A 144,179-nucleotide genomic window follows, 5' to 3' on the forward strand; every position below is an offset into this window, starting at 1 on the left:
ATGATTTTCATCTGCAGGGACAGGAAAGCTGGTCAGGACTGAAGGAAAGATGGATGGCACTAAATACAGGGCAATTCTGGAGGAAAACATGTTGAGTTGGCCAGAAGTTTCAGACTGGGAAGAAGGTTCACGTTCCAGGAGGACAATGACCCTAAACATACTGCTCAAGCTACACTGGAGTGGTTTAAAGGGATGCATTTAAATGTCTTGGGATGGCCTAATCAAAGCCCAGACCTCTGTACACCAATGCAATCCATCTAACTTGAAGGACTTGGAGCAGTTTTGCCTTGAGGAATGGGCAAAAATCCCAGTGGCTAGATGTGCTAAGCCAATAGAGACAATACCCCAAGAGACTTGCAGCTGTAATTGCAGCAAAAGGTGGCTCGACAAAGTATTGACTTTGGGGTGTGAATACCTATGCACACTCCAGATTTATATTTTTTCATCTTAATTATTGTTTGTGTCACAATGAAGAAACAATTTGCACCTTTTGAAATGGTAGGCATGTTGTTTAAATCAAATAGTGCTAACCCCCCCCCCCCCCCCAAAAAAAAAAAATCCATTTTAATTCCAGCTTGTAATGTGACAAAACAGGACAAACACAAAGGGGGATGATCCTTTTGCAAGACACTGTACACCCTGGATCTACTGCAACCTTTACCAGGATAAAGTGGTTAATGCAGATGAATGAATGCATAAAATAAACAACACAACATCTTTGTATGGGCATCAAGGTGGGTCAGTGGGTAGCAATGCCACTTCCAGAGTCCAGGGTTCTATCCTGAGCTCAGGTGTCTGTCTGTGCAGAGTGTAATATTCTCCTCATGTCCATGCATGTTCACGTTGAGTACTCAGGTTTCATCCCAATGCCGAAATATTCCCATTTGGCTAAAACAGAAAGGTGTCAGCATTAACTTTTTCAGCAGTTTGTGCTACAGTAGCTGGTCTGTCAGAATGGACCACATGGGCTAGCCTTCGTGCACCATGTGAATCAGCGAGCCTTCAACACCCATGACCCTGTCGCCGGTTCACCAATTGTCCTTCCTTGGACCACTTTTGGTAGGTAGTAACCACTGCATACTGGGAACACCCCACAGGATGTGCCATTTTGGAGATGCTCAGACCCAGCCATCTAGCCATCACAATTTAGCCCTTGTCAAAGTCACTCAGATCCTTATGCTTGCCCATTTTTCCTGCTTACAATGCATCAAGTTCAAGAACTGACTGTTCTCTTGCTGCCTAATATATCCTACCCCTTAACAGGTGCCACTGTAATGAGATAATGTTATTCACTTCACCTGTCAGTCGTGTTAATTTTATGGCTGATTGGTGTATATCACATTTTCTTCATAAAGCTAAAAAATGGTTATTAGGCCATTTTTTTCTAATATTATTACAATACAATCTTTATAAGCCTGAAAGGCAAATTACATAAGTACACAGTAAATAAATATCAACACCCCCCACCCACACACACATACATACACACAGACACAGATCAATCATCTCTCCCAGTGGCCCACTGCACTGACCTATGCTACAGAATTAGCATTTTCTTGCACTTCTTCTCATTGCTACAGCATGATTGCTAATACTTCTCAAGCCTGAAAATAATTGCTAAAGTGATGATACCAATCAGCTCCTCAAATTAGCAAGCTCATTTGCATCACGTAAATAGTTCAGATGTTAATTGCTCTCCGTTTGCATAAGAGGAATGGTGTTAGTGAAAAGAGTTCGTTGTTTACTCAGCGATAGCAGATGCATTATGAATATTTCATGTAGGATACATTAATATCCTCTTTTTCTCCAAAAACAATTGTCTGTTGTCAGTGACTGATGTAAAATAGGCATGGGCTGAATTGTGATGAGCAGAATTGGGTTGTGTTCCAATACTGTTTTTCATTTGCTCTTCCAGACTTTGTCCTTGATGCTCTCCCTTTGGAGGATATTTGTCACAATTTTACAGCCTCCGCTAATACTTTATCAGCTCAAGCTGATCATCAGTGATGGTTTGCAATGTTAGCCTCAGAAAACAGAGGGATTATGTTAATATGAGTGTAAACGTTTGCTTTTTTTTAAACAAACCACATTGTCAGTTCATGAATCAGACTAGAGAGAGTAAATAAAATGAAGAACTCTATGACGTCTGTGAGAACTCTCCTCTTTTTGAGCTAATGTCTCTAGCCTTGTAGCTAGTCTTTGGTCTGATGAGTTGCCTTCAGCTAAATAATTTACAGAAATGCATGTAATTGGATAAACCACAACAGAGGATCTGCTACAGTCGCCGAAGTGGTTCATGTTTAGAAAGCTCGAGTTGCTGAAGTACAGATTTTTTTTTTAAAAATACACTTTTCTGTATTTTTTCAAGATCTTGGTTCAGTCTACTGAAACACTTCTGCATCCTGACTTTGAACCTCCAGTTGATAACCCCTGCATGAGAGGTTTCTTTTAGTTCCTGGTGGCTTTTTAATACTTGAAATAGTTATGATATTTTGTGTCAACTATCCTATAGATCTACCATGAGCTGGCCTAGTGGTTAGTGTGTCCACCTCTCAACCAGGAGAATGTGAGTTCTACTTGCGGTCAGGTCATACCAAAGACCATCATAAAAATGGTACCTACTGTTGTCTGGCAAGGCATGCTGCAATACAGATGCGAGTGGGGAGGTCAAACTCTCATGGTTACCAGAGGACTAGCCCCCCACTGTAACCCTAGCTGTATAGTCAAGAGGCTGAGGGCTATAGAAGCAGAGATCGGTGCTGCCCAATGCTTCTAAGGGCCTGGTTAATACCGGGATGGGAGACTGCCTGGGAAGACCAGGTCCTGGCACGGGAAGGACTTTGACTTTGACCCTATGGATCTAGGATTGGAGCAAAGTCATTTGATCCAATCTTCAAATGTCCTGTTTGGGTGAACCTATGTATACTGTAGCCTCAGATTCCTCTTCTTGGTGAACAGGAGTGGAACTTGATGTTACTGTCTACTGTTGTTGCTCCTCAGCCTTTGATATGTTTGATTCAATATGCTGTGCATTCTGAGTTGCTTTTCTGCTCAACACAGCTGTAAAGAGTTGTTATTTAAGTTACCATAATCTTCCTGTGAGTTAAAAAAGGTTTCTGCTTGTGGAACTGCCACCTGAGTTGTTCTTTGCAATTCTGTGTAAACTCTAGACACTGCTGTTTGTGAAAATCCCAGGAATTTCTGAAATACTCAAACCAGCCCATTTGACAGCAACAACCCCATTCTGACATTTGATCTAAACAATGACTGACTCGCTTAACCTGTATCTGAATCATGTGCTATTGAAATATGATTTTTCTATGGCCCATTTCTTCTTCGATATTTTGCCAGTATTCCTCAGTTCCTCTTTCCAAGTATGCATTTTTTTCCTCTGTCATCTTTCAGCATTTATCTAATCCTTGCACGTGAATGCGTGTTTAGAAACCTTAGCTTGAGGACAAGAGCCTCAGACATCAATACTGTACATCTTGGCTCTTTGTATGCATACACAATACAGATCAAATTTGTGTCAACTGCATGCCAGCATCTTCTGCCTCTTCCATACTCCCAAGAATCAGCATCTGCACTGAAGAAATAATTTACAAGAATGACCTTGGGGTAACATTCTACGGTTTAATAATGATGTGGCTTCTGTGATCTTTGGGTTGAATGCAAGGCCACAAGAAATCGCCTGACATTCATACATTATATTGTTTGTGGTATCTAGATAGAATTTATATCAAGACGTTAAGATGCTTCTTCCCTCATAACAACAGAAACACCACCATGAATCACATTAAATATGTTGATATTGAAGTATTTGAGATGGGTTTAGTGATTCTGCTGTATTTCTATTTTCCCTGTGAGATATTCAACATCATAGAGCAGAGACAGCAAACATTGGACTCTAAGTTCTAGAAGGCAATGCAGCTATATGATGAATTTGCACTGAGTTACAGTAAAGACTTAGTTTGGCTAGTTCATGATCTTTGAGATGACAAGCATGCTGCATTGATGGAGAATGAAAGTTCAAGCTTTTCAGAGACCGATCTATTGACTGTCTTGCAAAAGTATTCATCCCCTTGGTGTTTGTCCTGTTTTGTCGCATTACAAGCTGGAATTAAAATGGATTTTTGGAGGGTTAGCACCATTTGATTTACACAGCATGCCTACTACTTTAAAGGTGCATATTGTTGTTTTATTGTGACAATTAATAATTAAACTGAAAAAACAGAAATCTGGAGTGCGCATAGGTATTCACCCCCTTTCGTATGAAACCCCTAAATAAGAGCTGGTCCAACCAATTCACTTCATAAGTCACATAATTATTTGATTAAGATCCACCTGTGTGCAATAAAAGTGTCACATGATCTATCACATGATGTCTGTATAAATCAACTTGTTCTGGAAGGACCCTGACTCTGCAACACTACTAAGCAAGCAACATGAAAACCAAGGAGCCTCCAAACAGGTCAGAGACAAAGTTGTGGAGAAGTATAGATCAGGGTTGGGGGGCTGTTTTTTCATCTTAATTATTGTTTGTTTCACAATAAAAAAGTGCACCTTTAAAGTGGTAGGCATGTTCAAATGGTGTTAACCATCCAAAATCAAATGGTGTTAACCATCCAAAAATCCATTTTAATTCCCTCTTGTAATGTGACAAAACAGGACAAACACCAAGGGGGATGAATACTTTTGCAAGGCATGGTAATTAGAGTGTACAGATGATAAGGTTAGAACTGGAGAGACTAAAATACTAAAGCACCACTGCATCACTCTCTTTAGCTAGAGATGGTGTTGTAGTCAAGACCACCTGAACCAAGACCAAGTCCTGACCAAGACCAAAGTGTATTGAGACCAAGAAAAGACCAAGTCTTTTGAGGGGTTGAGATCAAGTCAAGACCAAAACCAGGGCAGGGCGAGACCGAGTCTAGAGCAGGACCAGACCAGTGTGTATGGAGGGGTGAAAGCAATTAAGAGGAAGAAAAAATTCAAACTAACAATGAATCATGTTATTGGTTGCATTTGAAGCAGGAAATTTTACATTCAATCACAGTAAAGATGTGAACAAATAAATCAGACAATGCACAGGCAATTTAGTGAAATCCCCACAGTTGTGGTCTTGACCCATCTTGAAATCTCATCTCATCTCATCTCATCTCATCTCATTATCTCTAGCCGCTTTATCCTTCTACAGGGTCGCAGGCAAGCTGGAGCCTATCCCAGCTGATAGGCTCCAGCTTGCCTGCGACCCTGTAGAAGGATAAAGCGGCTAGAGATAATGAGATGAGATGAGATGAGATGAGATTTCAAGATGGGTCAAGACCACAACTGTGGGGATTTCACTAAATTGCCTGTGCAAGACCGAGTAAAAATGTGAGGTGTAACCTCATTCATTCATCTCATTATCTCTAGCTGCTTTATCCTGTTCGACAGGGTCGCAGGCAAGCTGGAGCCATCTTGAAATAAAATCCCAAATCCTCTATGTCTGAGACCGAGACAAGACCGAGTAAAAATGTGAGGTGTAACCTCATTCATTCATCGCATTATCTCTAGCCGCTTTATCCTGTTCGACAGGGTCGCAGGCAAGCTGGAGCCTATCCCAGCTGACTACAGGTGAAAGGCGGGGTACACCCTGGACAAGTCGCCAGGTCATCACAGGGCTGACACATAGACACAGACAACCATTCACACTCACATTCACACCTACGGTCAATTTAGAGTCACCAGTTAACCTAACCTGCATGTCTTTGGACTGCGGGGGAAACTGGAGCACCCGGAGGAAACCCACGTGGACACGGGGAGAACATGCAAACTCCGCACAGAAAGGCCCTCTCCGGCCATGGGGCTCGAACCCGGACCTTCTTGCTGTGAGGCGACAGTGCTAACCACTACACCACCGTCCCACCCCGAGGTGTAACCAAGATCTTCAAAAATGGTCTTGAGACCAAGACCAGTCTCAAGTATGTCAGCATGAGCTAGAGAAAAATCAAGGTCTCAATTCTGCTGTTGGGTGGCATGAAGGTGTAGTGGTTAGCACTATTGCCTCACATCAAGAAGGTTCTGGGTTCGAGCCCAGTGGCTGATGGGGTCCTTTCTGTGTGGAGTTTGCCTGTTCTCTCTGTGTCTGCATGGGTTTCCTCCAGGTGCTCTGGTTTCCCCCACAGTCCAAAGACATGCAGGTTAGGCTAATTGGTGGCTCTAAATTGACTGTAGGTGTGAATGCAAGTGTGAATGGTTGTTTGTCTCTATGTATCAGCCCTATGATGACCTGGCGGCTTGTCCAGGGTGTACCCCGCCTCTCGCCTATAGTCAGCTGGGATAGGTTCCAGCTTGCCCGTGACCCTGCACAGGATAAGAGGTTATGGATAATGGATGGATGGATTCTGCTGTTGCCACTATGAGTAGGTAGCTGAACATCACTCTGTGTAATGTAGGAAATGTTAATCAAAGTAAAAAAGAGGCTGACTTGTGGATGGTTCAACGAAATGGTGACCTTTCCCTTTATCAGAAGTTAAAGAATCAAATTGGTAAGAGTTCAATTTTTTTTGTATCCTCTCAGTTGTAATATTTACCCCACTCTTCCTTGCATATCTTTCTGTAATAACTGTGGAAACTGAGAGCAATATATACATGTCCACTGGGGGGGGCAATGAGTAGAAGAGTTACCTGTTGGGAATGTGACTCAAGAAGAGGAGAAAAAACAAGCGCTGGGCACTATTAGAGATGATGTGATAGAGATTGCACTGTGTTCGTCAGTAACAAAATATACTTCCCCCTTGTTCAGCAAAAAAGTCTCCTGTGATTTACCACATAAATGGCGACGAGGATAAAGTTACGGTGGATGCCTCGTGTGAATGCAGACGAATGAGTAAGACTCTCTGCTAAGTTGCTAAGTTAGCAAAACAAACCGGACTTTGTAATAAATAAATAAATAAATAAATAAAGAGCATGGCGGCGGCTATGGTGGGAAGTACTGCTCCTTTTGATAGCCAAACCCAGACGTGGGAGGAATATTGTGAAGTGCTCCACCATTTTTTTGAAGCTAACGAGATTGACGATGCAGGTCGACAGAAAGCTATTTTGCTCAGTTCAGTGGGCAGTCAGACTTATAGCCTCATAAGGAACTTAGTCAGTCCCGCCAAGCCAGGAGACAAGATGTTTAATGAACTTGTCAAGTTATTAAAGGACCATTTCAACCCCAAACCCAGCGAGATTGTGCAGCGTTTCAAGTTTAATTCCAGAAACAGAAAGCATGGAGAAACAGTTATGGAATATGTTGCTGTTCTGAAGAAATTAGCACAAGACTGCAACTATGGAGACAAGTTATCAGAAATGATACGTGACAGACTGGTTTGTGGCATCGGAGATTACCGCATACAGCGCCGACTGTTGTCAGAGCCGGATTTGAGCTTCGACAAGGCACTGAAGCTGGCCCAGGCCATTGAGACAGCCAGCAAAGATGTAAAAGACTTACAATCTTTGGAGTTTGCGCCATCACCCATGAGGACACCTCAGGCAGTGCACAAAATGTCAACAAAACAGACCCCTAGTTGGCAGCAGCATCAACATAAGGCTTGCTACAGGTGTGGAGGTGAGCGGCACAGGGCTGGGGACTGTAGGTTTATTAAAGAAACCTGTCACAAATGTGGTAAAGTTGGCCACATTCAGAAAGTGTGTAGGTCCAAAGGCCCAGCTAGTAATGCAAAGACTAGAGGGGGTGGTGTACAGACGGGAAAGCAGGGGAGAACTCAGGGAGCAAATTATGTCAGGGGGAGGATGACAAAGATGGCATTGATACAGAGGAAGTCATGTTCACACTGTACAAAATTGATGAACTTGATGTACCAGCAGAAGAGCCATTCATAGAGACACTGACAGTTAATGAGACAGACACTCGGTTTGAGATGGACTCAGGTTGTGGGGTAACAGTAATGAACCACTCGGTGTTCAAAACTTTAAGGGGAAAAGAGGCACAAAAGCTACGCCCATGTTGGGTGAGACTCAGAACATATACAGGGCATAGAGTAAAAGTCTTGGGAGCAGCTGTGGTTAAGGTGCAGCACAAAGGGCAAGTGCAAGACTTGCCTGTGGTAGTTGTAGCAGGTTCAGGCCCCAGTCTGGTAGATAGGTACTGGATTAGGAGGTTAGGTTTACAGTGGAGATCAGCACCCCAGGTCCATCACATCCAGGAAGAAACCTTAGAAGAGGTACAGGGGAGACCAGAAACTCAAATCCATCATGTAAAAAAAGAGACCTTGGAGGAGGCACTGGGGGAGTATGGGGAGGTTTTCAATGATGAACTCGGGAGATTTAAAGGCCCCCCAGCGAAAATATATGTGGACAAGGAAGCAGCCCCCAGGTTTTTTAAAGCCAGGCCCGTCCCATATGCCATGAGAGGAAGAGTTGAGGCTGAACTCAACCGTCTCCTTTCCCAGGAGATTATTGAACCAGTAAAAAATGCTGAGTGGGCCGCGCCTGTGGTCCCTGTGTTAAAACCTGATGACACAGTAAGACTGTGAGGAGATTACAAACTGACTGTAAATTAGATCTCCAAACTGGAACAGTACCCAATTCCCAGAATTGAGGACTTGCTTGCTACGCTGTCAGGTGGACAGAAGTTCACAAAGTTAGATCTGAGTCATGCCTATCACCAGATTCCCCTGGATGAGGAAGCAAAATTTATGTGACCATAAATACTCATAAAGGATTGTTCACATACAGAGTGCTACCTTTTGGCGTTTCATCAAGCCCAGCGATATTCCAACGGACCATGGAGGGACTGCTGCAGGGCATCCCTCGTGTCACCATCTTCCTCGATGACATTCTCCTCACAGGGAAAGATGGCCAAGAGCACCTGCAGACTCTGGCCATGGTGCTGAAATGGCTACAGGAAGCTGGTCTCCGACTTAAAAGAGCCAAATGCTTATTCATGAATGAGGAAGTGATGTTTCTGGGTCATAAGGTGGATGCAACAGGACTGCACCCAGTCCATGAGAAGGTGCAAGCAATCCAAGAGGCACCCACACCTTCAAATGTGACAGAGTTGAAGGCATACCTTGGACTGTTAAACTATTACAACAAGTTCCTGCCCAATCTGTCAACTGTTCTCGCTCCAGTGCACAGACTACTACAAAAAGACACAAGGTGGCAGTGGGGAGAGGCACAGCAAGTTGCTTTTGAAAAATCAAAAGAAATGATGCAGTCTGCTGAAGTGCTTGTGCATTACAACCCAGAGAAGGACATTGTGTTTTCATGTGATGCATCACCGTATGGAGTAGGTGCCGTGCTGTCACATCGGATGCCAGATGGAGCAGAGAGGCCCATTGGATTCACCTCACGAACATTAAATGCAGCTGAGAAGAACTATTCACAACTGGATAAGGAAGGACTAGCAGTGATGTTTCCACAAGTACGTTTCCACAAGTATATTTATGGATGAAAATTCACTATAGTGACAGACCACAAGCCCTTGTTGTCACTTTTCAGTGAGATGCGAGCCGTACCACAGATGGCCTCACCCAGAATCCAAAGGTGGGCAGTAACCTTGAGAGCCTACGAATACACGATAGTGTATAAGGAAGGGAAGTATCACTGCAATGCGGATGCCCTGAGCCGCCTTCCTTTACCAGAAAAAGTGGAAGGGGAGAGACGGGAAGAGAGAGTTCTCATGCTGGAGAGTTCTGACATCATGCTGGTGACAGCTGATCAAGTGAAATCATGGACAGACAAAGATCCAATACTCTCAAGGGTGTGGGAGATGGTACGAAATGGCTGGTCATCAAAACTGAAAGGGGAGGAGTTTGCCCCCTACTGTATGAGGTGAGGAAACATGAACTCAGTATCCAGAATGGGTGTGTGTTATGGGGCTTGAGAGTGATTGTGCCAAATCCAGGTCAAGACAATGTTATGAGGCAGCTTCATCAGTGCCACCCTGGAGTGTCCAGAATGAAGGCACTGGCTAGGAGTTATGTATGGTGGCCAAAGTTGGACAAAGAGGTGGAGGATACTGTAAGGGGCTGTACAACATGTCAAGAGCATCGCAACATTCCTGCACCAGCTCCATTACACCCCTGGGATTGGCCTGACAAACCGTGGAGCCGTATCCATGTGGATTATGCTGGACCATTTATGGAAAAAATGTTTTTTGTGCTCATTGATGCACATTCAAAGTGGATGGACGTGTATCCAGTGAACTCTGCCACTTCAGCCACCACAATCGAGTGCCTGCGTACAAGTTTCAGTAACCATGGACTGCCTGAGTTGTTGGTGTCTGATAATGGCACTTGTTTCACCAGCACCGAGTTCAAAGACTTCTTGAACAAAAATGGTATCCGTCATGTGACCTCTGCACCCTACCATGCTGCCAGTAATGGGTTAGCAGAGAGAGGGGTACAACCATTCAAGAGAATGATGAAAAAATGTCCAGAAGGCACACTGACAGCTAAGGTAGCCAGAGTGTTATTTAGCTACAGAGTGACTCCTCACACTACAACAGGTCTATCCCCAGCAGAGCTGCTTCTCGGGAGGAAGCTACGTTGCACCCTGGATTCAATCCGCCCAGATCTAGGTAGGAGAGTGAAGGGAAACCAAGAAAGACAGATAAAAGATCACAACAAGAAGGCAAAAGGATGCTGGTTCAACACAGGAGACTCAGTGCTGACCCAGAACTTCAGTCTAGGACCTAAGTGGATCCCGGGAATTATTGAGTCGGTGACTGGACCAGTGTCATACAAAGTGATGCTGGGTGATGGGAGAGTAGTGAGGAGACATGTGGACCAGATTCACACTCACCACCAGAGACCAGGAAATCGCAACAGCAACCAACCAGCTGGCTCTATTCAGTCAAGTCAGGTCGACGAAAAAAATGACGCATGGCTGGAAGCTGAGGAAGTGCTACTCAGTAGTGACAAGTTGGAGGATCCAGCAGCTGTTGAAGCTGTAGGGAGCTCAGAGACTGAACAAAGAACTGTAACAAATGCAACTCCAGTAAGGAGAAAGTCAAAAAGGGAAACTAAGTTGCCCAGTTACCTTAAAGATTTTCAGTTGAACTAAGTGAAAGTTAATAGTGTTGGTTGGCACTTAACCGGAGTTAAAGATAGTTATAGGGTTCCTGTGAGCTGTATAAAAATGCTTAAGGGGAGAGGGATGTAATAACTGTGGAAACTGAGAGCAATATATACATGTCCACTAGGGGGGACAATGAGTAGAAGAGTTACCTGTTGGGAATGTGACTCAAGAAGAGGAGAAAAAAACAAGTGCTGGGCACTATTAGAGATGATGTGATAGAGATTGCACTGTGTTTGTCAGTAACAAAATAAACTTCCCCCTTGTTCAGCAAAAAAGTCTCCCGTGAGTTACCACACTTTCATAACTCTTTAAATGAAACATGGAGACCAAGAAGATAATGATAAAACTTTTTCATACTATTTTCAACTATTTGTTGTCTTATTACAGATAATAATTTTATTTGTAAAGAAATTGTTAAACATATACAGTATGTTCCTTTTGCGGTGGCATGGTGGTGTAGTGGTTAGCACTGTCGCCTCACAGCAAAAAGGTTCTGGGTTCGAGCCCAGCGGCCGATGGGGGCTGTGAAAAATGACGAGGGATTGTAGCGCCATTTTTCATGGACATTTTTCACTATATGCATTCACGTACGTTCAGACACTGCCCGACATTCAGAGACTCACTCATGCGCTAACACATACGCACACACGCAGCCGAGACATCTGTTAGTCCAAACATTCACATATTGGAACTTTTTTTCTTTTCTAGCGCGACTAGCGCGAAAATGATACCCGCACAAAAACGTCTACTTTTCATTCGTCCACTCACCATCTTAGCGAGCAGCGCGGTACCCGTTGTCTCCACTCCATAATCCATACGCATTCCCATCACTTCACACAATAAACAAACGTTTCACTCACCTCACTTTCTGGTGCAACAGCAGGCTGGTCCGAGAGGAAACCAGAGCCTCTCGGAACCACCGTTCTTAACCACTGATCTGGTGCAGTGGGGGGGAGAACATTTGGACTTCCGGAAGTGTAGTGTGTTTGGGAAATTGTTTTGTGCAGTTTTATTTCAGTTATGGATGCATGTTAATGTGGTCTGTTATTTTTGTTAGTTTTAATGGGGGGGGTTGGGAATATTGGGGTATTTTCTAGGGGAATTTAAATGTGTGTTTTAATACTTTTTGTACTTTTTTTGTATTGGGTAATTGGTGGACCAATCAGCAGTGAGCTGCAGCCTGTGAGCCCTTTAAAACGGGCAGTTTTTGTCATTATGGGGAGAGAGGGCGAGGGGAATGCAGGCTTGCTGTGAGGCTGTGCAATGTAGGTGCAAAGTATGTAAGTGCAATGCAAAATTTGACTTTTTTGTTGTAGTTATTATTTAAGTTGCCTGACTGAGGCCGGTTTTGTTTTGCGTTTATTCAGGGGTTTTTTTTCCCTATTTTTGTATGCACTTATTATTCACTGTAAATAAATTCGCACCCGTATCCACTTTATATTTGAGTTGCCAAGTCTTCTTCCATCCTTTATTGGTAAGGGCCAGTCCTGATGTGAGGTGGGGGGTGGAGAAGCCCCCTTTTCTCACAGGGGCCTTTCTGTGTGGAGCTTGCATGTTCTCCCCGTGTCTGCGTGGATTTCCTCCACAGTCCAAAGACATGCAGGTTAGGCTAATTGGTGGTTCTAAATTGACCGCAGGTGTGAGTGCAAATTGTTGTTTGTCTCTATGCGTCAGCCCTGCGATGACCTGGCAACTTGTCCAGGGTGTACCCCACCTCTTGCCCATAGTCAGCTGGGATAGGCTCCAGCTTGCCTGCGACCTTGCACAGGATAAGTAGTTATGGATGACTGGATATTTTCCTTTTTTCCTTTCAAAAACCATGGGAGGTACAACATTTTGCACTCAACTGTAATCAGTAAAATTATACAATTTAATTACTTCATCTTGTATATCAGTCTATCTATTCTAATTGGATTCCATTAAAACCATTAAATAATGATGTGAAACCATTAGGTCATTTGCAAAAGATGACAAGAAGTGGTTGAGGAATGTAATCACAAGCAATAAATGCATATTTTATTTGCTTAGTTTGACATAATTTACTTTATTTTTTTTGTGGTGTGGTTTCCATCAAATCCTGCACTCTGATTGGCTGGTGAGCGGGTCCTTCCAATTACGGACTCCAGTTACGGACCTCTGGCGACTCGCTCATTCACAACAACAAACACAGTAGCATTTTTTTGTCAACATTTATCTTTTTTTTTATAAGATTTATTTATAAGATTATCAAAAATCTTATAAATTTTTGCCAGAATTTCTCAGGAGAATAGCATTAATTTTACAGTATAGATAGTGATAACGACAGTGTTCACAGCGAAAGCGAGTTTTACTACCCTGAGGAAGGAGAAATAAAATAAAACATTTTAGGAGAAAGCTAAAAAACTCTAACTTGCTAATGCCAAGCAAAAACATGGCTGAATGACTCTTTGTATAAATAGGGGACTACATAGGCAGCAAAATGTGTGTTTTTTTTCCTGCCATGGAAGTGCACTTGTATACTGAGGAGGAAGCAATTTGCATTCCACCCATGAATGAGGATTCAAAATAGCATTAATGTTACAGCATGGATAGCGATAACAACAGTGTTCACAGTGAAAGCGAGTTTTACTACCCTGAGGAAGACAAAATAAAAACATTTCAGGAGAAAGCTAAAAACCTGTAAAGCCTAGGTCACTACCGGATGTACGATTTTTTGGTCGTGCGATTTTTGGCATTTCCCAAATTGCTGTGGTTTTTTTGTTCATGGAGAAAGACGCACGTTGGCCGTAAGTTTGTCTTGCAACCTGAAAAAAACGTAAGCACCTGTAGAGTTTGTTTGACATGACAAAGAACCTCTGCGGCCGGTCTGCGGCCAGTCTACAGCTCGAAAATCAGCACGTCACACACGCGCCCTCCGTGCATTTCACGCGCGCCCTCCGTGCGTTTCACGCACACCCTCCATGCGTTTCTTGCATTTTTTGCACGTAGACCGGCCGTAGGAGCACGTACAGCCGGTTGTGACCGAGGCTTAACTTGCTAACGCCGAGCAAAAACATGGCTGAATCCTGAATGACTCAATTTTGTATAAACAGGGGACTATATAGGCGGCAAAATGTAGTTTATTTTTCCCTGCCATGGAAGTGCACTTGTATACCGAGGAAGAAGCAATTTGCATTACAGCCGTGAATGAGGATTCAAAATGGCGGCTCGCCTCGGCTCGGTTTTCCCTTTCAGGCGATCCTGTTTTCTGTTAGAATTTGGTAAAGAAAAAATAAATATATTATTTACCAGCTTAAGGTCGGTCCGTATGGTGAAATACCATGACCTCGGCCTTGAATACTGACCTCAGCCCAGAGGGGCTCGCTCAGTACTTTCAAGACCTCGGTCACGGTATATCACGATACGGACCTCCCAGCTGGAAAATAACATGTATGTATTCTCCTAGTTGGGGATCAAGCTAGCTAGCATAGCACTAGCTAGATAGAACGACAAGAGAGTAGTTGAGAAAATAGCTTGTGTTTTGCACCAAAGATAAACATTTGAGTCGTGACAGGAAGTCGATGAGGGTGATCTAAAAACCGTTGTGGCTTTGTAACTCACAATAACAATCAGTGCTTCAAATCTGATCATCTGCTTGATTTCACTCATATAAAAGTCAGCAGCCGGATTCGCTCATTACGTATTCATAGGATTAAGGAAAACACTTCTACATGAGCTGTGCAAATTAGCTGTGTTAGCTTTACCTCAATCAGCAGCATCTATTGACTGTGGATAGTTGGATAGGTTTCAGTAGCAATTTAGTCAAACATGCTAATGATTAAGTTTAATATGCCTTGTACACTGATCAAGGTCAATGTTCATAGGCTGCCTGAAATCAGACTAAATGAGATGGTAATTCTCATTCGAACTAGCTGAGCGGATAGACAGATTTATCTGTTTGTTATAAGACCGAGCGTGTAATTAATCACAACAAAGTGCGACAGCTCCTGCATATGATTTGACATCGACATTTGAAGTTGAACCACATAAAGCTGCATGAGCCCTCCACAAACATTAGATCCCTCTCGTGTATGCTTTTCATAAAGAATGCATGCTCTTACAGAATAAACACATCCATCATGTGAAAATATGTGCTAAAGAAAATATAAGAAAAAAATTTAAATGGACGAATCATGTAAAAATTCTCATGTAAAAATAAATAAATTGTGCCCAAAGCATCACGTGTCAAAAAAATGTGTGTTAAGAATCACACGTGAATATAACAATCATGTAAAGATCTCATCTCATTATCTCTAGCCGATTTATCCTGTTCTACAGGGTCGCAGGCAAGCTGGAGCCTATCCCAGCTGACTACGGGCGAAAGGCGGGGTACACCCTGGACAAGTCGCCAGGTCATCACAGGGCTGACACATAGACACAGACAACCATTCACACCTACGGTCAATTTAGAGTCACCAGTTAACCTAACCTGCATGTCTTTGGACTGTGGGGGAAACCAGAGCACCCGGAGGAAACCCACGCGGACACGGGGAGAACATGCAAACTCCACACAGAAAGGCCTTCTCCGGCCACGGGGCTCGAACCCGGACCTTCTTGCTGTGAGGCAACAGCGCTAACCACTACACCACCGTGCCGCCATGTAAAGATCACATGTGAAAATAAATTAATTAATTGCGGAAAGAATTACATGTGAAAATAACTAAATCATGTGAAAGCGAATACACTGTGTGTAAAGAAGCACATGCAAAAATAAAGAAATTATATGTAAAGAATCACATATGAAAGTAAATGAATAATGTGTGAAGAATCACATGTGAAAGTACTGTAAATAAAGTGTGTGTCAAGAATCATGTGAAAGTAAATGGACCATGTGTAAAGAATCACATGTGAAAATGAAACTATGTGTAGAAAAACACATGTGAAAGTAAAGAAGCCTTGTGTAAAGTATCATATGTGAAAGTAAAAGAATCATGTGAAGAATCACACGTGAAAAATAAATCATGTGTAAAGAATCACATGTTTACATAACAATTCAGGAGGAAAACGTGTACAACCCCGATTCCAAAAAAGTTGGGACAAAGTACAAATTGTAAATAAAAACGGAATGCAATGATGTGGAAGTTTCAAAATTCCATATTTTATTCAGAATAGAACATAGATGTCAAGGACCAGACAGGAGAGGAGATCAAATGCACTCAAACCACAGTTTAATAATAACAGGGGAAAAGGGAGTTGGAAGAATGTGTGTGAAGTTCAGTGGCAGGAGAACTGAGAAGCAGGGACATCTGAGGTCTCCCATCCAAGTACTGACCAGGCCTGACCCTGCTTAGCTTCTGAGCTCAGACAGGATCAGGCATTGTCAGAGAGGCATGGCTGTAGGCTGACAGCACTTGGGTTTCAGGCAGTCTCCAAGCAGTAGTCCCTCAGCAAGCTGGAGATCAGGCGAAGGTACAGGAGAGGCAGGCAAGAGGCAGAGTCGACAAGACAGAAGGCAGATCAGGTTACTGGGGCTGGAGAGCAGACAGAGTCAGACGGAACAGAATATCGTCAGGAGTCAGAGTAGTGGGAACACAGAGCAGGTTATCACGCTGGAAGTTGCAGACGATCTGACACTGAGGCTTGGGAGAACTGCAGCTTAAATACACACGGGGAAGCAGGTGATCGGCAACAGCCAATGACAGTCACTGAAAGTTAATAAGAGGAAGTGAGAGCGGGCATGGCCGGTAATGCTGAGTGGAGATGTTACCTGAAGAGAGAAGCCCACAGGTAGGACCATGATAGAACCCCCCCCAAGGGACGGCTCCAGAAGTCCCTAGCCACAGATCCACCAAGACGGGCAGGAGGAGGGGGAATACCGGTGGAGGGTCAGAACTCCTCTGACCAGTTAGTGTCCAAGGCCTCAGGATCTGGTTCAGAATCGGACTCGGGGACAGTAGCAGTTGGCGCATCGTCATTCCGACAAGGACCCCTTGGTCAACCCCTCCGGTTGGCCGGCTGGTCCGGATGCAGGCGATGAAAGGTGCTGATGAGGGTACGGTCTAAAATTCTCTCAGCAGGAACCCACATCCTCTCCTCAGGACCATAGCCCTCCCAATCCACCAGATATTGGAGGCCCCTGCCCCTGCGCCGTGACTTCAGCAGTCTCCGGACAGAGTAGACCGGGCCACCATCGATGAGACGAGGAGGAGGAGGAGAAGGTGCAGCTGGGACCAGCAGGCTCTCGTGCATTGGCTTAATCTTTGAGACGTGGAAGGTGGGGTGCACTGTCATAGACTTGGGCAGTCGGAGCCGGACAGCAGACTGGCTGATTATCCTCTGGATCGGAAATGATCTGACGAACCGAGGTGCCAGCTTACGAGACTCCGCCTGGAGGGGCAGGTCCTTGGCTGACAACCACACCTTCTGGCCCACCCGGTAGGTGGGCGCAGGCGTCCTCTGCCGGTTGGCTCCAATGGAGTAGCTGGTGACTGACTTGAGGAGTGCAGCGCGGGCTTGAGACCAGGTGCAGCGGCATCGGCGTGCATAGGTGAGGGCAGACGGGCAGGTGACCTCTCCCTCCTGGCTGGGGAACAGGGGTGGTTGGTAGCCATACACGCAGTGGAATGGGGACAGTCCAGTGGCTGAGCTGGTGAGGGAGTTATGAGAGTATTCCACCCACAGCAGGTGCTCACACCAGGCCCTAGGGTTGCGTGACGCCATGCACCAAAGTGCCTTCTCCAACTCCTGGTTAGTCCGCTCAGACTGGCCGTTGGACTGGGGTCAGAATCCGGAGGTGAGGCTGGCGGTGGCCCCGAGCAGGTGACAGAATTCATTCCAGAAAGAGGAGGTGAATTGCGGCCCCTGGTCCGAAACGATGTCCCTGGGCAGCCCATGGATGCGAAAGACCTGCTGCAGGACAATCTGGGTGGTCTCTTTGGCCGACGGTAGTTTTGGGAGGGGAACAAAGTGTGCTATCTTGCTAAAACGGTCCACGATGGTGAGTATGACAGTCATCCTGTTAGAAGGGGGCAGACCCGTAACAAAATCCAGGGAAATGTGGGACCAGGGTCGCATAGGCACGGGCAGAGGCTGGAGCAAACCGGCAGGAGGCCGGCTGGAGGATTTATTCTGATTACAGGTAGGGCAGGCTTGGACGAAGTCTCGCACATCCCTGCTCATAGACGGCCACCAGAACCGTTGGGTGAGCAGGTGGTAGGTGCGAGTGGAACCAGGGTGGCAGGCTAGACGGGAGTCGTGTCCCCATTGTATAACCTGGGATCGCAGGTCTTCAGGAACAAAGAGGCGACTTGCAGGGCATGCACTGGGGCTGGGTTGGTCACGAAGGGCTTCCCGCAATCGTTCTTCGATGTCCCAGGTCAGAGCATCAACGATACAGGGGTCAGGTAGGATGGGAGCCGGATCCTTGGAGGAGGCATCATCCTTCTGGAACTGGCAGGAGAGTGCGTCAGGCTTGGTGTTGCGAGATCCGGGCCGGTATGAAAGGGTGAAATTGAATCTGGTGAAAAAGAGAGCCCAGCAGGCCTGTCTGGGGTTGAGTCATTTGGCGGTGCAGATGTATTCCAGATTCTTATGGTCTGTTCAGACCAGGAATGGGACTATGCACCCCTCCAGCCAGTGACGCCATTCCTCCAGGGCGAGCTTGACCGCCAGCAGTTCCCGGTTGCCTATGTCGTAATTGCATTCGGCCGGCGATAGCCGGCGGGAGAAGAACGCACAGGGGTGGAGTTTGTTGTCATCCGCTGACCTCTGTGAGAGCACTGCCCCAACTCCCACATCCGAGGCATCCACCTCAATGATGAATTGCCGCTCTGCATCTGGCATCTGGAAGACGGGAACAGTGGTGAACCGAGCCTTGAGGGTGGCAAAGGCTTTGTTGGCAGCTGGAGTCCAGGTGAAGGGCTGTTTGGTGCTGGTCAAGGCGGTGAGGGGTGACACAACGGTGCTGTAATTATGAATGAATTTCCTGTAGAAATTAGCGAAGCCCAGGAACTGCTGAAGCTTCTTCCTGCTCTCTGGTACTGGCCATGAAGTCACTGCTGAGACTTTGGCAGGGTCCATCTGGATGCTCCCCTCTGCCACGATGTACCCCAGGAACACCACAGACTTGGCGTGAAACTCACACTTCTCTGCCTTGACAAAGAGGGAGTTTTCAAGGAGACGATGGAGCACTTGCTGGACATGCTGGGTGTGTTTGGACAGGGTTTTTGAGAAGGTCAGGATGTTGTCGAGGAAAATGAACATGAACTTGTTCAACATATCTCGCAGGACATCATTCACCAGAGCCTGGAATATCGCTGGCGCGTTGGTAAGGCCAAACGGCATCACCCGGTATTCATAGTGACCGGTGGGGGTGTTGAACGCGGTCTTCCACTCGTCTCCCTCCCTTATCCGAACCAGGTGGTAGGCATTCCGGAGATCGAGTTTGGTGAAGATCGTGGCTCCCTGGAGCAGCTCGAAGGCAGAGGTAAGCAGTGGGAGAGGGTATCGGTTCTTGACGGTGATGTCGTTGAGACCCCTGTAATCGATGCAGGGGTGCAGGGATCCATCCTTCTTTCCCACGAAGAAGAACCCAGCGCCGGCGGGAGAAGAGGATGGACGGATGAGGCCAGCAGCCAGAGAGTCACTGATGTAGGCCTCCATCGCCTTCCTTTCCAGGGCGGACAGAGAGTAGAGACGGCCCTTGGGTGGTGCAGTGCCTGGGAGGAGATCAATGGCGCAGTCGTAGGGCCGGTGAGGAGGCAAGGAAGTGGCCTTGGCTTTGCTGAATACCTCCCGAAGGCTGTGATAACACACTGGGACATTAGTGAGGTTGGGGGCAGAGCTGGCAGGTGGAGTACGAGGGGTTAGAGTGGAGGCTCGTAAGCAGGTCCGGTGGCAGTCCTTGCCCCATTCTCTTATCGCTCCAGTGGCCCAGTCGAGGTGAGGACTGTGCTGGCGGAGCCATGGATAGCCCAGGATGAGAGGTTGGCCGGGGGAACGGAGCAGGTGAAACTGGATGGTTTCGTGGTGGTTGCCTGACAGAGTCATCGGGACAGGAGTAGTGAGGCAGGTGACGGTGCCAAGGAGATGGCCATCCAGCGCCCTGGCTGGAACGGGCGAGGATAAGCGATGGCTTTGCAGACCCAACTGGCGCGCAAGCTCGGTGTCCATGATGTTAGCCTCGGCGCCAGAGTCAACCAGGGCGGCCAGGGTGTGGGTGGAATCCGACAGACGAAGGCAAACTTGGAGCATAGGTTTCTGGCTGGTGGAGGATTGGATGATCATTGAGCTCAGCCGGGCCCCTCCTATGTCTGGTGAGCTCGGGCTTCTCCATGCACTGATGACTGACTGAGTCTGGCGGGCCCTCTCTCGTCGACGGGTCTGGACCCGGCGGTCAATGCGGATGGCCAGGGCGATGGCCTCATCGAGTGTCGACAGTTGTTCATACGAGACCAATTCGTCCTTCATGTAGTCGGCCAGGCTGTGCAGAAAAGCGTCCACCAGCGCCTGCATGTTCCACTTGCTGCGCTGGGCCAAGGTCCAGAAATCGATCGAGTAGTCAGCCACTGTTCGTCTGCCTTGGCGAATACTCCTCAGTCCTCCGGATGCCTCTACCACCGACGAGCCCAGGTCGAAGACCTTAATCATCTCCGCTGCAAACAGGGAGAAGGAGGCACACGCCAGTGTCCGGCGTTCATACTCAGCAGTCCCCCACAGGTGGGCACGGCCAGTCAGACGACTGATGACGAAGGCCACCTTCGCTGCCTCCAACGTGAAGGTTCTGGGCTGCAGGTCGAACAGCAACCGGCAGCTGGTCAGGAAAGCACGGACTTGGGAGGGGTCACTGTCAAAACGCTCCAGACTGCCGACCTTGGGTTCCAGGGCATCGAGTGCAGCAGGAGCACCTCCCGGAGCTGGCCAGTATGACAGGGGCTGATGCAATGAGGGGTGGCGATGATTGACTTGGAAGAGCAGGGGCTGCTAGGGCGGTGAACAGCTGGAACGCTTGGTCCAGTCGTTGTTGCTGTTGCCCAAGCTGGATCAGGGCTGCAACGTCGGCAGACATCTGACTGACATCTCCTTCGGTGCGCTGCAGCCAGTCTAGGGCAGAGGGTTCGGGTGCTGACTCCATGCCTTGGTCAGATCGTTCTGTCAAGGACCAGAGAGGAGATCAAATGCACTCAAACCACAGTTTCATAATAACAGGGGAAAAGGGAGTTGGAAGAATGCGTGTGTAGTTGAGAGGCAGGGACAGCTGGTGGGAGCATGGTGGTGATGTCTGAGGTCTCCCATCCAAGTATTGGCCAAACCTGGCCCTGCTTAGCTTCTGAGATAAGGCAGGATCAGGTGTTGTCAGAGAGATGTGGCTGGAAGCTGACAGCACTTGGGTTGCAGGCAGTCTCCAAGCAGTAGTCCCTCAGCAAGCTGGAGATCAGGCGAAGGTACAGGAGAGGCAGGCAAGAGGCAGAGTCGACAAGACAGAAGGCAGATCAGGTTACCGGGGCTGGAGAGCAGACAGAGTCAGACGGAACAGAATATCGTCAGGAGTCAGAGTAGTAGGAACACAGAGCAGGTTATCACGCTGGAAGTTGCAGACGATCTGACACTGAGGCTTGGGAGAACTGCAGCTTAAATACACACAGGGGGGAAGCAGGTGATCGGCAACAGCCAATGACAGTCACTGAAAGTTAATAAGAGGAAGTGAGAGTGGGCATGGCCGCAGAGGCGATTTTTCTCACCAGGCAAGCCAATCAGCTGCTTGGGGCCCCCACCAGGTGGCGACAGAGAGTCGAATTTTGCACAGCAGTTGATAGAGAAATTTGCGAGTCGAGAGTGAAGAAGAATCGAAATTTGTGTTTTGAAAAGTCATTCGCTGAGTCTGACTCTCACGGGTTTCCCGTTTACAATAAGCTGTTGGGAGGAACAAAATGCTAAGCAGCCAATTGTGTGACCACATTTTTGAGTGACAAAAGTCTTCAAGCAATCAGCGCTTGCAGTCTGCAGAGGGATCCCTTCCTGCGCGTGCAACCACATGCGGTGGGAAGACCTAGGGTAGCATTGAGAAAGATAAAGTTGATTGGGGGTGGTGCTTATTACCATTGGGGGTCACTGGTCCATTTTATTTTTTAGTACTAAGCAGAGCATTAGCAGCGGTCAAGGGGGCGTTGGGAGGCTTATGGTGAGGTTCAGGGGGCGTTTGTTTAAAAAAAAAAAGGTTGAGAACCGCTGCCTTACACAAAGGTTAAAAGCTAAAAGTTTAAAGGCTTTTCGTTTGTTTGTTTGTTTGTTTGTTTGTTTTAATATAATATTGAAATAATACATTTAATATAATATTATATTTAATATTGCACTCTCTGTTAAAATAAACAGAAACTTCACAATGTTCATGTTTGTTTATGTAATATTTCTAACTTGTGAAATAAAATAAAACTATACTTGCTACAATTTGTTGGTTATTTATTAAAATTACAAAGGTCCAGAGTTTGTCCTAGTGAAATTCTGTTGTGTGTGTGCGTGTGTGGTGGTGGGGCCCCCCAATGAATTTCTGATTGGGGCCCCACTAGACCCTAGAATCGCCACTGTATGGCCGGTAATGCTGAGTGGAGATGTTACCTGAAGAGAGAAGCCCACAGGTAGGACCATGACAATAGATGACATATCAAATGTTTAAACTGAGAAAATGTATCATTTAAAGAGAAAAATTGGGTGATTTTAAATTTCATGACAACAACACATCTCAAAAAAGTTGGGACAAGGCCATGTTTACCACTGTGAGACATCCCCTTTTCTCTTTACAACAGTCTGTAAACGTCTGGGGACTGAGGAGACAAGTTGCTCAAGTTTAGGGATAGGAATGTTAACCCACTCTTGTCTAATGTAGGATTCTAGTTGCTCAACTGTCTTAGGTCTTTTTTGTCATATCTTCCATTTTATGATGCGCCAAATGTTTTCTATGGGTGAAAGATCTGGACTGCAGGCTGGCCAGTTCAGTACCCGGACCCTTCTTCTACGCAGCCATGATGCTGTAATTGATGCAGTATGTGGTTTGGCATTGTCATGTTGGAAAATGCAAGGTCTTCCCTGAAAGAGACGTCATCTGGATGGGAGCATATGTTGCTCTAGAACCTGGATATACCTTTCAGCATTGATGGTGTCTTTCCAGATGTGTAAGCTGCCCATGCCACACGCACTAATGCAACCCCATACTATCAGAGATGCAGGCTTCTGAACTGAGCACCGATAACAACTTGGGTCGTCCTTCTCCTCTTTAGTCCGAATGACACAGCAGCCCTGATTTCCATAAAGAACTTCAAATTTTGATTGGTCTGACCACAGAACAGTTTTCCACTTTGCCACAGTCCATTTTAAATGAGCCTTGGCCCAGAGAAGACATCTGCACTTCTGGATCATGTTTAGATACGGCTTCTTCTTTGAACTATAGAGTTTTAGCTGGCAACGGCGGATGGCACGGTGAATTGTGTTCACAGATAATGTTCTCTGGAAATATTCCTGAGCCCATTTTGTGATTTCCAATCCAGAAGCATGCCTGTATGTGATGCAGTGCCATCTAAGGGCCCAAAGATCATGGCCACCCAGTATGGTTTTCCGGCCTTGACCCTTACGCACAGAGATTCTTCCAGATTCTCTGAATCTTTTGATGATATTATGCACTGTAGATGATATGTTCAAACTCTTTGCAATTTTACACTGTCGGACTCCTTTCTGATATTGCTCCACTATTTGTCGGCACAGAATTAGGGGGATTGGTGATCCTCTTCCCATCTTTACTTCTGAGAGCCGCTGCCACTCCAAGATGCTCTTTTTATATCCAGTCATGTTAATGACCTATAGAGAGCGTGCATGTGATGTCACGAGGTCACGTGATATTTGTTTATCTGCCATCTTGGATGGCATGGGCACATAGAACTTAGACGAACCTGTTCTAATTATCAAGTGTGTGGGAGTAGATCTTTCGAGAATGGTTGGTTATATCTTGTTCAGCATTTGGTTGTACCAATAGACAGGGTCAAAAGGAGGGCCTGTCATTTTATAGATTCCCCGCAGACAAGGAGAGACGCGCAAAATGGGTGTCCGCTGTGCGAAGAGAAAACTGGTACCCCACTTCTACCAGCCAAATTTGTAGTGAACACTTCATATCAGGTAGGTGTAATCTTCTAATTCAATACTCCTAGTACATCTGTTAAGTTGATTTTCGGATTGAATGATAACTGAATAGTCAGTGATTTATGATGTTTTTTTCAGACAAAAACATACATATTTACAACCTTGTCATTATCTGGAACTGAGTTTAGATTTCGAACATTCTTATGATAAAATGTCCTGCATAGTCTCTTTATGATAAACGTCTTAATGCCACTTACCCGTGAGGTTATCAAGTAGACATTCTTCTTCGGAACCTTCCAGAGGTATAGTTGGGATACCCATCCCGCAACAAAATATTTATAAGCTTCCAGGCTCTTGTAAGCTTTGAGGGCTTTGCCAGTGTAACACGATTCACGATTAACAAGAAAATTGTAAATGTCGTGGTAGGCCAGATCGGGCAAATCGCCGGCACCGCAGCTCCGAATTTCCCTGAACAAGGATTGCGGCAAGTTGTACGGATCTGCAATCCCCAACCTGGAACACTTTTCCATGTAACGCTGCCTCATGTCACCTTCAAGATGCTGAACAAACTTAGACAAGTTATCGCGCGATGTAGATGGGGTATTTTCTGAATTTTCTTGGGGATTACTCCCTGGATCCATTACACTAGCGCAAGGTAAACAATCCTGAAGCCGTCCAATATGGCGGAGTAAACGCGGATGGGTCACGTGACTGCACATCCTCTATTGCCAATTGACCTAATGAGATGCAATTTGGGGGCGGCACGGTGGTGTAGTGGTTAGCGCTGTCGCCTCACAGCAAGAAGGTCCTGGGTTTGAGCCCCAGGGCCGGCGAGGGCCTTTCTGTGTGGAGTTTGCATGTTGTCCGCGTGGGTTTCCTCCGGGTGTTCCGGTTTCCCCCACAGTCCAAAGACATGCAGGTTAGGTTAACTGGTGACTCTAAATTGACCGTAGGTGTGAGTGTGAATGGTTGTCTGTGTCTATGTGTCAGCCCTGTGATGACCTGGCGACTTGTCCAGGGTGTACCCCGCCTTTCGCCCGTAGTCAGCTGGGATAGGCTCCAGCTTGCCTGCGACCCTGTACAAGGATAAAGCGGCTAGAGATAATGAGATGAGATGAGTTGCAATTTGGTCCCCCAGCTGTTCGTTTTTTGTACCTTTTTAACTTTTCCAGACTCTTATTGCCCCTGTCCCAACTTTTTTGAGATGTGTTGCTGTCATGAAATTTCAAATGAGCCAATATTTGGCATGAAATTTCAAAATGTCTCACTTTCGACATTTGATATGTTGTCTATGTTCTATTGTGAATACAATATCAGTTTTTGAGATTTGTAAATTATTGCATTCCGTTTTTATTTACAATTTGTACTTTGTCCCAACTTTTTTGGAATCGGGGCTGTAAAATGAACCATGTTGGCAAAAAAAATCACTGATGAAAATAAATGGACTGTATAAAGAATCACATGCAAAAATCAAGAATCACATCTGAAAATAAAGAAACCATGTGTTGAGAATCACATAAAGTAAAGAAGTCGCGTATATGTGTATATATCATATGTGAAAGTGAAGAAATTGCGTGCAAAGAATCACACGTGAAAGTAAACGAATCAGGTTAAGAATCACGTGTGGAAGTAAATCATGTGTAAAGACTCACACGTTAAAATGACTATTCAGTGGGAAAAAGATGTAAAATAAACCATGCTTGAGGAAAAATACTTCTGGAAATAAATGGACTGTGTAAAGAATTACATGAAAATCAACAATCACATATGAAAGTAAAGAAATTGTGTGTAAATAATCATGTGTGAAAATAAATAGATCATAGGCAAAGAATCACATGAAAAATAAAGCATGTGTGAAGAATCACATGCTTTAAAGTTAAAATAATTATTCAGGGGGAAAACATATAAAATGAACCATTTGGGGGGGGGATACTTATGAAAATAAAGGGAATGTGTAAAGAATCACATGCAAAAATTAATAATCACACATGAAAGTAAATAAATTGTGTGCAAATAATCACATGTGAAATTAATAATGTGGAAATGATCACATGTGAACATGAATGAATCATATGCAAATAATCACATGTGAAAGTAAATGAGTCATGTGTAGAGAATCACATGTGGAAGGAAATGAGTCATGTGTAGAGAATCACATGTGGAAGGAAATGAGTCATGTGTAAAGAATCACATGTGAAAGTAAATTAGTCATGTGTAAAGAATCACATGTGGAAGTACATGAGTCATGTGTAAAGAATCATATGTGAAAAATAAATCCTATGTCAAGAATCACATGTGAGCTTAAAAAAGAATCACGTGAAAATTACCATTCATGGTGAAATCACGTGAAAAATGAACCATGTTTGAAAAACATTCACTTATGCAGATAAGTGAATCATATAAAAATCACCTGTGCCACATGTGCAAAAGGAATCATGGGAAAATAAATGAACTGGGTAAAAAAATGTGAAATAAAGGAATGACTTGGAAGTCAATTAATCACCTTTCACAAATCACATGTGAAAATTAATGAACTGTTTTTAAAAAAGCACATTTAACTGAATCATGCAGTAAAAACAAACGAATCATGTGTATAAAGTCACAACTGAAAACAAATAAAGCATGGGAAATGTCAGATGTGTAAAATAAAAATCACACATGAATACAAATGAATCATGTAAAACAGCATCATGTGAAAATCAATAAATAATTTGTGTGTGGGAAAACAAAGTAATGTGGAATTGATTTCCATGTAACGTTCTGTAAGGCTGATGAAATGTAGCTTTTATGGTTTGTAACGGAGTTTCACGTGTGAAGGACTGAAGATCACAACAGCTTCATGTTTTCATTTCTACTTGATCTAAACATGGCAGCATTGCTAACACACACACACACACAAAGGTTAGCATCAGAGAAAATAAATGACTATTATGCTACAGTGGTGCTTGAAAGTTTGTGAACCATTTAGAATTTTCTATATTTCTGCATAAATATGACCTTAAACATCATCAGATTTTCACACAAGTCCTAAAAGTAGATAAAGAGAACCCAGTTAAACAAATGAGGCAAAAATATTATACTTGGTCATTTATTTATTGAGGAAAATGATCCAATATTATATATCTGTAAGTGGCAAAAGTATATGAATCTTTGCTTTCAGTATCTGGTGTGACCCCCTTGTGCAGCAATAACTGCAACTAAACATTTCCAGTAACCATTGATCAGTCCTGCACACTGGCTTGGAGGAATTTTAGCCCATTCCTCCGTACAGAACAGCTTCAACTTTGGGATGTTGGTGAGTTTCCTCACATGAACTGCTTGCTTCAGGTCCTTCCACAACATTTCGATTGGATTAAGGTCAGGACTTTGACTTGGCCATTCCAAAACATTCACTTTTATTCTTCTTTAACCATTCTTTGGTAGAACGACTTGTTTGCTTAGGGTTGTTGTCTTGCTGCATGACTCACCTTCTCTTGAGATTCAGTTCATGGACAGATATCCTCACATTTTCCTTCTAGAATTCGCTGGTATAGTTCAGAATTCATTGTTCCATCAATGATGGCAAGCCGTCCTGGCCCAGATGCAGCAAAACAGGCCCAAACCATGATACTACCACCACCATGTTTCACAGATGGGATAAGGTTCTTATGCTGGAATGCAGTTTTCCTTTCTCCAAACATAATGCTTCTTATTTAAACCAAAAAGTTCTATTTTGGTCTCATTTTTCCACAAAACATTTTTCCAATAGCCTTGTGGCTTGTCTACCTGATCTTTAGCAAACTGCAGACGAGCAGCAATGTTCTTTTTGGAGAGCAGTGGTTTTCTCCTTGCAACCCTGCCATGCACACCATTGTTGTTCAGTGTTCTCTTGATGGTGGACTCATGAACATTAACATTAGCCAATGTGAGAGAGACCTTCAGTTGCTTAGAAGTTACCGTGGGGTCCTTTGTGACCTCGCCGACTATTACACTCCTTGCTCTTGGAGTGATCTTTGTTGGTCAACCACTCCTGGGGAGGGTAACAATGGTCTTGAATTTCCTCCATTTGTACACAATCTGTCTGACTGTGGATTGGTGGAGTCCAAACTCTTTAGAGATGGTTTTGTAACCTTTTCCAGCCTGATGAGCATCAACAATGCTTTTTCTGAGGTCCTCAGAAATCTCCTTTGTTCATGCCATGATACACTTCCACAAACATGTGTTGTGAAGATCAGACTTTGATAGATCCCTGTTCTTTAAATAAAACAGGGTGCCCACTCACACCTGATTGTCATCCCATTGATTGAAAACACTAGCCTAGTAAACTAGACCCAACCGCCTAGTGGCCAAAAATATTTTTTGCCTAGCGAATGGGTCTAGCCTCACACCATATAAACAAAAACACCCTGGGCATCAAATCGTGCCCGCCAATCACAATGCAAGGTTTTTGTTTGGATTCTTTGGGTGGGCTTTTGCAGGAGTGATGACAAAGCTGTGCGACGCTGGAGAAAGCGCAACAGGAAAGATGGCTACAGCTAGTGAACAGCGCGCGTTTGACTCTGCTTTGGAATCAGTTTTAGAAGAATTAGACTTGGAGTTTTCATTGAAACATGAGCAGGAAGAGGCTCTCTGCTCATTCCTTTTCAAGAAGGACGTTTTCGCTGTTTTGCCGACCGGCTATGGCAAAAGTCTGATCTACCAGCTGGCTCCGCTCGTAGCCAAAAGGATGGGCTAGTTTGTGCAGTATGAAGAATTAATAAACAGCTTTGAAACATTACTTTTTGATTGTTTCTTATTTCCCCGTTATTTTAAATTTAAGGGAAATTATTTCACCAAACACCACTAAATAAAAACTCTCAAAAACAGTTTAAGCAAACCCTTGAAAAATACTTGGGAAAAAAATGTGTATGTGGTACAGACTCCAAACTTGTGGTCATTATCTCCAAACTTCTTAATATCTAGAACCTGTTTATTAATTAATACGCATTTTGAAAAATTATTTAATTTCAGGCCTCCCCCACTGCTTTCTGTCGCTCTGACTACGTCACAGTCACTGTTGCGCTGATTGGTCAGAGCGTTGGCCTATATGCACAGAGACAGTTTGAAAGACAGCGGTTTGTTCCTCCTACCCGCTTCGGAAATGTCTACGGATCGAGGCCAGACTAAATATTCACATTTAGTCTGGCTTGCCAGGCTATGAAAACACCTGACTCTAATTTCACCTTCAAATAACTGCTAATCCTAGAGTTTCACATACTTTTGCCACTCACAGATATGTAATATGGGCGGCACGGTGGTGTAGTGGTTAGTGCTGTCGCCTCACAGCAAGAAGGTCCTGGGTTCGAGCCCCGGGGCCGGTGAGGGCCTTTCTGTGTGGAGTTTGCATGTTCTCCCCGTGTCTGCGTGGGTTTCCTCCGGGTGCTCCGGTTTCCCCCACAGTCCAAAGACATGCAGGTTAGGTTAACTGGTGACTCTAAATTGACCATAGGTGTGAGTGTGAATGGTTGTCTGTGTCTATGTGTCAGCCCTGTGATGACCTGGCGACTTGTCCAGGGTGTACCCCGCCTTTCGCCCGTAGTCAGCTGGGATAGGCTCCAGCTTACCTGCAACCCTGTAGAAGGATAAAGCGGCTAGAGATGATGAGATGAGATAGAAAATTCTAAAGGGTTCACAAACTTTCAAGCACCCCTGTAACTGTTCCTAATTAGTATTCATATCCAGGTTCCAGATGGCATACTGACTTTGTTGACCGCTATGTGAGGGAAAAAAAATAAAAGAATGAAACCTCAAGTCGTCATGAAGGAAATGTGGTAAGAGAGTAAGGTCGAGGATGAAACTCAAGACAGAGACACTGTGACTATGGAAAAAGAAGTTCTTGCATGAGTTTGCCACAAATAGCACTTGGTATCAAAATACTGTGGAGCGATGTGTCAAAACACAGTCCCTTCTCTCTCCGTCTCTGGAACTGCAAAGTCAGCATGTTGAAGGTAAAGCTAGAAATAGATTAGCACAGAAAAAAATGGCATTACTGGAAGGAATGATGATATCTAGGGCTGGGTAAGAATCATGTTTTTACCCTCTCATAGACCAAGTACTGTATTTGGTGGAATTTTGTGATGCACATAATTCATTGTCACATGAAAATTGCAAAATTTATTTTCTGCCACAGAATTAATTTTGTGAGTTGCAATGCTTGAGTGTTGCAAGTTGTACAATTCATTTTTGTATCATTATGTGGGGAAAAATCCCGAGCACTTAGTATCATGTTTGGTAATAATGCACATGAAGTGTATTTGTGGGTGATAAAATAAATATGGCTTGGTTTATTTTATTTTATATTTAAATAATATTGACTGGCTTTTTTTCGTGGTATGTCAGATATATACCATTCAGCTAGCATGATATTGAATGAGTTGAAGACGAGTAGCTGAATGGTATAATAATAATAATAATAATAATAATACCATGAAAAAAGCCAACCAATATTATTATTATTATTATTATTATTATTATTATTATTATTAGCCCTGTGATGGCCTGGCGACTTGTCCAGGGTATACCCCGCCTTTTGCCCGTAGTCAGCTGGGATAGGCTCCAGCTTGCCTGCCCGCGGCTAGAGATAATGAGATGAGGTTGTTATTATTATTATTATTATTATTATTATTATTATTATTATTATACATCCCTTTTGGGTGTTCAACGCGTCTTTCTCTTTCAAAGTTCTCTCAAAATCTTCCGTATTTAACAAAGCAAACCTTTCAGCCATGTTTGTTTACAAATTGTCACAGTCGCTCACTAGCATGTGAGTTTTACCTCTCTGATGTGTGATGTCATATCATCCTGACAACCATGCAATATCGTAAACCATATTCAACACTCGTTCTCCATTGGCTAGAGTGACATAACACATGTAGGATAAGCTATATGCTAACAATATTGCATGTGATCCAACCAAATGAATGTAACCCGCTAGAAGGGAATAGAACACGTTTTTATTCCATCGAAAAAGTGTCCTGTATGTATAGTAATGACTTATATTCCTGAAGAAAAAAATAGACATGACAGGATTTGTTGCCAGTTCAATACACAAAATGCATTTTTATGACAAAATAATGTTATCTTCAAGCTTTTGTTATTGTTTTTGCTTTATGTTGTGCAATAAAAGTGGAGTAAGTGAAATGAATCAACAGTCAGGTCACAATCACCAAGTCATGTTACTTTGACCAAATCGAAGATTATTCCATTCCGTTCCATTCCATTAATGGCGTTTAGCAGAAACTCTTATCCAGAGCGACATACAGTGCATCCAGAGCAGCCTGGGGGGGCAGTTGGGGTGAGGTGCCCTGCTCAAGGATCCTTTAGCCATTCCTACTGGTCCCAAAGCTGACATTTCAGCCATGGCTTGCCATGGATTATTTTTGCAAAGTGTTTTATTCCTCTTATACCTCAGCAATTCACCAACCATGACAATGTTCAATTATTAAAGGACAACACGTAGTACTTTTTATCCATTTATAGTTATGTTTAATGTTGCCAAGCATCCAGGAAACAAGTTCACTCCTTTTATTACTTATGCTATAGCAGCTATAAATAGTTCAGCCTTACTTTTTTCCCCTGCCCAAACGAAGTTTGGCAGGGGATATAGAAACGGGTTCTGTCCGTCCGGTCACGTTTTCGTTTCCAGGCCCTATCTTTAAAACTACTGAAGATATCTTCACGAAACGTTTTATACATATCATGCTACATGTGATCTGGTGCCTTTTACTATTTTGGATCTTTGAAAAAAAGTATTTTTCAAATTTTTACATAAAAATAGATTTTGACTTAGTTTCTAAGAGCAATGTTCGTTTCCGGAGCATATATCCAAAACTATTCATGATACGGATTTGAAACTTGGTATACATGTTAACAAGGTGATGTAGATGTGCTTTTTTGTACTAAGAAATTTGAGAAATTTTAATTTTTCATGTTTTCATGGAAACAATTTCGGACTTAGTCTTTCAGGTTAGTATTAGGGGTAGGTTTTGTTTCTGGAGCAGAACTTGAAAACTATAAGTGGTATGGTCTTGAAAGTTGGTATATGTGTTGATTGATTAAGTAATGTACAGTGGTGCTTGAAGGTTTGTGAACCCTTTAGAATTTTCTATATTTCTGCATAAATATGACCTAAAACATCATCGGATTTTCACACAAGCCCTAAAAGTAGATAAAGAGAACCCAGTTAAACAAATGAGACAGAAATATTATACTTGGTCATTTATTTATTGAGGAAAATGATCCAATATTACATATCTGTGAGTGGCAAAAGTATGTGAACCTCTAGGATTAGCAGTTAATTTGAAGGTGAAATTAGAGTCAGGTGTTTTCAATCAATGGGATGACAATCAGGTGTGAGTGGGCACCCTGTTTAATTTAAAGAACAGGGATCTATCAAAGTCTGATCTTCACAACACATGTTTGTGGAAGTGTATCATGGCACGAACAAAGGAGATTTCTGAGGACCTCAGAAAAAGCATTGTTGATGCTCATCAGGCTGGAGAACATTACAAAACCATCTCTAAAGAGTTTGGACTCCACCAATCCACAGACAGACAGACTGTGTACAAATGGAGGAAACTCAAGACCATTGTTACCCTCCCCAGGAGTGGGCGACCAACAAAGATCACTCCAAGAGCAAGGCGTGTAATAGTCGGCGAGGTCACAAAGGACCCCAGGGTAACTTCTAAGCAACTGAAGGTCTCTCTCACATTGGCTAATGTTAATGTTCATGAGTCCACCATCAGGAAAACACTGAACAACAATGGTGTGCATGGCAGGGCTGCAAGGAGAAAGCCACTGCTCTCCAAAAAGAACATTGCTGCTCATCTGCAGTTTGCTAAAGATCATGTGGACAAGCCAGAAGGCTATTGGACAAATGTTTTGTGGACGGATGAGACCAAAATAGAACTTTTTGGTTTAAATGAGAAGTGTTATGTTTGGAGAAAGGAAAACACTGCATTCCAGCATAAGACCCTTATCCCATCTGTGAAACATGGTGGTGGTAGTATCATGGTTTGGGCCTGTTTTGCTGCATCTGGGCCAGGATGGCTTGCCATCATTGATGGAACAATGAATTCTGAATTATACCAGCGAAATCTAAAGGAAAATGTCAGGACATCTGTCCATGAACTGAATCTCAAGAGAAGGTGGGTCATGCAGCAAGACAATGGCCCAAACCACACAAGTCGTTCTACCAAAGAATGGTTAAAGAAGAATAAAGTTAATGTTTTGGAATGGCCAAGTCAAAGTCCTGACTTTAATCCAATCAAAATGTTGTGGAAGGACCTGAAGTGAGCAGTTCATGTGAGGAAACCCACCAACATCCCAGAGTTGAAGCTGTTCTGTACGGAGGAATGGGCTAAAATTCCTCCAAGCCGGTGTGCAGGACTGATCAACAGTTACCGCAAACATTTAGTTGCAGTTATCGCTGCACAAGGGGGTCACACCAGATACTGAAAGCAAAGGTTCACATACTTTTGCCACTCACAGATATGTAATATTGGATCATTTTCTTCAATAAATAAATGAGCAAGTATAATATTTCTGTCTCATTTGTTTAACTGGGTTCTCTTTCTCTACTTTTAGGACTTGTGTGAAAATCCGATGATGTTTTAGGTCATATTTATGCAGAAATATAGAAAATTCTAAAGGGTTCACAAACTTTCAAGCACCACTGTATATGTGCCTTTTGATAGTAAGAAATGTGAGATATTTTAATTTTTAGCTCACCTGGACCAAAGGTCCAGTGGGTTTATGCCATGGGCTGCTGAGGTCAGTGTAAAGCGGTAGGGTTGGTTTCCTGCAGCAGAACTTGAAAAATGTGACAAATAATATCTTAAAACTTTGTATATAGTTGGTATATAAGGCGGGGGATATAGATGACTGTCTTCTTGTTTTCTTTCTCTTGAAGTTAAGAAGACAATCATTATCTCACTGAGAAACCACAAAACGCACCATCGTGAAGACTTTCCTGTGGTGGAAAACATCAAGATCAGCTACTCTACTGTAGAATATTTTTAACGGAATGAAATAACTCAAACACCTCGACATTTGTCGTCACATAGATATCTTGGCTATTTGTTTGCAAATGTATCTGTTGTTGGCAAAACCACTTGAATCAATTATCAGATGAACTGAGAAACCAATCAAGGTTCAGGCTTTCAAACCTCCACATCTTTTTGCTTTTATAAACTGGAAATCATCGCCTGAATAAATCACAGCATTCGCACTTGACAGGTCCAGCTGTCAAGGCGGTAGTTTTATGGTTTTATGTCTGTCCTTTTCTCACATACACATTAAAAGGCCTTCAAGTTATGTCGTGTTTCTCATTTCATTCAGCCACATTCATTTCATGGCTATTTTTAGGGGCCATTGTGATGCTTATACAGTATTGGTCAGGTATTAACCCCTTCGCAACCTGACACACACCCACACACACGTTCGTTTTTGTGAGGATCATCCAATACCTACACTGAGATCTAACTCAGACCTTAAACTCGGTAGCCAAAAGGAAACCTTTGAGTTTTTGGTTGCTTTTTTTCCCTTCTTTATTTTAAATAAAAGATTTGCTTGATATTAGACACTCCTGTATTTGTGGGGATATTTGTATCAATCTTTGTGGGGACCACTAACACACACACAAAATGTCTATGAAATAGATTCATCAAATCGAGCCAAGCTGATCAAGTCATTTATTTTTAATGTCAGAAAAATTGTGCCGGTCCACCAGTGTGACAAAATCATGTTACAATCATGTTTATTCTTATTAGAAGGGAGAAAGGTTTGGCAAAGTGGCTACACCATTGTTTAACACAGTTGTTTAACATTTCTGTATTTATAGATAGATAGATAGATAGATAGATAGATAGATAGATAGATAGATAGATAGATGTCCATTATTGATTCCTCAGGATCAATTTCTGTACTCTAGACGAGTTGAGCCAGCTTTCCTTTGCATCAGCGCTCCATCTTCCACTGACAGCTATATGAGTGCTGTGTTTGTGCCTCTCTTTCACAGCCTCCCCAATTAGATGTGGAATCTAGAGCCTCATTAGCTGCTCCATGTAGTCCGCTTCCTCCCATTCCCCAGACGTAACCAGCTCCCCCTCCCTCGTCCCATTAATGAGCCACACTCCGTTTACACTGCAATCCCAATTACCCAGTGGAAGCACTATGGAGTACAGAATGGGGCCTGACAGGTTTGTTGGCAGATCTTCAGAAAAATCTCTTCTCCGGCCCATGATCCATCCTGGGGGATGCTGAGGAGGTGAACGGGACACAGAACATCTGCTGACCGAGTTTCACACCAGTGTCAGAGCAGAACCCTGAAAACACAACACGAGCTCCTCGTTGCTTTCATTAACAGTGGGAAATTATCAGGTATCTGTTGATCCCACAAGTGGAATGAGCTTAATGAGCTCAGTGGATAAGCTGCAGATTATGGATGAAAAGAGGTTGGGTGTTAATGTGAGGAAATGTGTAACAATAATTATTTCATGAGGCTGACTCCGACTCCCACTGTGTTTATATAATTCATATAATTAAATCTATTGTTTATGATATATGAAGAAGAAAACAATCTTTTAATCTTATTCTACAAGAATAATTGTAGCCACTACAAAATGACAGACAAATTCCTTAAAAAAAAATGACAGAAATGTATTTGTTGTAGTCTTTACTTTTACTGCCTCTTTCTAAATTTTGGTTTCTTGTATATGATTGTATATTACAAGTGAACACATGCTGACATAGTATGTATTCACAATAAACAAAGGAACGAACACACACACAAATCAATTTCTTGTTTAGCATAGTGTCACTGAGCGCCTGAGGAAAGTGTCCAGAACAACTACATTTCCCATAATCCACGGCGGTGAAAAAATGTTGGCCCACTGTAAGTATCTCAGAGTTTCGATTGTTGTTATTGTTTAAACTAGACGTTTTTAACGAAATAAATGAGTTTCATGATGGATAAAAACTCTGTAATTAAACTTTTAAAGTTAATTTCATTACTATAGAGTTAATTAAACAACAAATTATTGTTTAAATCGTAGAAATTTTAGCTTGGAGTTTCGTGTGAAGTTTTGTTTGGCCACCATATTTTCTGTGTACTGGACCTCAAGTCCTTTTCCTATGCGTTTCTCTGTGATTGAGACAAGTCTTAGAGAGGTTTTGTGCATTTGTATAAAATAAGAGTTGACAATGGTGTCTTATAAACCAGTCTCGCATGTGCTTTTCGACATGGACGGGTTGTTGTTAGGTGGGTGAGGTGTTTGTTTGCTCCGGAGGAGTTTTCGTGGTTACCAGTTCTATTGTGTTGTTAGGTGTAAAAAAATGGCCACGTCCATTCAGATGAATACTAATAAAAATATATATATTTATATTATTATGAATGTGTTGTGGAAGCCGGTATCGCTATTAAAGTACTGATTTTTGGTTTGTAAATTATTTATAAAGGTACATAATACCCTTTGAGAGCTGCTCAGCTGGATATTTCCGGTTCAGTATTTCCTGTACACGCCCACTACGTATGTTATGACGTAATGACGTTGCAACCTTATCTAGTGCACTACACACGTGTGTTTGGACTCAGGCTTGAGACTGAATTTCTAATTTCTGTACTGGATATCAGTCCTGCTTTTTTTTTTTTTTTACTCCCATTGAACACTTCCTAGGTGTGTGTGTGTGTGTGTGAGAGAGAGAGACCAGATGAACACTACATACACAGTGCAAGTGTGCTACAGGGCAGGTGTGTGCCCTGATGGATGGTCTCTGCCATTTTGCCCTCAGACTGTACATGTGCCCTCTTGGTCATTGTGTATAATAATTGTATTTCATTTGGGCTCCGGGTGGCACACAGAGTAAAGACGTGTGCCCTGTCACTGAGGTCTTGACATCACCTGGGCCGTTTTCCAAGAACTGCTTTGCTGAGGCACAAAAGTAATATAGCCAGTGATCGATGGGTTTGAAGGGGTGATAGGGGAAGCTTTGATACAGTACCTGGTGTGTGTGTGTGTATTTTGCCTCAGCAGGGTTGCAAAATCTTTTCATGTGGAAGTAACAAATGCATGCCCAGAAAGTCGCCAGATAACATTTCAGAATAATTTACATATTATTTGAGTCGCCATGGTCATATCAGCTCATTTGCATATCAAAAGGTGCCATATGAAGATTTTTAAGTCACTTTAAATAGAATAGAGTTTTATCAGAGTTTTCTATTTACAAATTAACAACATATATATTTACAGAAGGGGCGGCACGGTGATGTACAGTAGTGGTTAGCACTGTCGCCTCACAGCAAGAAGGTTCTGGGTTCAAGCCCAGTGGCCGACGAGGGCCTTTCTGTGTAGAGTTTGCATGTTCTCCCTGTGTCTGCATGGGTTTCCTCCGGGTGCTCCGGTTTCCACAACAGTCCAAAGACATGCAGGTTAGGTTAACTGGTGGCTCTAAATTGACCGTAGGTGTGAATGGTTGGTTGTGTCTACAGTGGTGCTTGAAAGTTTGTGAACTTTAAGAATTTTCTATATTTCCGCATAAATATGACCTAAAACAACATCAGATTTTTACACAAGTCCTAAAAGTAGATAAAGAGAACCCAGTTAAACAAATGAGACAAAAATATTATACTTGGTCATTTATTTATTGAGGAAAATGATCCAATATTACATATCTGTGAGTGGCAAAAGTATGTGAACCTTTGCTTTCAGTATCTGGTGTGACCCCCTTGTGCAGCAATAACTGGAACTAAACATTCTGGTAACTGTTGATCAGTCCTGCACACTGGCTTGGAGGAATTTTAGCCCATTCCTCCGTACAGAACAGCTTCAACTCTGGGATGTTGGTGGGTTTCCTCACATGAACTGCTCGCTTCAGGTCCTTCCACAACATTTCGATTGGATTAAGGTCAGGACTTTGACTTGGACATTTCAAAAACATTAACTTTATTCTTCATTTCAACAGGGCAAATAGCATGAGAGAGGGTTAACACTAGCTAGTTCATCGCTCAGCAAGCCCCACCCACTATCAACAGAGCAATGACCATAGCATGTCCCTTACTTCTCTGGGTGGGGTCTTGCCAAATGATGATTGAAGTTCGAGGTTGTCCCCGTCGTCTCCTCGAAAGTTCTTCTACATATGGAACACATAGCAGCGCATTTTTTCCCACTGCACGAGAAGTCTGTATAAGCAAAGCGGACAATCCTGGGGCTTCTCTCCAGGCATTTTAGCACCATTAATGTTAGTTTGTTCCTGAACAGGTGAATGTGTATTCTCTTGCATAAAATTAATATAAAAATTAATGTAGATATAAATATGCCAAATTATTATGGCATGTGACAAAAAATTAAAAAATCCGAGTCCTCGTCTCCAAATTACGAGTCCGAATGCAGTTAACGCACGAGTTCGAGTCATCAGTGCTGAAGTCAAGTCACGAGTCCTTAAAATTAGGAAATGAGTCAGACTCGAGTACTACAAGCCTGATTGGCCCTAGCGGAAGTCTCCGGTGAGGATCGCTGATCACGAGGTCACGTATAATAGAAAGTCTGAGGCGAGTCAGGGAAGGGATTCCCTGCTGAGGCTGTGCGCAGTGTGTTAGCGCAAGCATGTAGCCTGTGGGAAATGAATAGTGTGTTGGAGTAGCTCTAATCCCATGTTTTGGAAAATCGAAACAGACCAAGACACAGACAGCCTTCCTTTAGTAGTATACATACATATCTTGCTCAGAGTTGTGTCGTGTGTTTTCCGGTTGAAGGTCTGTAGTTACGTGTGAACATCCACTCAGATTTCAACCCTCTTGAGTCTGAAGTTTGTGGCCAGAAAAGTGTAGAGTAATGATGATACAGTTGCCCCATGTGAAATACTACATGCCTGGATGGGTTGTGTGTGTTATTTTAATTAATTTATTTATTTTTTATTATTTTTTTCCTTCTTCTTGAGACCTTGTCTCTTGCTATATCATTGGCGAGGATTACCGACCATCTGTTTCTCTTACTGTGCAGATACCGAGAGGTTGTACACGCTCTCTTTCCAGGAGATCTGCGATCGCTTTGGGAAGACGTACACATGGGAGGTCAAATCTTCCGTGATGGGAAAGAAGGCGTTGGATGCCGCAAGGATCATCCGAGACGCTCTGGAACTGCCCATGACGAGTGAGAAGCTGCTGGAAGAGAGCAGAGAAATACAGGAACGTCTTTTCCCCTCTGCATCTCTTATGCCAGGTGCTTGACAAGAGATCTCTTTTTTTTTTTTTCCTGTGTTAGTAGCCGGAAGGTTGTGAAATTAAATCCCTGGACGACCAGAGAGCCATTTTTAGGCACTTGAGCGAGACCTTTAACCATCAACTGCTCAGCTCGATGCTTGGATTGGGCCTCATTTGGAAGTAAGAATGAATAAATGTAAATGCTATATGGACTTTCTTCATTCTTGCTTTTAGGATCGTACCCCCCACTTTGCAATTATATAGAGGTTTTTCACCTGACGTCACAGGGTCACGTGACGCCCCGGTGTCCGCCATTTTGAAGGTCAAGCTAGCTAATGTCAACAACATAGTAGCTGGTATGTTACTGTAGCAATGTTTACGTTCAGTCATTTGGATGACTGTTAAAACCTTTCAGTCTCAAGTTTTTCCTTTACTGTATTTACTAGTTTACTGAGCTAGCGCTCTCGGGCAGGCTGGGAGCTAGCGCGCTCGCTCCCGGCCTGCCTGAACGCACTAGCTCAGTAAACTAGTAAATACAGTAAAGGAAAAACTTGAGACTGAAAGGTTTTAACAGTCATCCAAATGACTGAACGTAAACATTGCTACAGTAACATACTAGCTACTGTGTTGTTGACATTAGCTAGTGCTAACAGCTAGCTGCTAGTGCACTGCTACAACACAGACACCGACCCTAATAATACAGTTCTTGGTCATTGCCTGGTAACATCAAATTTATAACGGGCCATGTCTCAACAGACTAAGAAGTTATTCCAATGACATTTAATAACATTTTGTTTATCCTGAGGACCGAAAGTAAATGAAAATGTGAACAAACCTTAGCTGTAATAAGATGGCGACCACCGGCTCCAGGGACGACCCGCTGATGTAGGCATGTTACCCAGCCTGACACAAAATATTTGTAGGCATCCAAACTCTTATACGCTTTCAGATCAATACCTGTATAGCGATGGGTTTTTAACGACATAGGTATACAGATCATGTGGGCCGAAGTCAGGTAAAGACGAGGGCTTCGTGTACTTCCGTACGTCAGTGAACAATCCTGGTGGAAGCAGGTAAACGTTGTTCTCTAAGCCTGCTAACCTCAATTTTTGCAAATACCTCTCCCTCTGCTCGCCCTGTAAATGCCCTACGTCGCTGGATAGTGAAGGTGTTTTCTGCATCTCACTCCTTTTTCTTTTATGTTTTTCGTTTGTCGCCTTCCTCGCATTCAAACTGATTCGAGCCGTGACCTCCAAAATGGCAGCCTCACATGACTTGGTCATGTGGGTGAAAAACCTCTATACAGTATGCTGAGAAAGTTGTGTTGATGAATGAATGTAAAAACAGCCAGATCAGAGAGAGAGAGAGAGAGAGAGAGAGAGAGGGGCTGCCGGAATAATTGCGAAAGGTCACAACAATCGCTGATTCTAGCGCTCGTGCTTTCTTAATTAGCTCTTAACTAACTTTTGATAAAGCAGCACGCATTATGCAGAGCACCACTGAGCTTGAGCAACCACTGTGACCTTTTCTGCGATTTGGGCAGGCACCCCAGTGCTAGCTAATTTTACCTTTTGTTCGTCAAGCATGAATTTCAGAGCAGAGCAGAAAAACTAATGGGAGTCTATGAGCATTCGAGGGGAATATGTAGTTCATGCACAATCGAGCAGAACAAAAGAATATGGCGCCTCTTAAAAAGCCATCTTCATCAGTTCAGCATTCAGGATGATAAAATATCAAACAGGGTCAAGGAGTTCTTCTAATTAAGTGAAAGTTAAAAAAAAAACAGCTTGAAGTGTAAATCTGACTGGACACCATCTGTTTGGGCCTTTGGGTCTCCATCCTGACTGTCTCGATCCTAACAGGCCACATTTCCATTTCAATCACCAGGTGTGGAGAAGTTGGTCACACATCTTTATAAGCACAGAATCCCCATCGCGGTGGCCACCAGCTCCGCTGGTGTGACCTTCCAGATGAAGACAAGCCGCCATAAAGACTTCTTCAACCTGTTCAGACATGTCGTTCTGGGAGACGACCCGGAAGTGAAAAATGGGAAGCCTCAGCCTGACTCGTTCCTGGTGTGCGCCAGCAGGTTTGACCCCCCTGCTAACCCAGAGCAGGTATGACAACCGTTCGTTCAAATATGTTATTGTTTCTATAGTAACAGCTAATTTACAAGGCTTTGTTTAGCAGATGCTCAGGATAATTTCACCTCACGTAAAATATTTTCAGGGTTATTTCACTACCTTTACTTTGAAGCCCTTATCTTGGTCAGTATAAAGACTAGCTATACAAACAGTCTCGTTTATCCAGATCTTCCATCACTTGATATGATACTACTTGCGCAATTGTTATATTTAACAGTTATTCCATGAAATCGAGTAGTACATGAGCCGATAGCCGACGAGGAGCGTAGCACCAAGTTGGCTATAAGCCATGTATGACGAGATTGAGTGGAATACAGTAACTGTTTTATTCTATCCACATTCACTGGATTTTGAGAAACAGAGCATTTTTATTGTTATTTGTTTGCAAATTCGATAAATAAAAAACTTTTTACAAAACATCCGACAAAATCATTTCCGCTTCGGCGGACTTCTTAGAAGCCTATCGAAAGTGCCATCTTGCTGTCATGCTGAAGTATAGAATAGCTTTAGACGTTTATTTAATTCTTCCTTGGACATTTCAGTTCTGTAATGTTCAAACTTCTTTGAGCTTTTGAACCAGTCTAAAAAAATTCAACAGATTTCATTGCTTAAAGATCTCATTATCTGTAGCCGCTTTATCCTGTTCTACAGGGTCGCAGGCGAGCTGGAGCCTATCCCAGCTGACTACGGGCGAAAGGCAGGGTACACCCTGGACAAGTCGCCAGGTCATCACAGGGCTGACACATAGACACAGACAACCATTCACACTCACATTCACACCTACGGTCAATTTAGAGTCACCAGTTAACCTAACCTGCATGTCTTTGGACTGTGGGGGAAACCGGAGCACCCGGAGGAAACCCACGCGGACACGGGGAGAACATGCAAACTCCGCACAGAAAGGCCCTCGCCGGCCACGGGGCTCGAACCCGGACCTTCTTGCTGTGAGGCGACAGCGCTAACCACTACACCACCGTGCCGCCCCTTGCTTAAAGATGAAGAATGTAAACAAACCGGTGAAATGACAGGAGCAATTTGTGAAAAAATGCTAAAATAATAATTCTTGAAAAATAAACAAAAGATACGTTCTTACCATCAAATACTTTCATTCCATCTTTTGTTGCGCTGTTTTTTTTTGTATTTTAGGGTTTTTTGTTTTTGAGTAGTTTTTATTTCGTCCTCGGTTGGTTCAGCAACACGCGCCGCCATTTTTTTTTCTCTCCTCACGGTATATAAGCTGATATCCTAGTAGTAGAGTAGCCAATCAGAGCGCACAATTGCTTATATCCAGTGAATGTGGATAGAATAATCACCTTTATATCATCTTCTTCTTTTGGCCGTTCCCGTTAGGGGTCACCACAGTGGATAATGTCCCTCCATCTCCTCCTGCCCTCCGTATCTTTTTCTGTGGCATCAACTGTACTCATGTCCTCCTTCACCACATCCTTCCTCTTTTCCTTCTGCCTGGCAGTTCCATCCACTATCCATAACCGCTTATCCCGGGCAGGGTCGCGGGCAAGCTGGAGCCTAGAGGAAGTCGCCAGGTCATCGTAGGGCTGACACATTGAGACAAACAACCATTCACACTCATATTCACACCGACCGTCAATTTAGAGTCACCAATTAGCCTAACCTGCATGTCTTTGGACTGTGGGGGAAACCGGAGCACCTGGCAACTCCATCTCCAGCACCCTTTTCCCAATTTACCCTGGATCTCTCCTGTGTACATGTCCAAACCATCTCAATCTCACCTCTCTTACTTTGTCTCCAAGCCGTCCTACATATGCTGTCCGACGGATATTATATTAACATTTATATCTAGAAAAAAAGCACTTTTGTTAGTTTTTTTGCAGAGCAGAGCTCCATACTTAAGAGAATATGGTCATGCATCAACCTGATTTTTGATGGCTTTTGCGACTGTACATACAAACGATGTACTTGTACCACCACAGGGAACCTGATCATAAGTGCAAGGCAACGTATCTCATAACACTTGACCACCATACAACAAAATGTGTATTTTTATTTACATAAGATAGCTGGGTTTTTATCCAGCGCTTATTTTTAAAAAATAAAGTGGAATTATTTACGAACACTGTCGCAGCCCTTGGCATTAAGAGCAACAGCAGAGAGTCTCTGACGGATGCAGATGCATTTTATTCCTCTTGAACATAAGTACAGCATCGAACATTTGACATCAAACGGCGTATATCGTCCACCAAGCATCGTGACAACTAAAGAAAAAACCCGCAAAATAATTAACGTGACATGGTTGTAAACAAACGCAATTTTGCAGAGTAATTTTTACAGACTATTCCCATCTATTCATACTTGTAATGAGTCGTGGCCGATTAAAAAAGATCCCTGATTACTTTGGCTCATCTATTCTATTAGAATCTAATAATCTACTGTAAAGTGTATTAATGGGATGCAACATCACTCCGTGTTACAGATGGGAGCTCAGGAATTAAATAAATGCAGCAAAAACAAACTGTTTTTAATTGTAGGTGTCGTATTTAAAACTGTACAGATGTGCCAGAAGCCAAACCCATGCATGCAGGGCATTCTCAATCAAAATGATCCAAAAGTGAAGTCTGGGTGATTAACACAAGAACTTATTGCCAAGCAAACAAGCAAGTTATTAAAACCAAGAAGGACACTCAAAAGAAATGGAAATAGAAACCAGTCAATGGGATTAGATCCTTACACGCTAACAAAGAAGGATTTTTCCTACGAGTTGGAAAATTATCCATCCCTGACCTCTCAAACTACCTGGTGCTGCAGACATTGTTCTGCACGGACAAACCGATGAAAACCTGGAAGAGCATGGAGGCGTACAACTTTTTATATGTGACTCGGTTAAAGATCTGGGGATCAGGATGCTACAAAATCGATGTCGGTAGACGGATCTAAGTGCAGGAAGAGTGCTTATTAGCAGGCGTGATATTTACAAAAGCAAAGCAGAAAGTCGAATCATAAAGCAGAGTATTTAAACAGCGAACGCTTGGCAAGAAACAAACGTGACAGTGATGATGATACTTCGCAAAGCCTCTGTGAAAACAACGTCCGTATCTGCACGTGCTGATTGCGCTCAAATCAGTATCAGGTGTTTCCCATAACGACTGGGATCCAAGCGCGCGCACAGGCTGTGCTAGGCTCAAGCGCACAAAGGCGCGACAGTCAAGTGTTCGCATGCTGTGTGACCACAACTTTTAGCTCACGTGTATATTGCCACCAAAATGTCTCATTTTCATTAATAACCCATCGCAAAGCATTGCGAGCTGTAGTTTAACCGTAGCTTAATGAGGCGGATGCAACCCAGCAGTTGTACTCAACTATGAGTAAAAAATGAACTTCAACCTGAAAAAAAATCGCAGCCCACTAGATGGCGCCTCATGGCCCATTGGTTGAGAAACACTGGTTTAAGAAGAAGAAACCTTTATTATTCGTCACATGCACACTTCAAGCACAGTGAAATTCATCCTCTGCATTTAACCCATCTGAAGCAGTGAACACACGCACACACTCGGAGCAGTGGGCAGCCACACCAGAGTGCCCGGGGAGCAGTCAGGGGTTAGGTACCTTGCTCAAGGGCACCTCAGCCCAAGGCCGCCCCACGTTAACCTAACTGCATGTCTTTGGATTGTGGGGGAAACCGGAGCATCCGGAGGAAACCCACGCAGACACAGGGAGAACATGCAAACTCCACACAGAAAGCCCCTCGCCGGCCGCTGGGTTCGAACCCGGAACCTTCTTGCTGTGAGGCGACCGTGCTAACCACTACACCACTGTGCCGCCCCAGTGTAATTAATGTAGCCCAGTACACTGGTTGCTGAGATGGAATCTGCAGACGAAAAACAAAAAGTCCTGCTTATTTATTCTGTGCAAAGCCTCCCATTTTTCTGTTTAACTGCCAAGTATAAATGTGCTAAGAAAGTCTGACAGGAAAGTCATCTGCAGATGGGGATTAACAAGACGCACATTTCAGTTTACAATGCTGTAAAACCAAATAAAAAAGAGACACATTTACCACAGGGAGAAGAGTAACAGAGCAATAACTGTAACAGTAATGTCAAACTCTCTCTCACTGTCTTTATGATAATTATATCATCATAACACACACACACACACACACACACACACACACACACACACACACAAATCAACCTTCATTTGCACGACAGCACTGTGACACTGAGTCCAGGTCAGAGGGAAATATCTCCCAGCGTTTTAGTTCTCCCAGAACAGGCTAATTTGAGGTGTTCTAGCTAACTGTGTTTTCATGACAGATTGCTAATGCGACTGTGAACTGTTTCAGTGCTATTGCTAATCTTTAGAAGTTCTTTACAATTCATTGAAGTAACCATAGGAAACACAGGAATATTTCTCAGACGTCGACAAGCGCCAGCGACCGGTGGTTTTCTCTGCCTACAAAAAAATCAAAACTTGCCTTTCAATGTTCAAGCGATTTATATCGTCTCCGCTGCCCATAATTTGCTGCAAATCCAATTATTCCACCATGAAATCGTCTTCGATTCAGGTCTAGCAGGACCAGAAGCGATGCTACATTTGTTGATCGATTCTCGCGTTCTGATTGGCTGAGCCGGACCACTTGACCACGCCGTAGCGTATGCAGTTATGTTATAGAGCCAGGCAGTGTACTACAGAGGGGAACTGAGAAAGCCAAGCATGCAAACATCTGGAGGGAAATTTCATACATATTTTGCAAGTATTTTACAGCCAGAGAAATGGTTAGTAACTTTATTTTTAGCTGAGAATGCACCAGAAGGCATGTAAATTTCAAAATTTCCTGAGGGGCATCCCCCCCAGACCCCTCTGGCATTTGCGCACCTTTGGCTCGCCACCGCAAATTCCACAGCCGCCTACCACTTTTTTTTTTTAGCTGGCTATTTCAGATTACCTGGAGAACCCTGATTTCTGAATGGCTTCTCTTTATAAACTAGAAGATAAACACAGTAGAGTACATATCTCCACCAAGCCACATATCATCAATATCAAAATCAAATCACTTGAACCTGGGATAATACTAAAGCTGTCCACCAAATTTCATCCAAATCCATTCACTACTTTTTTGAGTTACGTTAGGAAAAAAACAGAGACGAAAACATAACCTCCTCCAACAAAGATGGCAGAGTGAATTAGAAATTTACTCGTTTGGGTTTGTGTATAATACAGTGCTACATTCTGTCTCTCTTTTTTTTTATACCCCCCTCCGAGGGGGGGGGGGGGGATACTGGTTTACCTCTGTCCGTATTTCCGTCTGTCCGAAACACCCTTTTTCTCAGCAACCACGAATCATAGCCACTTCGTACTTGGTACCAAACTTCAGCTTGGGGTTCTATACCGTGTAGACCGTTTTCAGGTCTGTCGCATATCAACTTCCTGTTTACCGACTGAATGTATTTATGATATACATACAGAGTGGATTTTGACGCTATTTCAAGGAGCAAAATGCTGTTTCAAAATGACAGTTTACCAGGATGTGATTTGAAATCCCTGGGGAGAGACACTGACCTTTACTTACAGTACTTGTTTCAGGGTTCATTATTTGTTGAAGTCAACATTCATAATAAGTGTCCTGTTCCTTCGATTGCTTGCATTCTGATATAAGCGAGAGCGGGGGCAGGGCTCGAAATTCGTGGTGGTCCGGTCGCCCGAGGCGACTTAATTTGTCATTTGGCGGGTAATTCCTGTCACTAGCCAGCTGGGCTGGCTAGTTGAAAATAAAAAATATATATGAAGCGAAGATTCAGACACACCGTCAACTAAAGGCGCCACATATTAAGCGTGTGCTGTGTCTGTGTTAATTGATGTGTTTATCGGCAGGACGGAAAATACCGAAGAATTCCGAATCATATCGTGTATGAGTCAGGCTGTCGTTTTTTTCACTACTGCGCATGCATATAACGCATCTTGTTGAATATCGCGGTAATCACGTGTAGTATTGGACCAGGTGGGTGGAGCACAGAAGCACGGCAGGCCAGAACTGAGTTCTCAATGAACTATTTATTGCTAGCTTTTCAGCCTTTTATCACTTCCCAGCCACGCAGGTGTTCTGGTCAGGGAGAGAGAGCTCCCTTTCTCTGCTCTCCTCTCCTTTTAAAGGGCGCGGTCACTGGGGAAGACACACAAACACAGGTTAATCCCCATCAGGTGCAATGATTCCACCACTTACCTTCCCTGACTCCGCCCTCCATTCACAGACCGACGCTTGGCCACGCCCTCGCTGTGACATCACGTTATCAAATTTAATAGATGTGGCCACATTATCGCCCATTTAAACACGTGTGTTTTTTTTGTTGTTTACATCTACATCTGCCAAAGCTACGTTGCAATGTGGAATTTTCTGAAAGGTGTACAGAAACCGCCAGAGACGGGGACAAAGCGACCTCGGTCTGAAGAGGAGAAATAGGCCGCCGATAAAGCGTACGAGAAGGAGAACCGACAAAGGACTTATAAGCAAACGTGGGAGCAGGGTAGGCCTTGGCTGCGATACGATTTTTATAGAATAATTAATTTTTTTCAAGTTGATTCCTAGTGAGTATGAAGCTCCTAATGCTTTCTCTCATCAATGGTTAAATACAGAAAGCATGTTGGACATATTTTGGGTGCTATAGTCATGATAGTAAGTATATTTGTTTTCAATACTCGTACACCAAGTTGCCAAGTTTTCCAATATATTATTATTTGTTGATATTATATTATGGTGCTCTGTGTTGTTCTCATTTATGTATTTAACAACAGTATCAAAATACTCAGGTCTTGAAATAAATGCACATTAGTCATGAACAATGGTAACTACTCTCTTTTGCGTTATTTTTGACAGAAGTAAAATTCATACATGAATAAATTTTGGCTAGTTGATTTTCTGTTTGACTAGTTACTTTGGAAGGTAACTAGTCCGGCTGGCTGGTGAAAAAATATATGAATTTCTAGGCCTGGGGGGGATACATAAGTGAGCAATAGCTCACAGTTGATCTTGTTTATTCCCTTTCCTTTTTTTTTTAACCACCCCCCACCTATCTTCACCACTTCTGGAGCATCGCCATAAGCATTTCACTGCATGTCGTACCCTGTATGATTGTGTATGTGACAAATAAATTTGATTTGATTTGATTAGCTGTTACATAGCTGGTTATCTAGCTCTGTGCTAGCAGTACTGACAGTTGTCTAGCAGTTAGCAAATCTGAGTTTGCAACTGTCCTGAGAATTCCCTGATGTCACTGAACAGATGTTTCGTCTGTCATAGGCTCAGATAAACAGGGTCAGGTTTTCCGAGCACTGCATCATGTCTTATTGTCACAGCACAGCATACTGGAGCATAACCAGGGTGGTGGAGGAAGGTTATGATGCCATAAGCACACTGACGTGATTCGAATTCGCATATCATCCATATTCATAGGTCTGGCAGGTATTAAACAGTCTATTATTAAACATAGCTTGATTTATAAATTTCCGCACAAAGCAGTGTCGCGCAATGGGGGAGGTCTTGAGTTCAAATAGCTCAGCATCATCCAAATGATGCTTAGCCAAAAGGTTGGGCACACCTTCTAATTCAGTGTTTATTCTTTATTTTTTATGAATTAAAAGTCACTTCGTGTCTTAAAGTAATAATGGATGTCATTTCTCTTTACTTAGTTCAGTGGTTCTTGATGTCATATATATGGATTACTACAGTTGTGGTGTTGAATAGGGCTATTTACTGTATTTTTATTATTTACTATTTCATCTCAAACGCATTAAGAAGGCAAGAAACTCGTCCACTAATTACCTTTTGACGAGGCACACCTGTTAATTGAAAATCATTCCAGGTGACGACCTCATGAAGCTGGTTAAGATAATGCTAATAGTGTGTAAAGCGTCATCAAGGTAAACGGCGGCTACTTTGAAAAATCTAAAATATGAAACATGTTGGTTTTTAACACTTTTTTTGTTTACCACATAATTCCATCCATGTTCCAGATGTTATTTCATAGTTTTGACGTCTTCAGTATGGTTCTAGAAACTAAACAGGAAGGCTCTTAAAGATCACATTAGAACAATGAAAAATAGGTGGCTTCAGAAAAAAGCTGAAATAGCAGAGCAATATTCACAAGAAAAGAATCATTGGGAATTTTATGCCATATTAAATGAAGTTTACGGTCCAAAAAGCAAGAATTGACACCCTGTAAGCTTCAAAGATGGGGTCCTACTCACATCATCAGCGGAAATCAAAGATAGATGGGTAGAACATTTTAGTGAACTTCTAAATCAACATTCGGAAGTAGATCTGAATATAGTGGAGGATATTGAACAACATCCAGTAGATGACCCATTAGATGACCCGATCACTGAAGGTGAGCTGGATCAAGCTCTCAAAAATACCAAACTAGCGAGAAGTCCCGGTCCAGATGGAGTGTTACCTGAAATCCTTGTGAATGGAGGTGCCCAATTAAGAGCCTTTCTATTTTCAATCATAGCTATCTTCTGGACAATGGAAAACATCCCAACTGATTTGATTGACCCCAACATAATGATACTTTTCAAAAAAGGAGATAGAATTCAGTGCGGTAATTACAGAGGGATCTCCCTACTCAGCGCTGTTGGAAAGGTGTTTGCTGATATTACAGGGTTAGTCAAAATTATGTTGACACTAATGGATTATTTTTCTCCTTAATGTGTGGTGCTCCGTGACCGCTGCTGGCATAACTGGGCCCTACTTTTTTGACACCCCGACAGTGACGTCAGACATCTACTTACAGATGGTGCAGCAGTACACCACTGATGAACTTCCACTACAGATCCGATTGGCGGGGTATTTACAACAGGATGGTACAGCACCGCATTTTGGCCGGACTGTTCATGCTTATCTCAACCACACATTTCCAGGTCCATAGATAGGTCGTGGTGGACCATTGCCGTGGCCTCGTGTATAGCAGGAAAGTTCGTGATATCAATGACCTCAAGGACAGAATAAGGACTGGTATCATCTATTCCTCGTGAAATGTGTGTCCGGACTTTAAATGGTGTAAGTGGTTAGCATGGTCGCCTCACAGCAAGAAGGTTCTGGGTTCGAACCCAGCGGCCAGCGGGGGCCTTTCTGTGTGGAGTTTGCATGTTCTCCCCGTGTCTGCGTGGGTTTCCTCCGGGTGCTCCGGTTTCCCCCACAGTCCAAAGACATGTGGTTAGGTTAATATGGGACGGCCTTGGGCTGAGGTGCCCTTGAGCGAAGCACCTAACTTCCAACTACTCCCCGGGCACTGTTAGCATGGTTGCCCACTGCTGTGGGTATGTGTGTGTGCTCATTGCTCATGTGTGTCTTTCTTGTGTGTTGAACACGATGGCGAACAGGGTGAGACCGTCCTGTAAATCATCTTGCACATATGATGTATGTTTTGTGAATAAATGGTTTCTACCATTTAAGTGTTCACATAATTTTGACTAACCCCGTATTTTGCAAAGACTCAAAAAACTGGCAGCAACATTTCATCCACAATCTCAATCTGGATATCGTAGTGGTAGAAGCACTATTGACGTTATTTTCACACTTAGACAATTGATGGAAAAATCAAGAGAGCAGCGAAGAGATATGTACATAGCTTTTGTCGACTTCACCAAAGCCTTCGACACTGTGAACCAGGATCTCCTTTATTCCATCTTAGGCAGACTTGGTTGTCCGGTGAAATTCATCAGAATTATCAAGGTATTACTGTATATACAAATGTGCACGGAAGACTCATCGTCGACGGTGAACTTACAAAACCTTTTGAATACAACACCGGTGTTAAACAAGGATGTAAACTAGCTCCCACACTTTATGGCATATATGCAGCTGTTCTTCTCTGGCTTGCATACAAGATCAAGAACACTCACAGCATCAAAATCAGGTTTCGATGTGATGGTGATTTATTTGACCTCAGAAGACTGAAGGGGAAGACTGAAATCCTCACCATATACATCAGAGAGGCACAATACACAGATGATATGGCAACCTTAAGTGACACCCCTGCTGGTGTACAAAGATCTGGCCAAAAAGATAGGTCTTTGGATCAACACTACTAGTGCTGGGCGATATGGAAAAAAACATATCACGATATGGATTACTTTACATCACGATAACGATACATATCACGATATACCACAATTAAGTATGTTTTCAGTTCTTCTCTTTATTTTGAACCATCAAAAATGAGAAACGTGTATTTACATTGCTGCATGTAAATGTATCAAATGAAAACGGGTACACTACAGTAGTACACAGTGAGGTACAGTAGCCTTCACATTTTTTTTCCAAAATCATAGTTATACACTACAATACAGTGAGGTACAGTAGCCTTCACATAGTTATTTAAACTTAACTGTCAAAATAAACTCACTTTTTTTAAAGTGCACAAGCTTCACGTTTCTGAGACGAAAAAAAAAATTTTTGCACAGAAGTTCAGCTATAAACAAATAAATTATTTTTCACCTTCTGAAATCTTTAACCTTGTAGTGCAAAGTTTGAAAACCAGTATAAAGTGTAAACATCAGGGTTGAACAGAACTCTGTTTAAAGCATTAACCATGAATAAAAGTGCAAACATATAAAAGATACTTTGTAGAGGTAGACATAGACATATTTCTGTCAGAATTTATAGGTTGAGTGCAAGGAAGACAAGTTGGTCAACTGTGTTTGGCTTAAGACATGACCTCTTACATGTGATGATGTTCCCACTCGCACTGAACGCCCTTTCAGATGAAGAACTAGTGGCGGGAATGCAGAGATACTTTTTGGCAAGCCTGGCCACCAATGGGAAGTTCAGCTCATGCTGCTTCCACCATTCTAGTGGGTCTGTCTCTGAGTCAGGCCCAGGTGCCTGGAGATACATGGAGACCTCCAGTTCAATGGATGCCCTGTTGGGTTGGGAGTGGGTGCTGGCTTGAACTGCCTTCTTAAAGTAACTACCTAAACTTTTTCTTTGTGGGATGGGGATACTCCGGATCATCTTGAGCAGCTTGGGGTGAACTGGAGGCTGCTGCTGTTTGTTCACTTTCTGGTGCTGTGGCTCCCTCCACCATGCCCACCAGCTCTGCTACAGCTCTTGTCTTGATGAACTCCACCCTCTCTTCCTTCATGTAGGCCGTCTTAAATCGTGGGTCAACAAGTGTCGCCATATCGAGGAGGTTATCAGTAGTAGGGTCATCATACTTTTCATTGAGGTACTTGAGAACACCCTCTTTGACAGCTTGTGTGAGCTCTGTGTCCCCATCCTTCCGGCTGAGGATTTCGTTGTTGAATAGGTGCAGTATTGGCTTCAGAAAAGGCACGCTGACATACTTGTCCCCCGACAAAGCGTCAGTGAACTCGAACAATGGACCCAGTGCTTTGTTCAAGGACTCCAGCAATGCCATGTCTTGCCAGCTTGGCACCAGATGTCTTGCCTAAGTCAAATAACAAAAAGATGGGATACTTTAATGCGGTGAATCTAGGCTGCAAACATAATCAGAATCCACAATGAAAAGAATCAATGTGCAATGTCCAGTGGCCATGTCTCACCTTCTTGTCTGCAAGGAGGACCTGAGAAAGGGCTTTCTCCTGCTCTAGGAACCTTGCTATCATCTGCTGGCGCGAGCCCCATCTTGTGGGGGTTTCAGTGATGAGCTGATGCTGAGGCAAGCCTAGCGGTGCTTGTGCCTTGGCCAAGTCACGTTTTCTCTTCCATGAGTTGGAGAAGGCACTCACCACCTTTTTACAGACTCCCACTGCTCTTTCCACAGCCTGCTTTGTAGATGCTGGTGTGAGATCTTTTAGAGTATTCTCTGTTGAAATAAAACGAAAAATGTGATGTAATAACATATTTGACAGCAATTTTATTTTGTATCGTCATGCATCACTTAAATGATTTATGGATTGATTTAATAATTAGATAGTGTGGGCAGTATGTATTACAATTCATTGTGTACCATGACAGGCAAAACAGTAAATAAAATGGAAAGAATAACTTGTTCAATAATGTTTTGCATATGGCCTGATCAAACAACACAGGATAACCAAACTAATTTCAATTCACTAATATTTTTGTTGCTACTATAATATGCCCATTGCAATATTACACTAAGCCATATTTGGATTGTTTTACACTTACCAATGGCTAGCTGTATACGGTGACCAAAGCATTGTAACCGTTCCCACTCATTCAGTTCCATTGCAGAGATGTTGTTTGTGGCGTTATCTGTGGTGACACAGACAAGATGGCATTCTTGCAATCCCCATGACTCCAGGGCATCTCTCAGACCTAAATAGATGAATTCTTAATTATGGGTCATTCAGAAGTACTACAGTAGACAGAAGACATTATAATAAAACACCAATATGCTAATTGTTTTACTAAAGAGATACCTATAAATAATTATGGACCCGTTGCAGGCACGTGACTATTATCACGTGACGAGACAACGTGGGTTGTTGTTGTTGGAACCCATAGACATGCAATAGACGTCTATGGAGAGAAAACTAATAGGAATTTCGAAATAGCATGCTTATATGTTACATATATATATTTATACATACATAGTGCATTCTTGTTTTAAGCACATTAGTAAAAAGATAATTAGCAACAGAATAAATATGTAGCAATGTCAGGCTCATACCTTGGGCTAACATGACTCCTGTGTGATCGTCTGGGAAGTACGCAGTCTGTAAACAGTGAGCGCAGAGGGTCCAGTCGCGCCTGATGAAACGTATGGTTATGGTCATGAAGGGCTGCGTAGCTCTGCTCGTCCACAGGTCCGTAGTCAAGGCATAATGCACCACACTGCAAACATCTTTCTCCACTTCAGCCTGGCATGCGTCATATAAGCGAGGCAACTCGACTTTACTGAAGTGCTTACGACTGGGCATAACGTACCTCGGATCAAGTACTTTGACGAGGTCTCGAAAGCTGTCCTTCTCAGCTACATACACTGGAGCCATGCCTTTACAAATGTAATGCAAGATGGCACCTGTGATTTGTTTGTGGCGCTGAGATGTCTTTTCATATGGCGTGCATTGGGCGAGAGACTATCTTCGGCTGGCTGTACTTCTTTTCGGAACTTGCCCCCACTGTTTCACCCCTTTGTTTAGATTGGATTTGTTGGATTCTTATATATTCTTGTTCGTGGACCTTCTTTAAGTGATAGAAGAGGTTGGATGTGTTCCCATCTGGTGCGGGGATAGTTTTGTTGCAAAGTTTACATATGACCTCCTTTTGCTCCGTGTCGGAGATCTTAAATCCAAATTGCAGCCAAATCACAGAGGTGCCCCCTCTTTTCGGCACAAGTGGTTCTTGTGCCTGTGCAGCTGTCTCGGTCTGTAAATCCTGTTGCGCTTCCATCGTCCATTCTTCAGCTAGAGAAATTCCAAAACGAAAAGGGCTCTGCTTCAGCAATCATGTCGCAAACGTATGTCGCAAACCCGCGTGAGACTCAAAGAATGTAAAGCAGCGTCGTGTCGCAAAACCACGTTTCTTTACTAAGAATCTTTTTATTCTTCTTTATTTTCAGTTATATAAACTTAGAGCATGCATAGTGACAACACAAAATTATATTAAATTATATTAAATTATATATTTGCTGTAATAATGGATAAAATTAGTTTATCATGATAGAAACGATAGAAGAGAAAGGGCACGATAGACACTTCTATCGTCCCCACGGTATGTATCGTCATATCGCCCAGTGACAAACACTACAAAAACTGAAATTATGTGCATTGGACCAGAAGCCAAATTTTTCATTGATCGCACAAAATTAAAGAATGTCAATAGCTTCAGGCATCTATGTAGCTATGTCACTAATGACTGTTCAATGAAGGAAGAATTAACAGCACGTATTCAAGCAATATCTTGTGCATTCGGAAAATTATGCCATCGAGTCTTCTACTCACATGACCTCACCATTTCCACCAAAGTAAAAGTCTACAATCAATGCCCTATACCTCTTACTAATGTACGGTAGTGAAACTTGGACTTTGTTTGATCTGTAACCGCTTATCCCGTGCGGGGGGCAAGCTGGAGCCTATCCCAGCTGACCATGGGCAAGAGGCAGGGTACAGGTCGCCAGCTCATCGCAGGGCTGACACACACATAGAGACACAAACAACCATTCACACTCATGGTCAATTTAGAGCCACCAGTTAACCTAACCTGCATATCTTTGGACTGTGGGAGGAAACCCACGCAGACACAGGAAGAACATGCAAACTCCACACAGAAAGGCCCTCGTCGGCCGCTGGGTTCGAACCCAGAACCTTCTTGCTGTGAGGCGACAGTGCTAACCACTACACCACCATGCCACCAATTTGGACTTTTGTACCATCATCAAATTAAGCAACTCCGTCCAATTCAACAGCACCTTCTAAGGAGAATTGTAAAGATAAAATGGGACCATTACATCAGCAACAACATTCCATGTCCCAACAGCTAGCCGCTGTGTTCGGGGATCAGGTCGTTGAGGCCCCTGCCTTCGACTGCCGCCCAATCCACACTGCACCGGCCCCCTACGGCTACCTCTGTGGGTGGTGAACCCACAGGAGGTCGGGCCCACGTCACCGCTTCGGGCTGAGCCTGGCCGGGCCCCGTGGGCAAAGGCCCGGCCACCAAGTGCTCGCATACGAGCCCCAACCCCGGGCCTGGCTCCAGGGTGGGGCCCCGGCTGCGCCATACCGGGCAACGTCACGGTCCTTGATTGATTATTCTCCATAAGGGTTTTGGTGAACTGCTCTTGGTCTGGCCTGTCACCTAGGACCTGTCTGCCTTGGGAGACCCTAACAGGGGCGTAATGCCCCTGACAACATAGCTCCTAGGATCATTCAAGCACACAAACCCCTCCACCACAATAAGGTGGCAGTTCTAGTTCTGTTGGTGTTTTGTTATTGGACTTCTGTTCTAGTCACGGTTTGTCCATAACGAACACCATGTTCGAGCATAGGGGTGTCCATAAGTGCACGTGGCACCAGGACACCTTAGGTTGAAGGTCGATGATCGACTTTGTTGTCATTTCATCTGATCTCCGGCCCTATGTCTTGGACACTCAGGTGAAAAGAGGGGCTGAGCTGTCAACTGATCACCACCTGGTGGTGAGTTGGATCCACTGGCGGAGGAGGAAGTCGGACAGACCTGGCAGGCCCAAATGTATGGTGAGGGTCTGCTGGGAACGTCTGGCCGAGCACTCTGTCAGGGAGGTCTTTAACTCCCAGCTCCGGGAGAGCTTCTCTCAGCTTCCGAGGGAGGTGGGGGACATTGAGTCTGAGTGGACCATGTTCTCTACCTCCATTGTAGACGCAGCTGTTCGGAGCTGTGGCCGCAAGGTATCCGGTGCCTGTCTTGGCGGCAATCCCCGAACCCGGTGGTGGACGCCGGAAGTAAGGGATGCCGTCAAGCTGAAGAAGGAGTCCTATCGGTCCATGTTGACCTCCGGGACTCCTGAGGCAGCTGACGGGTATCGGCAGGCCAGGCGTGCCGCAGCTCGGGCAGTTGTGGAGGCAAAAACTCGAAACTGGAAGGAGTTCGGGGAGGCCATGCAGAAGGACTATCAGTCGGCCTCGAAGAAATTCTGGCAAACCGTCCGGTGCCTCAGGAGGGGGAAGAAGTACTCTGCCAACACTGTTTACAGTGCGGGTGGGGAGCTGTTGACCTCGACTGGGGACATTGTCGGGCGGTGGAAAGAATACTTTGAGGATCTCCTCAATCCCACCGTCATGTCTTCCATTGAGGAGGCGGAGGCTGAGGACTCAGAGGTGGACTCGTCCATTACCCAAGCCGAAGTCACTGAGGTGGTTTGCAAGCTCCTCGGTGGCAAGGCACCGGGGATGGATGAGATCCACCCTGAGTATCTCAAGTCTCTGGATGTTGTGTCTTGGCTGACACGCCTCTGCAACATTGTGTGGCGGTCGGGGACAGTGCCTCTGGAGTGGCAGACTGGGGTGGTGGTCGGTCCCTCTTTTTAAGAAAGGGGACCGGAGAGTGTGCTCCAATTATAGGGGAATCACACTTCTCAGCCTCCCAGGGAAGGTTTACTCCAGAGTACTGGAGAGGAGAACTCGGCCAATAGTCAAACCTTGGATACAGGAGGAACAATGCGGTTTTCGTCCTGGTCGCGGAACACTGGACCAGCTCTATACCCTTCATAGGGTGCTCGAGGGTTCATGGGAGTTTGCCCAACCAGTCCACATGTGCTTTGTGGATCTGGAGAAGGCATTCGACTGTGTCCCTCGTGGTATTCTGTGGGGGGTGCTTCGGGAGTATGGGGTTCGTGGCTCTTTGCTAAGGGCTGTCCGGTCCCTGTACGAACGGAGCAGGACTTTGGTTCGCATTGCCGGCAGTAAGTCAGACCTGTTCCCAGTGCATGTTGGACTCCAGCAGGGCTGCTCTTTGTCACTGGTTCTGTTCATAATTTTTATGGACAGAATTTCTAGGCATAGCCAGGGGCCGGAAGGAATCCTTTTTGGGAACCACAGGATTTCATCTCTGCTTTTTGCGGATGATGTTGTCCTGTTGGCTTCTTCAAACCAGGACCTTCAGCATGCACTGGGGCGGTTTGCAGCCGAATGTGAAGCGGCTGGGATGAGAATCAGCACCTCCAAGTCCGAGGCCATGGTTCTCAACCGGAAAAGGGTGGCTTGCCCTCTCCAGGTTGGTGGAGAAGTCCTGCCTCAAGTGGAGGAGTTTAAGTATCTCGGGATCTTGTTCACGAGTGAGGGAAGGATAGAGCGTGAGGTCGACAGGCGGATCGGTGCAGCCTCCGCAGTGATGCGGTCGCTTTACCGGTCCGTTGTGGTGAAGAAGGAGCTGAGCCAAAAGGCGAAGCTCTCGATTTACTGGTCAATCTACGTTCCGACTCTCACCTATGGTCATGAGCTTTGGGTAATGACCAAAAGAACAAGATCGCGGATACAAGCGGCCGAAATGAGTTTCTTTCGCATGGTGGCTGGGCGCTCCCTTAGAGAGGGTGAGAAGCACAGTCACTCGGGAGGAGCTCGGAGTAGAGCCGCTGCTCCTCCACATCGAGAGGAATCAGCTGAGGTGGCTCGGGCATCTCTTTCGGATGCCTTCTGGACGCCTCCCTGGGGAGGTGTTCCAGGCATGTCCCCCCGGGAGGAGGCCCCGGGGAAGACCCAGGACACGCTGGAGGGACTATGTCTCTCGGCTGGCCTGGGAATACCTCGGTGTTCTTCCCGAGGAGCTGGCCGAGGTGTCTGGGGAAAGGGAAGTTTGGGCTTCCACGCTCAGACTGCTGCCTCCGCGACCCAGCCCCAGATAAGTGGATAAAGACGAGACGAGACATCAGCAACAAAGAAGTTCTCGCTAGAGCATGGGTGAAAGATATAGAAATAAAACTAGTTAGAAGTAGACAACGCTGGCTAGGTCATGTGTCCAGAATGAACAGTGATCGACCGGTAAAATCCCTATTGTGTGGTGAATTAACTGAAGGAACACATTCTGTTGGTCGACCTAAATTAAGATATAAAGACACCATGCAAAATGCTCCGAAATGTGGTGATGCACTTAACCAATGGAAAGCAAAGGTAGAGAACCGAACAGAATGGAGACAACTGATTTGTCAAATCTGTGATGAACTGAATAAGAAGAGTGTCAGTGTATATGAGAAGCAGAGGGATAAGAGGAGAAGGAAAAAGAATACACCAAAGACAATCTCATGAATGTTATATATTAGTATATATGATTTACTATTTTTGTATTAACTTGTGTTATATCCATTTTCGGGCTAAGGTGTGTGTGTGTGTGTGTGTGTGTGTGTGTGTGTGTGTGTGTGTGTAGGATGGCACTACAATGTTGAAAATATAAAATACAGAAAAATCTATGAATGAGTAGCATAAGGGTGTACAGACTTTGGCTGGTACTGTATATGCCAGCTTTAAAATCTATAAACTTTTGCCTGGTCTTTTTTTTTTTTTTTTCAGTCTTCTTCTGTCCAGGTTCAGTGATCTTGTGCACACTGTAGCACACCGTGTCTCCTGCTGTTGTAGCTGATCCACCTCAAGGTGCTGTGTGTTGTGCATTCTGAGATGCTTTTCTGCTCACCACAGTTCAGAAAAATATTATCCACTTTTTCCCTTGAAAAATAAAGTCAAAGAAGTATTCTTCACTTTTTCTTAGTCTATTATTTTTTTTCTTAGTTACCAACATATCAAAGTGGACTTAGAGGTTTATACCAACCAAAGTGGCACAATTCAAATATTTGTACAGATAGAGTGAGGCCTCTCGGTTTTATATAACATTTGGGCTCCACTCCAGCATCTAATAAGAAAGACTTGATTTTGGGCCCCTGTGCACCATCAAGCTAAAATAAACCTCTTTAGTTTGAGCTTACTGAAGGTTATTTTAGCATGGAATTATTCAAGAGGTATTAGGACTCCCTTTAGCCTTTACTTCAACACAAAACAATTTACAGTTGAAAAGAGTCGAGAAGAATCTTGGAACAACCAACAGTGAAGCAATTCGAATTTTCTATCGATTTACGAACTGAACACAGAATGACACCGTGGTTTACATCATACATTCACCATGGGAACTCGGCACACCATGCCGCTTGAAACATACTGTAGCTCCCTTCAGTTGCTTGCTGGCTGACAGCACTTTCACTTTGGTGTTTTTTTGTTTGTTTTTTTAACCGACCCCTGTATTACTGATACTGTCCGATGTGCTTGGGGACGGTCGGGGCTCTGAGTGTTTTTTACCGACCCCTGTATTACTGACACTGTCGAATGTGCTCAGGGACGGTCGGGGCTCTGAGTGTTTTTTACCGACCCCTGTATTACTGACACTGTCCAATGTGCTCGGGGACGGTAGATGCTTTGTGTTTTTTACCGACCCCTATCTTAAGCTAGTATCTCACTGGGCTGCGACAGCTTGTGACAAATTGCGCACGTCATTCGCGAGAGAGTTTCAAAAGTGTCTTGAAACATTCGTGGGGCTTCTCAATTTCCTTGCATGAGTTGCAAAGTGTCGTTCCTTCGTTGCTGAAATTTTGAACATGTTCAAAAAATTTGTGTGACAAAATTTCTCTCAAAATAGCCGCAAATGCGTCACTGGTGTCAAAGTCGTTGCGAACCCTTCTCAAGTCAGTTTCCGTGAGGCTTCCTCTACTTCCCTGCCTGCCAAGGGAAAGCTGGGCTGCAACAGCCTGCGACTAGTTGGAGACACAACAATTGCGTTAAAATATGTGAATATCAATTCAGTGTGATTCCAAGTGAAAATTGTCGCTAATTCGCATATTTTATCGCAATTGTTGTGTCTCGAACTAGTCGCGGGGTGTCACAGCCCAGTGAGATACTACCCTTACTGACACTGTCCAGTGTGCTCTAAGTGTTTTTTACCGACCTCTGGATTACTGACACTGTCCGATGTGCTCAGGGGTGGTAGGGGCCCTGACTGTGCCTCCCCCGTGGCTGTTTCAGCCCTTAAATCATCTTCAGTGCTTGAAGAAGCCCTGCCTAAACAACTTCACCAGTTTAGACTGCGCCATGGTTTGGTTCACTAGAGATAATTACATCACCACACCAGGCCGATTAAGATGCACTGCGATTGGTCATAAGCTTGGCGCTCATTTGGACATTATGTGTGGACAGTTTTTATTGGTCACAAGCACGTGCTCTTCGTTTACACTCTGGCTTCCCACCGTCTCTTCACCGTGGAGGGATTTGAGGATGGAGTTCTATAAAAGTTGACTTCTGACAATGGTAAAAATGACAAATACGTTCGTCACTGTGACGACTGCGAGTAATTTTCTCTTCGTCACTGATGGATTATGTTCATCAATGATGAGCGTGACGAGCGCCAGCAGGAGCCCTGGAGTGGTTATAGCCTTGCTGTAAGCTTGACCCAGTCTGGCCATTTTCCTCAGACCTTTCAGGAGTTGAGTTACTGCTCGCTGGATGTTTTTTTGTTTATCATACCACTCCTTATAAACTCGAAAGACTGTTGTGCTTGAAAATTCCAGGAGATCGGCAGTTTCTGAAAAACTCAAGCCAGCCCATCTGGAGAGAAGTCTTTAATGTGTTTTGTGTAGAATATTATGAGTATTTTCCTTTTCAAAGATCCTCTTCATGAAGCAAAGAACCCATAAGGCATACCTGGAGTGAATAAAGAAGATGGACTGTGAGAGATGAAGCAGTTGGACACTGTGTAGTTCTGTACATTTATAATGTTCTTGGTCAACAGTAACAGTGTTTTAGCAAATTGCTCATTTCTTCTTGGTTAACAGCACAGGTTTTATTGCTTTTCTGGCAAAGCGCACTGTCGTCATGAACTCGATTAAAAAAATGTAACCCGCTTTAGGACTCTTTGTTCTTTCTGCCATTAGTGAGTCTTGTGCATACAGTAGGTGAGTGCCTCTCAAGTTGTACTGTGAAAGAGTGCATGTGAGTGGAAATGTGGAAAAGAACAAATCACTTATTGAGAGAGAGAGCGAGAGATTCTGGTTTTACTAATTTCTACCTTGACATTGAATCCTGGTGGTGACAAAACACAAAAACTGGGATGTTTGCTTTTAAAGAACGTCAATCCATGTACCTGCTATTTGCGATCTCTTCACTGACATGATTAGGCAATAAAGCAAGCATGAAGCATTCAAAGTGTGAAGGAGAATTTCACCTACCGCATGAGTGTTGATTTTTCTTTAGTGTAAATACACAGGTGATTATAGAAAATCACGCATGCTGATTGGTCGAGAAATTCTGATTATTTCTCGTTAATCACCTCGAGTGACTCGACAAAATGGCGGCCAATCGCTTTGTCTCTGTAAGTGAGGAAGAATTACAAATTCAGAAAGAAAGCGCTGTTCCTAAAAGCACTAAAGATGCTACGAAGTTTGGTCTAAGGTAAGGTGGGATCGTGATTTATTTTATCGGTTTCAAAACAAAGTATTTTATGTGACTCGGTGTAGATAAGTGACACAGATCTGCGCCGTGTCGTTATTATCCCTCGCCACGAAGTGCGCAGGGGGATATAGGAATGGAGTCCGTCCTTCCATCCGTCCATCCATCCGTCCATTTCAATCTGGACAAGTTTTCTCAGAAACTACCTAAGCTACATCAATGAAACTTTGCGTGCTCATATTACTATTCATGGTTTAAGTTGAGTTCAAAAATCATTTATAAGAAATTATTATTTTCAGAATTATGGCCCTTGATTTTCATTATTGGACTTTGCACAAGTGGACTCAATCTGGACAAGTTTTCTCAGAAACTATATAAGCTAGAAACAAGCTACAGGTATGCAGTGTCATGGAATACGCCTCACTCAGCTGGATGAGTGCCTTACCAACACATCTTGGCCTACTTGACAACATCCAGAAGAAGGCCCTAAAGATTATAGGAGTGGACCAGGACACTGCCAGCACAAAACTCTCCATCCCCAGCCTTGGTCACAGAAGACAGGTTGCTGCTGCTACAGTCCTGTTCAAAATACACACCCACCACTGCCCTATGGATCTCCAGGATATGCTCCCCCTGCCATACCCTAGACGGCGAACCACCCGCCTACGCACAGCTATGCCAGATCATGCCCTGGACCTCCCAGCCTCTAATACTTGCACCCTGGACAGAACCTTCCTCACTGCTGTCCGGGTATGGAATAGCCTTCCAGAACATGTAGTTGGACCCGTAGACACTGGCCACTAGGCCTTTAATTGCAGGGTCCACAGGCATCTTCTGACCACTCCTCCCACTACCAGATGAGCTACAGTAAACCAGATGATTGGCCAAGTAGAATTGTATTCTATCTTGCTATTGTTCACAATTGTACACACAAAAAAACCCTAAAACTTTGTGTGCTCATACTACTGAAAAAAGCTGGGTAGTGTTTTATGAAGGTGTTATAACACGACATCAAAAGTCAATATTCAAGCAATGGTCTTAGAAGGGCGTAAGTGTTGAGGTCTTCATAAAATGCTCGTGGTGGGGGATAGTGATGACCATGTCTTCTCGTTATATTTACAGGCCATTTTTGAAGATTGAAATTTTTTTTAATATATTTTTTTGAAATAATCACTCAGGATCAGTGAATATCAGTGAATAATAACCTCGACTTCATCTCGGTTATTAGTGTTAGCTCATCTGGCTGACAAGCCGATGAACTTATCCCATCATATGTTGTCCGTCATCCACATTTCACGAAAATCGCTTCTTCTCTCTCAATTCTTCACCGATTTTTTATTCTTTTTGGCAGGAAGGTAGGTCTGCCTGGGGTGCATATAGCTTCTACACAAATGTGCATAATTGCAATTAATGATGAAGATATGGAGTAATTAAGCCCTAATGAGCAGTTTCCACACATCACTTCTTCTCCCTCAGTTCTTCACTGATTTTGATTCTTTCTGGCATGAAGGTAGGGGGACCTAGGGTGCATATAACTTCTATCCAAACTTGCTTCATTATAATTATGAATGAAGTTATGGACTAATTAAGCCTTAATGAGCAATTCAACAAAAATGGCTTCTTCTCGGTCAATTCCTCACCATTTTGGATTCTTTCTGGCAAATAGGTCGGTATTCCTAAGGTGGATATAGCTTCTATATATAGCTTGTATATAGTGTATATAGCTTGCAGCATTTATTGCGCAATTGTAGCGGCCCACTTTAGTTCGTTCCTTCTGGACTAGACGGGGCCGGACTCGTTCACTAATATTCACTTCACCTTCGGGGAATAAGTGCTCAATAATAGCATGTCCCCGAGCGCTTTTATTTCACTTATACCATGAACAACTCAAACTCATTTTGTTTCTTAATAAACAAATGATAAACCTCTTGCTCTCTCTATCACACAAAGCTAGTAACACACAAAAAAACACATCATTATGCTATTGCTAAACTACAGATTGATTGGATTTTGTGTAAAAATAAAAAAAAAAGAAAGAAACCTTCTCCCAGGATGCCTCTACCATAGATCCGCTCAAAGGATATGGGACATGAAACATAAAAGCACGCTATATCTGTTTCTTTCCATTAAAAATATGAATTAATTGCATCAACAAATACAAAATCATCTATTAAATTCAGCAAAATCGTTATATTCGTGATGATTGTATGGCATTTCTGCTCGACTTCCGATATGCATTTTTTGCAACCGGAAGAGCTGCTGTCACGTGATCATACGTCACAAAACCTTTCGGGCACAGCACAAGCGGGTAGATGAATGGAGAAGTGGATGACAAGAAAATTGTTTTTATAGTCTTTAAAGTACATTGGACATCATGGTGTATTGTGCTGCTTATGGTTGCAATAATTCCAATGGGAAATGCCCTGGAGTAAGTTTTTTTGCATTCCCCAAGGACCCGAAGCTGAGGAAAGTGTGGGCTCACCTGCGCATGCACAGTAGGCTTTGCGCATGCGCAGTAGGCTTGGTAGGACAACTTTACAGAACACCTGTTGAAAAAAACTTTGCACCTACTGTTTCCCACAAACTGTATTCAGACCATTTCACTAAGGATTCTTTCAACATTAATACTCAGGTACTGAGCGATATTAATTCATGAAACAGGAAGCATAAGGATGAGAAAAAAAAAACAGTTCAAATCGGGAAGCCGCGCACACCTGCGCCAGGCTGCACAAATTCGCGCAGCTTCCCGACCCAAACCGCCTCTCTCTCATCCTTACACTTCATGCCTCATGCTCCATGAACCAACATCGCTATTTTTTTTTTTTTTAAATCGGATCTGCGCGATTCAGCCGTGAAAAAGGCGGCATCCGCCGAAAGGCGCGCTGTTTGCATCCCTGCACGGAGGCCAGGGGACAGGGCAGGAACATTTTTGTTGATATGAGTGATCCGGTGCGATTTCGCGACCCCCCTGTTGAACACCTCTGCGCTAAGCGACTGAAAGCCGAGGTAAGGATTAGTATTATAATTTTGGGTGTATCAATTATTGATTATCATAATTCTGACTCGTTTCGCCATTTTGAATGTTTTCATCTCGGACTCTGGAAGCATTGTATCTCAATCAATCTCGAAAAATATCAGCAAAAAAAAAACTAGCTTGCAACGGACTTTAGCTAGATCTATGATGAACTTTCAATGTATGATACAAAAATAATACTTCTTTCAACAGATCATTAGCCTTTGAGCAGAATTGTTTTTAACTTACCAGGAAGTGTTATCCAGCCGACCACTTTCAGTTTCATGAGGGCTGAATGAACTCTCACTCTCAATCATCTGACCCGTCAGAGTAAAGACAAGATCCATGTTCATGTGAATTTCCAGCTATCGGTTCGAATTGATAGGGTCTAACTTCACATCTCTGTGAAACATCGGGAATGTCACTGTCGATGGTGTCCATTTCGGTAACCTGTTTACATTAGATTCCCAAGCGCTGGCTCCTTGGAAAGTTTTTGTGACGTCACGGGTCACGTGACCACCTAGCTCATTAACGAATCCTTGTTTTACGCTGATGTATAGAAAAACTTGAATAATGTGATGATTTTCACATTTTTGACGCCCTGCAGTGATTTAGATGGCATTTCTTATGTCCTTTATACATAATTATGCCCAGGTAAAAATCCATGTCCCATATCCTTCAACAGCGTGGTTCGAAATCCATGCTCCTGATCCAAAGTACACACTGGAATTCCCTGCCATGTGTGCAGTGTTTCCTATATTGTAGCATTATTTTCCTATAGCAGCACACCCTGTCATGTTTTATTCCTTCCTTATAGTATAACCAACACTTTATACAAACCTAACTCTTTGTATATTTTTCACTATTACCCCTTTTCGACCAACATGGAACAGGTTCTTGAACCAGTTCCATTCAGGATTCTTTAAACCTTGGTATCTGCAAGCAACCCAACCATGTGTTTTTCAGTAGTTTTGAGCAGAACCATGTGCGTCATGAACAGAGGGCGTAAATAGGAGTAGCAAGATGGCGGTGCACATTGATTAAGACACCAGTGATGCTGACCTCTTCTGCTCCTCAGGCTACGTTTACATTACGTCGAATCAGCGGATCATCAGATTAATGTTCTTAAAATGATTCGCGTTTACACTAAAACCGTTAGCCGTGCACACAGCAACACCAATACGCGGATACGCTCGGCTCCGCAGGCATCCTGCGCTCCAAATCACTCCGCCCTGAACAGCGAGTGCCCTCTGGAGGGTGCGCACTCCGGCCCTGCGCAGCTCACACGGCGCGCGAGTGAAGTGAACAAGCCACGATTCGGGACTGAGCCGCTGTGTGTGAGATCCCAGCGCATATCACTTATTACTTGCAAGTGGAAGGATGGCAAGCCTAAAGACAATCATAACTACACAATGGGCAGTATTTGCATCAGTATTTGCAGTATTTTCATACTTTTATACTCTTTAATGAAAGGTGATACAAGGCGGAAGTCTGCGCCGTTTTTCAGCAGTCGCGTCACATGACCAACGCCAGCGAATCAGGAAGGTGGATGTCACAGTGACGTTGTCCAATGAGACGCCAGCTAGAGCTCAGCACAGCGTATTCGCGTATTCTCAATGTTTACACAGCACCGGAGCTGATACGATCTAGATTGAATACGTGGACGCTGGCGGATTCCCGTTTCCCCGCTTTTTCAGGGGGGTTAATGTAAACGGACAGTGCATCTGCGAAGAAAACGAGACAGATACGGTCTAGTGTAAACGTAGCCTTAGACCTGCCTGATCCATCCTGATGCCCTACTTCTGGCTGGAGTCTCATCACAGCGCTCCTGTGGAGGACGGCCCCATATGGACAGTCGAAAGTCGCACTTGGAAGACGCTCTGGACTCTTACAGTTTTGCTATGATGGCTGAGGACTACAGTTGCCATGATAACTTTAGGGCTGCAGTTGTCATGAACAGTTTTGCACTCGAGTCTCCGTCAATGAACAGTTTATAACTTCAACAAAACAGACTTCACGTTAAAGCTATAATGAATTTCATGGTATTTCATGGAATTCCATGATGGCCTTATACGCTTATACTCGAGTTGAGGGGGGATGTGGGGGGATGGCATCCCCCTTCTGAAATAAAAATCTCAAATCATCCCCCTTATAAAACAGCCATCCCCCCATCACATCCCTTGTGCCATTTTACCAATTAATGTGGAAATTAGCCTACTATTACAGTGCCTTGCAAAAGTATTCATACCCCTTGAACTTTTTCACATTTTTCCACCTTACAACCATGAACTTAAAAGTTTTTTATTGAGATTTTATGTGATGGACCAACACAGAGTAGCACATAATTGTGAAGTGAAATGAAAATGATAAATGGTCTTCAAAATTTTAAACAAATAAAAATCTGAAAAATGTGATGTGCATTAGTATTCAGCCCCCCTGCGTCAATACTTTGTAGAGCCACCTTCTGCTGCAATTACAGCTGCAAGTCTTTTGTGGTATGTCTCTACGAGCTTTACACATCTAGACACTGAAATTTCTGCCCATTCTTCTTTGCAAAATAGCTCAAGCTCAGCCAGATTGGGTGGAGAGCGTCTGTGAACAGCAATTTTCAAGTCTTGCCACAGATGCTCAATGGGATTTAAGTCTGGACTTTGACTGGGCCATTCTAACACATGCATATTCTTTGATCTAAACCATTCCATTGTAGCTCTGGCTGTATGTTTAGGGTCATTGTCTTGCTGGAAGGTGAATCTCCTTCCCAGTCTCAAGTCTTTTGCAGCCTCCAACAGGTTTTCTTCCAGGATTGCCCTGTATTTAGCTCCATCCATCTTCCCATCAACTCTGACCAGCTTCCCTGTCCCTGCTGAAGAAAAGCATCCCCATAGCATGATGCTGCCACCACCATGTTTCACAGTGGGGATGGTGTGTGCAGGGTGATGAGCAGCGTTAGTTTTCTGCCACACATAGCGCTTTGCATTTAGGCCAAAAAGTTCAACTTTGGTCTCATCTGACCAAAGCACCTTCTTCCACATGTTTGCTGTGTCCCCTACATTTCTTATGCCTGCCTTTCAACAATGGCTTTCTTCTTGCCACTCTTCCAAAAAGGCCAGATTTGTGGAGTGTACGACTTATAGTTGACCTGTGCACAGATTCTCCCACCTGAGCTGTGGATTTCTGCAGCTCCTCCAGAGTGATCATGGGGCTCTTGGCTGCTTCTCTGACCAGTGCTCTCCTTGCTCGCTCTGTCAGTTTAGGTGGACGGCCATGTCTTGGTAGGTTTGCAGTTGTGCCATACTTTTTCCATTTTTGAATGATGGCTTGAACAGTGCTTCTTGAGATGTTCAGAGCTTGGGATATATTTTTATAACCTAACCCTGCTTTAAACTTCTCCAGAACTTTATCCCTGACCTGTCTGGTGAGTTCTTTGGTCTTCATGATGCTGTTTGTTCTTCAGTGTTCTCTAACAAACCACTGAGGCCTTCACAGAACAAGTGTATTTATGCTGAGAGTAAATTACACACAGTAGGACTCTGTTAACTAATTAGATGACTTCTGAAGGCAATTGATTGCACTGGATTGTATTTAGAGGTATCAGAGGACAGGGGGATGAATACTAATGCACACCACATTTTTCAGATTTTTATTTGTTTAAAATTTTGAAGACCATTTATCATTTTTGTTTCACTTCACAATTATGTGCTACTCTGTGTTGGTCTATCACACAAAATCTCAATAAAAACTTTTAAGTTCGTGGTTGTAAGGTGGAAAAATGTGAAAAAGTTCAAGGGGTATGAATACTTTTTCAAGGCACTGTATTTTAACAAATATTACTACCATTTCAACATTAGAGGCTTTACGCAGTGATAGCCTACATGTAGCCGGATAAAAAAAGACACATATTTATTTATTCGGTTGCACCTCTCATTCACACCTATACGGAAGTTTCAGTCACTGAAAACAGCTACTTTTGCAAACTCTGGGCAGAGTGGAGATTTCTGAAAACTCCATCTTCAGACACGCATGTAAATCGGGAAAACGAAGCAACAGTGGGTGAGGGGGCACGTGTGAATATAATGAGTCATAGGTGTGAATCTTTCACCGAATGCCAATTGTCCCAGTTCTGCATGAAATCGCACGTTCACGCACAAATTCATTCGGTTAACTTTCAAATAACTGTTCTTGTGCACTTGCGACACCGGAGCCACTTTCCTGAATTTTGAGCTTCGGAGTATTGGCTTCTTTATCTATTTAATCAATGAATTTATTTGTCACATACATTAAATTACTAATGTAAAACATTAGTAGCCTATTTAAGCAATAGATGTTTTCTCCACTGTTTTCTGACCTTTTGTGCTTAGTGAATGAGACACTTCATTACACTCCACTGACTGACTTCCAATTCCGGACTTTTTTGAAAATGTAAAATACTGGCCTACGGGATGTTTTTTTGGGACTTAATTCGCGTTGGTCCGTCACTATTAATTTTTGAGACTGACGAGGCACTAAATACTGTGGAATTATTTTCTCCTTACTATGAAGTTTGGCATCTTAAACAAGTTTCGGGAAATCTTGCAGCCCGACTCTGCAGCCTCCAATGTTTAAGCGAACTGCTGAAACCATAATGTTTAAAGATTAAATCGTAGGCTAATCAAACCAAAGAAAAACACAGCCTTTCCAGAACGTTGTCTGCCGAAGCCTGTTTAACCTACAAAAGGCTTAATAGCAAAGGTCTTGCTACGGCTTCAACAGGGCTGTTTAGATTTTTCACCTGATCACCTTTCAATAGGCAAATATCATTATTATTATTACTACAATAGGCCTAGTATTAGTAGTAGGCAAGTAGTTGCCTAGTAGTAGGACAGCCAAATAGTTTCATCAGTGGCCTACGCCTAGCCTACCTGGGACTAGACAGTAGCGTAGGCTGTATTTATTTATTTAGGCCTATCTAGCGCAACAACTTATTCCTTTACATATACTCAAACATAGCACAAGAAAGGGTTCAGCAACATGCAATCACAGCTGCTTGGTGAAGTTCTAAATCAAATCGGTGTCAGACCTATGGGCCTACCCCCCACTTTTTTTTCTTTGGATCTGCATCAATCTCATTATTGACCTTTAGCGCTCCCAGTTGATGGAAATCTGTCATAGCGACGGAAAACTTTAATCCATATGTCTCTTGTTAAAAGTGCTATACAAATGAACTGACTTGATTACATCCGAGCTTTTGTTCTGTTATTGTGTCTGATATTTGTTTTCGGTCCATTTTTTTCTGTAGATGTATCCTTTTCCGTTGCGTTCCCATTGCTGCGCTCTGCTTCCTCTCTAAACTAATGACACGCCCACTGATGTCATCATAGTCCGTGCTGGAAAACCAGCTATATTTTGGTTCCAGCTGGGAACTGAATTTCCAGGTTCCAAACCAATTTATTAGCTTATCTAGCCATAAGGCTGATGAGCTGTTGCCATGGCGTGGCGTCCATCGTCCGTCCGTCGTCCACAATTCAGTTAAATCGTATCTCCTCTGTCAGTTCTCTGCGGATTTTTGTTCTGATTGTTTTGTTTGAAAGAACTCATCACTCCGCACAAAACTTGGCTGCCGTTTTGTCAAGTTTTTTTGCTAAAGAGTTACTAATTAGGCCAAAGTAACAAATTTCCCAGGCCTCTCGCTAGAATTGTATCTCCTCTCTGAATTTTCATCCAATTCTAGTTCTGATCAATGTTTTGGGTAGATCTTCCCTTGGAGAACAAAACTTGGTCGTTTGTTTGTTTTTGTTGATTTTCCTGTTGTAAACAATTTGTTTACAACTTTGTTTGTCTTCAGTTAAATCGTATCTCCTCCCTACCTCCCTCAATTCTCAGTGGATTTCAGTTCCGATTGTTTTATTTGAAAGAATTAGACCTTCTGCACAACACTTGGTCATTGTATTGTTGAATTTTTGCTCACGAATGAGTAATTAGGTCAACTTAACACATTTTCTTCTGACTAGAATTGTATCTCCTCCTCTCATTTATCACGCAAATTCAGTTCTGATCAATTTTTTGGGTAGATCTTCCCTCGGGGAACAAAATGTAGTCCTTTGTTGATTTTCCTGTTGTAAACAATTTGTCGTGGAGATTGGTCCTCTCTCATCGTCACGTTTCAGTTCTATTTGATGGTTTGGTCGTCAAGGTTGTTTTGATGGCAGGCCAGATGAGCTACTACATCCTTGACATTCTGGTTTTTGGTGGAAACACTCTGAATGATCAAAATTTGGGACGCGAACCAGAACAGAACCTGTTCCCTGTTGGTGGAAAAGAGATATATGAGTATTTTGATTGAAAGGCAGTAGATCTGCCACTGATTTTGGCTTCTGCCACTTCAGGATTGAAATATTTGATAACTCATCCTCTCTTGTTAAATGACTGAAGCATTCTAAAGATAGGAAGGAAGACAGGCAGCCAGGTGTTAAATAGTGCTGTGTTTCTCCTGATGAGATATAAATGCAGGAGAGAGAGAGAGAGAGAGACTCCACATGGCGTTCAAAGGAATAGCGAATGACGCTGTGCTCCTTGCTGGCATGCCGATGTGATGAGAGAGCAAGAGAGAAAAAGACAAGAAGAAGATTAGATGTAGATGAAAAAATGAAAGAACAAGAAAGAGACTAAAAGACTAGAGGGGAAAAAGGAAATGAGACATTTAGACGGATAAAAGGATTTCTTTTTTAAATGTAGTTAGGTAGGAGCTAAGTGTATCACCAGGGGGTTCTCACACAAGTGAAGCTCCCAGAGGGCTGAAGTCACAATCGGAACCCATTGATCCCGGATCTCTTTTTGTCTTGCTGCTCATGAAACATTTGTTCATCCAGCTTCGGAAGCGTCGTGTCACAATCGCAAAGCTCTTTGTTTTTTGTTTCTTTCTTTTCCTTTTTTTATTTTGCTAAGCTGAGGTGTTCAGGAGTTCAGGCGAACTGCACAAGCAATTCAGCTCTGCAGAAACACCTGAAAGAGAGAGAAAGAAAGAGAGCGAGAGAGAGGGAATGAAAGGGGAAAAAACTGGCCATGACATGCAGATGTGACAGACAATGACAGAAGGAGGCCGGACGTGACTGACAGAGAAAGACAAAGACAAAGGGACAGAGATAAAAGGCACTTAGCATGAATCCTGCCTTCTGCATCACTCCACTGCATTCTTATCGAATTCTTTAGCACTGCTTTTCAGAGCTCGGCTGGAAAACCTGGCTGGAGCTGCGCAAGAGGCCATGACCTCCTTCTCCTTCTCTCGCTTTTCCCCTCCATCACTCCCTCACTCAATTCCCCTGCTATTAACACTCTCAATTAGCTCACTGTTGGTGCGAAATTGTAAACTTCTTTCATACCACTTGGCATATCCTCAAGCCGGAGTTAAAAATAGATGGAATAAAATTTAAAAAAAAAGTTCCCGTTTTCCATTTGCATGCCTTTTGCCATTTTTGGCGCCAGCAAGCTCCCTGTAATTTGTGCTTGTTTCAAATTTCCATCTTTTTGAACCATAATCTTGGTTCTGAATCAGCACAGTTTGAAACACTCCGCCTGCTCACATTTGACATTTTAATAGAAGCCCTTCTTTAAACCCATTTAATAATTAATGCCAGATCTTCTGCTTTGAATTATCCCCCAGCCGCAAGTGCATACACCAGAACGCTTTCCACGAGGGAAAAGCAGGTGATATAGGTGATACCGTGTGATGTAAGAAAAGCATTCAGCCTCGTGTTAATGAGCAGACGATATGACATGACAGCAGTCTGGATGCATTTCACAATTAACGGAGACTATCAAAGCAAAGCAGACAGCAAAGCATGAGTTGCGGAATTATCGAGAGGAGGAACGAGAGCGTCTTCCGTTTTACGATACAAGGTACCTGATAAAACATCTTCAACGTAAATCTCAGCACAAAAAGTTCATTCCGAGCAACAAGTGCTGGCTAGGATAGAAAGAATGACAAGGTGAGTGAAAAGAACAGCTCATACCTGGTAAGATTACATCACATCACATTAGATTAGATTACATTACATTCATTGCATTTATCAGACGCTGTTATCCAGAGCGACCATACAGCATACCCAGAGCAGCCTGGGGAGCAGTTGGAGGTCAAGTGCCTTACTCAAGGGCACTTCAGCCATTCCTGCTGGTCCAGGGAATCGAACTGGTAACCTTTTGGTCCTTTCTTTAACCATTAGGCCATGGGTTCCCCACAGATACTTGATTTTCCGAATTTTAAACATGTAACTTTAATTTTAACGAGCTAAAAATTTTAACAAACCTTTGAAGAATCCTTGATTTAGAACCCCTGCAAACAAAGTTTGGGGGGGGGAGGGGATATAGGAATCACCCTGTCCGTCCGTCTGTCTGTCCATGTGTCTTGTAAGCGCAGCTCCTCCTAAACAGTTTGATGGACTTTGATGAAACTTTACACAGTTGTATTACACCACCTGACGATGTGCATGAAGGAAAAATAATCCCAGTCTGATGTTTCAAAGGGGAGATAATTCAACTTATTCGCTTACAGATGGCAATATATGATGACAGACTCGTAAGCGGGGGTAAATTCTATAGTGAGTTTACTTACAGTTCTAGTTCCAACTGCATATGCATTAACTTAGTGTCTGGTATAAACTCCAAACAAATTATTACCTCGCCCGGGACGGAGTCCACCAGGGGACGAGGTATTGTTTTCGGTCAGGTTTGCTTGTAAATGATGTTACAGGAAAACAGCTGGTCCAATCTTTATGAAACTTTCAGGATAGATGGGAATTGGTCTCAAATAGAACCTCTCAAATTTTGTGGGTCATCCGGTCAAGGTCACGGTGACCAAAAAGGTTAAAAAAAAAAAGTGCTGCCTCGGAACTACTCCTCCCACAAACACACTGATTGAATCACTACCTGCCTCATTTGCATACACTGCTGTCATTGGATGGTTTCTTGGTTCATATGCAAAGGAAGGTGTTTTGGTCACACCCACTTTTAAACTCCATTGATAAAAACTTCCCCGCTCTGATTTATTACTATAAATCTCATCTCATTATATCTAGACACTTTATCCTGTTCTACAGGGTTGCAGGCAAGCTGGAGCCTATCCCAGCTGACTACGGGCGAAAGGCGGGGTACACCCTGGACAAGTCGCCAGGTCATCACAGGGCTGACACATAGACACAGACAACCATTCACACTCACATTCACACCTACGGTCAATTTAGAGTCACCAGTTAACCTAACCTGCATGTCTTTGGACTGTGGGGGAAACCGGAGCACCCGGAGGAAACCCACGTGGACACGGGGAGAACATGCAAACTCCGCACAGAAAGGCCCTTGCCGGCCACGGGGCTCGAACCGGGACCTTCTTGCTGTGAGGTGACAGCGCTAACCACTACACCACCATGCTGCCCTATTACTATAAATATAAATTATAAATAAATGGACTAGACTAAAGAAATCACTTTCAGATATGTTTATGCTTATAACAGAGGGGACGTGCGTTCCACTGCACTTCCACTGTCTGTACTTTATATTATTCTACTCTAAACTCTTACAGTTTTCAAAACTGAATCCTCCGAACCGAGGCTGACATACACACGCTGTCACAGGGGGCGACAGAATCAGAACCATATTTATTGGCCAAGTATGTTCACACACAAGGTCAAGGGTACCAAAAAGGTCAAAATCGTTTTTTCGCGATATCTTCCTTCATATTCATCGTAAGTGCTACCGGGTGAGGTTTCTTTTGCCTGGCAGCACTTGTTTAGTAAATGGTTTACTTCTTAATATCTACAACCTGACAGGCATTGAACATTTAGTGAAACTGTCTTGGTACTTGACCCACTCTTAGTGTGGTTCTGTAAGGATTTACAATTGTGAGTGCAGATGAATAGTTCTACAGAGCATGTATTAAATTTGTGGACATGTATTTACACCAGCTAAGTAAGGAATAAAGTAAGATATAAAACACTATAATAACCATCATGGATTTTCTCACATTCATGGAATATAAGACCAAAAAAAAAGCCCTTCAACCCCCCTCCCCCCCAAAAAAAACAAAACAAAAAAAACCCCACTGCTTTTTATGATAAGACTGTCATTGTAGTTCTACAACAAAACTTAGTTTGATAGCACTCAGACAAAACAGCAACAAGTGTTGCCAGGCAAAACAAACCTCGCCCGGTAGCACTCATGATGAATATGAAGGAAGATATCGCGAAAAACGATTTTGACCTTTTTGGTGACCTTGACCTTGATTTTGACCTTGTGTGTGAACATACTTGGCCAATAAACATGGTCCTGATTCTGATTCTCTGCTGCTCTCAGCCAATCAGCACACACTGTACTGCTTAATGCTCTCAGCCAATCAGAACACACCATACCACTCTCACACCGTACTGCGTGATTGTTACACACTTACATTCTTACAGCATGATGACATAATGGCTACCGCCTCTATATGACGCTGTAGCCACAAAAACCTTGACCAGATGACGCCCACAATGTTGGAGGTTCTATTTGAGACCAATGCCCATCTATCCTGAAAGTTTCATGAAGATTGGTCTAGCCGTTTTCCCGTAATATCATTAACAACAAAAAACAAACAAACAATGAAACCCCACCGCAAACAATACCTCGCCCCCTGGTGGACTCCGTCCCGGGCGAGGCAGTAAAAAGAATATAAATAAAATACAATATAAAGTAAGTGGAGAAATTGCAGTGTAGGCAGATGATGCACAATTGGAATAGATGTATTTATACACATTCCTATGTGTAAAGTGGTCAAGTCAGTAAAATAAAGTGCAGTGTCAGCAGCCAAAATGCTTCCAAAATAAATGTAGTCAAACTTTACTAATTCTGGGTCATTGAGAATGAAAATGAAACTTAAAATTGTTCATTGGCTCTAGTTTTCAAGATTGGCTCTATGAATAAATCTATGATTGGGTTTGGATAGTACTTATCCATCCATCCATTATCTGTAGCCGCTTATCCTGTCCTACAGGGTCGCAGGCAAGCTGGAGCTTATCCCAGCTGACTATGGGTGAGAGGCGGGGTACACCCTGGACAAGTCGCCAGGGCTAACACATAGACAAAGACAACCATGGTTGTCTGGTCAATTTAGAACCACCAGTTAGCCTAACCTGCATGTCTTTGGACTGTGGGGGAAACCGGAGCACCTGGAGGAAACCCACGCAGACACAGGGAGAACATGCAAACTTCGCACAGATAGGCCCTCGTCGGTCGCTTGGTTCGAACCCAGGACCTTCTTGCTGTGAGGCGACAGTGCTAACCATGACACCATCGTGCCGCTCAGATAGTACTTACTTTTTTGGAAAAAACAATGAATGAAAGAAAGAAAGAAAGCACAACTTTATTCATCACACACTTGTGAAATTTCCTCTCTGCATTTAACCTATCTGAAGCAGTGAACACACACATGCGCACACACACATACCCAGAGCAGTGGGCAGCCATGCTAACAGCGCCCAGGGAGCAGTTGGGAGTTAGGTGCCTCACTCAAGGGCACCTCAGCCCAAGCCCGTCCCATATTAACCTAACCGCATGTCTTTGAACTGTGGGGGAAACCGGAACGCCCGGAGGAAACCCACGCAGACACGGGGAGAACATGCAAACTCCACACAGAAAGACCCTCGCCGGCCGCTGGGTTCAAATCCAGAACCTTCTTGCTGTGAGGCGACTATGCTAACCACTACACCACCGTGCTGCCGGTGTTGCATCATACATGATATCATGTTATTCCTAGAAGTCACTGATGAGGCAATCATAAGTCAACTTACATCACTCTGCTGAACAAATTGCCCTATATCAGCTCAAAAAAAAATTATACAGTGCTATGCACTCGAGATTAAGTCTTTGCTTGTCAAGAGAGGCTCCGTTTCATGAATACAAGAGACAAGCTGCCAAAAAGCACTGAATAAGGACTAAACCTATTCAGTACTTGTACGTAATTGTTTTTTGCCATTTGGCTCATAATAAATTTTATTTATATAAACTTTTTGCTGATTTGCTAGTTTTATCTCAAGAGAACAGGTGAAATATCATGTAAACCAACCATAAACACATGAAGAGACCTACAGGTAGGTTGACAATTTAGACTTAAAACGTTATGGTCTACACAATGTACATAAGTATAAAATGTAAAATCTTAAATATCTCAGAAGCCGTAGCCAATCAACTGTTTTAATTGTCATATTTGAATTCAACACACCAAATTTCATAACAAACAGCCGATTTCGTCTCTGAAGCAGACAACTTCTGAAAAATGGTTGACCAGTGTTTTCATAATTGTATTTACAGTCCTGAAAGTAAAGTGATCATAGTGTGAGCAGCAACTTGTGTGTGTGTGTGTGGGGGGGGGGGGTTATGGAGGCTACAGCTCTGGGGAAGAAGCTGTTCTTCAATCTATTTGTGCGTGTTCTGATGGTCCTGTATCTTTTGCCCAGTGGGAGGGGAACAAACAGTTTATGACCTGGGTGTGTTGAGTCCTTGATAATGCTATTAGCCTTCTTCCATCAACGGTTATCATAAACTACAGGGAAGATAAAATGTACTTTACTTTACCTACAGCTGTACAGGTGCTCTTGAAATGAGACGAGACCTCAGGCACGCTCTGCCATGCAAAGGCAAGATAAGCCAAATAAAACAGGCAAGTCAAATAAGCGATCTCTAAGTGCCAAGAACATTTCCAGGCCATCACTCGTCATGCATCATATAGCTGGAGTCATTCATTGCATCACCTGCAAAAATGCAATTAAGTCCACATTAGTGAAACCAAGACCAGATCACACTGACCAGGTTTTAATTGCTTCCAAATGCCTAATTTAACACATTTATCGAAGCATTTGGGAGCAAACTTTTTTTTTTTTTTGAGCAAACTCAAATGAACAATCTGCTGTATGCTGTTGCTGGACTTCTTTGTTCTATTAAACACAATGTTTTCTCTCTTCAGAAAATATTCCTCAGTCTGTGGTTTATGTTTCAGGTGTCGTAAAACGCATTGCGTTAATAATAACGAGACCGTCTATAGTTCACTCCGGCCCCGTCTAGTCCAGAAGGAACGAACTAAAGCGGGCCACCTTGTGCAATAAATGTTGCAAGCTATATATACTATATACAAACTATATAGAGAAGCTGTATACACCCTAGGAATACCAACCTATTTGCCAGAAAGAATCCAAAACGGCGAGGAAATGACTGAGAAGAAGCCATTTTTGTTGAAATGCTCATTTAGGCTTAATTAGTCCATAACTTCATTAATAATTGTAATGAAGCAAATCTGGTTAGAAGTTATGTGCACCCTAGGTTACCCCTACCTTCATGCCAGAAAGAATCAAAATCGATGAAGAATTGAGGGAGAAGAAGCAATTTCTGTGGAAACTGCTCGTTAGGACTTAATTACTCCATATCTTTATTATTAATTGCAATTATGCAAATTTGGGTAGAAGCCTTATGCACCCCAGGCAGACCTACCTTCCTGCCAAAAAGAATAAAAATCAGTGAATAATTGAGAGAGAAGAAGCAATTTTCATGAAATGTGGATGACGCCGGATAAACGATGGGCAACACACGATGGCATAAGCTCATCACCTGTTGGCATAATAATAATAATAATAATAAGCAACTTTATTAGGCACAGGGTTTCAAAAGCTGACACTTATTTACATGAAAGCTGTGCAAGTTGTGCGTTTGTCCATTTTCTGATTCAAAATTATACAACCCCAATTCCAAAAATGTTGGGACGCTGTGTAAACTGTAAATAAAAACAGATTTGCAACATCATGGAAACCCTATGTTTCATTGAAAATAGTACAAAGACAAAATATCAAATGTTGAAACTGAGAAACTTTTTATTGTTTTTTGAAAAATATATGCTCATTTTGAATTTGATGTCAGCAACATGTTTCAAAAAAGTTGGGACAGGGGCATGTTTACCACTGTGTTGCATCACCTCTACTTTTAACAACACTCTGTAAACTTTTGGGAACTAAGGAGACCAATTGCTGTAGTTTTGAAATTGAAATGTTGTCCCATTCTTGCCTGATATACAATTTCAGTTGCTCAACAGTTCAGGGTCTCCTTTGTCATATTTTGCGCTTCATAATGCGCCAAATGTTTTAAATGGGAGGCAAGTCTGGACTGAAGACAGGCCAGTTTAGCACCTGGACTCTTTTACTACAGAGCTATGCAGTTTTAATGTGTGTAGAAAGTGGTTTGGCATTGTCTTGCTGAAAGAAAGAAAGACGGCCTTCCCTGAAAACGATTTTGTCTTGATGGCAGCATATTGCTCTGAAACGTGTATATATCATTCAGCATTAATGATGCCTTCCCAGATGTACAAGCTCCCCATGTCATGTGCGCTAATGCACCCTCATACCATCACAGATGCTGGCTTTTAAACTGTGCACTGATAACAAGCCGGATGATCCCGCTCCTCTTTAGCCTGGAGGACATGGTGTCCATGATTTCTAAAAAGAATTTCTACTTTTGATTCGTCAGACCTTGGGACATTTCTCCACTTCACCTCAGTCCATCGTAAAAGAGCTCGGGCCCAGAAAAGGTGGCAGTGTTTCTGGATATTGTGTATATACCGGTATGGTTTTAACTTGCATTTGTGGATGCAGTAATGAACTGTTTTCACAGATGATGGTTTTCTGAAGTGTTCCTGAGCCCGTACAGTGATTTCCACGACAGACACGTATCTGCTTTTAATGCAGTGTTGCCTGAGGGCCTGAAGATCACAGACGTCCAATGTCAGTTTTCAGCCTTGTCTCTTGCATACAGAGATTTCTCCAGATTCTCTGAACATTTTAATGATATTGTGTACCATAGATGATGTGATCCCCAAATTATTTGCAATTTTGCATTGAGGAACGTTATTCTTAAATTATTGCACTGTTTGCCCACGCAGTCTTTCACAGAGCGGTGAACCCCTCCCCATCTTTACTTCTGAGAGACTCTGTTTCTCTGGGATGCTCTTTTTATACCCAATCATGTTAATGAACTGTTGCCAATTAACCATTTTTTTTTAAGCATTACACAACTTTTTCAGTCTTTTGTTGCCCTTGTCCCAACTTTTTGGAAATGTGTTGCTGACATCAAATTCAAAATGAGCATGTATTTTTCAAAAAACAATAAAATGCATCAGTTTCAACATTTGATATGTTGTCTTTGTACTATTTTCAATGAAATATAGGGTTTCCATGATTTGCAAATCTTCATGTTCTGTTTTTATTTATGTTGCACACAGTGTCCCAACTTTTTTGGAATTGGGGTTGTACATGAGAGAGAGAGAGATTGATTCAGAATGCTGAACTCTGGCTTTAAAACTATCATTCTAACAAATTTTGTGTTTCTGATTTGCTTGTTTTTCATCACTTCAGATTCATTCTGGGGCTAAAATTAACAAACAGTTAATAAATTAATGACCCACATGTGCATCAGTCAGTACATTTACATGCACATTAATATTCCACCTTCATTGATATGAGTCATGTAAACAGCTGTTTAAAAATTCTGGATTTGGCCTTATTCCGAATTTAAGATTTTCCGATTAAGACACATAGGGTATGCCAATATTATTCAGGTTTTAGTAGCGTTCTTTGGACATGTATACAATGCATTCAGAATATGCGTCTCAGTTGGGGTTTTTATGGCAATTTGTGACACACAGTTTGTGTACCTGTTTATGGTCAGCTCTGTGCGCTGTACACAAACCATCATGGGAGTGATTTATGTTAATCGGAGTACACATTGCTGCATGCACAGTACTGTGCAAAAGTCATATGGGGCTTTTCCACTACCAACGCGGCTGAGTTGGGCTGAGTCGAGCTGAGCGGGGCTGTTGGAGTTGCATTTCAACTACAACCGCGCTGAACCATGCTGGCTGGAAGTGGGTGGACACATTGGGTGGAGTTAGCAAAAGTGGGTGGATGTCACATGATGTCGTTAGGCAGCGCAAACAGTGACATCAGTGACCTTTTAAGCGGTAGTCTCACGACCCGGATAGTAAACAATAAACATGGAGGACATGGAGTCGTTAGTGTTGCTGGTCTTGGTGCTGTGGCTTGTTGTCACCGACAACGCCAACAGATACTGGCAAGAGCGTACAGATGAGGCGAGGCGCATAATTTGTCGTAATTCTTCTTCTTCCGGGTTTACGGTGTTTACAGATGGTGGTTCCCAGCGTGCTCGCAGGGCGTGTGTGGGCATGTGAGGGCACTCCTCCTCACCAATCAGTGCACAGGGGAGTGTCTCCTCACGCCCCTAGCCCCACTCGGCTCGGTTTGGCTCACTTCAGCCCCACTACAAAACGGTGCGAGTTTTGGGTGCTGAGTAAGGCTGAAGTGAGCTGAGTCGTGCTGCTCTGAGGTAGTTGAAACGCGAGCCGTGTTGGGCTGAAGTGAGCTGAAAAAGGGTAGTGGAAAAGGCCCATTAGGGACATGTAAAGAAATGCTGTTGACCAAAAATGGCTTATAGGTAGACCGCCTTTCAAGTGTAGGTCATAAAAAGAATTTTCCCTGACATCCAGTTATTTTTGTTTAGTGGACCAAAAGCTACTGAATTCGAATCACAGACTTCCAATTTTATTAGTTTTTTTTAAATGGAACAATGAATGAATTTAAGGTTGCGTGGCCTTTTCCTGCTTCACCATGACCCAATTCAAGATACTACGTCATGCATCACGTGGTGGGCTTTCCCTGTTCATGCAAGGCATTGTGAGATACAAATTTGAAACAGGAGAGAAAAATGGAGGACGAGTGTGCGAATGAAATGTGAAAGACCGACTACAGTAACGGAAAGCAAGAAGAAAAGACATTATTTTATATACGAAGGAAAGGAAACGCAGGACCAAACTAATAAATAGAAAGAAAGCGCAACTTTATTCATCACATACTTGTGAAATTCCTCTCTGCATTTAACCCATCTGAAGCAGTGAACACACACATGCACACACACGTGAGCAATGAGCACACACACATACCCACAGCAGTGGGCAGCCATGCTAACAGCGCACGGGGAGCAGCCGGGAGTCAGGTGCCTCGCTCAAGGGCACCTCAGCCCAAGGCCGTCCCACATTAACCTAACTGTGTGTCTTTGAACTGTGGGGGAAACCAGAGCACCCAGAGGAAACCCACGCAGACATGGGGAGAACATGCAAACTCCACATAGAAAGGTCCCCGCCGGCCACTGGGCTCGAACCCAGAACCTTCTTGCTGTGAGGTGATCGGCGGTCAGCGAGCACCTCGGTGTGATCAGCTGTTCGTTTAGCAACAGAATGATGGAACTGTCAGTGCACAGTCAAGGGTAAACCTGCGCATGCACACAAGGACTTCCTCTGTCTGCTTGACTGCGCGAAGAAGCGAGTGACTTCATGCACATTATTTGCTCGGGAATCCCCTCAAATTAAATAACTTTCCAGCCACAGAATGGCCTGAGATTTTGTGAGATGTTACAGAAATAAACATATATCACAATGACCAAATTTCAGAGGGAACTAAATTTCACCGATTTTATGAAATCGAAAGGCCGTCTAGCTTTAAAACATAATGAAATTAAATGTTTTATCATTAAAAAATACTATAAACAGTAAACAGTAAACCATGATAAATGAAACAAAGTCAGTATTTGGTGTGAGACGACCCTTTGTTTTAATAAAAATAGTAGTCTCAGGTACAATGAGTGCAGTTTTATGAGGAAATGTGCTGTAGGTTTTACTGAGCATCTTGCAGAACCAGCCACAGTTCTTCTGGACACTTTGACTGTCACACTCACTTCTTCATTTTGCAGCAAAAATTTTACAGTAGCCTTCATTATGTTTTCTTTTTTAATCTGAAAAGTGCTCTCTTCTGTAATATGCTGCTCAGATACAAACTTTTTTTTTCTGTAACAATTAATTTTGTGCTGGAAAACGAACGCTTGGACTCTAAAATGTTTTTGCACTGACTTGATAATGTAGAAGTCATAAAATAGAAATCTATAACAAAGTTTGTATGAAAAATGGGGCGCCTAAGACTTTTGCACAGTACTGTATATGAGAATATTAATGTGATATTCATTTTCATTAGCCATGTAAAAAAAAAAATACAGCTTAGTTTGAATATTGTTTGGAATAAGAGCAAAAACTGGAATATTTTGCACATGTAAATGTAGTGAGTGATGGTAAAAAAGGATGATATAGCTGAAAAAAAAATTAGCAGGATTTCCCAAATGCTACAGTTATAAGAATATTTTAACTGCCCAAAATGTATTTCTGCACACGCAGATCCTATTTTGTTCATATCTTCTGTGCAAACAGAATAAAGGTCTAGAGTACACATCTTATATACAGTATTTCCAGGTTGACTCGGGTCATGCTGAAATGTACTGCAGTGGGCTGCAGTATTTTTTCATATCTGGGTTCATGAATATTTGATGTCCAGGCTTTGTGTGGAGAAGCAAGTAGAAACAGTTAAACAAGAGTCAATTTTTTTTGTAAATAATTTGATGAAAAAAAGAAAAATTTCCTACTTTAGTGTCTACCAAGAGAATTAAAAAAGAAAGTCAAACCCTGTTTCCTTGTTTTCCCATTTTCATTTAAAAAAAGAATGAATGCAATATGCGCAAGCCTTACAACCTCAGATTTCTTTTCCTTTTTTCTATAATCCTACTATATATGCTGCCTGGTTCAGCTCTTGTATGTGTCCATGTGAGAGCTTGTTCTTCAAAGGGTGACTTGGATCAAAATTTAAATTCTGATCATGATACAAGCACACATCTCAAGTGTGATCAGTGTATAACTTGCAGTGGTCAAAAACCAAGATTTGACCGAGCTACAGCTGAGTAGTTTGCATTATCAACGTGAGCATTAGTACAAGCAAAGAGTGTGAACAGGGATATCTGGCCTACTTTTGATTCATGAGAAGATGTTAGATAGGGGGACTGATAATGAATACCAAGTAGGCTTTCTTTCCTGAGGTATGGAAGCACCACCTTACAGGTGAGTAATGAACGAACACGGGCTCGTTCATCTCTATTCTGACCAGAGGCTAGGGAACTGACCCCCCTCCTTCTAAGAGAGGATGGCTTTTTTTTTTTTCTTACTCGTCAACACCTGGGAGAAAACGGCCTGAAGGGAACTACACTTCACAAAGGGTGGGTTCCATTTGGATTAATGTGAAGAGTAAGAGTTCATGTACACAGGTGGAAGCCCTGTTCTGCAGCCATTGCTCATAAAGGTGGCAAAATGTATTCCATTGTCATCTATCATAACAGCTGAAAGAGGGTCAGTACGTGAATTTATTATAAAATTAATAGTTTTTCAATCAAGGGAAAATGTACCACTAATGATTTTGCTTTGGATGCAAGTACATGAGGAGGCAGAGCGCAAGATGAAACTCAAAATGCAAGATTGTGAGTTCAAATCCTGACAATGCCACAGCTAGTGTTGTAGTCAAGACCAACTAAACCGAGACCAAGTCATGACCAAGACCAAAGTGTATCGAGACCAAGATGAGACCGAGAGTTTGAGGGGTTGAGATCAAGTCATGACCAAGACCAAAGTGTATCAAGACCAAGACAAGACCAAGACTCTGAGGGGTTGAGATCAAGTCATGACCAAGGCCAAAGTGTATTGAGACCAAGACAAGACTTTGAGGGATTGAGATCAAGACAAGACTTTGAGGGATTGAGATCAAGTCAAGACCAAAATCAAGGCACGGCGAGACCGAGTCAAGATCAGGACCAGGTCAGTGTGTGTGAAGGGGTGGGGGAGGGGTGATGGCCAGTAACAGGAAGAAAATTTTCAAATTAGCAATGAGTCACATTATTGGTCACATTTGAACCCAGAAATTTTACATCCAATCACAGTAATGATGTTAACAAATAAATCAGACAATGCACAGGCAATTTAGTGAAGTCCCCACAGTTGTTGTCTTGGCTGGTCTTGAAATAAAATCCTGAGTCCTCCATGTCAGAGACCGAGATAAGATCGAGTAACAATGCGGTCAATTCCGAGACATGACCGAGACCTTCAAAAAGTGGTCTTGAGACCAAGACTGGTCTCAAATACTACAACATTAGCTATAGCCGTCCATGACCAGGAGCCAAGAGAGCAAAATTGACCGTGCTCTCTGTGTGGGAGGATTGACATCTTCCCTGTCTCTTGTCAATTAAAGTGACGTTAACAAGTCATGGCCATGTATGAATGTGGAAGAAGGCAGATAGCTCTTTCCTGCAAGTGTGTTACACTGCCCTGGATGCAGCAGTTTGGGAAAAAAAAAAAAAAAAGATGAGGAGGCTGTCTTCATGTGCCTTGTAGGAAGCATACATTAACCCTAACCCTTCCCAGTTAGTAGCAGTTGTATGATATGGGAGAGCTGGCTGGAGGGGGGAGGGGGGGTTTGCCAGATAACCGAATTGGTGAGAAAAGCCAGGAAAAACAAAGAAAAAACAAATGACACAACTAGTACCAGTAGTGAAGAAACTCATGCTCGAACCTTGCTGGGGTTAATTGTCCAAAGTTTAGTACCCTGAATGGAATGTGTAAGCAGACCCATTTCACACTTCTCTACCAATTCTTGCATGAATTTTCCACTTTTTTATGCAGTGTGTCTTCAAATGCATGTTATCTAGACAAGTGCACATCGCATGTTTCCATGTGTCACAGATTTGGTCAATATGTGGTCAAACATACCTGAAATCAGACATAAGCAGGTCAGTCCTTCAAGTCCACCCTGTCTGGACTTGATTGAGGTTCTGGGATTATATGGGGTTACAGCTCTGATTCCTTTTACCACATTGAGGAAACCACAGAAACAGCCAGTGAGTCAGTGCACCACAGGGACACAGACAGAAATTTAACCTACATTCCTGATCTGCCACAAGCAATTCAGATCCACTTCGTCTTATCTACAGTACTTTCACAGATGCATTCTGTAGAACACACTAGATTTATGTGTTAGCTGGCTAAATTTGGGTTCAAGCTAGCCATCAGAGTAATACACAGACCCGACTTGATTGATGTTATTTGATTGACATTAGACCGTCGGGTTGTTCCAAGAAATGCCACCCGATCAAACAACTCTGTTTTCTGGTTACCTCCACTAGATTTACCTCAATGTTTTGGTGTATTTTTTCGTGATAACTTGTGCTAGTGTGGTCCAAAGTTCACTTGCAGAGCTTCTAAGCAAATAAAGGTTGACAGGTCAGTTATTATAATATAATTGGAGTCAAAGTCACTAAATATCATGGCTGTTTAATATTGTGCAGGGATGATTAAATCACTATATAAGTATATTAGCAGGGCGGCACGGTGATGTAGTGGTTAGCGCTGTCGCCTCGCAGCAAGAAGGTCCGGGTTCGAGCCCCGTGGCCGGCGAGGGCCTTTTTGTGCGGAGTTTGCATGTTCTCCCCGTGTCCGCGTGGGTTTCCTCCGGGTGCTCCGGTTTCCCCCACAGTCCAAAGACATGCAGGTTAGGTTAACTGGTGACTCTAAATTGACCGTAGGTGTGAGTGTGAATGGTTGTCTGTGTCTGTGTGTCAGCCCTGTGATGACCTGGCAACTTGTCCAGGGTGTACCCCGCCTTTCGCCCGTAGTCAGCTGGGATAGGCTCCAGCTTGCCTGCGACCCTGGAGAACAGGATAAAGCGGCTAGAGATAATGAGATGAGAAGTATATTAGCATTATCAGCAACATAACTATGTCAGACATGATCATACGTTTTGAGCAAGAACCTGACAGAAACACCGTTAGCGTTTCTGAACCTGTTTGAGATGAAGCAAGTTTCTTTGTATTTGAAGATTAAAGCTGTTGGCTTGCTGAATTGTGGTTGCAGTACATTTTTATACGGCATATAAAGACTTATATGTCACAGAAATCTCTGTGGGCAGTTTGTATAATCGGTTAAGCTATTAAAGTAAGGTCAGAATCATGATTGTGTAGTTCACAAGGTCATGCGTTCTTTTATGGTTGGTTTCTTTCAGAAACTATTTTGTCAGAAGCTGAATAGGTGTGTGCGCTTATGCATGTTTGTGTGTGTGTGCGTGCGTGTGTATGTGTATGTTTTCATCTATTTGTACAGCGACCCAATAGAGGGATTTTCCTCATTCGGGCTTTACTGCTCAGATCTCTGTTGGGTACTTTATCAAACCTGCAGCTTGAGTGGGGAATCTTTACAGAGTTCATAACCTCTTGAAATATGTGTGAGCTGTAGAACTCAAGCGTGTGTGTGTGTGTGTGTTTACTGAGAAGCTTTGCAGTATTGATCAAACTCCTAACCTCATCTAAGGGAAAGGCCAACTGAGTTCTGGGAAATGAGATATGAAGCGAAAGATTAATTAACACATACAACATGCCAATGCTCTTCAGTTTTTTGTAGTTTTTTTTTTTTATTTTCTGCAAATATCAACATAAAATACATTTAAAGATGAGGTACTCAAGCCCTTGTCCTCAGCATTGAACTGCACAAATGGCAGAAAGTGCATTTATGCCTTCATTAATAAAGCTTACAGATGTGCTGACCACATGTGCTGATCAGTGTTCTCAGACATGTGAGAGAATTGTTAGGAAAATTAAAGGTATGTTTAGACAAGGAATTCACTGAACAGGGTATGCTAAGTTTTTAGTTTTTGTACTGGTGTGCATTTTAGTTGGTAGTGCTTTCTTGATACTTCTTGAACCATAAGACTATGAGGCTCAGCTCTTGTTTGATTATTAGTATTTGGCTGGCTGTGACAGATCTATGACCTGACCAAGATTGGGTGTCAGTAGTTTCTTGTACTTCATTGGCCTTCATTTCTTTTATCTTCTTTTGTCTTCTTTCCCATGATCGTCCTTGGTCTTCTTTTTCTTGGTTTTCTTCGGCCTTCCTTTCTTGGTCTTGCTTGTTGTTCCTTTCCTTGGTGTTCCTTGGCCTTCCTTTTCTTGGTCTTCCTTGGCCTTCCTTGTTTGGTCTTAATTGGTTTTCCTTTCCTTGGTCTTCCTTGTTGTTCCTTTCCTTGGTCTTCCTTTTCTTGGTCTTCCTTGACCTTCCTTTTTTTGCCTTCCTCACTTGGTTTTCTCTGGCGTTTCTTTCCTTGGGTTTCCTTGTTGTTCCTTTCCTTGGTCTTCCTTGGCCTTCCTTTTCTTGGTCTTCTTTGGCCTTCCTCGCTTGGTCTTAATTGGTTTTCCTTTCCTTAGTCTTCCTTGGCCTTCCTTTTCTTTTTTTTTCTTTTTTTGCCTTCCTTGCTTGGTTTTCTTTGGCCTTCCTTGTTGTTCCTTTCCTTGATCTTGGCCTTCCTTTCTTGGTCTCAATTGGTTTTCCTTTCCTTGGTCTTCCTTGGCCTTCCTTTTCTTTTTTTTTGGCCTTCCTCGCTTGGTTTTCTCTGGCCTTTGTTTCCTTGGGCTTCCTTGTTGTTCCTTCCCTTGGTCTTTCTTAGCCTTCCTTTTCTTGGTCTTCTTTGGCCTTCCTAGCTTGGTCTTAATTGGTTTTCCTTTCCTTGGCCTTCCTTTTCTTTTCTTTTTTCTTTTTTTGCCTTCCTCGCTTGGTTTGCTTTGGCCTTCCTTGTTGTTCCTTTCCTTGATCTTGGTCTTCCTTGGCCTTCCTTTTCTTTTCTTTTTTTTGGCCTTCCTCACTTTTTTCCTTGCTCTTCCTTGTTGTTCCTTTCATTGGTCTTCCTTTTCCTGGTTTTCTTTGGCCTTCCTTGCTTGGTCTTAATTGGTTTTCCTTTCCTTGGTCTTCCTCGGCCTTCCTTTCCTTGGTTTTCTTTGACCTTCCTTTCCTTGCATCTTCTTTGGCCTTGGTATTCCTGGCCTAATGTGTATCTGTATGGTACAAGTCAAGCACAGTATCTGATTGCTTTGTTTTCGATCTGTGTGTTGTGTTCTTTAGTATGCATTTCGGACTGTTGACTTTGTTTGCACCACTGCTCTTATTGATGCCATGAAAAGTTGTTCTGCTGTGGTCCTCCAGCTCTCTGTAGACGTTGATTGCTGTTATTGTTCTCTGAGCTGTTCAACCTCAAAATCTGTATAGAACTTGTGTGTAACTAAAATAATTACATCCTCAGCCGTAATCCAACATTCTACAACCTTTTGTTCAACTAATTTGCAGTACTATTTGATAAATGGTATCTTTGCCCCCACACGAAGTACTGGTCAAGCTGGCACTAATGAGACTTTGCAGTCTCTTTCAACCTAAATGTGAAATTGCATCTGTGTCTGGGCTTGATACCAAGGGAAATTGAACTCTTTGCCTCTGATCATCAGACTGCCTTTCCACTCATCTTCAGAATGAATAGCCAGTTTCCCATAGGCCAGAGTCCACATGATTCCCCCTGATTTACTGGCGCCAGGCATTAAATAATGGAACTAAAGCTGTGATGGCCAGATATTAGACTAGATCATTTTTAACTCAGTGTTTAAAGCCATCACTCACTATCTGTTCACATCTTGACACCTAAATAAACTGACTTATTCATTTCTCTTGTCTCTCTGTGCTTTTTTTCCCCCCTTTTAGCACAGATATGGTAATAAACCGTTCCACACACTCCCCTCTTAGGGCTGTCCTCTAGCATAGTCATCATTTACATTTTACTTTCATGTGTCCTGATGTGACATTTGGGGCTTTTGTGATGGAATGGCAATAGACGACTGGCTGCTAATGCTCCTAAAAGTATGGCTTGTGTTTGAGATTGTGGTTCCTGTGTGGGCTTAAGGCCTCTGCATGCTCTTGCGACAAGGCTTTCGCAGATAGCTTTTCGCAGACAGTTGTAATTTATCGTTGAGCGGGGAGTAATAGGCGTGCGCGATGTTATTCACCGGCACAACGCAAGGGGGCGCGAGGTCGCTAGGAGTAGTTGGTGGGTGTGGTTAGTGGAGTGTTTATCCTCCGGTTACTTATAATGACTAGAACTTTTTTTTTTAATATAATGACTAGAACTGGAGTCGCATAGATGTACGTACTTCCTCAATCAACCGCTCTTCATGCTGCTCCATCTTCGCTCGTGTTTTTAAAAATGCCGGTCGTGAAAACAAAACAAACCGGGAAAGTAGGGAAGCGGAAGTGCATGTACAGCGGATGTAGAGTGGACCAATCAGAGCCCTCTTGTCTGCGGCGCTGTCTGCGAGGCTTCTGCGGTGGTCACAATTTTTGGGAGGTGCGCGCAGAGCGTCTGCAAAGGTGGGGGGGCTACGCAGACACTGTCTGTGACGCTATCTGCGAGGACTGGGTTGTCAGCATAAATTGGCCTTAAGCATTACAACATAAATAAACAGTCTTGCATAAGTGGTTCCCAGAAAGCCTGTTTTGTTTTTTTGTTTTTTTTCATGGTTGATTTTGATTGCTTTTTACAGTGTCTTATATGTATAGAAAGGCATTCCATCGGTTCAATAAGTAATTAGCAGCTATAAGGAGTTCCAGAGAACCCTGAGATTGTCCTCACTGGTCTTATCGGCATTTCAATGCCTTCATAAAGTGTGCATGTATAAATCCAAGGCTACATTATGCAGTGCTCTATATGAGAGTTTGTGCCATGTTTTCTAGGCTCGCCTTCCTTCACTGGCACTGACAGGAATAGGTAATTTTAATGAGATTTTTCTTCTGCCTGACAGACCTCGGGGTATTTTCTTCCATATTGTGCTATCCCATATGAATGTGTCTTTATGATGTGAACTATTTTATGCACTGTAGCTGTTTGCTTATGTCTTATGCACTGGAGGCATAAGTCATAGGAACACACGCTGGTCATCTGGCATGTGACATTTTCCCAGAGCGCTGGAGCACAGATAGACTCCGATGTGTCAGGTCACGTCTGTATCATCATACACGGCTGCCAGCAGTTCATGGTAAGTGTTAAGGGCTCGTGTGTGGGTGTAGTCTGGTTGACAAGGATAGATGGATCAAGTGTTAAATGTCAGTCTTGACGTGTCTCTATCACATCTACCTTGGTTTCTATGCTGTCAGTGTGAATTTAAACAGATAACCACCAAGCACTACAGTATGTGGCAATCCGCTGAGATTTCATTCAAAGTTGTACCCAGAGATGATAGAAACATGTTGTTCTGAGATTTGCAGTTTGTCCGACGTTGATGTACAAAGATGTTTTATATCCCGTATTCTATCATATCTATCAAAATAAAAGTATGATTTTTTTTTTTAAATTGCCCTTCAAAAGGCTGCCAACTCTGACTGAAACTGGTGATCTGAGCATCCCTGTACTTTCACAGAGCACACACTCATGCATTTTCCACCCCATAATAGCCAGCTTAAGATACTGACTTTTACTTCGTGTCTATGCACACTCAGTGCTCGGTGACTCATAAAATAAGTCTGCATGGGCTTTTGGATATGTGTTGAGACAGGTAGGACAGAGAGGTGAAAATACCTCAAAAGTCTTTTTAGAAGTTATTTTAGCTCCAGGTAGGTAAGAGTTGGAGCAGATCCTGAGACTATCCCAAAAACGCTGGGTGCAAAGCAGGAATAAATCCTAGCTGGTAAAACCAGTTGAATTTCAGGGCAGCATGTACGTATACACTGACTGGCATGTTTTGGAAGGTGGGAAGAAACAGGAGAACCTGGTGGAAACTCACTCAGACATTGAGAGAACATGCAAAACTCTGCAGACTTTAACCCGAGCTCAGGATCCAAGCAGGGATTCTGGAGTTGTGAGGTGGCAGTGCCAGCTGTTGAATCGACTTCAAATAGTTGAGGATAAGAGTACAGTGGCCCATAAGTGCAAAAGACATGAACAAACATGAAAATAATGCAACTACACATCTGCATTCATTCAAAACGGAATCACATGCTCGTTGATGACCATACACGGCTTAAGAATTGAACTTTTTGGCTCAGCCTTTGGTGTAAAAACATACACCTGTCTGTATGTGTATGTTTAACCAAGTTCGAACGTATTTAAGAATGTAATTAGCGTGCCAGCCTCAGGTAGCGATTTCACAGTTGTGGTGTGGCACTACGCCGTACTAACTCTATAAGTGCCATGTTACATAACCCCAGTTCACAATGTAATCCTCCGTGGCTGAATGGTCTAGAGTGCTGTCCAGGAAAGGAATGGATTTTGCAACATCAGTTTGAATCCTGGTGTTTACGTATTTCTGAGAGGCCTATTTTTTCTATTTATATACCGTAGCTTGTATCTCCCAATGAGACAAAGGCTGAACTCAGACCTGCACAGGTCTCTAGTTCAGTCTGTTATCTAGCGAGCAAAATATATTTAGAAAATTTTGGTTTTGCTTTTGCCATGTTATTGTGTTGTGTTCCTGATTTTTATTATTATCTGTTTGGTCTTGCTGTTGTGTTTCTGAATTTGTGATCATGACAGGACAAAAGGCCCGAAAGGGGATTATGTCATGGCGATTTCCGTCCGTCCCTCTCTCCCAGGAAAGGGTACTCACGTTCTGAAATCAACTCCTCTCACAATATTTGAAGGAATTTCATGAAACTTGACAAAAAGCATTGTTATATGTTGGTAATATGCATATTGTAATTTAGTTAAATTCGGTCACATTTTACCAGAGTTACAGCCCTTGATTAACAAAATTATACTTGGACAATTTCATGAGAGTGTGTTTTCCTTCTGAAATCAACCCCTCTCACAATTTTTGGAGGAATTTCACGAAACTTGGCAAAAGGCCATGTTATATGTCAGTAGTACGTATATTGTTATTTTGTTCAATTCGGTCACATTTTACCAGTTTTGACCCTTGATTAAATAACTTGTACTTTGACAATTTCATGAGGGTTCTTCTGAAATCAACTCCTCTCACAATTTGTAGAGGAATTTCACCAAACTTGGCAAAGGGTCTTGTTATATGACAGTTATATGCATATTGAATTTTCGTTTAATGTGGGCAAATTTTCCCAGAGTTATGCCCTTGGTTATTAACAAACTTGTACTTTGGCAGTTTCATCAAGGTGTGCTTGCTTTCTGAAATCAACTTTCCTCACAATTTTTGGAGGAATTTCATGTAATTTGGCAAAAAGTTTTTATCCCCCACTGGCCGAAAGGCCCGAAGGGGGATTATGTCATGGCAATGTCCGTCTGTCCCGGGAAGGGTGCTCACCTTCTGAAATCAACTCCTCTCGCAATTTTTGGAGGAATTTCACAAAACTTGGCAGGATTCTTTGGTATATGTCAGTAATACGCATATTGCAATTTTGTTCAATTGAGCTGCATTTTACCAGAGTTATGGCATAGTTACCAGTGGGGAACTATTGTGCTCTCAGAGCACACTTGTTAATTTTGCTGTTGTACTTCCTAACTACACATGTTGCGTTTTTGGTTGTGAATGTATTTTTGTCCTTATGGGCCACTGTACAAGATAAATCTATATAATTTGAGCTTATTTGATCATATACACTCCTTCTTCTTCTTCTTCTGGCTGTTCCCGTTAGGGGTCACCACAGCCGATAATGTCCCTCCATCTCCTCTTGTCCTCTGTATCTTCTTCTGTAGTATCAACTATCCTTATGTCCTCCTTCACCACATCCATAAAGCTCATCTTTGCTCTTCCTCTTTTCCTTCTACCTGGCAACTCCATCTCCAGCACTCTTTTCCCAATATACTCTGGATCTCTCCTCTATGTATACATGTCCAAACCATTTCAATCTCACCTCTCTCACTTTGTCTCCAAGCTGTCCTGCATGTCCTGTCCCTCTAATATTCTCATTTCTAATCCTGTCCAACTTTGTCACTCCCAATGAGAATCTCAACATCTTCAACTGCTCCTTTCAGTTCAGCCTCCTGTCTCCAAACCATACATCATCACTGGTCTTACTACTGTCTTGTACACTTTCCCTTTTGCTCTTGCTGGCAACCTTCTGTCACAAATCACTCCTGACATCCTCCTCTCCTCCATCCATTCCAACCTGCTTGCTCTCTCTTCTTCACTTTTCTTCCGCACTCACCATTACTTTGTACAGTTGAACCCAGAGATTTGAACTCCTCTGCTTTGACCAACCTCTATTCCTCTATTTCATCATCATCATCATCACTAATGTCACTGAAATCATGATCAAATCCACCACTGAGGTGCTTTTGATTGCTAAAGGTTTGAAGAAGTGCCTCATTGTCTCTGGAGCTCTGACTTACCATCTTCTTCTGAGACGGCTCTCATCGTCATAATTAGTGGTGTTTGGGTGAATGTCCCTGTCTTTTCACTCCTCAGCTGCCAGCATGATTGACATGCATTCTGCAGCTGATTCAAACAGAAGCTGTGACTAATTACCATCTCTTTCCTGTCATCCTTTACCATCCCAAATACGAAGAGCACGGTGCTGCTCCACTTCACACATCAGACACCAGCAAAGCCAATATTAGCTTTGGCTGCACAATGCTGTGCTTTTGTGTTTTACTTCTGTCCCCCTTTTTTCCACTCTCACAATGTGGGAATTAGTGATTATAGGTCATTCGTAGGGTTCTTTTGTGTAATTAGGAGTTTTAACGTTTTAAATTGAGGACCTCGACACAATAGAATTAGCTGAGCTTCCTTTTCTGAAGTGTGCAGCATTTCAGCCGGCCTTTGTACGTGACGCTTCGACTCGGGTGCAACATCACACAAAGGCAATTAGATCCATTCATGTAGAAGTCCAGTGGGTTCATTAATTTAACCCTTTTTTTATTATTATTCCTGAGTGCAGTTCCGAATCCGCTCTACAAACCAGCTTGCAACTTACAAAGGAAGTACAATATCACAATAAAGACTTCTCAGAGAAAAAGTTTTTCGTGTACCAGTTTGAGTTAACGTGCACCTTCTGTGTGTGAAGTGTCGCAGCAGGACTGCCTGTCAAGAGGCTGAGTTGTAAGATGCAACTTGTAGCAGGTATTGAACTGCCACAATGGGGCATCTGGGTCTTGATGGGTAACTCTCAGCATGGTGCCTTGTACTCCGGTTTCTATAAGAATGATGAGTGCAGAATGGGAAACAAGAGGGCAGAAAGTAAATGTGTGTTTAGATCTGAAAGTAAATGTGTGTTTAGATCTGAAAGTAAATGTGTGTTTAGATCTGAAAGTAAATGTGTGTTTAGATCTGAAAGTAAATGTGAGTTTAGATCTAATAACAAACATCGATTTTACTGCAGTGGCAGCCTTTTCAAAGCCTTCTGTAAACTCAGAGATGATGAATGAAGTGCATACTTGTACAGAATCATGGAAACTTTACCAACATTTTATAGCACCTTTTAATCCTTTACTTTTATTTTATTTGTCTCCAGCAATAAGAACCATTTCCTCCACAGTGGATTGCATGGAATAATTTTTTTTAATGCAGTCCACAGTATAAATCCTGTTGTTCTGTTAGTTTTATAGTTACAGTAAAAAAAATCAATATATATATACACACACACACACACACACACACAGTGGTGCTTGAAAGTTTGTGAACCCTTTAGAATTCTCTATATTTCTGCATAAATATGACCTAAAATATCATCAGATTTTCACACAAGTCATAAAAGTAGATAAAGAGAACCCAGTTAAACAAATGAGACAAAAATATTATACTTGGTCATTTATTTATTGAGTAAAATGATCCAATATTACATATCTGTGAGTGGCAAAAGTATGTGAGCCTTTGCTTTCAGTATCTGGTGTGACCCCCTTGTGCAGCAATAACTGCAACTAAACGTTTCCGGTAACTGTTGATCAGTCCTGCACACCGGCTTGGAGGACTTTTAGCCCATTCCTCCATACAGAACAGCTTCAACTCTGGGATGTTGGTGGGTTTCCTCACATGAACTGCTCGCTTCAGGTCCTTCCACAACATTTCGATTGGATTAAGGTCAGGACTTTGACTTGGCCATTCCAAAACATTACCTTTATTCTTCTTTAACCATTCTTTGGTAGAACGAATTGTGTGCTTAGGGTCATTGTCTTGCTGCATGACCCACCTTCTCTTGAGATTCAGTTCATGGACAGATGTCCTGACATTTTCCTTTAAAATTCGCTGGTATAATTCAGAATTCATTGTTCCATCAATGATGGCAAGCCGTCCTGGCCCAGATGCAGCAAAACAGGCCCAAACCATGATACTACCACCACCATGTTTCACAGATGGGATAACGTTCTTAAGCTGGAATGCAGTGTTTTCCTTTCTCCAAACATAACGCTTCTCATTTAAGCCAGAAAGTTCTATTTTGGTCTCATCTGTCCACAAAACATTTTTCCAGTAGCCTTGTGGCTTGTCCACGTGATCTTTAGCAAACTGCAGATGAGCAGCAATGTTCTTTTTGGAGAGCAGTGGCTTTCTCCTTGCAACCCTGCCATGCACACCATTGTTGTTCAGTGTTCTCCTGATGGTGGACTCATGAACATTAACATTAGCCAATGTGAGAAAGGCCTTCAGTTGCTTAGAAGTTACCCTGGGGTCCTTTGTGACCTTGCCGACTATTACACGGCTTGCTCTTGGAGTGATCTTTGTTAGTCGACCACTCCTGGGGAGGGTAACAATGGTCTTGAATTTCCTCCATTTGTACACAATCTGTCTGACTGTGGATTGGTAGAGTCCAAACTCTTTAGAGATGGTTTTGTAACCTTTTCCAGCCTGATGAGCATCAACAACGCTTTTTCTGAGGTCCTCAGAAATCTCCTTTCTTCGTGCCGTGATACACTTTCACAAACGTGTTGTGAAGATCAGACTTTGATAGATCCCTGTTCTTTAAATAAAACAGGGTGCCCACTCACGCCTGATTGTTATCCCATTGATATGATGAGAAATGCGAGAGCTTTTGTAATATTTATTACTTTAAAACCAAAACCTGTTTTGAACATCTCATTTACCTATTCTTTTGTCCCAAATGAATATGACTGGACTCCTCGACTGTTCTTCATGGCATAACGTGTTACGAATTTGAGTTAATGGTGAAAACGTGTTTTTTTCTTTGCAGTGTCTGGTTTTCGAAGACGCGCCCAACGGAGTGAAAGCAGGCTTGGTGGCCGGCATGCAAGTGGTCATGATTCCTGATCCGAACCTGGACCGTAGACTTACACAAGAAGCCACACTGGTGCTTGACAGCATGGAGGACTTCAGACCCGAGCTCTTTGGCCTTCCTGCTTACAATTAAATGTCATAGCTTTCCCACAATCAGACAATCTAAAACTGTATCAAGCTGTTATGAACAGATCTATCAAGTCCGTTCTTATGAATCATGTAAACACTGATGACCAGTTTGTTGGAGTGATTTTTTAATGTAACAAATACATAGTTTTCATTCATATCAGATTCGAGATGTTTAAGGAATGAACTGAAAAGAAGAGACACTTCAGTGTACAGTTGAGTCTGATCATAAATATAAAGAAAATGAAACAATGCTCTGTCTATTATGATTCAGAATAAAGTGTTGTGGTTTGACAGTGCTTATTATGTTTTTCAGGAAATTTGATTGAATGCAAGTGTAATCTGATTGGTGCAGCTTAATGAGCCAATCACAAGCCTTGAACACTCAGCGCACCCATTATGCGCTCAACGCCGATGGCTCTAACAGCTCCCAAACTGATTTTGATTATGCTGCTCAATTAGGCGCAATCAAGCCATTAGACCACATTGGTGTTTTCATCTTGCACTTTTGCCCCGCCCCCCCTTCGCAAAATTAGTCGCGGTGTTCTATATTTAACACACCAATGATATGTTATCCAAAGGCAATGTTAGTCCTCAATTATTGTTGTTTCATTTAACCGTGTTTCATTCCTTATTTTATTTTAATGCTTTGTGTGTGTGTGCATATCTCTCTCTCTCATATATATATATATATATATAATATAAAATATACAGTGGTATGCAAACGTTTGGGCACCCTTGGTCAAAATTGCTGTTACTGTGAACAGTTAAGCAAGTTGAAGATGAAATGATCTCCAAAAGGCATAAAGTTAAAGATGACTCATTCCCTTAATATTTTAAGCAAAACAATTTTTTTTATTTTCATCTTTTACATTTTCAAAATGACAAAAAAGGAAAAGGGCCCGAAGCAAAAGTCTGGGCACCCTGCATGGTTAGTACCCTCTGGCAAGTATCACAGCTTGTAAACACTTTTTTTAGCCAGCTAATAATCTTTCAGTTCTTACCTGGGGGATTTTCGCGCATTCGTCCTTGCAAAAGGTTTCCAGTTCTACAAGTTTCTTGGGCTGTCTTGCATGCACTGCTCTTTTGAGATCTATCCACAGATTTTCAATGATGTTTAGGTCAGGGGACTGTGAGGGCCAGGGCAAAACCTTCAGCTTGTGCCTCTTGAGGTATTCCATTGTAGAGTTTGAGGTGTGTTTTGGATCATCGTCTTATTGTAGGACCCGTCCTCTTTTTAACTTCAACTTTTTTACAGATGGTGTGATGTTTGTTTCCAGAGTTTGCTGGTATTTATTCGAATCCATGCTTCCCTCAACCAATGAAATGTGCCCTGTGCCACTGGCTGCAACACAACCCCAAAGCATGATCGATCCACACCCATGCTTCAGAGTTGGAGAGGTGTTCTTTTCCTGGAATTTGGCACCCTTTTTTCTCCAAACATACCTTTGCACATTGTGGACAAAAAGTTCTATTTTGATTTCATCAGTCCACAGGACTTGTTTCCAAAATGCATCAGGCATATTTAGATGTTCATTTGCAAAATTCAGACGCTGAATTTTGTGGCAAGGACACAGGAAAGGTTTTCTTCTGATGACTCTCCCATGAAGGTCATATTTGTTCAGGTGTTGCTGCATAGTAGAACAGTGCACCAGCACTCCAGGGTCTGCTAAATCTTTCTGAAGGTCTTTTGCAGTCAAACAGGGTTTTTTTTTTTACAGTATTTGCCTTTCTAGCAATCCAACGAGCAGTTCTTTCAGAAAATTTTCATCTTCCAGACCTCACCTTGATTTCCACTGTTTCTGTTAACTGCCATTTCTTAATAACATTACAATCTGAGGAAACAGTTACCTGAAAACACTTTGCTATGTTCTTGTAGCCTTCTCCTGCTTTGTGAGCATCAATTATTTTATTATGCAGAATGCGAGGGAGTTGCTTAGAGGAGCCCATGGCTGTTGATTTTAGGGACAAGTTTGAGGAGTCAGAATTTATACAGCTTTGAAATTTGCATCATCTGACCTTTCCTAATGAAGAATTTGAACAAGCCACAGCTCAATAAGCTAATTAAGGTCTGGAACCTTGGTAAAAGTTACCTGAGAACTCAAATGTATTGGGGCGCCCAAACTTTCACATAGTGTTCCTTTTCTTTTTTCACTCTCCAATTGTACAAAAAAAAATTATACACAAATCCTGTAGAAAGCGCTGAAAAGAAATGTGTCATCTTTACCTTTATGCCTTTTGGTGATCAGTTCATCTTCTGCTCACTTAATTATTCACAGTAACAGACATTTTCAGTAAGGGTGCCCAAACTTTTGCATGCCAGTGTGTATATATATATGAGAGAGAGAGAGCAGGCAGCATGGTGGTGTAGTGGTTAGCACTGTTGCCTCACAGCAAGAAGGTTCTGGGTTCCAGCCCAGTGGCCGGTGAGGGCCTTTCTGTGTGGAGTTTGCATGTTCTCCCCGTGTCTGCGTGGGTTTCCTCCGGGTGCTCCGGTTTCCCCCACAATCCAAAGACAGGAAGGTTAGGCTAATTGGTGGCTCTAAATTGACCATAGGTGTGAATGGTTGTTTGTCTCTGTGTCAGCCCTGTGATGACCTGGTGACTTGTCCAGGGTGTACCCAACCTCTCGCCCATAGTCAGCTGGGATAGGCTCCAGCTTGCCTGCGACCCTGTAGAACAGGATAAGCGGCTACAGATGATGGATGGATATATATTATATTATATATACCCCCCCCCCCGTTATGTTAGGTAAGTGGTAGAAAAGCATTCTTACTTCTCATCCATGCAGTTTATTTTTTTTTATTTATTAAACTGCTTTTCCAGCTCTTCAACACTCAACCACAAACCCAGAGGGTTTTATTAAAATGCCAAAGATATTTTAAAGTTCCGTGCAGCGTAATCCAATAAAAAGGATCTGAAACCAGGCATCTTTCAGCTCGTACCTGGGTTCGGCTGCTGTACATTGCACGTCTTCCCTTGGTTTTTGTCCGAGACACTGTTTGCTCTCTTTGTGAAGCCCTTGGGTATGAAACACATTTCCACCTTCTCTTTTTTTACTCTGCATAGGTTATGGACCTTTCATCTTCTCATCCTTAAAGATGAAGGATGGGGGGAACTGGAAGGCTTGTTCTTCAGCGTGACTTTTACCCATGGGTTTTTTACATACTGTTCAGCACAGGAAACCTGAAGGCAGGGGTTTGAAGTGTGAGAGCTGCCTGAGTGTGTGTGGGTTGTTGTGGGTATCTTTATGAAGAACAGATTTGCAACATGAACAAAAAAAAAAGTCAATGGTGTTTGAAAGTGCATTTGGGATACATGTGTTACTTTGATGAACAAGCACATAACACACAAGAAGAAAAATGAGGCTGGTGATAACAAAGAGCCATTTCCATTACTGTTTGTGTGCGTGATTAAAAAAAAAGTGAACAAAAGGACTGAGCAGGTGGCGTGACAGATGAAGTCGATGTGTGGGAGAACATCTAAATGACTGCTCAACTTATGAATGTATGAACTGAATCATGGGTTGTTTTGATCACCTGTTTGAGGAGAAAATGACACTGGCACTTGCACCATTTTACTAGGAACACCTTTACCTCTGCTCTTTCATGCCATTATCAAATCAGCCGATCAGGTAGCAGGAGTGCAGTGCATACAATCATGCAGATACAGGTCAAGCAAGAGTTTCAGTTAATATTCACATCATCATGCAATCTCAGTGACTTTGACTATGGCATCGTTGTATCACAAACGTTTACAAAAAAACATTCAAACATGAGCAGAAGTGGGCAGAAACCCACTGTTGCTGATGAGAGAGGTCAGAGAAGAATGAACAGACTGGTTTGAGCTGACTGCAAGCCTATATGGGACATGGATTTTTACCTGGGCATAATTATGTATAAAGGACATAAGAAATGCCATCTAAATCACTGCAGGGCGTCAAAAATGTGAAAATCATCACATTATTCAAGTTTTTTTATACATCAGCGTAAAACAAGGATTCGTTAATGAGCTAGGTGGTCACGTGACCCGTGACGCAACAAAAACTTTCCAAGGAGCCAGCGCTTGGGAATCTAATGTAAACAGGTTACCGAAATGGACACCATCGACAGTGATATTCCCGATGTTTCACAGAGATGTGAAGTTAGACCCTATCAATTCGAACCGATAGCTGGAAATTCACATGAACATGGATCTTGTCTTTACTCTGACGGGTCAGATGATTGAGAGTGAGAGTTCATTCAATCCCCATGAAACTGAAAGTGGTCGGCTGGATAACACTTCCTGGTAAGTTAAAAACAATTCTGCTCAAAGGCTAATGATCTGTTGAAAGAAGTATTATTTTTGTATCATACATTGAAAGTTCATCATAGATCTAGCTAAAGTCCGTTGCAAGCTAGTTTTTTTTTTGCTGATATTTTTCGAGATTGATTGAGATACAATGCTTCCAGAGTCCGAGATGAAAACATTCAAAATGGCGAAACGAGTCAGAATTACGATAATCAATAATTGATACACCCAAAATTATAATACTAATCCTTACCTCGGCTTTCAGTCGTTTAGCGCAGAGGTGTTCAACAGGGGGGTCGCGAAATCGCACCGGATCACTCATATCAACAAAAATATTCCTGCCCTGTCCCCTGGCCTCCATGCAGGGATGCAAACAGCGCGCCTTTCGGCGGATGCCGCCTTTTTCACGGCTGAATCGCGCAGATCCGATTTTTTTTTTAAAAATAGCGATATTAATTCATGAAACATGAAGTATAAGGATGAGAAAAAAACAGTTTAAATCGGGAAGCTGCGCACATTTGTGCAGCCTGGCGCAAATGTGCGCAGCTTCCCGATTTAAACTGTTTTTTTTCCCTCATCCTTATACTTCCTGTTTCATGTATTAATATCGCTCAGTACCTGAGTATTAATGTTGAAAGAATCCTCAGTGAAATGGTCCGAACACAGTTTGTGGGAAACAGTAGGTGCAAAATTTTTTCAACAGGTGTTCTGTAAGCCCGGATAAGTTGAGTTTACTTAAAAAATTTGAGGAAAGTGGTTGCCTTAAAAAAATTAAGTAATGTATAATCAAAACTTGAGTGAATTAAACTTAAATGCTTGATGGGAATGGAATTGCTATTTTAAGTACAACACACTAGATACCAAGTTGATTTAACTTAAAATCTTTTGCTAAACCAATTGCTTTGTATAATCATTAAATGTATCATATTAAGTTCAGGGGCAGCACAGTGGTGTAGTGGTTAGCGCTGTCGCCTCACAGCAAGAAGGTCCTGGGTTCGAGCCCCGGGGCCGGCGAGGGCCTTTCTGTGTGGAGTTTGCATGTTGTCCGCGTGGGTTTCCTCCGGGTGCTCCGGTTTCCCCCACAGTCCAAAGACATGCAGGTTAGGTTAACTGGTGACTCTAAATTGACCGTAGGTGTGAATGTGAGTGTGAATGGTTGTCTGTGTCTGTGTCAGCCCTGTGATGACCTGGCGACTTGTCCAGGGTGTACCCCGCCTTTCACCCGTAGTCAGCTGGGATAGGCTCCAGCTTGCCTGCGACCCTGTAGAAGGATAAAGCGGCTAGAGATAATGAGATGAGATATTAAGTTCATTACACTAAATGCCAAGTTGGTTTAATGCAATATAAATAGCAATATTAACTTTAATGAACAAAAAAAGAAAACAAATGTACATTCTTTTTCTCTTTTATTTTACTGTAGATAGCACATTTACAAAAAAAAAGGAGCAGAAAAAAACAATCAAATCCTGGATTCACAAGACTGACAGCATGGTGTTCATCTTTCTTAATGGCAGGACTGAGAAAATATGCATATACTATATAAGATTTTCACTGACAGAAATATTTACTTTCAGAGAGAGAGGGAGAGAGAGACAGGAGGGCAGAGAGAGAGAGGATGGAAAAGGTAAGCAATAGTGATGAACTGACACACCAAAAACCTACTTAACCAAATAACATGTCCAAATAAATCCAAACAAATGACAGTAACTGGATCATTAACCCATGATATCACTGCCCACATCATCAGACAAAGTGAAAACAGCGCACAAACGGCAGCACACTTATCTAAAAGAGCAACATTAAAAACTAAGCACCTGATATCTGGAACAGCAGAATACTGTATCTGGAACAGTAGCATAACTACTTGAAACCCCTTAGACTTCAAGCTGATTTTTCAGAGTCTGAATTTTGGGTGCCAGCTCACTTTTACCCAGGTTGAACATCACCTGCTGGACAAAGTAAAAAGTGTTTTTCATGTATTTTGGATAATCCAGGTGTAGGGCGTACTGTATATCAGCCCAAAAAGGACACAGAAGGCCTGAGGAAGGTTGGGCAGCTCGTCCATCACCACACTGCCTTCCAGGATGATTCCTACTCTGGACGGGTTCAGCTGAGGACTTTCTTCATCAATGCAGAGGATTCCCACTGGAGTCTGACTGTATAAGTCCTTGCAAGTTGCATCCTGACAAGAGAAAGATTGACAGTACAGGACACAATCATACCAGTTAGATATTTAAAATGAAAAGCCTCAGAAAATAAGTGAACTGAATGTAATTATTGAAAGGACAATAAAGACTGGTCATATTTGGATCTGAGTGTTGCAAGTGCTAATTCCAAAACTGTCTGTTTGGTACCTTGGCAACTAAGGAAACTTGAAGGGGTTTGAGTGCACTTTTTGGAATAACCAAGATTTAACAAAAAACTTGGGCTAAAACATTTAATTAAACTTCCAATTAACTAAGCCATTTCGCTTTGTTTGATCCGAATAATGAACTAACCTAGCCCATTTCAGTTCATGGTCGTCTCAAAATGCAACAGCACTTACCAAATTGAGTGAACAGTGATACACCAACGGACCGTCGCCTTCCTTTCTCTCTCCTTGTCCCTTGTGCTGCGCAACGTGGAAGACCGCGTTTTCTGTGCTGTCGGTCGGGTGTTCAATGCAGCTAACAGCTAGTGAGCACTTAGCTAATGGGGGAAGAACGTCAATTCTAACGTTAGCTACTTAATCGTACAATAAATAATGATTAAACCTATGATATGGTTGTGCTGTATACTTACATTATCCGAAAAGTTTTCAAAAAAAAGTGTCCCATTCCAAATCCAGAGAGCTCTCCACAGTGACAAAAGCAACTTAGCCAACAGATGAAAATGACGTGAAATTGGTAAAATATCACCTGTAACTATCAAACTGTAAAACACACGATTTCCACTGCTCTTAAAGTTAAAACAAACATTCCCACTGACAGTCAGGATCCAAAATACTAAGTTCAGAGAACAAACGTTGGCTGAAGCTCACTCTGAATTTTACCAAACCTCACGTAACTGCTGCTGATCTGGGAAAGTTAAAATGGCGGCTTCACAACTCTGCGCAGATTAAAAAAGAGGTGTGGTCATGACTAAAACTTAGAATTTTAAGGCCATTCAACTTAAACTTATTAACACTTTTGACTATGTGTACAAATTAGTAGAATATACTTAATATTTTTTAGTAATGCAATCAAACTTAAATTTTTACGTACACTGTAATTAAAACATTTAATTAAATGCAAAGTCCAGGCTTACAGTGTACCTCTTGGATTTGTCCTACCAAGCCTACTGCGCATGCGCAGGTGAGCCCACACTTTCCTCAGCTTCGGGTCCTTGGGGAATGCAAAGAAACTTACTCCAGGGCATTTCCCATTGGAATTATTGCAACCATAAGCAGCACAATACACTATGATGTCCAATGTACTTTAAAGACTATAAAAACAATTTTCTTATCATCCACTTCTCCATTCACCTACCCGCTTGTGCTGTGCCCGAAAGTTTTTGTGACGTATGATCACGTGACAGCGGCTCTTCCGGTTGCAAAAAATGCATATCGGAAGTCGAGCAGAAATGCCATACAATCATCACGAATATAACGATTTTGCTGAATTTAATAGATGATTTTGTATTTGTTGATGCAATTAATTCGTATTTTTAATGGAAAGAAACTGATATAGCGTGCTTTTATGTTTCATGTCCCATATCCTTTAACTCAAATAAACACTACACACATGGTGAGCAGAAAAGCATGGCTTGTTGAAGGTTTGAGGTGGATGGGCTTTAAAACAGCAGAAGACCACATCGGGTTCCTCTCCTGCCAGCCAAGAACAGGAATCTGAGGCTACGGTGAGCACAGGCTTATGGAAACTGGCTGCTTGAAGATAAAGATTAGCAAAGCAATGTCTGGTCTTGCGAGAGACTATTCGGTGTAAAAGTCAGGATCAGGAGATTGTCATGGAAGTCTGTATCTCAAAAGTAGGCAAAAAATATACTTATGTAAAAGAAGTTGCCTTAAACGCTTTTATTGCACAGAAACAATGCAAGCATGAGTGAAAAACACTGACCTCTGAACTTCTGTTAACAGTTTTTAAGTTGGGTCCTTTTGGGAGACCCATCCCAGGACCGTCCCAAAACAAAATGCCAGCTCCTATTAAAATCATTGTAAACAAACAAACAACAACAAAAAATTTCTTTGTTTGAAACACAGACTTCTGATTGGCTGGCCAATATGGGGCTACTCATGGACTAAAACATATTTCCTGTTATTTTTCAGAAGAAAACAGACATACTAGCATTTGGCATTTGTAGTACGTCCCTGACGTAGGTGGAATACTGAAGCGTGGCAGGCAGGAAATGAAGTTAACACAGACTTTATTTTGTGTTTTGTTTTGTTTTTTACTTTCGCTTTTCAGCTTTGGCTTGACACACACACGTACAACACACAGATATGCTCTGGTCGGGAGAGAGAGCCCCTCTCTTCACTCTCTCCCTCCTTTTCTCCCTTCCATCATCACTGCAAAACAAGCACATACAACATTAATCAACAACAGGTGTACTGACCAGAGGTGGAAAAAGTACTGAAAAATTGTAATTAAGTAAAAGTATCTTTACTTTGCTTAAATTCTACTCAAGTAAAAGTACCCATCTAAAAATCTACTCCTGTAAAAGTAAAAAAGTACTCAATTTAAAATGTACTTTGAGTAAAAGTTACTTAGTTACTTTCAATTATTTGATGTGAAAAAAAGAAAGGACAAGTCATAAATCAAATTGTTTTTAATGAACTATTAGTCCACATGATAACCTTTCAGGCAGTATAATGTATGAAGCTTTGTTTGGACTACCCCATAAAACATTTTCAAGTACAAGTGGCATAACTTGTAAATTCTATCATCCATTTTTTTTTCTTTACTGACAAATGCCAGCTATTAAAGCCACTAAAGCAGACTTACTAAATGACACATATGAAACGTAAACCAACCAAACTCAAAGTGTCCTGGGCTCTCACGATTTAAAGACAGCTAAGCGATTCCTCAGTAACACTGTGCTCTTCCTTATATAGAAAATATAATTGACAAATTAACTGCATAATGTTTACAACCTGTCGAGAAGTAATGTGCAAACTATTTTGAGACCACCCCATAAAACATTTTTAAGCAAAGTGCCAAATTCTGAATTGTATGTATGGTCCAACTCAAACACCACAATAAAAAAAGAAAAGAAACCCAAAATCAAAGTATCCAAGACAGTGAAAATGTTTTGATGGCCTATCAGTGACCTCCCAAAGCTCTAGTCTAGGCTACAGCTAACAACCCAGGAGCTAGTCTATACATGAATTAGGATTTTTTCATAAGAGACCAATTGCAACTAAAACCATGCACTCGTATTATTTCTGACTGTCGTTCTGATAAAACAAATTTGTAAACGTGAGGTGATTCATTTCATTTAGGCTACTTCACTTGAAACGTTAGTGATCAGTATGGATGCTAGGCGGCCAAAAGAATTGATAATGAAGGCACATTTTACTTAACAGTGGAAGGTTTTAACCAAACAATAAATATAACATTTGGGATACACAGGTAAATGCACATATCTACTTACCACCACATGCTTCCGCAGATTTGATGTGGAAGTTTTGTAGACTGATAGCTCTATATGGCAGGGCAGGCACATTTTGCATTGCATTATTATGTTATTGCCTCGTTTGCGTTTGAATGCAAAGTACTGGCTGAGATACGGCCAAGGATTTCCCTCTCTGTCCGGCGCATCTGTTCCATGGGAATTCTCTTCTTGGCAATCCTCAACCTCCTCCATGACCTCCTCCATCTCTTGCTCGGCTACCTCGGCACCAGCCATCATCCAACGATACATGTAGGCTAATATGGATATTTCGCGCCTGCGCCAGTTTCCTTTCAGTTCAGGCCAATTGGGTTTTTTTTTCCCTGCATTTAATTTTTTTACTCAGTAACGGGCGGTTTTCGAATGTAGCGAAGTAAAATACTTGGTTCAAAATGTACTTGAGTAAAAGTAAAATTACCCATTTAAAAAACTACTTAAAAATTACAAATTACACAAAAAACTACTTAATTACAGTAATGTGAGTAAATGTAATTCGTTACTTTCCACCTCTGGTACTGACTTTGCCATATACCTTCCCTGGCCCCGCCCTCCATTAACAAACTGACACTTGGCCACGCCCCCGCTGCCACAGCATTCTACAGATTTTACTACTTAATGATGAGTCTGTTTTGTCACACGAAATGTCTTTACAGTGATAATCAGTGGTGGTGACTCAAGATGATCACATACACATGAAGTCCTCTAAACATTTAAACTCAAAGTGTACTTTGGCTCAGCTTAAAGGAGCTTAGTGTTAAAATATCTACCAAGTATAACAATCATAACTTCACACCAAATAATACAATTTCATCACGATGTCAAAAATAATTGCAGCAAGCTAAAACAGTTGTGTGTGTGGGGGGGCCCATAAAAAAACCTTTCTAAACTAGTCAACAATGGATCAAAGCAGGCTTGTAGTACTTGAGTCCAGGACTCGGACTCGAGTCCGACTTGTGCCCTAATTTTAAGGACTCGTAACTCGACTTGGACTTGAGCACTGATGACTCGGACTTGGACTCAGACTCATGAATTAACTGCATTAGGACTCGTAAATTGGAGACGAGGACTCAGAGTTTTTCTTTATTTTTTGTAACATGCCATAATAATTTGGCACAAGATATTTATGTCTACATTAATTTCATACTAAATTTGTGTGAGTGTCACACCTACATGCCTTGGTGTGTGCATCAGGTAGATTTTCGGGCGCGCTCCGGACAGCGCGCACGCCAAGCGGACTCTTGTTCGCACGCGCTGTACAACTCGCACCTGCACAGGATTAAGGCGCAATCAGCACACCTAAATAAAAACTGTGAAAACACACTTACTTTGCAAAGTATTGACTTGCATTGCTGACACATTACCCAGCCTTATTTCCTTGTTTGGTTTCCTGGTTTCCTGTTTCTTGTCTTTGATTCTGCTGAGTCTACGAAAGCCTGTTTGTGCCTCGCTTGACCTGTTGCCTGTTTCATCGTTTTACAATTTTGCCTGCCGTTCTGGTTTGTTTACCTGTCTTTACTTGTATTAATAAACGCACCTTCTGCACTTACATCCATCTCCCAACCATCTCTGACAGAATACTTCACACTCCCTGATAAAGAGAAGCACATTCACCTGTTCATATGTCACGTTCAGGAACAAACTAATGTTAATGGCACTGAAACAGCCACCGTCAAATGGTGCGGTGGGAGTGTTGTTCTCAGATTCGACTTGGATCAATAGTGGACTCGACTTAAATTTTTTTTTAATGACTTGGGCTTGACTCGGACTTGAACACTGGGGACTCGAGGTTTAGTGACTTAACTACAACACTGGATCAAAGGAAGCTAACTGTCTACAGAGACACAAATCTTCACACTTTTTGGTGCTTCCAGAGACAGCCATTTCTGAAATACTCAAACCAGGTGTTGATCTGGCACCAACACCCATGCTATGGTCAAAGTCACTGAAATCACAGTTTTCCCCCCATTCTGATATTTAACCTCAGCTACTGCAATATGACTGGCTGATTGGATAAATGCTTGAATGTGCAAATGTCCAGGGTTTTTTTATGTCATCTTACTGCTTCATTTAAACCATAGAAGCATCGAGGTGAACTTTGAACTTTAACATCTTGCAATCATGAGCCAAAAGAAGATATGAGATTGGACTAATTGCTATGCAAATGACTTGGGACAACCAGATTTCATGTCCAGCTTTTTATCTTAGCTTTTTATTCATAGTGAACAAAACTAGGTTTAAGAACCAGAGCATAAAAAATAAACTTTACTTCAAATTTACTTTTGCAGCAAAAGTTTTCATTTGCTCTGTTCATTTAAACTTCATGATGTTGACTAAAGCTATATCACACAACTCTGAATCCTGCCGCTTGATGCACTACACACATCAACTGAGGAGCCATGTGGATAACTGTAGCATGATTTGTATGTTTCAGGCACAAAATTCAGCACAAAGCTGTCATATACTGTAGATTTCCTGCCTCAAGTCACTTCATACACAAGAAATATTTCTTTGAGAAGTTTCTGAGCAACCAAAACACACTGCAGCTTCCATAAAGAAGTCAAGAATGGATCTATCATTTGTTCACCCCTGCTGTTTTTTATTAACCTCACTTGTTGATCATAGACCTGCTAGCAGTTCCTCCTGTTAGCTGTTTACTGGCCCACATTAGTTTGAATAGCAAGGCAGATTTATTTCCTCTTGGCAGAGGGATGACTGAAGGAAATTAAGGTTGTTTGTGAGAGCAATTACCTCTCAGCACGGTGGTGCAGTGCTTAGCACTGTCGCCTCACAGCAAGAAGGTTCTGGGTTCAAGCCCAGTGGCCAACAGGGGGCTTTCTGTCTGGAGCTTATATGTCCTGGTGTCTGCGAGGGTTTCCTCTGGGTGCTCCAGTTTCCCCCACAGTCCAAATAGATGACTTGCAACCACATGATCAAAATGTCATGAGCGTCTGCCATGATGGTGGACATACAAAGCAACTCGGATGGCAGCCGCTGAAACCATGTCTGTAAACAATGCTGAATTTTCTCAGTATTACCATGATTTGAACAGTCCAGCGAAGATTCGATACAAAAAGAAGATAGATATGTATGGGTTTGACCCATATTATTTTAAAAAGTCAGACTTTTCTGAAGATAAGACACTTCTACCAACCATCGAGTTTCCAGATATCACCTTCTATCTGGTTTGGGTGCCAAAGAATCAAGTCTGAACTTGGACAAAACATAGCCCATTTCCTGAGTAGGTGCCCAGTCTGGATTGTTTCTATCGTATAATTTTGCTTGCGGTCCTAGAAGCGAAATGGTAATACACATGCTCAAATTATAACAATTACCGAGTGAACCATGACAAGAGAACGCTCATTTTATAACAAAATTCTAGCAACACAAAATAAAATTCTTCCATGATATTATTGAGAAAGCTTTTGAATCGCACCCAAGATAAAATGATTACTGCAAACACGAGCTGTTTTGGTTTTAGCCTCTGTTAGATCAGCCCTGCCGATGATGTTCAGCCGTGCTCGTCTCCTCTCTGTACTAAGCCTCAGAGTTTCCTCTCCCTCTTTCCAAATCACAGACGGAATTCTAAAAAATTGGAATGTACCACGGTCACGAATACTGTTGTGACCACAACCATATACAGCACAAAGATATGACAGAGCTAAAAGAACACGTCAAGCAGTGGAAAAACAAAGACTATGTTTTGTATGGAATGTCGCTTGACCCCGCATTTGTATATTCACCAACATGGCTGACATCTGGGTTTCTATTTTGCTTTGACGTCACTTACAAGTCAAGGATACATGCAGTTAGGTTAACTGGCTACTCTAAATTGCCTGTGTGTGTGTGTGTGTGTGTGTGTGTGTATGATTGTTTCCCAATCCCAGAAATTAATATGACGTGGATCAATAGGGTCCACATGGACCCTGACCTGGCAATAGTGCTGGATGAGGAAGAAGATTATGATGATGATGCAAGAGAAATTACCTCACAGTATATGAAAAGAAACACCACTTTCATAAAGGTGAACATGCGATGCTGCATAAAGCATTTCTGAGTAACTGCCTAGTCAAAGTCACTGCACTTTAAATAGAGGCATTAGTTTATTTAGATTTTTGAAAATACACTCACCGGCCACTTTAATAGGAACTTGTCCTTGATTCAAAGATTCCTGTTCTTGGCTGCAAGAACCCAGTGTGGTCTTCTGCTGTTGGATGCTGAGATGCTTTTCTGCTCACCACGGTTGTAAAGAGTTGCTTTGAGTTAGTATATCCTTCCTGGCAAAAAAAAAAAAAAGCTCGACCCAATCTGGCCATTTTCCTCTGACCTCTCATCAACAAGGCATTTGTTTCCACCCACAGAATTGTCCCTCACTCACTCGATGATTTTTGTTTTGCGTACCATTCTGTGTAAACTCTAGAGACTGTTGTGTGTGAAAACCCCAGGAGATCAGCAGTTTCTGAAATACTCAAACCAGTCCATCTGGCTCAAACCAACACCCATGCCACAGTGAAAGAAAGTCACACTTTGAGATCACAGTTTTTCCCATTCTGATGTTTGAAGTGAACGTTAACTGAAGCTCTTGATTCATATCTGCATGGTTTGATGCATTGTGCTGCTGTCAAGGGATTGGCGGATTAGAGGACTGCCTGGATTAGAAAACAGCAGGTGGATGGGTGTTCGTAATAAAGTGACTGGTGAGTACACTACCGTTCAAAAGTTTGGGGTCACCCAGACAATTTTGTGTTTTCCATGAAAAGTCACACTTTTATTTACCACCATAAGTTGTAAAATGAATAGAAAATATAGTCAAGACATTTTTCTGGCCATTTTGAGCATTTAATCGACCCCACAAATGTGATGCTCCAGAAACTCAATCTGCTCAAAGGAAGGTCAGTTTTATAGCTTCTCTAAAGAGCTAAACTGTTTTCAGCTGTGCTAACATGATTGTACAAGGGTTTTCTAATCATCCATTAGCCTTCTGAGGCAATGAGCAAACACATTGTACCATTAGAACACTGGAGTGATAGTTGCTGGAAATGGGCCTCTATACACCTATGGAGATATTGCACCAAAAACCAGACATTTGCAGCTAGAATAGTCATTTACCACATTAGCAATGTATAGAGTGCATTTCTGATTAGTTTAAAGTGATCTTCATTGAAAAGAACAGTGCTTTTCTTTCAAAAATAAGGAAATTTCAAAGTGACCCCAAACTTTTGAACGGTAGTGTATATATCAAGGGCAGATACAAAAAAAATAATTGGGCAGGATTTAAAAACAAACAAACAAACAAACAAACAAATAAAAAAACCCTTGTGACTCAGGTGATGTAGCTGAGGTTGAGGAACTGTCACAGTCAGAATTCACACACCATGCTGATACTGCTGGTATTTCTACTTCCAGGTTTTCCCTCCATGTTTCCCATGGGGTATAGTGGCAGGGTTCATATTTCATCTCATCTCATTATCTCTAGCCGCTTTATCCTGTCCTACAGGGTCGCAGGCATGCTAGAGCCTATCCCAGCTGACTACGGGCGAAAGGCGGGGTACACCCTGGACAAGTCGCCAGGTCATCACAGGGCTGACACATAGACACAGACAACCATTCACTCTCACATTCACACCTACGGTCAATTTAGAGCCACCAGTTAACCTAACCTGCATGTCTTTGGACTGTGGGGGAAACCGGAGCACCCGGAGGAAACCCACGCGGACACGGGGAGAACATGCAAACTCCGCACAGAAAGGCCCTCGCCGGCCACGGGGCTCGAACCCAGGACCTTCTTGCTGTGAGGCGACAGCGCTAACCACTACACCACCGTGCCGCCCCAGGGTTCATATTTAATAAAGAAAAAAAAGTTTAAAAAATTCCAGTTTAGGTCACACTCACTTTGGGTTTAAATCTTAAAACATACTGTATGAATATTTGGAGCAATAAACAGCTACAAATACAAATATTGGTGTACAGTATAGCACGAGTGCAGAGCAGCGTTCAACACATATGCATTTAGTGCACAGTCAGCAACATGATTTCAATACAAAAGATATGGGTAAATAATCACTCGGAAAAATAATTCAAATGTAGTGGAGCAGGATGAAAAATGGTGAATTAAGAGCCAACGTGTCAAAACAAAGAAACGGATGAAGAAAAGTCCATTGGAAATAAAGCTCAAAGTAGCATGACTGAGAGGCTGAAAAATGATCCCGCATAAGGGCAAAAAGCAGTGTGCTGTAGGGGATACTGAAGAGGTTTAAACCACAGCAGAAGATGAGTGAGAGGCGACACAGATTACTCCCTCTTCTGCTGTCCAAACCAAGCCCAGACAGACAGGTGGAAGTGGAACGCCACAATTCATCTTCAACATCAGCCTTTCTTTTCTGTCCGGGTTTAATCTGGTCTTGCAAAAAATACTGCCCCGTGACAAACGTATAACAGATGCTGCCTTGTGGTGTGCATGACCTGATTTTCAGTACAAAAGCCTTTTTATTTATTTATTTATTGTGACCTCACGATTCAAGTTTGAAATTAATCAGACAAAGTGAAAGCCCTTCATACCTTTAAAGAGTTTCTCCATTCTTGAACTTTATTGCACCATAAAGAAGAGTACACTCACAGCCACTTTATTAGGAACACCCATCCATCCACCTGCTGTTTTATGCAGTTCTCTAATCAGCCAAACCCTTGACAGCAGCACGATGTATCAAATCATGCAGCTACAAATCAAGAGCTTCAGCTCATTAATGTTCACTTCAATCATCAGAATGGGAAAAATTGTGATCTCAAAGTGTGACTTTCTTTCACTGTGGCATGGGTGTCGGTTTGAGCCAGATCGATTGGTTTGAGTATTTCAGAAACTGCTGACCTCCTGGGGTTTTCATGCACAACAGTCTCTAGAGTTTACACAGAATGGTGCGAAAAACAAAAAAACATTGAGTGGGCGACAGTTCTGTGGGTGGAAACAAACACCTTGTTGATAAGAGAGGTCAGAGGAAAATGGATAGATTGGTTCAAGTCAAGTCAACTTTATTGTCAAATATGCTATACATGCTCGACATACAGCACAGATGAAATATCAGCCCTCTCTGACCCACAGTGCAAACAGGCAATGCAATAAATAAAAATACTGTAGAATAATTTAAAAAAACAAACAATATAAACAGTATAAACACTCTAGATAGGAACTAGACATAGACTAAACACTCAAACAATATAAACAGTATAAATAAACAGTGTAAACACTAGATAAGAACTACACACAGACTAAACACTCAGACAATATAAACAGTGTAAACACTAGATAAGAACTACACACAGACTAAACACTCAAACAGACAATATAAACAGTATAAACACTCTAGATATGAACTAGACGTAGACTAAACACTCATATATCAGTGGTGGCTGGTAGTCTTTCAAACAGGGGAGGCTGGTCGGTTACGACATTTCCAGATTTTAAAAGAAAAAACACATCAATTTTGCCCATACTCTTGCCTCTGATCTGGCTGATTGTTGGCAGGGTCACAAACTGTGAAATAACAGGTTCTTTTGGCCCATTAGCCTACTGTCCAATATACATGATGGTGGTGTTGGGGGGGGGGGGGGGGGGGGGTATATTTTAACATTTTATATTTTAAAATTGTGGCATGTTGTTTAAAAATTGACCTCGGCTGTGTTTTTGTTTAAAAATGTTTTCCAAATTGTAGCGGTGTTTAATTCATATCCAGAAAAACATATATTCCAATATAATATACTCAGCATAAACATTTTAAATAGATTCTATATTTTTGGTCCATCCATGACATATTACTAAAGTAGCCTATTTACTGTTGTTGATGTGGGTCACTTGCTGTTAGCCAATTCACTTTCTCATACCAGGAGAGCTGAAAGGAGCGAGTATTATTCCCTACCTTTTTCACCAAGTCAATTTGAGGCGTTGGTCTACCCTGCTCTTTAATTTTTATTTTTTCCTCGAAAGGAAGACTGGCAAATGGCTTCGCCAAAATTAAATCAGCAATGCTTGGCATCTGTGCGCAGCTTCCTTGCTAGCTGACTAGCCCCCTCAAGTTCAGGTTCAGTCACTCAAATAAACGAAATTTCTGGAACTAAGATAGCAAACTTGACAACACTATATTTACACTTTATTTACAATGAAAATATATACAAACTAAAAAAGCTGGTAGAAACCGTATGTAATGAATGAAATCGAAATGTAAGCTGATCTCTTACAATACACCACAGCACTTGCGAATCTGCATGGGACTGAACTGATGTTGCCAGATACTGCTGACGTTATCCAGCCCAAAATATGTTCAATACCCGCCAAAATGCACTTAAAACCGCCCAATTGGGAGGGAAATCGCCCAATCTGGCAACACTGTCCGCTGCCTGTCTATAGTTGAAAGGAGCTGTCAATCAAAGAAAATATCCAGCCGCTTTCACCAATCACCAGTCTCCTCGCGGAAACTGCCATGTCCCTCCCATGTGAGGCTGGGAGTCCGTGGGCGGGCATTTTCGCAGTATTTGTCCAATAACCGTCTTGCATTTTGAGATTGAAAAGCGCATAGCTCCCAAATGCCATTGAAGTTCACTGAGGCTGGGAGTCCGTGAGACTCCGTAGGCGGGCATTTTCGCAGTATTTGTCCAATAATCGTCTTGCATTTTGAGATTGACAAGCACAGAGCTCCCAATCCACTGAGGCTGGGCTACATTGCGCTGTCATGAGGGGGAAAAACTCACACGCACATTAGGCGAACTGGGGAAAGTTATAACGGAATGATTTCGCACTGTAGTTGGGTTGAGCACATATATTTCTATGATTCTGGATCTGAAATAGCAATGTTAGCAAGGTCGGCTATAACATAAGCCTAGCGCAATTCATCCTACACGATGTTCATCATTTTTAGAGGAGGCTGAGCCTCCCTCGTTGTCTTAGAGCAATCGCCCGTGTCATACACACACACACACACACACACACACACACACATAAATTGGTTCAAATAACCAAACAGTCAAGGGCACTTGAGGTATAGCAGGTAAACATGAAACAAGCAGTATAAACAAACTAGCAGCTGTTAAGATGAGGTAGTGCGGAATAGTGCAAATGAGTGAGGTAAAGTGAGATGTGCGGTCCCTGAGTTCAGTGTGTTAATGAACGATGAGATGTGTGTGTTGGGGGGGGAAACTGTGAGGATGACATGTCAGATGCTGAAGGGGTGTGTGCGAGCAGCGAGCAGAATCTGTGGCAGGGGGCAGGAGGGGCAGAACAGGGAGGGAGTTGAGCCTCCTGACTGCCTGGTGAAAGAAACTGTTCTTGAGCCTGCTGGTTTTGGCCCGGAGACTCAAGCTGCCAGAAAGGATATACTAACTCAAAGCTACTCTTTACAACCGTGGTGAGCAGAAAAGCATCTCAGCATGCAACAGCAGAAGGCCACACTGGGTTCCACTCCTGCCAGCCAAGAACAGGAAGCTTAGAATCAAGAACAAGTTCCTATTAGAAGAGAAGAGAGAAGAAGCCTTTATTTGTCACATGCACATTCAAGCACAGTGAAATTCATCCTCTGAACCCATCTGAAGCAGTGAACACACACATGCACACACAAGTAAGCAATGAGCACACACACATACCCAGAGCAGAAGGCAGCTATGCTACAGTGCCAGGGAGCAGTTGGGGGTTAGGTGCCTTGCTCAAGGGCACTTCAGCCCAAGGCTGGTCCACGTTAACCTAGCCTGCATGTCTTTGGATTGTGGGGAAACTGGAGCACCCGGAGGAAACCCACGCAGACACGGGGAGAACATGCAAACTCCACACAGAAAGGCCCTCATTGACCACTGGGCTCGAACCCGGACCTTCTTGCTGTGAGGCGTCACTGCTAACCACTACACCACCGTGCTGTCCATTAAAGTGGGTGAGTGTATGTCCAAAATGCAAGATTATGGAAATATGGCATTTATTTATTTATTTATTTATTTATTTATTGGGTAGAAGGGGCTTGCACGTGATTTCTGATATAATCAAGGGTCGAAAAAGTAACAAAGTTAAGACCATCTAACTGCAAAATGTGAAATCGGTCTCTTGGATGATTTTGCAATTGTGGTAAATGTACATTTACAGCTTTTTCTCTGATTGTTACAAAGCATTGACACTGGGGGACTCCTTTCAAAAATGGCAAATAAATGTCTCAGAACAGAAAATGTTACATCAACAAATGCAATAATAATAATAATTTCTAAACCAGTGATTTGCTTTGCGGTGGCACGGTGGTGTAGTGGTTAGCGCTGTCGCCTCACAGCAAGAAGGTCCTGGGTTCGAGCCCAGTGGCCGGCGAGGGCCTTTCTGTGTGGAGTTTGCATGTTCTCCTTGTATCTGTGTGGGTTTCCTCCGGGTGCTCCGGTTTCCCCCACAGTCCAAAGACATGCAGGTTAGGCTAATTGGTGGCTCTAAATTGACCGTAGGTGTGAATGTGAGTGTGAATGGTTGTTTGTCTCTGTGTCAGCCCTGTGATGACCTGGTGACTTGTCCAGGGTGTACCCCGCCTTTCGCCCATAGTCAGCTGGGATAGGCTCCAGCTTGCCTGTGACCCTGTAGGACAGGATAAGCGGCTACAGATAATGGATGGATGGATGTATTGCCTTGCAGTCAGAGCTATTGGGGATGTTTACAAATGAAATATATACACTCCTAGGCAAAAGAAAAAAATGGGCCAAACCCCACTTGAAAAACATTGGGTTTGGCCTTGTTTTTTCCCAAGGAGTGTAAATATTATGTTTTATTCTCTCCACATTCACTGGATATGAGCAATCGTGCATTCTGATTGGCTACTCTACTACGAGGCTATCAGCTCATATACCGTAAGTCGAGAAAAACAAAATGGCGGAACATGTTGCTGAACCAACCAAGGACGAAATAAAAACTACTTGAAAACAAAACCCCAAAAAAATACAAAAAAAGCAACAAAATATAGAAAGTATTTAATGGTAAGAATGTATCTTTATTATTTTTCAGGAATTATTATTATCACATTTTTCACAAATTGCTCCTGTCATTTCGCCGGTTTGTTTACATTCTAAGCGGAACTTATTTTGTTGGACATTTTGTACAAAGTTTTTATTTATCAAATTTCCAAAAAATAAAAGTAAAAATGCTCTATTTCTCAAAATCCAGTGAATGTAGACAGAATAAAACAATTATTCCACTCAATCTTGTCGTACATGGCTTATAGACAATGAGCTCATGTACAACTTGATTTTATGGAATGACTGCTAAATATATCATAAAGGTAACTGTACAGAGACACTTTTAGGTCATTTTTTATTGTTTCCTGATTAGATGAAGCCAATGAACACTATGACTGCAGATGTTCTCTCATAATGGGGACTTCATGATGTCTTGAGCTTCCAGACTGAAGCAAAAAAACAACAACAACAACCACCTGGTTTGGAAAAGATGTGTATTTATTCGCCTGACAGAACAAAGATAAGATGCTTCACAATTGTGGTAGACAGGGGAAATCAGACACAAAGCAGCCAAGCGCTATTCATATGAGCTTGATTAAAGAATGTATGCTTTTATTCAAGCAGGTGGGAGGCGAAAATGAGAGATTCAAAGAACAAAGACGGTGAAGATGCGCGGAAAAAGTGTAGCTGCATCCCTGCGGATTAAATAGCAGCAATATTAGCCATTTAGACACCCACACAGCCGTACATAACAACTCTGTCTCTAGCTTCCTTACCAAAATGGAACTGCGATGAGGAGACCTCTGTGATACACAGCCTTACATAAATTATATTAAACATCCAGTGGTCTCAATTACTTCTTATATAATTCTAATTACTGAGGATGGAATGCAGATTCATTCATTATTCAGCATCGATTGGCTCCAGTGTCCTTGAGCTCCTGAATGCACTTGGAGTTGGAATGTACAGTTGTGGTCAGAAGTTTACATACAGTGGCATGAATGTCATCTTGGATTTGAATGTCATGGCAATATTGGGCTTTCAATTATTTTTCTGAACAGTTTGTTTTCTGTGGCGAAATGACTGTACAACATATGTCTTTAATAGAAAAGACCCATGAATTTGATGCAGAAGTTTTAATTTATTTTGGGTTTTCTGAAATCAACACAGGGTCAAAATTATACATACAGGGTCAAAATTTACATACGCTCACTTAGATTATTAATTCAGAAGTACTGAAATTTCCAAAATGTCTCTTATCTTGCCAAGGCAGAGGTCTCTTAACTTCCTGTTAGTGATCTGATTGACTACAGATGGTAGCTTCTCTGTGCCTTCATAAAAAGGGTTTGTTTACAGCACTCATTGGATTGACCAACACACAGTAAAATAGGAAAGCCCAAGGAACTCAGTGCAGATCTGAGAAAGAGCATCGCAGATATACACAACTCTGGAATGTCTCTTGGAGCCATTTCTAAACAACTGCAAATTCCAAGATCAGTTCAAACAATTGTATGTAAGTTACTGGGAGGTGTAGTTACTTTGCCAAGCCACTTTGCTTCAAGAAAACCCAAACTGTCACCCTCAGCTGAAAGGAAATTGGTTCGGATGGTCAGGAACCACCATGGCACAGCCCTGCCATGAACTGGAAGTTGATGGATTACTGTCTACAGTTCAGATCACCATGGACTAAGAGGCTGCTATCCAAGAAATAACCCTCTGCTCCAAAATCGACACATTCAAGCTTAACTAAAGTTTGCAACTGACCACATGGACAAAGAAAAAGCCTTCTGGAGGAAAGCTGTATGGTCAGATGAGACAAAGATTGAGTTGTTTGGCCACAATGACCACCATGTACAGAGGGACACTGTGCCAGCTGGTGGTGGTGATAGTAGCATCATGCACTGGGGCTGTTTTACTGCCAGTGGAACTGGTTCATTGCACAAAGTGGATGGAATAATGAAGAAGGAGGACTACCTCAGAATTCTTCAGCATAACCTCAAATCATTGGAAACTTGAACATGACTGGGAGTCACAACAGCACAGTGAACCCAAACACACATCAGAGCTGGTTGTGGAGGATAAAGCAGGCTAACATTAAGCTTAAAATAAGTCCTGACTTCAACCCTATTGAAAATATATGCCAAGAAAAAAAAAAACATTTAATTTTACTCTACCAAGTCTACCATGAAGAGTCATGAAATATCCAACCAGAATTCTGCCAGAAGCTTGTTCATGGTAAACAAGAAATGTTTGGTCAAGGTGAATCTTGCGACAAGACATTTTACCCAAATATTAGGTGTGCTGTATGTATTTGACCAGTATGTATACTTTTGACCCTGTGTTGATTTCATAAAGCCCAAAGAAAATTGTGCACCAAATTCTAGGGTTTTTTTTTTCTTCTAAATATGTATGCTGTACAATCATTCTGCCACAGAAAAAGAGCAGTTCAGAGAAATTACTGAAAGCCCAAATATTGCCATGACATTCATATCCAAGATGACATTCATGTCACTGTATGTAAACTTCTGACCACAACTGTAAGTACTGTGCTATGCATGTGAAAAGGAAAGCATTAACAATGGCTAATCGTATTTTAATTTTTGGAAAGTTTCAACAGTGGTTCTCAGCACATAGTGCAGGAAGACTTATGAAGCTTTCTTTTATAAGGCATTTCTTTAAGTTCCACACCACAGGGAGGGCAGTCGAGAGCACTATAGTGTGAAATACTACATCATAATGCAGCCTTCTCAGAAATAATGCACGGGGGGTGAATTTTCCGAGTAGACTGGGAGGTTCAGAGACCCAGCGCAATTAGTGTGCTTTATGTACAGGGAGTAAAAAGGGCCTATTGGTGAGCCCTTAAAAGAAGAAGGGTTGTGTCATATTGGGCTTTGAAACATCGAAGGAAAGGAGTTGTCATTGAGCTTCAAAACAGGTTTGGCAGTTTAACGTAGAAAGCAATTTACTCCTCTGGTCTCTCTCTCTTATTCTCTCTGTGCATTCTTACAAATGCACACTTCAGCGTTTCTATTAAATTTCTCACACTTCAGTACTCCTCTTCCATCCATCCTGTCACACACATTGAACAACATCAATACCACCTGAGCATGCCACATCAATGTAAGCCAATGAAATACTCATGCATTTAGTGAGCAGAGGTTATCTTTAGACAAGAAGACTTTATTTATCACATGTACACTCAAGCACGAACTTAATCACAGTGAAATTCCTCCTCTGCATTTAACCCAACTGAAGCAGTGAACACAAACATGCACAAACAAGTGAGCAATGAGCACACACACATACATACACAGAGCAGTGGGCAGGTATGCTACAGCACCCAAGGGAGCAGTTGGGGGTTAGATGCCTTGTTCAAGGGTACTTCAGCCCAAACTGTGGGGGAAATCAGAGCACCCGGAGGAAACCCACACAGACACGGGGAGAACATGCAGACTCCACACAGAAATGCCCTCATCAGCTGCTGGGCTCAAACTCAGAACCTTCTTGCTGTGAGGCGACAGTGCTAACCACTACACCACTGTGCCACCCTTTACAGTGCTGGCATTCTGCAGAGGTGCCAACATTTATGGTTTTGTCATAGCATTTATGATTTCTGACCTCTTACAACAGTGATACTGGAGATCCCTGATAACTACAGTTTTCTGCCTTTTCAGATAAAGCAGAAGAATGCAAAAAATAAATGCAAATGTAATTCACCTGGGGGGAAAGGCAACTCAGTGAAAAGGGAAAGGATGTGGGATGTGAAAAATATAATATGCTTCTGTGGTTACTTTTGCTTCAAACTTTATCAAGGTGAACACTGACCTGGGACTTCACAAGTCTCAGTCTCAATTTTGCAAGCAATCTTATGATTAATAGGTAACGGTCAAGGGGTGGCACGGTGGTGTAAGTGGTTAGCACTATCGCCTCACAGCAAGAAGGTCCGGGTTCGAGCCCCGTGGCCGACGAGGGCCTTTCTGTGCGGAGTTTGCATGTTCTCCCTGTGTCCGCGTGGGTTTCCTCCGGGTGCTCTGGTTTCCCCCACAGTCCAAAGACATGCAGGTTAGGTTAACTGGTGACTCTAAATTGACCGTAGGTGTGAGTGTGAATGGTTGTCTGTGTCTATGTGTCAGCCCTGTGATGACCTGGCGACTTGTCCAGGGTGTACCCCGCCTTTCGCCCGTAGTCAGCTGGGATAGGCTCCAGCTTGCCTGCGACCCTGTAGAACAGGATAAAGCGGCTAGAGATAATGAGATGAGATGAGATGAGATGAGGTAACGGTCATGAATTCCCTCAGCATGCTGATCTCATGTCATTTTGCTTTCAGTTTCATTCCATGTGCTTTTATTTTGGTTTTGGTCCGGTCTCTGATCTCAAAGCATTGGCTGATTACCCTAATGTGTTCACCTGTTCTGTGTCTCATTTTGATTAGTTCGGTTATTTCTGCCCTGGTGTTTTTGTCTTGCCATGCTTTTGTATCATGCTTTTGTCATGTCTGTGTCTCAATTCACATACTTACATTAATACACTTCCATGTAGCACACTGTACACACTATGTACTTCCTTGCATAGTGTGTGAATTACAACAGGGTAGTGTTGTCTCAAATCAAACTTGGCGAGTTGTGCACTTACCAGAAATGACAGTCGCAACATTTGACTGTGATTGTCATGTCAAAGTCAAAGTCCCTCCCATGCCAGGACCTGGTCATCCCAGGTAGCCTCTCATCCCAGTACTAACCAAGCAATGCTGATCTCCGTTTCTATAGCCCTCGGACTCTCAACTCTTACATAGCTAGGGTTACAGTAGGGGGGGTGGCACGGTGGTGTAGTGGTTAGCACTGTCACCTCACAGCAAGAAGGTTCTGGGTTTGAGCCCAGCAGCTGTCAGGGGCCTTTCTGTGTGGAGTTTGTATGTTCTCCCCGTGTCTGTGCAGATTTCCTCCAGATCAAAAACAGCTCAAAGACATGCAGGTTAGGTTAACTGGTGGCTCTAAATTGACTGTAGATGTGAATATAAGTGTGAATGGTTGTTTGTCTCTGTGTCAGCCCTGTGATGACCTGGTGACTTGTCCAGGGTGTACCCCGCCTCTCGCCCATAGTCAGCTGGGATAGGCTCCAGCTTGCCTTTGACCCTGCACAGGATAAGTGGTTACGGATAATGGATGGATGAATTACAGTGGGGGGTTGCAAGAGTTTGACTCCCTACTCACATCCGTGCTTCACCAGATGCTTATACCGTAGGTACCATTTTTATGATGGTCTTTGGTATGACCTGACTATGAGTAGAACTCATGTGATTGTCACATAACCTGCCAAAAAAATCTTTTGTTGCTCATGTTTTAAAAATGAACTTTTTAATTGTCCTTGTTTGTGTGCATGGATAATTCATGTGATATGGAAATTATGTTGCTGTCAATGTCAATGACATGCCCTCCTCCCACTGGCTGAAAATAGGTTCATAGTCCCTCTCCTTCCATTACATAGCCAAGATGGTGATCATTGAGGGTGAAAAGTATGCAGCATTTCACACTCAATATTTTGACCATTATGAGTACACCATCCAGATACTTGTAGTGCACTGCATGTTGCCATACTTGTCAGTGTGAACACACTTATGCATTCAAAAAAAGCAAGTACGGAAGTATGCAAATTAAGACACACTGTTTGTTTTATGTAGGACTTCCTGGTTTGGACCCTCCCCTGTTTTTGTGATTTGATTATGGATTATCCTTGTCTCCACATGGTTCTACTTGGGTTTTGACCCTAGCTGTGAACTTTGATGATGATTCTCTTGGGTCAGCCTGGTAGGATTTGCTTATTAGCAATATTGACACCTCTGTTTCTGACATTACCATTAAAGTAGCTGAGAACTAGTCTACATACAGTGATGGAACAGTGGTTAATGTTGGGTGGTAGTGATTGGAAGGTTGCTTAAGTCATAGGACTGCTCCATATTCGGCCCTTGAGAAACCATGAATTGCTCGTCCTTGTGGTTGGATTGGTTTCTGCTTTATGTGTAAATTGTTTTAGATAAAAGCATAAACCAAATGGTGAAATTAATGAAGTCCAAATCATCCTCCACATCAATCACTGATTATTTATTTATTTATTTATTTATTAGCTCATCCAGCTGACAGGTGACGAGTTTATGCCGTCATGTGTTGTCTGTCATCCATCCGGCGTCATCCATATTTCACGAAAATCGTTTCTTCTCTCTCAATTATTCACCGATTTTTATTCTTTTTGGCAGGAAGGTCGGTCCGCCTGGGGTGCATATAGCTCCTACCCAAATTTGCGTAATTGCAATTAATAATGAAGATATAGAGTAATTAAGCCCTAACGAGCAGTTTCCATACAAATCGCTTCTTCTCCCTCAATTCTTCACCGATTTTGATTCTTTCTGGCATGAAGGTAGAGGTACCTAGGGTACATATACTGTAACTTCTACCCAGATTAGCTTAATTACAAATATTAATGAAGTTATAGACTAATTAAGCCTTAATGAGCAGTTCAACAAAAATCGCTTCTTCTCGGTCAATTCCTCACCGTTTTGGATTCTTTCTGGCAAATAGGTTGGTATTCCAAGGGTGGATATAGCTTCTCTATATAGCTTGTATATAGTGTATATAGCTTGCAACATTTATTGCACAAGGTGGCCCACTTTAGATCGTTCCTTCTGGACTAGACAAGGCTGAAGTGAACTATGTCATCATTGATGGTCTCATTCATTTTCAGTCATTCGTCTTCCAAAACCACTTTATCCACATTGAGTATGTGCTGGACCCAGACCCTATCAACCTTGTTGAAGAGTCTCCTCCGAGCCACAGATGAAGTTTGAACCATTAATAGATTCTCGATTTTATTCCTAAATATTTCATTTAAAGTAGGTATACCTCTATATTTTCCCAAGTAAGACAAATTTGTCGTGGTAAATGATGGGATGTCTCCATATATCTATAAATGGAAGATTGGAAGCAGATGGTCAGGACGGAAGAAATCATCTGTCTTAAATTGCATAAAAATGTCTTTGGTATCCACGTGGCTGAGCTATTACATTGGCTGTGGCATGCTAAGCCTTTTTAATCCGACAGCTATTATTAGAATGAATTTCCCAGCAATCATTTCACATTTTGAATTTCAGCCTGGCTTTCTTGGCTTGACTCTCTGAGCACTTAACATTGTTCCCTGGAGAATGAAGACTATCCTTATGTGCTTGGTTTGCACAGACCTGCCAACACATTGCTTACAAATATCCTACATGTTTACTTCAGTTAGATATTGGGGGGGGGGGGGGGGGGGGGTTTTGGATTGGTTTGGTTTTATTCATGCTGGACTGTCAAACAAGGCTTTTAACCCTCTTTACCAATATCCGCTGCTAAATTCTCATCTCATTTCATTATCTCTAGCTGCTTTATCCTGTTCTACAGGGTCACAGGCAAGCTGGAGCCTATCCCAGCTGACTACGGGCGAAAGGCGGGGTACACCCTGGACAAGTCGCCAGGTCATCACAGGGCTGACACATAGACACAGACAGCCATTCACACTCACATTCACACCTACGGTCAATTTAGAGTCACCAGTTAACCTAACCTGCATGTCTTTGGACTGTGGGGGAAACCAGAGCACCCGGAGGAAACCCACGCGGACACGGGGAGAACATGCAAACTCCACACAGAAAGGCCCTCGCTGGCCACGGGGCTCAAACCCAGACCTTCTTGCTGTGTGGCCCCACCGTGCCACCCCGCTGCTAAATTAATGGACGTAAATGTATTTGTACAATGTGCATGTCATTTGTTTCAATTCAATAAATATATATTAAACCTGTGTCATTTAAAAAATAAGTACTGTTTTTTGCTTTTACAGATTTAAAATAAATATATTTTTTCTCGACTCCTTATTTTTAATACACAGAAATTTTATGTTGTCTTGGTTTAATTGCTGGAAATTATGCAGTTATCTTTTCATTAATGTCAGCGGACTTGTAGACACTGTTTAAATTTGTGTCAAAAGCTGCTTGCTGATGAAATCTAATGCTATATCCATCCATCCATTATACGTAACTGCTTATCCTGTGCAGGATCACAGGCAAGTCGGAGCCTAACCCAGCTGACTATGGGCAACAGGCGGGGTACACCCTGGACAAGTCGCCAGATCACTGCAAGGCTGACACGTAGAGACAAACAACCATTCACACTCACATTCACACCTACGGTCAATTTAGAGTCACCAATTAGCCTAACCTGCATGTCTTTGGACCATGGGGGAAACCGGAGCACCCGAAGGAAATCCACACAGACACAGGGAGAACATGCAAACTCCACACAAAAAGGCTCCCGTCGGCCACTGGGCTTGAACCCAGAACCTTCTTGCTGTGAGGCGACAGTGCTAACCACTACACAACTGTGCCGCCCCTAATCTAATGCTATATTTAATGATAATTAATTGAACTAGCTATAGCAAAAGTTAGTGTCATAGTACTTGAGTCCAGTCTCAAGTCCACTTTTTGAAGGTCTCGGTCTCGTCTCGGAATCGACCATGTTGTTACTCGATCTTGTATTGGTCTCAGACACAGAGGACTCGGGATTTTATTTCAAGACAGGTCAAGACTACAACTGTGGAGATTTCACTAAATATAGTGGTGCTTGAAAGTTTGTGATATAGAATTTTCTATATTTCTGCATAAATATGACCTTAAACATCATCAGATTTTCACACAACTCATAAAAGTAGATAAAGAGAGCCCAGTTAAACAAATGAGACTGAAATATTACACTTGGTCATTTATTTATTGAGGAAAATGATCCAATATTACATATCTGTGAGTGGCAAAAATATATGAACCTTTGCTTTCAGTATCTGGTTTGACCCCCTTGTGCAGCAATAACTGCAACTAAACATTTCCGGTAACTGTTGATCAGTCCTGCACACGGACTTGGAGGAATTTTAGCCCATTGCTCCATACAGAACAGTTTCAACTTCTGGGATGTTGGTGGGTTTCCTCACATGAACTGCTCGCTTCAGGTCCTTCCACAACATTTCGATTGGATTAAGGTCAGGACTTTGACTTGGCCATTCCAAAACATTACCTTTATTCTTCTTTAACCATTCTTTGGTAGAACGACTTGTGTGCTTAGGGTCATTGTCTTGCTGCATGACCCACCTTCTCTTGAAGTTCATGGACAGATGTCCTGACATTTTCCTTTAGAATTTGCTGGTATAATTCAGAATTCATTGTTTCCTCAATGATGGTAAGCTGTCCTGGTCCAGATGCAGCAAAACAGGCCCAAACCATGATACTACCACCACCATGTTTCACAGATGGGATAAGATTCTTACGCTGGAATGCAGTGTTTTCCTTTCTCCAAACATAACGCTTCTCATTTAAACCAAAAAGTTCTATTTTGGTCTCATCCGTTCACAAAACATTTTTCCAACAGCCTTGTGGCTTGTCCACGTGATCTTTAGCAAACTGCAGACGAGCAGCAATGTTATTTTTGGAGAGCAGTGGCTTTCTCCTTGCAACCCTGCCATGCACACCATTGTTGTTCAGTGTTCTCCTGATGGTGGACTCATGAACATTAACATTAGCCAATGTGAGAGAGGCTTTCAGTTGCTCAGAAGTTACCCTGGGGTCCTTGCTGATCTTGCTGACTATTACACGCCTTGCTCTTTGAGTGATCTTTGTTGGTCGACCACTCCTGGGGAGGATAACAATGGTCTTGAATTTCCTCCATTTGTACACAATCTGTCTGACTGTGGATTGGTGGAGTCCAAACTCTTTAGAGATGGTTTTGTAACCTTTTCCAGCCTGATGAGTATCAACAACGCTTTTTCTGAGGTCCTCAGAAATCTCCTTTGTTCATGCCATGATACACTTCCACAAACATGTGTTGTGAAGATCAGACTTTGATAGATCCATGTTTTTGAAATAAAAGAGTGCCCACTCACACCTGATTGTCATCGCATTGATTGAAAACACCTGACTCTAATTTCACCTTCAAATGAACTGCTAATACTAGAGGTTCACATACTTTTGCCACTCAGAGATATGTAATATTGGATCATTTTCCTCAATAAATAAATGACCAAGTATAATATTTTCTCTCTCATTTGTTTAACTGGGTTCTCTTTATCTACTTTTAGGACTTGTGTGAAAATCTGATGATGTTTTAGGTCATATTTATGCAGAAATATAGAAAATTCTAAAGGGTTCACAAACTTTCAAGCACTACTGTGGCCTGTGTATTATCTGATTTATTTGTTAACATTGTTACTGTGATTGGATGCAAAATTTCCTGCTTCAAATGCGTGACTCATTGCTAATTTGAAATTTCCATTAATGTTAATGACTGTCACCCCTCCTCCACCCCCTTCACATGCACTGGTCTGATCCTGGTCTTGATTTGATCTTGCCCTGCCTTGGTCTTGGTCGTGACTTGATTTCATCTTATGCCCTCAAAGTCTTGGTCTTGATCCAGTCTGGTCTTAGACATTACTTGTATTTTGCAACAAACGTAAAAAAAAAAAAAATTAAATAAATAATAATTTTTAAAAATTCCCATGGTTCTTACATGAATCTGTGATGTAACACCAAAATGGTTGCATTTTCTTTCTATGAAGGACAGTGAAAATGCATGCAAAAAAAAATAATAAAATATCCCCACGGTATCTGGTTATTTAGCACAAAAGTCTTTTAGCACAAATCCAAAGTCTTTCAGCACAAGTTCTAAAGTCACTTCGTACAACTCTACATTCAGGAATGACAAAACAACCAAAATTAATATATCAATTGTTTATAATACAGCAATCATGAAGGAAGAAGAAGATGAAGAAGAAGAGATTATGCTAAGATGTAAGGGTTGTTTGATCATCAAGATAAGTCTCAAAGCTGTGGCTAGTTTACAGGGAAATTCACTTTGTTGCAGCATGTTTATATTTGGTTTCAGTATTTCTTTTTTTGTTCAATGCTATTAACCGCTCAAAACATTATTTCACACTAAATTATCAAATCAATATACTACAAACACTCATTTGTAGATTGTGTGAAAAAAAAATGCAGTGCACAGATTACAGACAATTCACACAAGTCAATCAGATCAAGAACAACTTGCACTTGATTCGGATAATAATAAAGTCTATTGTGTTTTTGCATTGTTCTTTAAACCTGTTGTTGCAATAGCAATGGGATAGATGGAAAAAAAATTCACTTCTCTAATCCTATTGTTTTCTTTTAATTGAGCATTCAGTGAACAGAAATGGATGGGTATATACTATACTGTTGGCTGTCATGGTGTAGTGTATCACGGGACATGCTGTGTTAAATAATTTGGAGGGACGAAACATGGGCTACATCAAACATGGCAGTTTCAAGATGGTGGAGTGGGGAAATATAATGGCTCGTTTTTGATCGGAATCTCGGCAACTTTCATTAAAAAAATCCATCAAACATCTTTAAACATGATCAGTAAGTATTCATAATAAAGATTAAGTGTTCTTGGATCTTGTGCTAAAGAACTTAGAGTTGTGCTAAGAGACTTTAGAACTTGTGCTGCTGAAAGACTTTGGATTTGTGCTAAAAGACTTTTGTGCTAAATAACCATAAACCATCCCCACACCCTCCTAAAAATGTCAAATCATAGTTCTGATGACAACTTTTCGGCTTTTTTAAATATTTTAACCTTAGAAAGTCAGTGGAAGCTCAAATCCTCTCGTACTCTTGGAGGACAGAAAATTTCTCTGATGAATTCCATCAGCTCATTCAAGACTAGCTGCAGATATAATTTGTGTATGCTAATATCGCTGAATTCTTTCATTGTGAAGTCTTTCTTGTGATTCCCAAGTGCCTTGTGTCCTTCTTTGTTATTCCAGGTTATGAATATGGACTATCCTAATGTGTTGTTTCTTGGTTGTGTATTGACCCACTCTTTGGACTGTGGACTTTGGTGATGATACTTGGACTGCCCGCAATAAAATATCTGCTTCCATCACATGCTAAAGTAGAGTGACATTAAGCTTCAGTGTGCATATAGCTATAGAGTATTATGTTTGTTTATAATGTATTTTTGTTTAAAATTTGTTTGTCAGTTACACAGCCTATATGCAGTGGCTTTGTGAATGTGTGCCTTGCTTATAACATCCACTTCTGGGTCAATCTGAAGTCCAGGTTCACTAGCTTTCCAAGTAATAACTACCCACGGGATCACTTATGGTCGCAAGACCCTTGATCAAATTCTTCAAGCTTATCACCTTCCAAATGATTCCATCTTCTCTTTTCCTTTTCCTTAAGCTCTTGGGTTCTCAGAATGCCCTATCTATCACTCCATGACCTCAGCTTTGGGCAGTCCAATGGATTTGTCACTTGCTGAGATAGCAATAAATTGAGAGCCCACAAAACAGTGAATAGACAAGACTACTACCTTTCTGGCTTTTCATACAAATCCTACTGGTTTACTCATGGTGTTGGTGTGAAATCCTTCGAGAGTGCTTCGGAAAGCTGCAGCTTCTTCCATCCATCCATCCATCCATCCATCCATCCATTATCTGTAGCCGCTTATCCTATTCTACAGGGTTGTTCCTGAACATGACACATGAACAGGTGAATGTGCTTCTCTTTGTCAGGGAGTGTGAAGTATTCTGTCAGAGATGGTTGTGAGACGGATGTGAGTGCAGAAGGTGTGTTTATTATTACAAGTGAAGACAGGTAAACAATCCAGAACGGCAGGCAAAATCATAAAACGGTGAAACAGGCAATCGGTCAAGTGAGGCACAAACAGGCTATCATAGACTCGGCAGAATCAAAGACGAGAAACAGGAAATCAGGGATCAGGAAACCAAACAAGGAAATAAGGCTGGGTAATGTGTGTCAGCAACGCAACTCAATACTTGTAAGTGTGTTTTCACAGTTTTTATACGTATAGGCGCGTTGTTTGTGCCTTAATCCTGTGCAGATGCGAGTCATTTACGGCGTGCCGCGAGAGTCCGCTTGGCACGCATGCTGTCCGGAGCGTGCCCGAGAGTCTATCTGATGCACACACCAAGGCACGCAGGTGTGTGCCTTACATGAAATTAGTACAAAATCAATGTCGATATAAATAGCTTATGGCAAATTATTATGGCATGGTACAAAAAAATACAGAAAAAATCAGGGTCCTCGTCTCCATTTTACAAGTCCGAATGCAGTTAACGCATGAGTCTGAGTCCTAGTCTGAGTCATTAGTGCTCAAGTCCGAGTCGAGTCACAAGTCCTTAAAATTAGGTCATGAGTCGGACTCGAGTACTACAAGCCTACTTCAAAGTTATACACTATATAGAGAAATGCAATTCCCTATACCGTAATCGAACCACCTCTAATCCGAGAACATGCTTGAATGCCATTATTTGCAGAGACTCGGCCTGCAGAGTTGCCTTTTTAGCCCCGAGTAAATACAGTAACTTGTTTGCAATTTTGAAGAGGGATGTCATTTAGTGATACAGATGGATGGCACTCCCTAATCATGAACTTCGCCAAGAACTGCTTGTGTTAATGTGATTTGTGTGCCTGTTGTGCCAGTCTATAACCGAGTTGGATGCCTGTGATGCAAGACAGATGCGAAGGCAGCTGAAGTGTGTTATGCGCTTCAGTTGTCTCATAAGAGTTTGGCCTCACAGCATGTACAATAAGAAACATGCAGGTTGTTTAGTACTTGGTGGGTGTGAGTGTGTGATTGAGTGAGGACTTGTCTGGGCTAATCAGCGGAGGTGTGTGTGATGAGTTTCACCTGGTGTTAATATCAGCACTCAGTGAGCTTGATGGGGCCCCCACGCTAGAGGGAATGAATGTAAAGCAGCTTGCTAATCAACGTCATGAAGAAGTGAAGGGGTGGGAGAGTGTAGGCAAGATTGCAGTGGTAAAAGCACCACACACACGTACCGGTACATAATGTACAGTTATCTGATGACATTTAAGTCATTTAGTAAGATGACATGTACAGTGCAGTACATGTGAAATTCTCCAGCACATTAGGTTAAAAAAAAACAAACACCTTAGCTGATGGTCTTGAGTGATTTTCTGGAACATGTTCTGGTAAGTAAATTGGACAGTGGGCCGTTTGCACTAAAAACAGAAGCAGAAAGATGCAAATTGATTTCCAGTAAGCCTTACAGCAGATTGTTTGCTACAGAAACACCAGCACTGTTGTCTACGGTGGTGTATTAGGGCTATAAAAAATACAGAGCTGAGGGATGGGGTAATATTCCATGAAAAAAAAATCTGGATTTCTAAGATTAAAGTCATACATTTACAAGAAAAACACAAATATTTTCTGAGATTATAAGGTCATAAATTTGCAAGAAAAAAAATCAGAGATTAAAACCTCACAAATTTACAAGAATTTTTTTACAGTGTGTTTTTTTTTTTTTTAAGACAAGGAACCAGATCAATTCATTCCGCAAGGTTGGATCAACGTCATCACACCACATGCCACGGCTGAGCCAAGAGTTATAAGAAATGCAATCTCTTCTCCTCAATCACACAATATAAAAGAATAAAATGTTGAGTTTTTTTTTTTAAATTTACATTTCCAAGACTGCACTATGATTGTTGCTGCACAAAATATCCATTTTTTTTCCTCGTAAATTTATTACTTTTTAATCTCAGAATTTCTGAGTTTTCTTCACACACATTGACTTTATAATCTCAGAGAATATCCAAGGTTTTTCCTCATAAATGTATGACCTAAATCATAGAAATTATGATTTTTTTCTACTCAGAATATTATCCCCTCATTCAGCTCTTTTTTTTTTAATATTACATGAATGGCATTTAGCAGACGCTGTTATCCAGAGTGATGTACAACATACCCAGAGCAGCCAAGGGAGCAGTTGGGGGTTAGATGCCTTGCTCAAGGGCACTTCAGCCATTCCTGCTGGTACAGGGAATCAAACCAGCGACCATTTGGTCCTAAAACTGCTTTTCTAACCTTTAGGCCATGGATTTTACTTACAATGGCCCTAATACACTGTTGTAGTTTTCACCATCACTTGCAGTGAAAAGACTTTTTTGTCCACATTTTTGTCATTAGCATCGCATCATTAGCAAGCTGTATTTCTAGCTGAGTTAACAGTGAGAATAATTGTCGATCATTAACAGTAATTTGGATTGTTCTTTGTACAGTGTAGTCCACAGCCAGGTGTCATCTGTTACTCATGAGGAAGAGCCACAAAACCTCCACCAGTTAGCTGGATAGTCTGTTAGATTACCTTCATTCCAATAGTGAAGCATTTCTACTCACTGGCGTTGCAGGTTATTCGCCCCTCAACTCTACTTGTGCTGATATGTCAATCTATTTCTTTAATTCCACTCCACTTGGGTGGCACGGTGGTGTAGTGGTTAGCATGGTCGCCTCACAGCAAGAAGGTTCTGGGTTCGAACCCAGCGGCTGGCAAGGGCCTTTCTGTGTGGAGTTTGCATGTTCTCCCTGTGTCTGCGTGGGTTTCCTCCGGGTGCTCCAGTTTCCCCCACAGTCCAAAGACATGCAGGTTAGGTTAATATAGGACACCTTGGGCTGAGGTGCCCTTGAGTGAGGCACCTAATTCCCAATTGCTCCCTGGGTGCTGTTAGCATGGCTGCCCACTGCTCTGGGTATGTGTGTGTGCTCATTGCTCACTTGAGTGTGCATTAAGACTGGGGTCCCATTGGGCCAACAACAAAAAAACCTTGTGGGATGTGGGCAGCTTTTACTTTGGGAGCAGCCATGGCCTAAAGGTTAGAGAAGCAGCCTTGGGCCCAAAGGGTCGCCGAGTCGAGTCCCGGGAAAATCTGACTGCTCCCCAGGAGCTGGGTATGGGTGTGTGCTCATTGTACGTCACTCTGGATTAGAGCATCTGCTAAAAGCCTGTAATGTAATATAACTTTCAAGCAGGCAGGAAAGGGCTTTCAGATACAAAGCTCATGAGACAAAGAAAGACCATAGGAATGCACTGTCTATCTTGAGGAAATTCTTTAACCTGATCAAGGGTAGGTTTCCTGATAACATTGCCCTTTAGAGCTAAAGAGTGAGTTGAGAGACTCTCTTAAGTGACAAATGTTGTCTCTGTACATGGTTTTCCTGAACTCACTCATAAGAAGGAATCTAAAGAGCAACAGGACGAAGAGCATCTTTGCAATGCGCGTCCTCGATATAGGCATTAGTAGTTGCTAAAGGCTGTCATTGCTGAAGGCATTAGTGGTTCTTAAATCCAGTCGATAAGGTCACATGGCATTCATTTTTAACCAAAATCTAATGAAATATAAAGTGTTTAAAATAAGATAATATATAGTATCATCTGGAAGCATTACATATATAATGTGGCAATTAATTAAAGTATTTTACGTTTTGGGGGCATTTTATTTTATTCCAAGCATGTTTTTAATTAAATGAACAAACGTTCACATGAAAGAATGAGCAAATAATAAGCTAAATAATTAAGCAAATGTGTTCCCTGTGCTTGCTCATTTCACTGTTACCCCCTGATCGTGCAGTCAGGATTATTCCAACTGTTATCCACAAAGTCAAGTGGGCAATGTTCTCCCTTATAATTGTGCATGCAGAGAGAGGGAGAGAGAGAGAGGGAGAGAGATGTAGTATGTACCTAAGGAGGTTGAATTGACCTCTTTATATGTAAATTGACCTCCTAAGGAGGTCAATTCAATCTCCTTAGGTACACACTACACCTCTCTCACTCACTCACACACACACACACACACACACACACACACACACACACACACAGTGTGTGTGTTAGAGGTGCAGAAATGTGTCTCATTTATGACACTAAATTAGTTAATCACTCGCCTAATGAAGTTAAATTTGATTAAAATGTTGCGATATCAGTGTGACATTCCGATATCCATACGTAATTCCATAACGTATTGAAATATATTCATAATGTTTTGCGTATATTTATTTAAATATGATGTCCTTGCAAGGTACAAGAAAAATAATTGAACACCAGCAGCAGATTCAACACCAGTTTCCCCCATTGACTGTGAGAGTCCCTCAGAGGCACATGCACTTTCTGTGTTCGGTTGTGAGCGAGTCACTCTTTGTTTTGAACGAGTTATCCAGGTCCCTTGTAACTTCCAAGCAAACTAATATCCTGTCCACACTAGGGATTTTGTACCAATACGATACTACTTTCGTACTGCAACACCTGTCCACACTAGCAACTATACCGGTACTGTAGCGGTATAACTGTATCAGTACGAAACCCACAAATGTATTGCTGTGTTCACATATATACCGGTACGATAGTGGTATAACTGTATCGATACAAAGTATACCGGTACAGTTTAGTGCATCTGTCCACACTAGCGAGAAATGTTTGCGGTTTTCTTTCACGGTAGTTGAAATGCACGTGCGCGAAATGTTTCCGTGGTTACCGAGTAACTTCCTTCCGAGAATATGGCGGATGAAACAACGTGTGTGTGCTTTTTGTTGTCAATGTACAGTCTGTATTTCTGGTGGTCATTTATTCAGCTGAATCGTATAAAACGCGCGAGGCAGTTGAGAAAGAAACAAAGAAAACGAATCTCCATTCTTCACTATTTTATTCAGTGAAGACATCGATTGAGGTGTGTGACTTTGCGCATGCGCATTATATTTGTATCGATACAGAACCGCTTCATCTGTCCACACTACAGCGAAGCGCTACAGTACCGATACTGTACCGGTACGAAACCCATACATTTGTGGGTTTCGTACCGATACAGTTATACCGCTACAGTACCGGTATAGTTGCTAGTGTGGACAGGTGTTGCGGTATGAAAGTAGTATCGTATTGGTACAAAATCTCTAGTTTGGACAGGGCATAAGGGTTTCGTACCGGTACAGTATCGGTACTGTAGCGCTTCGCTGTAGTGTGGACAGATGAAGCGGCTCTGTATCGATACAAATATAATGCGCATGCGCAAAGTCACACACCTCAATCGATGTCTTTGCTGAATAAAATAGTGAAGAACGGAGATTCATTTTCTTTGTTTCTTTCTCAACTGCCTCGTGCGTTTTATACGATTCGACTGAATAAATGACCACCAGAAATACAGACTGTACATTGACAACAAAAAGCACACACACGTTGTTTCATCCGCCATATTCTCGGAAGGAAGTTACTCGGTAACCACGGAAACATTTCGCGCATGCGCATTTCAACTACCGTGAAAGAAAACCGCAAACATTTCTCGCCAGTGTGGACAGGTGCACTAAACTGTACCGGTATACTTTGTATCGATACAGTTATACCACTATTGTACCGGTATATGTGAACACAGCATAAAGGACTACTTGGGCTACGATGTTGTTCGGGTAAACCACGTTAGCTTGACGATGGATCTTAAGAGGTAATTTAAGACTCTCTTGGCCTTAAGAGGCTTTCAGGAAACCCACCCCAGGTTTCTTCGAGTAAATATCATGGGTAGGTAAAACCAAACAATAATAACCATAGGGGCCTGGGGGGATTCGTTAGACTTAATTTGGGAGTGGGTGGGGATAAGATCAAAAGTAGTTCCATTCATCATATCACAAGTTCGAATCCCAGTGATGCCACAGCTAACAGTGGCCAGGAGTCATAGAGAGCAAAACTGTCTAAGTGGAAAGGATCGTGTTACTAAGAGGGCAGATCGTGATGCTATGTGATTTGTGCCGTGTTCATTTGTATGGTTAAATTGTTTTCCCTTGGCTGTTTGCTAAGTCTTGGTACTTCAACGGAATATAACACTAAGTGTTATTCTGTCACTTGTTCAGTTTTCACTCGGACTTTCTTGTCTAGAAGTTTAGCGCCTCTTGTATCTGACTTTTGCACTTGTTGTATGTCGGTCTGGATAAGAGCATCTGCTAAATGCCATGTAATGTAATGTGAGGATTAGCATCATTTGAGAAGGAAGCATATGCTCGCCCATACTCTCGTAGTCGGTGTAATAGGAGAGAGAGCTAGAAGGTGGGTAGGGAATGGAAAATGACTAAATTGGGAGAAATATTCAGCCCTGCAAAAAGGAAAGCTGTCATAGTTTGTATAGAAAAAAAAAGAACATGAAACACCTGTCTGAGTAATGCAATACAGCTGACATATAACAGCTGAAAAACATTTGTCATTATTTCATTTAAAAGCCATGTTTTGGAGCACAGAGCCAAAAAAGACAAAAACATCATGTCACTATTCCTTTACTTAATCAGCTCTAACAATAAATATTCCAACTACTCAGATGGTACTATTCCTCTAAGATATGCCTTAATTTGGTTTTGGTTTATGTATGTAAGGTTAGAGTACTTCATGATCATGATTGATGGCCTCATTTAGCAAGCAGTGCTTTATGTGCTGAAAATGGCAGGGATGGAAGACTTTCAGTAACGATACACACATTCAGTTTTATTCTGGACAAAAGTTAGATTTTAAAATGGATCACACAGGAAAGACACTTGACCTCAGGTATGAATTAACTTTCAGTTTAACCACAGCTGTTGGCTTCACTACGCTTTGAATAGATCAAGATTAATTATAGTTGGATACGAAGAATGGGTCCATTTGCGCTGTCAGGCTCAAATGATAAAGGAGTGATCAAGTGAGCATCTGGATAAACATGCAGTCCAGTGTATGGATAAATTCAGGAATGTGTAAAACATAGGTTCTCAATCTTGGGGTCTTAACCCTATGTGGGGCCACCTGAGAAGCAGGTGTATCTTCCATCCATCCATTATCCATGACCGCTTATCCTGTGCAGGATTACGGGCAAGCTGGAGCTGATCCCAGCTGACTATGGGCGAGAGGTGGGGTACACCCTGGACAAGTCGCCAGATCATCGCAGGGCTGACACATAGAGACACACAACCATTCACACCTACAGTCAATTTAGAGCCACCAGTTAGCCTAACCTGCATGTCTTTGGACTGTGGGGGAAACCAGAGGAAACCCACACAGACATGGGGAGAACATGCAAACTTCACACACAAAGTCCCCTGTTGGCCACTGGGCTTGAACCCAGAACCTTCTTGCTGGGAGGTGACAGTGCTAACCACTACACCACTGTGCCGCCCCCAGGTGCATCTTATATTTACTAAACCAATGCAAAAAAGCAGAATGCTTCACTCTCAGATGAATGTGGGTCATGATGCTTTTTGGTGTAAAGTGAGCTTTTGTCTCATGGAAATATTACATATAGTGTGAATCCAACTAAACTGAAGAACCCAATTGTTGGTACCATTTGACAGCAATTACTGTATATATGGGCTGCAAAGTTTAATGTCTCCATGTGTGCTTCAGTTCAAAGCAATCTAGAATGGACGTAGCAGCTGAGATGAGATGAATGCTTTTGACCACATTTCCTGTTTTCACTAAGCTGCAGTACAGTGCACAAGCCCAGTCCTCTCATTTGATACAATCATTGCACAGTGTCTACAAGTCATGGGCTCTTACAGACAATGAGTCATAAAACCATTGTTCAATGTAGTAACATAAAGAATCCATGTACATTCTATACCTCGTTGACATGTTAAATCATTTAAAATTAACATAAAATAAATAAATGTAATGTGGAATGTGAGTACTGTAGTGCCGTGTGTGTGTGTGTGTGTGCGCGCACATGCACGCATGTGTGTTGGGGATTTGGATAAATGGGGTCATTGACCAAAAAAAAAAGTACCCCTGCTACAGAAATAAGTAGGCTGAGGTGAATGTTTGTGTTCCTCTCCAAGGTGATGAACCAACATAGTGAATGGTACACTGCTGTCTCTGTCCAGCTGTTGATTATCATCCTGATTCTCACACACATGAAAACAACATGTGAGCAGTCTGATCGTGGTGTAGACAACCCCAATTCCAAAAAACTTGGAACACTGTGTCAAGCATAAATAAAAACAGAATGTGAAGATTTGTAAATCATGGAAACCCTATGTTTTGTTGAAAATAGTACCAAGACAACATATCAAATGTTGAAACTGAGAAATGTTATTGTTTTTTTAATATATATATATAATGCTCATTTTGAATTTGATGTCAGCAAAACGTTTCAGAAAAGTTGGGACAGGGGCAACAAAAGACTGGAAAAGTTGTGTAATGCTAAAAAAAAAACAACAACTAATTTTGTTAATTGGCAACAAGTCAGTAACATGATTGAGTATAAAAAGAGCATCCCAGAGAAGCGGAGTCTCTCAGAAGTAAAGATGGGGTGGGGTTCACTGCTCTATGAAAGACTGTGTGGGCAAACAGTGCAAGAATTTAAGAATAACGTTCCTCAATGTAAAATTGCAAAGAATTTGAGGATCACATAATCTATCGTACGTAATATCATTAAAATATTCAGAGAATCTGGAGAAATCTCTGTATGCAAGAGACAAGGCTGAAAACTGACATTGGATGCCTGTGGTCTTCAGGCCCTCAGGAGACACTGCATTAAAAGCAGACATGTATCTATTGAGGTATTTCACCTGACGTCACAGGGTCACGTGATGCCCCGGTGTCCGCCATTTTGAACGTCAAGCTAGCTAATGTCAACAACAGTAGCTGGTATGTTACTGTAGCAATGTTTACGTTCAGTCATTTGGATGACTGTTAAAACCTTTCAGTCTCAAGTTTTTCCTTTACTGGATTTACTAGTTTACTGAGCTAGCGCACCGGCCGCTGGCAGGCTAGTGCACGCTAGCTCCCAGCTTGCCTGAGCGCGCTAGCTCAGTAAACTAGTAAATCCAGTAAAGGAAAAACTTGAGACTGAAAGGTTTTAACAGTCATCCAAATGACTGAATGTAAACATTGCTACAGTAACATACCAGCTACTATGTTGTTGACATTAGCTAGTGCTAACAGCTAGTTGCTAATACACTGCTACAACTACACCGACCCTAATAATACAGTTCTTGGTCATTGCCTGGTAGCAGCAAATTTATAACTGTCCATGTCTCAACAGACTAAGAAGTTATTTCAATGACATTTAATAACATTTTGTTTATTCTGAGGACCGAAAGTAAATGAAAATGTGAACAAACCTTAGCTGTAATAAGATGGCGACCACCGGCTCCAGGGACGACCCACTGATGTAGGCATGTTACCCAGCCTGATACAAAATATTTGTAGGTATCCAAACTCTTATACGCTTTCAGATCAATACCTGTGTATGGCGATGGGTTTTTAACGACATAGGTATACAGATCATGTGGGCCGAAGTCAGGTAAAGACGAGGGCTTCGTGTACTTCCGTACGTCAGTGAACAATCCTAGTGGAAGCAGGTAAACGTCGTTCTCTAAGCCTGCTAACCTCAATTTTTGCAAATACCTCTCCCTCTGCTCGCCCTGTAAATGCCCTACGTCGCTGGATAGTGAAGGTGTTTTCTGCATCTCGCTCCTTTTTCTTTTATGTTTTTCATTTGTCGCCTTCCTCGCATTCAAACTGATTCGAGCCGTGACGTCCAAAATGGCAGCATCACATGACTTGGTCACGTGGGTGAAATACCTCAATAGTGGAAATCACTGTATGGACTCAGGAACACTTCAGAAAACCATCGTTTGTGAAAAAAGCTCATTACTGCATCCACAAATGCAAGTTAAAACCAGATATAAACAATATCCAGAAACACTGCCACCTTCTCTGGGGCCGAGCTCTTTTACGATGGACTGAGGCGAAGTGGAAAACTGTCTCGAGGTCTGATGAATCAAAAGTAGAAATTCTTTTTCGAAATCATGGACACCACGTCCTCCAGGCTTAAGAGGAGATGGAACATCTGGCTTGTTATCAGTGCACAGATCAAAAGCCAACATCTGTGATGGTATGAGGGTGCATTAGCGCACATGACATGGGGAGCTTGTACATCTGGGAAGGCATCATTAAAGCTGAATGATATATACACGTTTCAGAGCAATATGCTGCTATCCAGACAAAATCTTTTTCAGGGAAGGCCTTCCTTCTTTCAGCAAGACAATGCCAAACCACTTTCTGCACATATTAAAACTGCATGGCTCCATCATAAAAAAGTTCGGGTGCTAAACTGGCCTGCCTGCAGTCCAGACCTGTCTCCAATTTAAAACATTTGGCGCATTATGAAGTGTAAAATACAACAAAGGAGACCCCAAACTTTTGAGCAAATGAAATTGTATATCAGGCAAGAATGGGACAGTGTTTCTCTTTCAAAACTACAGCACTGGTCTCCTCAGTTCTCAAATATTTACAGAGTGTTGTTAAAAGTAGGGGTGATGCAACACAGTGGTAAACATGCCCCTGTCCCAACTTTTTTGAAACATGTTGCTGACATCAAATTCAAAATGAGCATATATTTAAAAAAAAAAACAATAAAATTTCTCAGTTTCAACATTTGATATTTTCTCTTTGTACTATTTCCAATTAAATATAGGGGTTCCATGACTTTCAAATTTTTGCATTCTGTTTTTATTTACAGTTTACAGTGTCCCAACTTTTTTGGAATTGGGGTTGGACAATTAAACCAACAATCTCCAACCTGAAATCCACCCCTGTTGGAATGCTGACTATTTTCAGAAAAATATTTAAAGCCAATTTGGTCAGGTAACAAGCGTTTCTTGACTGAGGTTCAAACATGGTGCTCTTTGATATTCTCCTGTCCATGGGAATCATCTATAAATCTGCATGAGAATTAAGATGTATACATTACAAAAATATTGCCACTAACACAAACTTAAATTTCTAACTTTTCTTTGCAGACCCTAGCATATTTAGCAATGGAGTTAGACAGTGTCCCTATTACTAACAATTAATTGGAATGGCAATTCCATTCTATCTAGATATTGTTTTGTTACTGTCACAGTTGATGGGTTATACCCTCTAGCTTTGTCGCTGGTGTTGGTTGTGATTGGTACCGACCCCCTGTCAGCTATATTTAGTCATCATGCTGACTGATGTGAAACTCTCAGCCCTTGTGTGTGCTCTGATGGTTGGAAGTCCAAATTTATACGAACCGTTCCAAGTGTACCAAACCGTTCTCCTAACAAGGCACCTCACTCAACTAATTTCCTTTTTCCTTCCTCTTCTTACCTGGTTGTCCACCTCTCACTATATGCTTCAGTACATGCCTTCTGTTCACTGCAATCGTTGTCACATCCACAGGAGAAAATGCAGAGATCCACCGCTGCTGTCAGCATCCTTCACTGTTGCTCTGTGGAACTGCCAATTTGCTGAGTCCATCCCTGCCTTTATCACCCAGTCATCATTTCAACTCCTAGCACTTACTGAGACATAAGTTTGCAAGAAGAATACACTTACCCCAGCTATCATTTGTCAGTGCCTTCTCTTTCCCCCTACACACCTTGTTCAACCAAGCCAGGAGCAGGGACAAGTTTGCCGATCTGCAAGAGCTCTTTTAAATGACAATACTAATGCTTTTATAGTTCTGATTTAAATCATACTTTTGTCATAGACTAGTTCTGCTGGGAAATGTCATTGGTGAATTGAATTCTGCTGTCATCTATCATGAAAGAATATCGTCCAATCATGGTCCAGTGGGGCAGGAACCTTAACCTAGACCATGAGCTGTTAACTTCCTCAAATGTCCAGCAACCAACTACATCACAGACCTGGAACATAAGCTACATTTTCTTTCTCCCTGTAGTTTCTCCTCCCTGGTGTCACCTGCTGTCTCTTTTCCTAAAAAAGTTTCCTTGCTTGATGTATAACTTGGGTTGATGGGTGTTATACCAGAATGTTGAGAGCAGTTTTGAATGTGAGCTGAAAATCACATACGACCAACTAAGAACTATATGGTGACATACCTCATCTCACAACTAAAATCGCTACCAGGAGATTGGCTTTTGCAAGACATTGTAAAAGGGCAGAAGGGAGTGTGGTGTCAAAATTGGTTACATGGCAGCCTACACAAGGGAGAAGAACTCAAGGGCATCCCATGAAGACTTATGCTGACCTACTACAGGATGACACCGGCTATGAGATCCAGGAGCTTGAAACCATCATGCAGGATAGATGTTTTTGGAGAGCCATCATCAATGCCCGACAGCAAGAGTTGATGGAGTGAGTGAGTGAATAATGTATAACTTGATGAATGGTGACCAGTTGAACTTCAAAGACCATTTTGCTTTGCTGTCCTGGTGGATTTACAAAACCATGAAGATTGGGCCTTACCCATTACAATGCAAATCCTGGTCCAGACTCTTGGTTGGCCTTCTGCGATGCATTCTGAAACTTGGTCTTCAACAAGTGTAAGCATGTCCATGTTATGCTTATTCTCCTCATGCTCTAGTGACTTCTGATAGCTGCTCATATTAAGTTTATAAATCATAACACTTCCTCCAGTTCAGAGTTGTCACTGGACAAGCAGTTACCTTCATTGGGTATTATTCAGGGTTGCACTGTATTACACTCAACAGCAAAGAAAAAAAAATGATCTGCTTCTTCAGCCTGCATTTTTTTATCCCTGTTTTTTGGGCTTAAACGCAAGAGCTTGTTGTGAAAGGTGGTGATCTAGGACACAAATTATTTAGAAGAATCTTGCAACTTTGACACAACCCCATACCAAGACAGACCCTGGTTTTTGGACTTGTTGCTGGTAACAGTCTGGATGGTCCTTTTTGTCTTTGATCCTGAGCATACAGTGTCCAATTATTCCAAAAAAAAAACCACCTGGAATTGAGGTATTTCACCTGACGTCACAGGGTCACGTGACGCCCCGGTGTCCACCATTTTGGACGGCAAGCTAGCTAATGTCAACAACAGTAGCTAGTATGTTACTGTAGCAATGTTTACGTTCAGTCATTTGGATGACTGTTAAAACCTTTCAGTCTCAAGTTTTTCCTTTACTGGATTTACTAGTTTACTGAGCTCACGCGCGATGGCTCCCGGCCCGGCCGGAGAGCGCGCGATGGCTCCCGGCCCGGCCGGAGAGCGCGCGATGGCT

The 144,179-nt window shown here is 42.3% G+C and overlaps 2 protein-coding genes across 2 annotated transcripts; both read left to right on the top strand.

Moving 5' to 3' along the window:
• Positions 1 to 9,720: 9,720 nt before the first annotated feature.
• Positions 9,721 to 11,055, top strand: LOC132865794 (uncharacterized protein K02A2.6-like). The gene has a single exon (XM_060898299.1). It carries the CDS (start codon positions 9,721 to 9,723, stop codon positions 11,053 to 11,055), a length of 1,335 nt encoding a protein of 444 aa, XP_060754282.1.
• Positions 11,056 to 36,288: 25,233 nt separating this feature from the next.
• pudp (pseudouridine 5'-phosphatase) lies at positions 36,289 to 97,713 on the top strand. Its single transcript, XM_060899551.1, has 4 exons — positions 36,289 to 36,430; positions 39,168 to 39,386; positions 41,255 to 41,484; positions 97,245 to 97,713. Exons 1-4 carry the CDS (start codon positions 36,373 to 36,375, stop codon positions 97,419 to 97,421), a joined length of 684 nt encoding a protein of 227 aa, XP_060755534.1. The 5' UTR covers positions 36,289 to 36,372; the 3' UTR covers positions 97,422 to 97,713.
• The last annotated feature ends 46,466 nt before the right edge of the window (positions 97,714 to 144,179 follow it).

Source organism: Neoarius graeffei, chromosome 18 (genome assembly GCF_027579695.1).
Source record: "Neoarius graeffei isolate fNeoGra1 chromosome 18, fNeoGra1.pri, whole genome shotgun sequence".
Classification (NCBI taxonomy): Eukaryota; Metazoa; Chordata; class Actinopteri; order Siluriformes; family Ariidae; genus Neoarius; species Neoarius graeffei.

What these genes read in the sequence shown, in the direction of transcription:
- LOC132865794 (XM_060898299.1), top strand. Translation starts at nt 9,721, where the DNA reads ATGGACAGACAAAGATCCAATACTCTCAAGGGTGTGGGAGATGGTACG.
- pudp (XM_060899551.1), top strand. Translation starts at nt 36,373, where the DNA reads ATGGTGTCTTATAAACCAGTCTCGCATGTGCTTTTCGACATGGACGGG. An exon ending in CTCTGCATCTCTTATGCCAG is followed by an intron (nt 39,387 to 41,254) that starts GTGCTTGACAAG and finishes TTCAATCACCAG; the next exon opens with GTGTGGAGAAGTTGGTCACA. An exon ending in CCCCTGCTAACCCAGAGCAG is followed by an intron (nt 41,485 to 97,244) that starts GTATGACAACCG and finishes TTTTCTTTGCAG; the next exon opens with TGTCTGGTTTTCGAAGACGC.